This window comes from Camellia sinensis, chromosome 9 (genome assembly GCF_055761805.1).
Source record: "Camellia sinensis isolate YWXY chromosome 9, ASM5576180v1, whole genome shotgun sequence".
NCBI classification, from domain to species: domain Eukaryota; kingdom Viridiplantae; phylum Streptophyta; class Magnoliopsida; order Ericales; family Theaceae; genus Camellia; species Camellia sinensis.
Window position 1 is genome coordinate 152,522,631 of NC_138969.1, and position 144,179 is coordinate 152,666,809.

The 144,179-nt window shown below is 36.2% G+C and overlaps 3 protein-coding genes across 5 annotated transcripts; all 3 read left to right on the forward strand.

The window, feature by feature from the left end:
• Positions 1-32,642: 32,642 nt before the first annotated feature.
• Positions 32,643-100,935, forward strand: LOC114269896 (uncharacterized). 3 transcript variants are annotated; one of them, XM_082887814.1, is made up of 23 exons: positions 32,736-33,877; positions 56,193-56,271; positions 57,351-57,465; positions 58,136-58,236; positions 59,921-60,012; positions 67,258-67,393; positions 67,529-67,597; positions 67,783-67,884; positions 68,326-68,424; positions 69,092-69,202; positions 69,578-69,784; positions 70,631-70,738; positions 71,145-71,240; positions 72,763-72,819; positions 81,251-81,397; positions 81,508-81,567; positions 81,685-81,789; positions 87,799-87,960; positions 93,696-93,769; positions 94,279-94,402; positions 99,932-100,023; positions 100,200-100,320; positions 100,417-100,935. In XM_082887814.1, the coding sequence occupies exons 1-23, from the start codon at positions 33,783-33,785 to the stop codon at positions 100,567-100,569; spliced, it is 2,505 nt and encodes an 834-aa protein (XP_082743940.1). In that variant the 5' UTR covers positions 32,736-33,782; the 3' UTR covers positions 100,570-100,935. The 3 variants fall into 3 exon arrangements, 2 of the variants coding, with proteins under 2 accessions (XP_082743939.1, XP_082743940.1); XR_014340446.1 differs by lacking the exon at positions 56,193-56,271 and having other exon boundaries at positions 32,643-33,877; positions 94,287-94,402; XM_082887813.1 differs by lacking the exon at positions 56,193-56,271 and having other exon boundaries at positions 32,643-33,877.
• LOC114269894 (uncharacterized) lies at positions 51,305-52,585 on the forward strand. Its single transcript, XM_028211262.2, has 2 exons — positions 51,305-52,273; positions 52,376-52,585. Exons 1-2 carry the CDS (start codon positions 51,435-51,437, stop codon positions 52,449-52,451), a joined length of 915 nt encoding a protein of 304 aa, XP_028067063.2. The 5' UTR covers positions 51,305-51,434; the 3' UTR covers positions 52,452-52,585.
• Positions 100,936-121,398: 20,463 nt separating the features above from the next.
• Positions 121,399-122,920, forward strand: LOC114269893 (uncharacterized). The gene has a single exon (XM_028211261.2). The coding sequence runs from the start codon at positions 121,521-121,523 to the stop codon at positions 122,673-122,675; it is 1,155 nt and encodes a 384-aa protein (XP_028067062.2). The 5' UTR covers positions 121,399-121,520; the 3' UTR covers positions 122,676-122,920.
• The last annotated feature ends 21,259 nt before the right edge of the window (positions 122,921-144,179 follow it).

The window sequence follows — 144,179 nt, forward strand, 5'->3', positions numbered from 1 at the left end:
AGCTCCACAACTAATCCCACATTCTCAACGCAAACGCTGACTTTGATCTATAGCCGCTGTCGAGATGGGTCGTAAGAAGGTTGTAGCAGCTGACCTTCTAGCCAACATCCCCGACTCTGTCACCATACAACCTTCGCCATCCCAGCCTCAGCCAAAGCCAAAGCCAAAAAGACTAAAGAAAGCCCAAGCTAAGGCAACGGTAACTCAGATTCACTCTGAGGATACCTTGCCGATATCCAAGATAGTCGTGGTGAAGAAAAGTGCCTCTGCCACCGAAAAGAGGATCGCCGAGGCTGCTCCCTCTAGATCAACCCAATCAAAGAGGCCGAGGTCAGAGTCAGCCACGGCCTCGGGGTCCATGAAATCTGATGCCCCCTGGGCCTCTCCAATCACTATTGAGAACAAGCCAGTCAGGGTCGGCGATAGCGTGACTGACATTGAAGTCGGCGTCACCCTCTCCACTGCTTTGCTCCTTCCAAAGGACCTCGAATGCAACGCCGAGGTCAGCGAATATGAAAATTTCGCTCTGTAGTTGCAACACTCCATACAAGTAAGCCCCTAACACTTGGTACTTTTCATTCGCTGTTTTTCTATGCTTAGAGTTTCTTACTAACTTTTGTTCTGTTCACTTCTTCTAGGCGATCCAGCATGCCCACTCCTTCGCGATGCAGGCCTTCGAAATTAAGAAAGAGTTGACCCGCAAGACAAAGGAGGCTACTGGTTTGCTCAAGACCATAAACAAGGCTGAGGCCAAGATGAAGACTTTAACAGATCAGGCCAAGGCAGCAAAACAAGCCCAAGATGAGGTTGAAGAGAAGGCGGGGGCTGCTGAGGCTGTCGCTAAGGTCCTCGAAGCTAAGAAAAAAGAGGCCGAAGCGAAGACTACTGAAGCCTAGGCCGAGCTTATTGCTGCGTTGGCCACAAAGGACGCCGAGATCAAGGCGGCAGACGAGAAAGCATACGAAGAGGGGGCAGTCGACGGCCGTGAGGACTACAAAAAGAAAGTAAAACAGGCATGCAACAAGGGTTTCACCCTTGGTTAGATAGTTGTTTTAAAAGAGTTGGTTGTCCCCGAGGACTCGCCTCTCCGAAAAAATAGCCACATCGTCCTGTCGTCTCCCCCGACTCGAAGCCAATCCGAGGACGAGGCTGAGTCCGAGGAGGAAGCTGAGGTTGATAAGCCTAGAAAAGCTATGGATGCTAGGGCCAAGTACCCAACTCTGAATGGGCAAGTCTTGAACTTGACTCAAGAAGAGGAGGACGAGGTCTCAAAAGATGTCTCCCCAAAGAAGACAACATCTAATGTGCCAATCGCCGAGAAAAGCCTCGATCAAACTCTACAAGAGATCAACGCTGAGCTTGAGGCTGAAAAGGTTGCCGAGAAATCTTCCTAGCTGTCTTCTAGGGCTGAGACACAGTCCGTCGCCGACGCCGAGTAGTCTTGATTATAAACATTTTCCTTTGTACTTAGTAATTTTCTGAACAATGTTTTCAGTTTTCATAGTTGGCCGATGTGCCACTTTTGTAATCATAACAAGTAGTCTTTTTGTAGGCCGAAGTGCCATTTTTTCCTTTTTAATGCAAGTACAGCTTCCCCTTGTTTTTATTAAGCGTTTGAATGCTTGTCTTTCCTTTACTATCTTGTATGCTTTCATACTTAGAATATTTTGCATGTCTTCAAAATACATCTTAGTTGTGTAATCTCTTCGGGGAAAAATACCTTGGATATACTTACTGACTGTTTATCTCGGCCTTATCCTGACACTTCAAAAATATTGCAAAAAATATTTTCATAAGTGCTATATAAAACCTGCCACTTTGCTTTTACTTAGCAAGATTTCTATTTTCAAATATCTTCCAAGTCTTGGCAACATGGTAATCTCGGCAAATGCACAGATACTTCTTTGTCTTAACTTCTACTTGTAAATTTTTCTTAAAATTTCAACAAGTGTTAAACCATCATTCCTTTAAAATAACCTCGACTTAATTTCAACTTGTAAATTTTTCTTTAAATTTCAACATGTGTTAAACCAATCTTAGCTTGTAAATTCCAACTCCCAAGCATCATTCTTCCAACCCCCTGCCCCCTAATATGAACTTAAATTCTACTTGGGTTCTCATTAAGCATGTGGTTTTGACCTCATCGCCGAGGTCAGATTCAAACAAAGATTGGCCGAGGTTACCAACCTTGGTCTCTTTGTTAATCTAACTGATATGTACTTAGTTTCAATCTGTGTCTGATTCTGTCGATAAGGCTAGCTCAGGTTAATTCAACTTAGTTCAACTCTATTATATGCAAGTCAAAAAACTCTACCATATAATATGTAACAACCCTTACTTTGTGTTAGTCATGCTTACGTGCATTTGCATGATCTTTGTCTTAGTTAAACTTGCATTTTTCGGACCTTGATTTGTTTTGTCTGAGCGTTGCTTGCATGTTTTGTTTCTCGCTTGGTGTGTGTTAAGCCGAGGTCATCTTAAGCCTAGGTCACACCTTCTAACTTCTTACACCTAGGACCATCTTGGAACCACTTTGGTTGACCTCCATCTTCACCCTGGCATCTTGGCCGAGATGTTATCATCTAGGCATCCGACATCCTTGAACCTTGCACCTAGTGACCTCGTGCCGGGACTGGAATGACCTAGACCGAGGTGTGGCACATCTAGGCCCAGGTGTGGCATATCTGGGCCAAGTGTTATCCTTCCTAGCTGAGATCATTGAGACCTTACTTGCCGAAGCCTTTGTCTTAACCCGAGATCATTACCTGTCGGAGTGCCCATGTCACCTTGCTTGTTATATACACTTTGTCATGCTCTTGTCTTGTCAGTCAGTCAGTCACCTTTTGAAGAGAGCCAAACAGCCGTTGCCGCGTGTCCCAATAGAGGGTTAAGTCAGCCGATAGTAGAGAAAACATATCATTTGTTGTATCTTTGTCCTAGAAGAGAGAGAAGCTCTAAGAAGAGATGAAGAAGAGTTCTTAGAGTGAGAATAGATTTCCAAGCTTGATCTTCACACCTTGAGCCGTTAGATCCGCATTTTGAGGTTAGAATCTTGATATGCTCTTGTTGTTCTCCATGTTCATCTAATCGCATTGCATGATCTAGCATTATTCATGAGCCATGCATTGATGTAAAGTTTGTTTTAGAAAGAGAAAATGATGTTCTTGTGTTCTTGAAGAAAAACCATGTTTTGATCCAGAAGTTTGTATCAAGATCCATATTTTCGTGTTTGTTTCATGAAACCTCCAAGTATGGGTACGCGGGTCCATGTTTTCGGACTCATCTCATGAAATCTCAAATTTTGTAATAACAAGTTAAGATTTTAGCATTCATGTTCCTTATGTTAAGGGAAACCCAGATTTTCCTACTTCATTTCCTTGAATGTGGTCATCGGGACCACACCTCGGCCAAGACCTGGTTGGTGCCCAGCATGTTTTCCCGAGATGAGAAACAGTGATTGAACTCCCAGCACATGTTTTGCTTTGTCTTGACTTAGTTTTGAAAGAAATGCCAAGATCATTTACACTCATGTAAAGCTTGCCTTAGGGATGCATTCCATATCCATCTTTGAGCATCTCTTCTTGTCTTCTTGAAATGCATTCAATGGGATTTATTATGTACTTGTAGGCCTTGGATCCTTGCTTGTAATCCCCACACCCGAAGAGCTATGTGAGTGGTATTTTTAATAAAGCTATGTTATAAAGTTTTGATAAAGCTTTGCTTTGCTTTGGAAAAGTATTTGATCAAGCATGAATGACTATCCCTAGTTTTGTATCAAGTATTATATTTGTTTTGATGACATTCTTGGAAAGTCCTTAGTGCTAGGGGACTATAATACAACTAGTACCCTTGTTTGAGATATCTCTCTTGTCTTGCCACCGACGGTTTACCACGTGGGTTTGTTCGGAATGTCATCCCTTGTATTATATTGATACTAGTAAGCATCCCTTGAAGTTTTGAAAGACTTGATAGATGAACTTGATTCATCCCTTGATTTTGTACAAGTTATGATACGTATTGTTTTGATAAAGATCTCGGATATCATTCATTTTAAACCTTTATTTCTAATATCATTCACTGAGTATCCAAGCTCACCCTCTATATATATATATGTAGGTGTCGAGCAAGAAGGTGGTGACGCCTAGATGATTATTTGCAAGTTGTTTGGATTCGTATTTTGTAGCATCTTAAAGATTATGCTTCTTGGTTTGGTCATTGTAATTCATTTTGTATATGTCGGCTCGAGAAGCTTTTTGATCAAGATGTAATATGTATTTATTTTATTTGTACTCAAGTTGTAAAACCACGTTATGGATGACATTTCATTTGATCTATGCACAGCTCTTGTGGACTATTTAGATTTAAATTTATTACTTCCGCACATGTGAGCCCCATATGGATACTCTGATTGTGTGTGACTTTGTAAGTTGGCCTTTGGTAATCTCGGATTACTGGCCATCATGGCACCATTCTACTAGGGGCGGAATGGGGTCGTGACATAATAAGTCTAAGTTATTTGTCATGTTTCAATTAGAAACATCGCCAACTTAGTTCAACTCTATTATATGCAAGTATAATTCAACTCTGCCATATAATAAGTCCAAGTTATTCGTCATGTTTCAATCAGAAACATTGCCAACTTAGTTCAACTCTATTCTATGCAAGTATAATTCAACTCTGCCACATAATAAGTCTAAGTTATTCATCATGTTTCAATCAGAAACATTGCCAACTTAGTTCAACTCTATTATATGCAAGTATAATTCAACTCTGCTATATAATAAGTTTAAGTTATTCATCATGTTTGAATCAGAAATATCGCCAAGTGATTGGTCAGCCATGCTACACAAGTTTAAAAATCAAGCTAAGACTTTATTATTACTTTGGCTAATAACAAGAAACTTAAAAAAAAAAAAAATCTAATGATAGAAAAACTTCAGATTGCAAGTATTCTAGGGTCTTGGCAACTCTTTGCCTTCACTGTCTTCAAGCCGATATGCACCATGGCCCAGGACTGAAATGACTCTATAAGGTCCCTCCCAATTTGGGCCAAGCTTGCCCTCTCTGAGATTCTTCTTGTTGCTGACGACCTTTTTTAGGACGAGGTCCCTAACTTGGAACTCTCGTGGGTTAACCTTCCTATTATAAGCCCTGGCAAGCTGCTGCTGGTATGTCCCCAGCTGAATTGCTATTTTCTTCCTTCTTTCTTCTAGCAGATCCAAATCTCGGGCCAAGAATGCCTCATTGGTCCCATTGTCTACTCCATGGGTTCTGATCCCTGGGATGCCGACCTCCAGTGGAATAACTGCTTCTGTGCCATAAGTCATGGCAAATAGGGACTCCCCAGTTGATTTTCTCGGCGTAGTCTGATATGCCTAGAGTACACTGGGCAACTCATCCACCCACTTTCCCTTTGCTACTTCCAGCCTCTTCTTGATCCCATCCAAGATGACCTTATTGGATGCTTCTGCTTGACCATTATTCTGAGGAAAGCTTGGAGTAGAGTAATAATTCTTTATCTTGTACTTTGCACAGAAGCTCTTGATTAGCTTACTGTCAAATTGTGTTCCATTTTCTGCTATTATTGCTCTTGGGATCCCAAACCTGGTGATGATGTTTTTCTATATGAAGTTTTTTACATCAATGTCCCGAATCTTTGCAAGGGGTTCAGCTTCAACCCACTTGGTGAAGTAATCTATTGCCACTAGCAGGAACTTCCGTTGTCCAGTTGCTTGAGGTAGTTGTCCAACAAGATCCATGCCCCATTGAGCAAATGGCCAAGGGCTGGACACTGGGTTTAAGTTTGCTGCTGGTTGATGTATCAAAGGTGCAAACCTCTGGTACTTTTCACACTTCTTGACATAAGCTTCAGGATCTTTCTGCATGTAGGGCGACCAGTACCTCTGAGTAATGGCCCAATAAGCAAGTGACCTGCCCGCGGCGTGGCTTCCACATACTCCTTCGTGTATCTCATACAAGAAGTCCTCAACTTGTGAAGGATGTACACATCTCAAAAGGGGTCCAGTAAAAGATCTTCTGTAGAGATGTCCTTCTGCTGTCAGACTGAATCTTGCCGACTTCAGTCTGATCTTGTGTGCTTTATGATCATCTGCCAGTTTTTCCTCTTTAAGGAATACTATTATTGCATCCATCCAGCTTGGTCTCATCTCCACACATATTGTTTCATGCTCGGTGTTCAGTGGTTCTATGCTTGGACCTGACAAGTAGTCCATTATTATCGTCCTTGCCTCTCCAGGTTTCATTGCACTAGCTAGGTTGACCAGAGCATCAACATGGCTGTTATCATCTCAGCTAACCTGCTGTAGTCGAAAATTTTGGAATAAGGCTACCAGTCTGCCCACTTCCTTTACATAGGCCGACATCCTTTCATCTCGGGCTGCGTATTCATTTGTTGTCTGGTTGACGATAAGCTAGGAGTCACAGAAGACTATTACCTCGTCAGCTTTCATTGCTACTGCCAGCTTTAATCCTGCGATCAGTGCTTCATACTCTACTTTATTGTTTGAGGCTTTAAACCCTAAACGAATGGATTATTCCAATATCTGCCCATCTGGCGATACTAGCACTACTCCTGCCCTCGCTCCTTGTCAGTTTAAACTCCCATCAATAAACACCTGAAAGGAGTCGCTGATGTAAATACTGCATGGCCTGAGTTTCTCTTATTTCCTCTGTTTGGTTATCCCTAACTGGGTTTCTCTTTGTTCACCTAGACCTCAGCTCAACGGAGCCTGATGTGTGATGGTGCCTGGTGTGAACTCGGCCACGAAGTTGGCCAAAACTTGGCCTTTGATTGCTGTTCTGGGTCTGAATTCCATGTCATATTGGCCCAACACCACTGCCCATCTAGCTATCCTGCCTATCAGATCTTCTTGCTGCAACAAGGACTTCAAAAGATGCTCAGTTAACACCACAATTTTGGGCTTTAAAGTAATGATTCAGCTTCTTGGAAGCCATTACTAAAGCCAGTGTTAGCTTCTCCAAGGGTAGGTATTTGGTCTCAGCATCAGCTATGGTTTTGCTTACATAGCAAACTACCATTAGTTCTCCATTTTCTTCTCTGATTACTACTGCACTCACTGCATGCTCTGAAACTGCCAAGTATAAGAACAGATCCTCTCCAGGTACTGGATTTGAGAGAACTGGAGCTGTGGTCAAATATTTCTTCAAGTTGGTCAAGGTGACTTCACACTTTTCTGTCTATAAGAAGTCTGTGGCTTTCTTCACTAAGCTGAAAAAAGGTTTACATTTGTCAGAGCTTCTGCTTATAAATCTATTCAGGGCTGCAGCCCTTCCAGTCAACATCTGCACTTGCTTTGCCAATGTTGGGCTCTCCAACTCCAGAATGGCCTTGATTTGGTCGAGGCTAGCCTTAATGCCCCTTCTGGTAACCAAGTATCCTAAGAACTTACCAAACCCAACTCCAAATGCGCACTTGATGCATTGAGTCGGAGCCGATATGTTCTAAGAATGTCAAAAACTGCATTTAAGTCTTCTAGATGATCCTCAGGTTCCTTGGTCTTCACGACCATGTCATCTATGTATACCTTCACCGTTTTGCCTATCAGATGTCTAAACATCCTAGTCACCAATCTCTGGTAAGTTCCTCATGCATTTTTCAACCAAAAGGCATTACTCTGTAGCAATACAGCCCTTTTGGGGGTGATAAATGCAGTTTTCTCCTCATTTGGGGGGTACATCGCTATCTGATGGTACCTCCTGTAGGCATTCAGGAAGCTCATCCTTCCATGTCCTAAGGTGGCATCCACCAGTTGGTCAATCTTGGGTAGTGGGAAACTGTCTTTGGGACAAGCCTTGTTCAGGCTGGTGAAGTCCACACAGACCCTCCACTTTCCATTCTTTTTCTTCACGACGACTGTGGTTGATAGCCATGTTGGGTAATTTACCTCTCGAATGGCTCTGGCCTCCAGAAGTTTATTCACTTCCTCTTCTACTGCCTCAACATGCATTAACGTCGGTCTTCTTCCTCGCTGGATTATAGGTTTAGCCGACATGTCTATATTTAACTTATGGCAAGTGACCTCGGGGTCAATGCCAGGCATCTCGTACGGCGTCCAGGCAAACACCTCAATGTTTGATCTCAAGAACGCCTCTAGCTCTTTTTTCTCTTCCTCGGCCCGAGCCGAGAAGGAATAAGCACTCTTCATCCCCTTGCTGGAGAAGGATTTTTTTTAGGGCTTCCTCACTCTTCTCGACTGGCTCTTTGCTGACGTCCTCCAGAACTTCCATGTCCTCATCCTCGATCTCTACTGTTTCTGCTTCTCGTATGTTGTAGATAGATTTCATTGCTACCATGGAATAATTCTTTGCCTGCACTTGGTCCCCTCTGACCTCCTCAATTCCATGCTCTGTTAGGAATCGCAACAACTGGTGCAATGTTAAGGGGACAACCCCCATTATACGCAGCCATGGCCTTCCCAGGATAGCATTGTAAGAAGAGAGAGTGTCAATTATTGTGAACTCTGTTTTTATCTTTTTGGTGCCAGCCTACACCTCTAAATTTACCACTTCCAAGGGCCACGTCGGCGTTCCATTGAACCCCGACCATTGGACCATTGGATTGCTCCAGATCATCTTAGTGAAGGCCAAGCTTCTTGTAACACCTGACATATATGATGTCACAAGAGCTGCCCTGGTCAATTAAGATGCGCTTCACTTGGCATTCTCCAATCTGGAGGGATATTACCAAGGCATCGTTGTGGTGATGTTGTACCATCTCTAGGTCGTCTTCAGTAAAGGATACCACTGGTCCTTGGCACTCGTCTGCCCTAGGTTTTTTCTGCCGGACCTGGTACACATGCTGCAAGTGTTTTATGTTCTGAGTCTCTCCATGTATTTCATTCTCATTGACCTTCGAATGAATCACATTGATCACTCGAGGTCCGCCTGCCTATGGTTGTGGTGCTGGAGGAGGCGGTGCTGCCGGTGCCTGAGGCAGTCTTGCTTACTCTTCTATTGTCCTGGCCTCATCTACAAGGTCCCTTAAATGACCTTGTCTTACAAGGACTTCCAGATGTGCCTTCAGGGCTCTGCACCCCTGAGTTAGATACCCATCTTCATTGTGGTAAGCATAGTGCTTGCCTAGGCTTCTTCCCATAAATTCGCCCGGAACCCTTACTGGTGTTGTGTAATAGGGCTGATTTCATATTTTCTCCAAGACTTTGTAAATTGGGATTCGGAATACGGTTGTGATTGCCTGCGCAACCATTAATCCCGTCTCTTGCTTGTTGTACCCAGTGTTACCTCGGCCTCACTTCGGTAAGCCGTTTCCCTTATCTTATTTTGACGCCTTTGTCCCCAGCGTGTCTTCCTCAACCCTCACATATTTCTCAATTCTGGCCATCAGTTCCTCCATACTTTTTGGCAGTGTCTTTGCCAATGATTTTCGAAGCAAACAATCATCTTTCAGGCCGTTTTTAAAAGATACGACCACCACCTCTTGGTTGCATCCTGGTATCTAGTTGAATACCTCATAGTACCTCTTGGCATAGGCCCTAAGGCTTTCATCCTCACTGATTCTGATTCTCAAAGCCATCAGGAAGTCCACCCTTAATGGCTATAGCTTGTTTGTCACAAACTTGGCCACGAAAATCTCGGTGTAGACACCCCATTTTTGACCGTCCTCAAGACTTGGACGTCATCGTTTGAATACTCGATGATCATCCATGCTCGTGTTCGTTTTGAGTTCCCGAAGGTCTCGGTCGCTCGTTTTGCGTTAGGATCTCTCAACTTGTCTGTTTTGTGCTTGGTTGTGGACCAAGGACTAGTGGTTTTGCTTCTAAGGGAAGAGGGTGGCATGTTGGCCATCCCTACAACCCATCGACTAAGGCCTTGTACCATCGGCCTTGTTTTCTTGCCATCGGCCATAAACGTTGGCCGATCGGCACTCTTTTTGGTCGATCGGCCATATTTTCTGGCCGAGACCTTTCCACCTGCTTTTGCAGATATTTTCTTGCCAGCTGTGACAGCTGGTGAGCACAGATCTCATCCTCCATACACGATTATGGAGAGATTGATTCAAGTCCTTAGCTTGTTCAACAAGCTTAGGAATTGAATTTCAATAAGAAGGGAGACCCCTCTCCCTTTCCAGAGATTTTGAAAAAGTTGAGATACAAGATATATATATCTCTCTATATATTTCCTCTCTCTCTCTCTCTATATATATATATATATATTTGCACTCATTTGTGCTCAAAAGTGTAATTTCTTCACACTTTTGCACTAAAGCACCTACTAGAACACCATCCTTTTGTTACTGAGGTACTTAGGAGCTGGTGTTAGTGTTTTTGGATTGGTTTGAGCTCAGAAAAGCTGCTGGAGTTATGATTTTGAAGGTGTTCTTCAAGGGTGAGTCAACTAGCCTTTAAACCCTTGTTTTGGTTTAAGCTTTTGGACCTATTTGCATGCTGATTTAAGCTTAACTTTCTACTAGAAAAAGTTTTGATTTTGCATGCTTAACATGTTTGTTTAAGGTCACTTTTGTGTTGGGGTAGTCTACGCCCTCTTAGGCCTTGTTTGGCCTTGTTCTTGTGCCATCTTTTTAAGCTATTGGAATCACCTTGTTTTGGCCTTCTCACCACTGAAACTTAGAGGAATTTCAGTGGTGGAAATGGTGTTTTAAGGTTCCAAATAGGAGAGGGTCATCCCCTCTCCTTGTGTCTTGCATGCTTATATAGATGGCTTATCAAAGTAGCATGTTTGTTTAGCATGTTTTGGTTCCATTTCAGCAAGTTTATGGTGTTGTTTTGCCATGCTATGCCTCTATTTTAGGTTGGTTTGATAGCATCTTGCATGCTTCACATACTTGTAGTGCAATCTTGCATGCTAGCATAACATGCATCATGTGTTTGGACCATCACTCTTGCATGTTTTGGCTCAACTCCAAGAAGATTTTAGCCTTGTTTTACCATGCTTAAGGTCTGATTTATGTTGTTTTAGTCATTCATGCATTACTTTGTATAGTCATGGTTCATTCTAGCTTGTTAGCTTTGAGTCTCCAAGTCACCAGCATGCATTGCTTGGGCCATGTACATGATTTGGCATCATTCAACATGATATTTCAGAGCATGTTTCATTGCCATGCCCTCACATCTTTCATTCATTCAATGCTTTGGAGGGTTCATGCTTTATACTTTAAACATGAGCCTTTGTGCATGCCATCTTGCCTAGCCTCTTGGGCCACCATTTCAATGTGTATTTGGTCTTATTTTGCCATGATACAGCTCTAATTTTTGTTGTTGAAGTCATCTCATGCTTGGTCTTGGTAGGTGTAGTGTAATCCTCCATTTTGGCCTTGCATGCTTGTTGTTTTAACCCTTTATGCTAGCATGTGTTTAGCTTTGGTCTGTGCATGTTTTAGACTCATTTTGGCATGATCTAAGACCGTTTTGGTTGTCTTTGGCCCTTTGAGGCTTGATTCATGTGGCCTTGGTACAAGCTCCTTGGCTAGCCTTATGCTTTGAACCTCTTGCATGCCATACTTGTATTGTTTGGTTGATTTGGCATCATTCCATGCATGATTTCAGAGCTAATAATGTTGTCATATGTCCATGTTTGTCACTCTTTCCATGCTTTGAGGGTTGTCCTCTTATACCTTAATTCTTGAGCCAATTGGCATGCATGCTTGTCTTGCATTTCACGTCTTCACTTCAACATTTTGGCCACTGTTTTGGGCATGGCTGAGGTCTGTCCATATCCAGTTTAAGTCTATCTTGCATGCTTGTTTGCATTACATGTTGTTTGCATACTTTTTGTTTACATGGTTGTTGGCATGCTCATGTTGCATTGGCTTTGTTTGCATACTTAGGTTGCATTGGCTTTGTTTGCATACTTAGGTTGCATTGCATTAAGTTGGCATGCCTTTGGCCTTGATAAGTCAATCATGTTGCATTACATTGTTCACATGCCATTAGTATTACTAAGTCAATCATCTTGCATTACATAGTACTTGCATGCTCATGTTGAATTAGCATCGTTTGCATGCCATTAGCTTTGTTAAGTTGTGTATGCATTGCATTGCATTTTGTTTGGATATAGTGTTAGTCCAAACACGAGGAACGAGGGACGTTTCATACTTGAAGTGATGAAACGTGCCTCAATTCTCGGCCGCCAAGCCTCTTGATCATGCATGATAGAGGTTAAGGCATTTATGTGTTTTTGTGCATTCATTTGCCATTGATTTGTGCAATTCGGTCTCTTTGGCCATCATGTGTCGAAATGCGTGATTAATGGCTTGATAGCCGAGCACTACACACCTTTGAGCCTTAAACATGATAAGGGGTGTAGTTGCGCACACATTTTCTTGCAAATACATTGCCATGCCTCTGTTTGTGCTCTGTTGCAGCAAAAAAGAGAGTTTGCAGGAAGACATGCCCGATTGGCTATCCAGTGTGCCGATCGGCTATCAATAATTGGCCGATAGCATTGAAATTGGCCGATGACCTTTTTCCTTTGGCCGATGGCCATACCTCTTGGCCGATGACTTCTCAGCATGTCCATGAGGTGAATCAGAAGTGTTTTGGAGGTTGGCACAGTTTTCAGAAGTCTAAAACAGTGCAAACAGAGGCAACATGAGGCATGGTAACAGATTTCCAAGCGAAGCGATCGAGCATGCATCTTCGAACTCTTGGAACGGAGCCGAGGCTTTGTAATTTGTAATTAGCTTTACTTGTTAGTTAGCTTTTGAATTTGTAATTAAACTATTAATTTGTTAATTAGTTAACGTGTTGTAATAATTAGCTTAATGTTAGCTAGTTATTCAATTTGATTATGTAATAATTAGTCTAATTAGATTATTAGATTAGTTTCTTAGCTTAGCGTAGCTAGCTAGTTGATTCATTCGGACCCTCCGTCGAGAGGGCAAATGTTGTAATAAGTGTGCGTGAGTGTGTGAATGTCTTCCAACCCCACGTCTTTCTCCCTTTTACTTATAAGCTTTTGATGGCTAGTTCTAGGTCATATTTTGATTAGCATACTGTAGACACCCCATTTTGACCGGCCCTAAGACTTGGGCGCTTTCTTTTGATTACCCGATGATGACAATTAGAATGTGTTTCTCACAAAATTCTTAGTAAGAAAGATGGAATTTAAGTTTTAATCCCAACCTTCACCCATTTTTTGGCCAAACTATTTTAGACCTTAAAACCCTCTTTTCAAAATATGTTTTTTTTTTAAATGTTTCTACAATGTCCCGAGGCTCCCATTTCGATTAAAATATTGCACTTTTCAGTAAACCGAGTAAGGACAAAGTGGAAATAAATGGAAGGGAGGTGAAATTTTTGAAAAATATTTAAAAATATCTTCTTTATAGGTTTGGAGTTGAAGGAAATAGGAGGGGATGAAAGAAAGCTGGTTTAGGAAAATGATGAGTATCAAATCATTAAGAAGGAAATGAGCAGTCTTCACTAAATTAGGCATTTCTCTTTGTACACTTGGAATTTAAATGTGAGGCCACCACCATTAGAAAGTAGACTTCTGGGACTTCAATTTAGACCCGAGAACCACCTTAGACCAAGTCCAAATAAGGGAGATATGCCCATTTGAAGTTGAGCTTAAGAGCAGATTTTGTTGATCCAGCCCGAGACAGCCTTCACTAAATTAGGCATATCTCTTTGTACACTTGGAATTTAAATGTGAGGCCACCACCATTGGAAAGTAGACTTCTGGGGATTCAATTTAGACCAAAGAACTGCCTAAAACCAAGTCCATATGGGGGAGATATGCCCATTTGAAGTTGGGCTTAAAAGCAAATTTTGTTGATTCGACCCAAAACAACAATAGCCCATTTTTCTTGGTTTTGGTTCGGTTGGGACAACCCATTTACCTATTTTTTGAGCCATTCAAGTGCATCCACTCATCCTCCATTATACCTAATCATCCTCCATTGTCAAAAAGAGGTTTTGTTTGCATCCATAAAGGAGTATCCCATGCAACCACCTTGAAAATTTGCCCTCCTATCACATTCTTGTCTCCCACCTTGTCTCCCACCTTCTTTTTGACCTTTACTCTCCCTCATTGCCTATATAGAATGATCATATTATAAGAGAGGAGGAGGACCACGAAATTGAAGAGAAAGGAGTGAGAAAAGAGTGAAAAAAGAGAGAAAATTTGAGTTTTTGAGCCAAAATATTCCTATCTTCCATATACACCTCATACCTTCCATAGCTACTGAAATTCCTCATTTCCATACACCAAAACCACTCCAAAAATTCTGATATAGCCAAAGATCAATCTCCTCGATCATAAGGAAGAATGTTTAGTGATTGAAAGTGAGAAAAACTAGAGAGTTAGCCACTTTCCATACCACAAACTCCATAAACTCCATAATTTCGAATTGAGGATTTGAGAACACACTTCCTACACTTGAGGGTGATCAAGAGGAAGTTTGGAAATCAAGAAGTTCAATTTTTCTTTGGAAGGTGAATTTTTTAATTTTTCATTTTCTTATATTTTATATCTTATATTTATATTCTTGCTTCTTATTTCATTGTGTTTTGTTATAATCCAAGTGGTTTGTTTATCTCATATTTATTTTCTTACTTTATATTTCATAGTGTGTTGTTATAATCCTAGTAGTTTGTTTAGCTCATAATTATTTATTTATTTATTTTTATTCGCATACTTTAATTTCATATTAGTTTTGTTGTAATCTTGCATGTTTTACCTCATATTTATTTTTTTCGTGTATTAGTCTCATATTAGTTTTGTTGTAATTTTGTATGTTCTATCTTATATTTGTTTTATTGCTTTAGGTTTATGTGGTGAGTTTGCACTTTTTTTATTTTATTTTATATTTATTTTCTTTTTTTTAATCTAACCGGTAGTGGTTAGTTGAGCCACCTACATATTTTTCGTTTGTTCCTTTTCTTGGTTTCGCAACAAGACAGGTTTTGCTTGGCCTAGTTCGCCGGCCGGCCTATTTGGCCGGTCGGTTAGCTTCTTCCGAACAAGATGGCGTAATCTCCCAATATCGACCAATTTCCGCCGGCGGTTCTAAAGAACATGAAGCTTTTATTTTATTTATTTATTTTATTTTGAGTGTATTGTGAGGTTTTTATTTTGTTGTAATATTCTCCTCATCCCTGTCTAATTTGGTTTGTAATTATTCTTTAAAATGTTGTAATAACTCCCCGCCCCGCTTCTTTTTATCACGTTCTTTTACTTGCTTTCTTTATTTGTACATAAACATCATATTTATTTTTCATCATAGTTATGCTTTGCATCTATGTTTCATGCATCTTGATTCGGCTAAGTTTACATTTATGGATTTAATCAATTCCTATGTGATTATGTGCACTACCTCATGTTCTTGAGATGATTCACATATCATATTTTAGAAGCCGAATCTTTAGTTGCATCTCATGAGTGAATTGCATTAGGGTTTTGTATATAAGATCATGCATATTTTACTAACTTTGTTTTGCAGCTTGTTCGTGGGACATCAAACATGTGAGTTTTTATGCTTTAGCATCCTGTGTGTGTGTGTTTTTCTTACTATGTCTAGCATTCTACCATGAGGCTAGTTGCTTATGTGATATAACTCTATGAATGCCAGTGGATGAAGGTTGTGTCGCTTAATTTGGAATGATGTTGATTTTTCATGCTTGTAAACTCAATTTATTTGGGTTGTACATCGTCAAAACTCTTTCAAAATACATGATATCAAATTGTTCCAAAATGAATGGCATAGTCTATACTTGTATGCTTCACATAGTAAATTTTAGGATTTATTAACTAATCAGAACATGAACATATAAATAAAATAAAATTCATATCATGGTTAGTAAAGGCCGATCTTTGATCGGATGGGCGGGGGTGCTCATTATTGACCTTCCCCTCTCATACCTAAGGTTCCGAGCCAAGCATCATTGGTTACGACGAACAGTGGCCTTGGTACGAATCATGGGTTTCCTAATTTTCCCAAAATAAATATTAGGTGGCGACTCTGAGATCTGATGACGCAGTCCATTTTTGACAAAATTGCAATAAAATGGATTTTCAATAAAAGTTGCCAAATCTGGACTCTCATCTATGTTTCACATTGCACTCGTGAGAATAGATCAAAGAGATCTCGGGAGTCCAAACTGTTTAATGCGCGCGGGTACCCCCCGGGCATGTTACACATACTTATGCTTGCATGTTTGCATCCATCCATTTGTCTTGCATGTACCGGGCTCGGCGCATCATACAAACCGCATTGTATTTCAATACATTTACTTGAATACGTTTTCAACAGCATGTTATAAAATTGCATCTTATATGCCATCTTAGAATAGCCGAGCCTATTTTTAGTTGCATTTTGCATGTGTTGCATTAGCCATCTTAACATAAACTAGGATCATACATGATTTCTAACTAGTTGTTGTTTCGGCTCGGAGTACACTGTGAGTGTTTATGTTTTAGCATCTTGCATGCGTGTAAGTGTTGCCATATTTAGCATGCTTGCCATGAGGCTAACTGCTTAAGTGTTTAACTGCATGAATGCATGTGGATGAAGGCTTCATTGTTTGAATTGGAACAATTTATCAAAATGCGAGTTTTAAGCCCACTTTGCGGAGTGGCAAAATCATGTTTTCTAAGCCTACTTGAGGGTGGCAAAATCCACGTCTTAGCCTACTTGCGAGTAGCACCTTCAAACCATTTTTAAACAAACAAACATAACATGTTTTGTTCCAACTTAGGCGATCTAGCCTATACTTGTATGCTGTGTGCATCACATAGTAATTCTAGCTAATAATCGGAATAAGAACGCATGTGTCTTCAAAAATAAAATATCATGTTAGTACAGGCCGATCTTTAGATCGGGCAAGCGAAGGTGCGCATTGCATGACCTTCCCCTCTCGTACCCAAGTTCCCGAGCCGAGGCAACTTTGGTGATGACAGGCACGTGGCCTTAAGCACGAGTCAAGGTTTCCTAAATTTTTCAAAATAAAATATTTAGGTGACGACTAAGAGATGTCGGAACAGTCCATGTTTGGCACTTCTTTCTTAAAATCAGTTTTCCAAAACGATTTGCCGAATTTGAACTCTTTGGTGATTTATTAATCTTGCATTGCACTTTGCAAGATTAGATTTAGAACCGTGACTTTGAGTCCTAACTGTAGTAGCTAATGAACAAAATGACTTCGCGCCTTCGCCCGCGGAGCCGTGACGTTCGGGCACGTCTACACTCGGCCAGGCCTTCCCAGGTTTTCACAGTTTCTTTCGGTAACTTGTGACACCAGTCCAATGCAATTTCCCCGAAGGACGGGGGAAACACCTTGCAAAGCAACGGCTCGTTCCTAGTGTATAGTGACATCGAGTTCAGGTACAAGTCGACGTGAAAGTTGGGGTTCGACTTACTGTCGTATATCTGGAATCTCGGCATACTGAACTTTTTTGAGGCCTCAAATTTGTCTAACTCTACCGAGAAAGGCATTCTCGGCTTAACCGGAGAGGTTACCTCGGCATCCTGTCGTTTCCTCTAGAGGTAATCCCTTAGATCCTCCTTGGTTCGTCCAGGAGCTCGGCTATCATCGGATTTCAACCTCTTCGGTGCGCTACTTCCAGTGCCATTATGAGTCCTTTTGGACCTATTGGTCGTTTCGAAACAGAGTTCCTTCCCTTGAACATCCCGATGTTCTTTGGTGCAGGCTTCTTTGGTTCGACGTGTCTTTTGGGATTCTTTTCTCGTTGATTCTCTTTGCCAGTCCTCCCATCAAGGCCGGTGAGAATGTCCCTTGGTCCTGTCGTGCTATGGGACTGCAGGAATTATTTTCTGCCCCCCTTTTCGAGCATCTTTCTTGGCCGCTGGAATCGGCGTATCTTGTAATGGGAACGGTGGCTGCATGACGTTGTTCTGCATCATGAAATTGATGACCATTTGCAGGTCCGCCAATTTGTTTTCCATTCCCTTCATCTCATCGTCACTCTACAGGCATCTATCTTTCCATACCTGGAGGTTATCCTCGTTGTAATACCCGCTTCGGTCTAATTTCTTTGGTACGTCGCCCTCTTGGCCGATGTCTTTCTCTCCGGGATTCTGATCCTGAGTTTCTTCATTGCAATTATCTTCCTCTACGTTGGGATCAGATTGCGTATCACTCCCAGTAGAGATGTCGTCCCTAACCTTCTCTTTCTGTTCGTCGTTAGCCATCTATTCTCCTTTCGTTCCCACAGACGGCGCCAAATTATGTGTGTCAATTTTCAACCACACTGCCAAACAAGTACTCAGCTGGAGAACACTGACAGAATAGATGAAGCCCAAACGACCTGTCACAGAAAGATAAGATTCCGACGGTGGTTCGTCCACCGGGGGCACTCCGACGATCAAGTCAGTTATCTCTCAAAGATAGCAAAAGTGCTTAACTCACTATTCAGAATACAAAAAGCGTACTTTAGACCCATGAGGGTGCCTTTCTTTTATAGCCAACACTGACCTAATCTTAATACAAGCCTAACTTCAATGGACTCTGGTTCAATGCTAATCCTGGACTCCCAGTTAGATTGGGATAAACTCTCTAAGAGTCTTATCTTTATTTAAACTGAAGTCCTCTCTCATTCTAGGACTCTTGTTCCTTATCCGCTTATCCCAGATTTCGGTATCTTCGCAGATAACCTCGGCCTATCCGAGATTATCTCGGCGTCATGAACAGGACACGTGGCACCTCGGCTAGCACTTCGGTGCCACCTCGACCACGTGTTGTCATTCAAAAATTATCTCCCCACACTAACTATGCAATATGACTAATGCAATGCATGCAATATGCAATTTACTAGGCTCAGCTACTAATATGACATATGAATTGATTTGATAGCACGCGGTCTAAGCACGTATTCAAAGAAGCATTCAACTAATAATGCAAGTTAGCATGATAAACTGAGCCCAATGTATGCAATACAAGTGGATGCAAGGTATGAGAGATGCTAAACAAAACATGATGCCCTAAAACTAACCATCATAAGCTAGTAAATAAAATGGAGAAAGACATGAGGTTGAAAGACATACACATTATTACGAGTTTACGCCCTTACGCAGGAGGGTCCAGATAAACTAACTAGCTAGGCTAATTACTACAAATTAACTAACTATTACAAAATGAAGGAAATAATTAACTGAATTAGCTAATTAATTACACTAATTAACTATTTAACAAATTAGAACTAACTAATGAAATTAACTAATTACAACATGAACACAATACGAGAGAAGTATTAAGTTAACCATTCTAACTACTCCATCTCAAAAAATGAGGAATGCTCATGTATGGACAGATTTTCACTAGAAAAAAGCCATTGCTCTGTTGCCAGATGCCTCTGTTGCACAGTAAAACACTTACATTGTTTTTCACCTCAAAATCAATTCTGTTTTGTTTCAAAAGGGCACTGTTAGGTTTTGCAAAGGTGCCCGCATGCTAGAAATGGTGGCCTGCCGACCACAAAAAGTAGCATGCCGGCCACTGATGCTTGATTCTTCCTGTTGCAACAGAGAGCAAACAGAGCAAGAGCAGGGTATTTCTCAAGAGTTGTTTGCACAACTTACCCCCCTTATCATCAAACAGCTTAAAGAAGTGGTAAACTTGATTCACAAACCATCAATTGATACAGTTTCATTGCATGATGGCCTGTGAACCAAAGTGTGCAAGTTCAATAAATGCAACAAATGAAGACTCTCAAACCCTCTCCCTATCATGGATTGATCAAGGAAAGTGGTTGACATTGATTCTTGAACTGTTTATATCACTATCAAGTATGAAACGATTCAAGACTCAAGGGTTCAATTAACGTCCGATTGAATCCAAACCAAATTATTATCTTGCATCATTTTTACTCCTCATTTCATTACTCCATTTTAATTACCAACCATTCCTTAGCAAATTAAGTCTAAATGTGAATTTTTAAGTCCTCTAATGGAAAGAAGCATCAAACCAAGAGTTGTTTTAGGCATGAGAGAAGTGTCATGCCATTGGTAATAAACCCCTAAAGGGATTAAACCATTAAGCACAAGACCTCAATCTCATGTTTTAAACAAGTTAGTAGCTTGAACCTACTTTCAAAGCAAAGCAAAAGCCAAGAAAGAAGGGAGGTTGCTGAAGTGATTAGGGGTGAAAACAAGTATGGAAAGTCATAAACAAATGCTATCAACTCAAATATATTGGTGGCTAAGGCCTAAACCACAAAACCTATGAGGACAATTACACTATAAGCATGCAATACAAGGCTCGAATGCAATGAACCACTAAAAATAGTCCTAAAACAGTCTAAAATAAGTCCTAAAACATGTTGTAATTGAGACAAAAAATAGCTAGAACAATAAGTTAAAACATGGAGCTATGTAAGTTAGTAAACGAAGCACAAAGAGGGCTACCCCCACCATTTTTGGACTTTAAAACAACATTTTAGCCACTGAAAAAGTTCTGAAAATCAGTATTTAAAAACTCAAAAAAAGATAGTGTAAATGTGGGAAACACAAGGGTAAATGCTAGAGAAGCAAGGTAGAAAGAAAGGTGAACCACCCCTCCACCCTTTAAGGCCTTAAATCACAAGTTTTAGCCCAAAATTACAGAATTTATACAGCCCAAAAACAGTAGAAAAATAGTAGAAAACAAAGAAAATAAAGCAAGAAAACAGGCCAAGCTTTATATCTCTCGAAGAAAAGAACACTTCTAAGTAACAATTCAACGCATACACACCCTCAAGAGCTCAAAATAGGCTCAAAAGTACCTCAGCTCCAAGATGGTAAGGTTTGGTTTAGAATGTATAGGCAAATGTTCAATAACTAGCAAGAGAGAGAGAGAGAGAGAATTGTAGAAAGAGAGAAAATAATTTGCTCCAAAATTAGGAGAGGTCTCCTGTCACGCCCCTAACTCGCCCCTAAAAGTTTGGGCATGACCACCTCAGAAAACGGACATAAAACCTGATGAATATAATCTACGGGGCCTGAACGGAAGCATTTAATAGTATATAATAGCAAACAAAAATAATAATAATAATAACAATATATCCATTGAGCTACCACTACCATGCCAGGATCACAAACAGAACATAATGCAGATAAGTATACAGTGACGTGCACCTGAAGATAGCTACGTACATATACATATACGCCGATCTTAATAGACATTTAGGGTACAAATTAAAACTTAGCAAAACTCCATAACTTGAACGATCAACAGCTAAGAGCTTAGGTACTCAGGGTTTGACAACTGGGTAACAAAAGCCACAGGTGAAGGTTGATCTCCAGGTTGAGTGCCTACAGAAACAAACATAAAATAGAGTGAGTCAAGCTCAGTGAATAATAACACATAACAATTCAATGCTCAACGTGAATTATAATCCATATTTGTGTGTTTATCAATAAAGAGGACATATGGTTTATTTGTTTCTGTATGCATAGCTAAGTATCTTTTTCAGAAAACTTGTCATATCTTGAACATTCGGGGTTTCATAGTGCATCTAGGCATTTTGGGGAAAATTATCCAGCAAGCATATCATATTATAAACATATCATAAGTTCATAGCATTTTTCTCATTTCAGAAATTACTTACCATATGAAACATTTCGTAACTCCAAATACGGATTTCATCAAAATCATTTATATTTTAAGTATCTTTTACGGAACGGCCTTGAGCCTAATTTTAAACACAATGGCTTTAAGCCCTTAACAGAACGGCTTGAAATCCTTAACAAAATGGCATGAAGCTCTTATCAAAACGGCATAAAGCCCTTGAAACACATTGGCATAAAAGCCCTTGGAACATCTGGCACAATAGCCCCTTGAAACATATGGCATGAAAAGCCCTTGAAAGATGGTATATAGCCCTTGAAAAGTTGGCATAAAGCCCTTGAACATAGATTGGCATTAAGCCCATGTGATGGCATAAAGCCCTTGTAATGGCATAAAGCCCTTGTAACTTGTGATGGCATAAAGCCCTTGGAATGGCATAAAGCCCTTGTAACTTGTGATGGCATAAAGCCCATGTAACTTGTGATGGCATAAAGCCCATGAAACTTGTAATGGCATAAAGCCCATGAAACTTGTAATGAGAATGATTTCAGTCTTCTTAAAGTATCAGTATGCAATAATGCACATAAGTTTCCCATGGCCTGACCACAAATTAATACAGGTGTCTCGCGAACAACTGAATAATAATAATCATAACAATTATTAACTGAGGCCACATAATAATATTAAACATTGCATGCGTGTCACAGGTTCTTGATGACCTCGGGTTCATAAGTAACACATTTACTTTCACTCATCATAATTGTTCATGTAACATGTTCGTGTAACACTTACAAGAAACAAAGCGTTAGTGATAATAATTATCAATAATCAATAGAATGTACATCTCCGTACTATTACTCACAGTGTGCTGGTAGAGCGTTTATTCCTCCCGAAGCGTGTCCTACACACATATGAGGTCACACATTAATTTTCTAAATCATTTCCCCTAATTTCCTTTCTCATTTTAACATGATTCACAATGCTCATAACAAGGTTCATTCGCAAATTTTAACATTATTTCAAAACATCTCAAAAATCCAATTCAACTTGTACATGCATAATTCAACCCACCAATTCCATGATTCTATTTTCAATTTGGGCAAAAATCATTATTTAGCATCACAACTTAACCTAGGGTTTCAAGAAAAATATAAAGTTTTCCATAAAAATTCAAACTTCTCATACCATGACCTTACATCCCAATTTTCTCCTTGATTATACATCTAAGGGTCATACTCCATCACCTTAACCCATCAATTGAACCCTCAATGCTTCAAACCCGAAATTCCCAAATCTCATAATTTACTGTATTTGCTCAAAAATGCAAATTCGTACATTTATACAATGGAAAGACCACAAATCTATATTTTGATGTAAGTATTGAAGAGAACTAGGACCCCTACCTCCATAATCAAGCAAAGAAGTGAGCTTGAGAAGAAGCCTTCGCAAATTCGAATTCCAATCGGGTAAAAACATTGATCTTCTCTTGTTCTCCATCCTTGATGCAAAAACCATGGTGGATTGTTGATCAAAATAGAGGAAATCAAGGTTTTGAGGCTAGGGTTTTGGAGGGTTTCGGACTTAGGAGAAGAGGAAAGAAGAAAGGGGAAAGAAAATGTGGAAAAAGATCTCAAAATCCCGTTTTTACGTTGCTGTACTCGCCAACCCCGCTCGAGCGTCCTTATTCCCGCTCGAGCGTACCTGCTCCCAGCACAGATCCCAAAACTTTAATCATGTATAACTCTCTCATCCGGGCTCCGTTTTAGGCCGTTCTTGTGTCCAAATTGAAGCCCCGGAGACAAGCTTTTCAATGGTTCTAACCTCACATTCAAATTCAAAGTGTGGAAAAAGAAAAGGGCAAAAGAGTGACTGTTGAACATAAACAAATTGTTCGAATTAAAGTTTTTGGTCCCATCTTACTTCACCATCATATTACCACCTCAAACAATACTCCAAAATAAAATAAGAAGATTCCAAATACACCACTACAATGTCAAGGGAAATCTTACTTCTCACGCTCGAGCGTCGCTTCAACCGCTCGAGCGCGCACAGACCAATAAAACAGTCTGCTCGAGCGGAGATTCACAACTCCCAGAATCTCAGGCCGTCTGCAAAATTGCTGAGAACCCCAAAAGTCCGCTCGAGCGTCAAATCCTCCGCTCGAGCAAAGGGAAAAATTCTGGGTCGTCACATCTCCTATATATAGACAAACATCAAACTCCCTCAGAAATATCAATATATACACGTGTAAGTAAGTGCATGCATCAGTGACAACAGTTAGCACAGCTGGCAGAAAATATTTGCAAAACACACTTGTGGCTGGCAGGCCACTAATTCTGGCCTGCAGGCTACGCAACTGGCCGGCAGTCAAGAATAGTGGCCGACAGCCAATAGTGGTGGCTGACAAGCCTCAAGGTTTTTCAGGCTTGAAGATCTATGGTTGTGTGCCAAAACAAGGCAAGAGGTGTATAGGGTTTGAACGCTCAAAGCTGTGACATTTTGCTAAAGACTCCGAGCACTTAACAAGTATATACACATTCATCATTGGGTGTGCAAGTGGTGACGTCCAAGTCGTAAGGGCTGTCAAAAATGGGCTATCTATATACCGAGAAATTTCGTGTGTTTCAATACAATGATAGAGAAAATCATGTGTGTATTTCAACACAATGACACAGAGAAAATTTTGTATTTCAACATAGAACACAAAGAAAAATTCTGTGTTTCAACACAATGACAAAATGAAAAACATAAAAATATAGAAAAAATGACACAAAGAAAATTATATGTTTCAACACAAGACATAGAGAATTCTATATTTCGACACAATGACAGAGAAAATTCTGTTTCAACATTAAAAAAATAAAGTCAGAGAAATTACGTATTTCAAGGTAGAAAAATATAGGGACAAAGAAAATAATAGGAAGAGAGAAAGAAGGACAAAAAGATGAGAGAAAAGATGTTTAAAAACTCTTACATTAGATTTATACACAAATTGACGATAATAAAACAAACTGATTGAAAAGAAAGTAAAACATGTTAGATCTATGCATAGTTAAAGAGAAGTTGTTAGTAGTGGTGAATGGCAGTTATTAGATAATAGTGGTAGATGAATGTCAGTGGGTGTAGTGACGATGCCGGAGATACAATAGAAATGGTGTTGGAAACTTGGAGATAGATCCTAAAGAGGGAGAGAGAGAGAGAGAGAGAACTCTTTAAGAGACATAGAAAGAGAGAGCACGCTCATGAAAAATCAAATAAAAAAATTAGGGTTTCTAAATCTTAGGGACCTTAGGTACCAAACTAATTTTTGTTATCCTTAAACTTTTACACAAAAACAAATGGAGAATCTCTGGCTAATTTCCCAAGATTTTAGTTATTAAACTTTATATAAGTATGTATAAAATGTCTAAAATATCATTTTTTATTGAGTTTAATGATTAAAATATTTTTTTCATCAATTTTATTTAATAAAAATAGGTAGATAATTTAACTAAAAGCAAATTAAAAGTTTAAGGTTTAATTGACGAAATTAAAATTTCAAAATTTATTTTGTTATAGAAATCAAATCCTAGTATTTTTTTTTATAATTTTGCCAAAAATATTAATTTATATAAAAAAAGTCAAACATTTTTTTTCTACTTACACTACAAAGTCAAAGATTCCTTCTCCTATACCATATATTTTTTCGTACATTTTTATGTAAAAATTAAAAAAATCCTTTTTATACATATTAATTTTTTTATATTATATTTTAGCTGAAAATTACCAAAAAGTCACTTTTCAAATGAGACCTCAATTGGGATTAGTTACTTTGTAGTTTTTTTACTTTTTTATGGGATGAAAAAAAAAAACAAAAAAAAAACTAACATTCATGTATATGGGAATAATTTTTTTTTTAGTCATGAAAACTTATTGAGATGGTTGTCTTTATTTTAGTAACCCTCAACTTTTATAGTGGGAAAATTATTTTTGGTGCTCTTGGACAAGCTGAAGTGATGTCCCAATTTAATTTTTATTTGTTGAAATTGATAGGAAACTTTGCGGAACATAAACTAAAAATTATTAAGGATTCAATTCTATACATGAAAACTCTATGAATTTCAACTATACAAACGTACCTTGATCTATGATGGTATGAAAACGTCTTTTGAGAAAGAGAAACCTTGAATAGAAGACCTTGAACTTCAAGCTCTTTATTTGTTTAAGATCTTCAAACCACTTCTCTCTCTCTAGGTGATGGAAGCTTTCTTGTGGTAACAACTTGAGTTTTTGTAATGAAGAGTGTGATTTGGGACCTTACACTATTTATACTAATATTCTTCCCATAAAGAATCCATTCATTCAATGAACTTCATTAAATAGATTAATGTATCTTTTACATTCATGATACATAATGCATCTTTTATATTAATGAACTCATTAGATATATTAATGTATTTTCGACATTCATAATAGATACATAATGCGTCTCTAAGATTTATTCATAATGAATTTATCACATTCAATGTATTGATACTATCTCCATTAGTCTTCTATACATTATGTATATATAGGTGCATTCATTAATGATTAGTCACTGTCTAATTGATGTACATGTATCTTACTTAATGAGATGAATCTAGTATAATCATGTATAAGCCACATTAAGCCATATTTAGAAAAAATTCTTACAAAAACATTAAAATTTATTACTTTTTTGTCTTTTTTCGAGAGACAACTAGACAAATGTCTCTCTGTAAGACCATCTTCAACATTACATAAGATGTTTCATCAAATTCAAATTTGATGAAAAATGGAAGAAGTGTCAGCTCTAACGTTGTCATCAAACTGATATCAGATTGGAGAGATAACCAAATATTTCATCAAATGAACGGAGCATTTATCGTTCATTAAATTTGTAGGTAACCGTTAGGCTGTACATCCTTCCAGATATCCTCCCGAACAATTGGGCTTTCTTTATTTGAATCCAATTTTTGCCCATTTCCGGATGTCTGCCCGAACAACCGGGCATTTGATGAAAATTTTAAATTTAACGTTGGAGTGAACCGTATCAGATCAAACTTTTCATCAATTTTTTACTTAAATTTGATGAAAATTTTAATGTAACGTTGGAGATGCTATTAATGGTGTAGAATAATATTCCAAGACTACCAAATAACTTATCTTTTTAGGGATTATTTGATTTTTTTTAACCAAAAAAACCCCCCAAAAAATTATAGTGTAACTATTCCTACATTTTAAAAAATAATCACATTTTAAAAAAAATAATATTATTTTTATTTATTGAAAATGTGAATATTTGTATTTTATAAAAAAAATACTATTTTTATTCATATAAAGTATAAACATTCACATATCCTTACATATATAGATACTATTAATGGATTTCAAAAAAATTGAAATACTCAACACTTTGTTCATTGAATTGCTTTTAAATCAATTATCTTTCTTATTTGAACGCCCCATTCACAATCTAAACCAGGCCGCTCAGCCACATAACATTAAAGTTAGGCGGTTTTTGTTTTGTGTTGTTTTCTTCTTTCTTAAATCGAGAGCATATTGAAATAGATTTTTAGTAAAAATAAAAAAAAATACAAGTTTGATAAAAGGATATTGAACTTTTTATTATTAAATTTTTTATCAAATTTAAATTTGATATAAGATTAGAATGCACTAATTCAATCCATTTAATATTTTTATGTTATCATGTCGTGTTTATGTATCCTGTCAATAAATTTTATTTGGGCAAATTACAAACACCCCCCTCGAGATTTGGTAAAAATACAGATTTTCCCCTGAGGTTTGAGAAATTACATCCCGCCCCCTGAGATTTATATTTCCATAACGAATTGCCCCTGAGGTTTATATTTTCATATAGATTCTCCCCTAATTTGTTATGCAAATTTGACTCTCAGGGGGTAATTTGTAATTTCTCAAACCTCAAGGGAGAATCTGTATTTTCACCAAACCTCGAGGGGGTGTTTGCAATTTGCCCATTTTATTTTTAGTTAAAAATGTCAAGCATATTAAAAAATTAAAATTTTTCCCTACAAGTTAAATTTAGTGAAATTAATATCTACTGAATGAAATTATTTATAAAAATATTTGATTTTAATTAAATTTGATTTTCTCAATTTATGAGTGTGAGAGAGTGGAAGATAAATTTTTACTAGTACAAAAATGATAGGAATCTCTACTAAATCACCAATTTTTTTTTTGCCAATTACACATGAATATGATCTCACATAGGTGTAGAGCCAATATATGAAATTGATAGAAAAATTGATATTTTAATTTGGAAAAGTACTGACATTCATTATTTTTTTTATTTTTTATTTTTTCTTTTACCTATAAGATTTTAACTTAAAATGAGGCTTTTTGTTATACTGAGACCTAAAGCAAGTACTTTACTTGCAGCCCCTTGAGCCGACCCTTATCTAAACTAATATTTTTAAGAAAGACTCCATTTTTATGTAAAATTCATATAAAAAGCACAATAAAAATAATGTGGTAGTAGCATTAAATTCATATATAAAATCCATATAAATAATCTTTATAGATATTTTTAAAGTGAAATGTCACTATTAAGCCTTATATTATTATATATGAAATTTCTTGTTCAAAAAATAAAAATAAATAATGTATGAAATTTCTATATAAAATTTCTATTTATATATCATTACTGATGATGTCATTTTCAATCACATAAAACTAGACGAGTTATACGAATTTTAATAGAATTAATTGGGACATAAGTCTCCTAAATGAGATTTACTAATAAATGTCCCAAAATAGAATGTTGGAATAACTTTGAAAAATGTTCAAAATATTTTAATAATTTTTTTTTTCAAATCTCTTTATAAAGTAATATTTTTGTAAAATTTCTTGCTAACTAGAGTACAAGAAAATGAAGAGAAAAAAAAAAATTCATGAGAGACTTTTCACTAAATCTAAATTCTTTTTAATGAATTTCATAATACTTTTCACTAAATTTAAAATATTTATTTTTAAATTTTATTACACGTTTTAACATTCTTACGCTTTTTTAGAACACTTCTTATCAAAAGTTCAAAATATTTTAATAAATTTAAAAAAAAAAAAATCTCTTTATAAAGTAATATTTTTGTAAAAAGTTTTGCTAACTAGAATACAAGAAAATGACAATAAATAAATAAATCATGAGACATGTTTCACTAAATTTAAAATTATTATTTTACGAATTTCATAATACTTTTTCACTTTAAAACATTTACTTTTAAATTTTAGGCCTAGTTTGAAAAGACTAAATAATTGTACTTTTTGACTTTTTTTTGTATTATGCGTAAAAAAAGTAGAGAGGAGATGTTGATTGATGTGACCCAAAAAAGATAAAAAGATGAAATAAGTGCACTTTTTTCTTTGTAACCAAACTTGGCCTTAGTATAAAGATTGGGACTCCCTTTTCCCACCCCCTTTTGATCCCCTTTCTTTTTTGATTGGTCACTTTTTCTTTTTGTTTTTCTTTTTTTTCTCCTCCTCCAATCACTACCCGTCACGTATGTGTGGGGATAATGAAGATTGAAATTTGAGGGAATCTGAATCATTGCTGTAAATTTTATTACGCATTTTAACATTCTTACGTTTTTAGAACATTTCTTATCACATTTTCAATATCAACAAGTGCCCCTTATTAGCATTTGCCTTTTAAAAGTACAATTTCACGAAACGATTTGAATTTACACAAATAATTTTTTTTAAATGCCTCCTATATCAATTTTTTTTTTTTTTTTACTATTTTATATCACCAGAGTACTTGACAAGATATCATTTATTTTTATTAATTGTTTAATAATTATGACTTACAAGGTGTCTTTTTTCACTTAGGTCAAGTTTGGCATGTGGCTAAAAAGTCAAAAAGTCACTCAAAAAATTAAAAAGTTATCATTATTCACCAAAAGTCAAAAATTACGGCGGTACAACTCCCAATTCTAATTTTTCCTTACACACTAATTTATATAATTTTTTAATACATATTTTTACATAAAAAATCAAAAAGTTAACCCAAACAACCATATTTTTTTCCTCAATTTTTTAGTCCAAAAAGTGCACTTATTTAAGACATCCCAAATAACCCCTTATATGAAAAGACGTACAAAAAAAATAGAGAGATAATATGATTCAAAATAAGTCAATAAATTAACTTTTTTTAAATGTTACCAAAAGAGATCTATATTTTATCTCTCTCAACTATTATCCCGTATCACTTTACTTTATTAATAAATTAAAAATTAAAACACTTAACCTTTTTCTATACTATTTTCCCCCCTTCAATTTGGACATTAATAACAAAAAATACTATTTCAACTATAGGGGCAAATTGCACTTTACCTCTTAAACTATTATTTAATGTCACTCTACCCCTTAACTAAAAAATATTAGACTTTCTCACTTAAAACTATCAATTTAAATCAATATAAACATTCTGTTAAGAATTTGTTACATAATTGGATAAAAAATGGACATGTAATACATGATATATAAAATGTTGTGAACTGCTCATAATGACTTTGTTCTTCTCTTTATGTTATGTTTTTTCTCTCATTTTTCCTACCCAAATCAACAAGCACAGTTGCTGACACTATGCCTACTATTCACAATGCTTGGTTACTATTTTTTAAAAATATTTTTCAGAAAATTTTACCTTCTTATTTTTCGTGTTTTTTTTGTTTTTATTGATTTTTTTTAATATTTTGAGCAATTTTTAAAATTTTTAGACATATCTAATATAAATATACCCAAAAAGTAAAAAAAAAATTGAAAAAAACCTTTTAAAAATTCACTAAATACAAAAAATACAAAAAAAAAAATTACAAGAATTCAGTACATTTTTTGTATTTTTATGTATTTATTAATTTTTAAAAATATTTTTTCACAAATTTTTTACTTTTTAGATACATCTAAGTAAGGTGCATCTAAAAACGTAAAAAAAATGTTTAAAATTTTAAAAATATTCACTAAAAACAAAAAAACATGAAAACCAAAAAACTCAATTTTCAAAAAACTTAATTCAAAAAACTCAAACCAAACACACTGATTGTTGTTGCCTTCAAAGAAAAAAAAATGTTAGTTTAGATATTGCATAATATTTTAGATATCATATACAAGACACATGTCAAATTTTTATCTATATGAAGGTTTATATTTGTACAAATTTATAATTCAAGACAACAAAATATAGCATTTTTTAGTTGAGGAGATACGGTGTGAGAGTTCAAAAGGCTAAAGTGTAATTTATCTTATAGTTAAAGAGTATTTTCGTCATAAAGGTCTAAATTGGAAAATAATAAAAAAAGTAGACGGGAGGTTAAGTGTTTCAAATTTTACAATATGTTTGGATTGTAGGGAAAGAGAAGAAAAGAAATGGTTATGATCTCTCACCTGGGTGATAAAATAGTTATGATCTCTCACCTAGGTGATAAAATAAAAGAAGTAGTTATGGTCTCTCATTTAAGTGAAAAAAATAAAAGAAATAGTTATATTTTCTAACCATCATATGTTTGGATAAGTGGCAAAGCAAAACATGTGAAAAAGGGACATAACTATTTTTTTTTCCTTTCTTTATAGTTGAAGGGGTAACTTGATATTATAAATATTTTATAATTAATCAACTTTTTTTTTTTATACCAAAATTCACTATTTTTGGTGAGAAATGAAATAGGCTTAGTAACATTTGTTTGTTTGTTTGTTTTTTTTCCCTCACAATTTCTCATTAATTTTCACTATTTCTCACTCAATTTATAAACCAAATTTGTCTACCGTCTCAATTTTATTAGGTACACAATCAATATCTATGTATCTATCTTCAATCTATGCTACTATATTTGTGAAGACTTAAGATGGTATTTGAGAGGGGAGATTTGCGCGTTAGTACGGCCGAGCTACGATAACGCCGATTATGACGAACCGCAAGCCGCCGAGCAGAAGACCGGCCAGACACGAACCAATGCCCGGCCGAGCTATAACGCGGCTGAGTGCGTAGCAGTGTCTGATGACCAAGCTAAGAGCATCTCGGGCTAGACTGTGGGTGCGGTTAGGGCCGACACGCTTCTGATCGACCAGCCGAGGTAAGTGGTCTTCGTGTGACCGAGTATAGAGGTAGGACGGGTGGAGGCCGGCATACCTCACAACCGGTTAGCCTAATGAACCGGTCAATATCAGCTCGGCCATGAGTATCGCCCTCTGGCCCCTTCGCAAGGGACAGTCCGGCGGTGCATAGCTCGGTTGTGTGCATGTGATGGCAACTCTCCACAAGTGATAGGTCGGTCGAGTTATTCTGGTCGAGTGTGCCACCTGGACCAATGGCGTGAGGGATAGAGGAAATCTGCTCCAAGCATGCGCCAATACCGTTGGACAGTTCTGTGTGTACTGGTGGGAGGACTAAGCCTTTACACGCGTAAGGTGATGAGAGGCGAGCACTGCCACCTGTCCTGGGAAGGACAGCGGAGGTAGTGCGCGCATAATCTTGAGGCTGCATGGCCAGCCTTGAAGTATGGAGGAGGACGAACGTTAGAGGTATGCAATTTCTTTCCCAAAAAGAATACTCTCTCTCTAACAGTCTTCTTCTTCAAGTGGACTGACTTGATCGTCGGAGGGTCTATCCGGCACACCACCGCCGGGCAGCTCACCGTTTCTGTGTTGCCAGGTAGACGCCGTCAAGAAAAGTTTGGAGTACAAGGAGTACGGAAAGCAGAGGATATTTCGCTCCCGTACAGTATTAACACAAAATTATCTCATATTTTAAGTTTTCTCAAAATACCTCTATAATTGATGTTTATGTAAAAACCTATAAAACAAGGAGATAAGTTTTGCAACCAGGGTAACGAGTTTAACAAAAATAGCCCATTATCACTTGAGTCATAATACTATGTTTCAATTTTTTTTTTCTTTTTTTTTTTTGCCATTATTCTTATACTATTACTCTTGTGCGGACCATTAGTATAAAATTATTGAAAGAGGTCTAGTTTGTCTCTTGTTAGAGATCAAGATTGGACTCGTCTAATCTGTATTGTGGGCTCATTTTTGGCCCTATATTGATAATTCAAACCGTTTATATTTTAGAATTCGTTGGATACATTATTCATGTAAAAAATTAACTTAATCAGATATAGACAACTCGTGTTGGAATAAGTTTTGTATTAAAAAATGAACGGTAAAAAAATAAAATTAATTCAAATTTATAAATTTTATTATCTGATCAACTTAATTTTTTAAGTAAATATTATATTCAATAAATTCTAAAAATATAAATAAATTCTAAAAATATAAATAATTCACATTATCAAAACAAAATTCAAAAGTGAAGCTGTAGTGAAAACTGGACAAGTCTAGTCTTGTCTCTAACTGGGGCAAATTGGACTCTATTCAAAGATAGCAGCATGTAGTGAGAGAGTGATTTTTCTCCACCAATAGAAGGAAGAGACCTCACGGTTAGCCCATGAGACCGCCCCTTGATAACGCAAAAGAGGATCGATTCCTTTTTCGAACTGGAAAAATCTTTACTTTCACGTTGACACTTGAACACCTTTTCTCGTGAATTTCTTCATTAATCACTTCCATATCTACATTGTTGAACTCTCTCTCCACTCCCAAAATGTCTCTGCATTGTTGAACTCTCTGTAAATTTGCTCATTTTCTCAATGTCTGCGGCGACCACACTTCCTCTACTCACCGCCGGATTGTGCCAACCGAGACTCTCTTTTCCGTTCTCTCTCAATCTCCACCTTCCATTTCCAAGTTTTTCACGTTCGCACACCTCTCATGGACTCAAACCGTTACGAGCCTCCGCAAGTGAACCAATCTCCCAAACAACTTCAACTGTAACAGTTGAAAACGACTCGGTCTCGGACTCGACTGCCTTCGTGATCAGAGCCAAGAACAGGATTGGTCTCCTCCAATTGATCACTAGGGTTTTCAAAGTCCTAGGGCTTCGAATCGAGAAGGCCATTGTGGAATTCGAAGGTGACTTCTTAGTTAAGAGGTTCTTCGTCACTGATTCGCATGGGAATAAGATCGAAGATGGCGAGAATTTGGATCGGATTGAGAAGGCATTGATGGAGGCCATTGGTGGTGGTGGTGGTGGTGGAGAGGCGTCGATGGCCATGGCGAGTACGAGAGGGATCGTGGTGAGGAGAGCTGGATTGGTGGGGGATGATGCTGGAGATCGGAAGGCGAAGGCGAAGGCTGAGAGGATGTTTGCGTTGATGGATGGATTTCTGAAGAATGATCCAATTAGTCTTCAGAGGGACATTCTTGATCACGTTGAATACACGGTGGCGAGGTCAAGGTTCAGTTTTGATGACTTTGAGGCTTATCAGGTAATGTGGGCGTAGTTCACCCCTTTGAAATGGTGGTTATTTTAGTTGCTTTTTTGTGTTTTTTTTTTTAGGTTATTTTAGCCAATGACAAAAAAGTTGTGTTTGACGGAAAGTCTATAGCACACGCAGGCGTGTATTATAATTAAGAGCAACGATACATCTCTAATTTTAGAATCTAATTGGGCTTTGGCAGAGAATAAAAAAAATAAAATCAAAATCAAAACATCACGTCACAGTGGGATCCATCCTTATTAAAGCTCATTTACTAGAATTCTCAATCATTTGACATAATTAAGGGCGCATATGGTATACCCTTTTAAGGGTTGTGTATAGTAGAATTTTCCGTGTTTGGGATGATTTGTAGTGTTGAATAGATGATTGTGAGAGAAAAAGTAATTGATTGATAAGTAGGATGCTATATTTTGGGGTGTTTTGGGAAGGTGATTAAAAATTGTTTTTTGACTTTTTTTTGACTTTTTTGTGAGAGAGAAGTTGGTTAATAGTTGAGAAGTGACTTTTAACCCACTTTCCAAAACACTCCTTTGTCTTATTGGTTAAGGGATGATTTGAGATGTTCTAAATAAGTGCACTTTTTGACTTTTTACAAAAAAATGTGTAGAAAAGTAGAGAACGTTGGTAGAAGAGTAGAGAAAAGATGTTGATTGATGTAACCCAAATAGGTGTATGTATGCGAAAAAAGTGCACTTTTTTAGTGCATGCCAAACACCTGCTTAGTTTCAAACCATCATCCCAAACACCCCCTTTACATTAATGCTTATCAGTTAGATATGCATTTTTGTTTTTCATTTTTTTTTTTCTGCATTTGTCGTTGGTGCCTGCATTACGGGACATAGTGTGAGGGTAACTTAAAAAATAAATGTAAAATGAGATTAGAATGATTAGATGTATGTATGGGAACACAAGAAAAAGTAGAATAAGATATGAATATATGTGTGAAATGGTGAGAGTAGAACCTATTGAAGATAGATTGAGGGAAAGATGTTAAGATGGTTTGATCATGCACAATTAAAACTCATAGATGCAACGATAAAGAAGAGTGATCACCATAGATGGAAATGTTATGGGTAGGGGAAGACCTAAGTATAAGTGGACTTTGGACATGGTGGTGAAAAAAAATTACTTATATAAATTTATTTTATTTTATTGAGCATATAGCCCTTGATAGAGTTGAATGGTGAAAAAATATTCTTGTAACTGACTGATTGGGACACAAGGCTTAATTTGATTTGGTATTTGTTGTTGGTGCCCTTATTTTGGAAGACCATGAAATGCCCCCTGGTGGTGTTAAACAAGCTCTTCTTTTAAATGAAACATTTGGTTGAAAGTGTTGCATTATTTCTTTCAATTTCATGGTCAAGAAACAACTTCATTAAAAGCAAATTAACAGTCCATCAGCTACAATTCCAACTCATGATGCATCTAAACTTGTGTGACGGACACATTAGGGCTCTGTATTCCCACTTGTTCATGTAGAAAATGAATAATTTCCTATTATTTTCATATAATAAATATGATATATCTCTTACATATAAAGACAAATATATTATATATATTTGTTGTTGTGTCTGCATTTTAATGTTTTGAAAATTGGTGCGTTAGCATCTGTATAATGTATCATATTTTTTTTTTTGATCAACAACAAAGCACTTTATTGACAAATCAAAAAAAGAAAGCAAGGATAAGGCCTCCTCTTACAAAGGAAAAGGGAAAATCACAAAACTAAAGCTTAACAAAAAACTCTTAAAGCAAACATTTACATATAACACACTGCCAACCAATCTCTAACTAATAAAAAAAGTGGGACCCCCTTAAAAAGATGATTTCCCGAAACTCAAAAAGAAGTTAAATGGCACACACTATCCCATAAACAATCTATCGCTCGGGACTTATCTTCAAACACCCTCGCATTTCTTTCGAGCCATAGAACTCATGAAGTTGCAAAGACCACACTAGATCATAAAATTTTGGCTCTCGTCGATCCTCCGAAAGCGCGAAAGTGAACTTGAAGCATTTGCGCACTCCTTTGCGGGGCTACCCACATAACATCCCCCAACAAAAGCAATTTATGCCATTGAGTCAAAGCAATTGAACAATGCAAAAATAAATGATTCACGGATTCCCCATTCTTACAACACAAATAAACACCTTCACCTTAAAAAAAGCACAAGCGTTCCAAATTCTTTTGCAAAAAGGAAATTGAGAAACATGAGGACTATCGATGAGTTTATCAAAAAATGATTTACAAGAAAATATTCTAGATGAATGAAGAGCCCAAACCCTCTTGTCCTCCAAAAGAGGAGCCAAAGAGAAATTATCAATTCTGGTCTGGACAACAAAGACGCCAGCTGTGTAGCCTTCCTATCATTAAGATTTCTAGAAAAATCAAAATTCCAGGAAATTGGAGCCAAAAGTGAACAAGCTATGGAGGCAATAGAAGAGTTATGAGATCGAACCACTCTATAGAGATGTGGAAAATCAGAAGTAAAAAGAAGATTGGCCCATCCAAACATCCTCCCAAAAGCGAACACGTGCCCCATTGCCCACCCTTACAAAAAGGTGACAAGACCAACAAGTGTAGATATGCGAAATTGATTTCCAAGGAACACGACAGTTACCCCTCAGAACAACCCGTGAGTCCCTACCATTATCTTGAGTCCAATACTTACTTCTAATAACCAAATGCCATAGTGAATTACTCTCAAGTAGAAATCTCCATAACCATTTACCAAGAAGGGCCATGTTCCTAGCCAAAATGTTACCAATAGCCAAACCCTCTTTTTCCTTGGGCAATGAAACTAAATCCCAACTCACCAGATGATCCCTCTTCCCCTCATCCTTGCCCTTCCAAAGAAAATCCGTCATCAACTTTTCTAATGCCTTCGTCACCTTAACCGGTATCTTGAACAAAGATAAAAAATAAATAGGAATACCACTCAAAACCAACTTAACCGAAATGTATCTACCCCCGCGTAACAATAAAGCCTTACTCCACCCTTCCAAAAGCTAATGTATCATATTGTATCCATCTTTCTTAGCCAAAAGCTAATGCTGTACCATATGCTAAGCTCCTATAAAATTGACCGTGGCCTTTACGTACTGTTAAAGGTGTCTGAAACCTATAATCTCTTGCTCTAATTTGCACTGTGTTTCTCTCCTCCACGTCTTTTGCTACACCATTAGTATTCAACATATCATCAGGGTGTTTGGCCTTAGTTTGAGAAATAGAATGCATGCTATGAACTAGAGTTTCAACTTCAAGTCTCGACTCATGTTTGAGATATACTGTATTTTATGTCTGTGCGTGCCTCCATGAGCAAGCACCAGGTTGTAATGGATTTAGTATCCATCCTCCTTCTCCTTTATTTATTTAATTGCAGTCCTTGTATCTTCTTCACTTTTGATGAAACTGCAAATGCAAAGGGTGCAAAGCATTCAATCATTTATAGAAAGAACAATAGAATGGTCTGAGAGAATGAAAGAAGAGCACAATTTTCTTAACAGAGTTGTAGTCTTGTAAAGGTGTAACCATGCTGTCCATTTTGTTAAAGAAAATAAATTCACCTTCTGGAAAAATAAAAATTTGTGAGTGCCTATTCTGGTTGATATTTTGCAAATCAAATTGTTAAATAAAATTGAGTAAAGAGAGAAGTTAAACCACTATGTCCATAGGGAGTTATTTTATGCATAAGAAAATAAATCCACCTTCTGGAAAAATAAAAATTTGTGAGCGCCTATTCTGGTTGATATTTTGCAAATCAAATTGTTCCATAAAATTGAGTGAGAGAGAAGTTAAACCGCAATGTCCGTAGGGAGTTATTTTATGCATACTTTCAAATTACTTGGAACTTGTAAACCATCATTTTCATTTTATGCCATGTTATCCCACAATTGCATTTCTTAGGTTAATGCCTAAAGGTTCTGTTTGATATATATATATTTTCAAATCATATTGCTCCAGAAAATTGAGCAAGAGAGAAGTTAAACCACAATGTATGTAAGGCGTGACTCTATGTTTTGCTTTTCCATCTAGCTATGATACCCTCCTCTTTTCTTTGGGCTTTGGACCTTTGGTATGCAGGATAAGTGCTTGATTCATGCGACTGATCATTCTGCTATTTCAAATGAGTGACAAGATTCTTTTCCAAAATTATCATTTTCACCATACAAGCTCTCAAACATTCATGAGAACTAACATAGCCTTATGGTTGTGGAATATTGACAAAGAAAATCTTATGTTACCATCTGCAGGGGCAGAGGAAAGGGGGTCCTGGCCCCTCCAAAATTTGGGAAAGCCCAATTTTATATGAATTAACTTTTCAAAAAATTTTGTACATTGCACAATGCCCCCCAAACTCAATCTGGTACCTCCAAATTTTTTGAAAAGCCTACTCTGTATAAGGTTACCTTTCAAAATTTAATGCCTCATGTAATGCCTCCCAAAAATTTTCAATCAGGCCTCATGTTAAAAGCCATTCTTAAAAATCTTGCAATAAACAAAAAATTTAGTCATTTTATTGGTGTGAAATCATATCAATTTTTTTTTTTGTTGTTGCTAAAATCAGTGAAATTCTGCTAGACGAAAGTGATTGGGTTTTTATGTGGGTTCCTATAGTTTTTTAATTGGATCACTTGTGAAGCTTTATGAGCATAATGTTGGGATTTTCTATCAATATGAAATGGGAAAATATTTATTAATATTAAATTGGGTTTTCTTCCAGTAGCCTTTTGGTTGAAAAAAGGAAAAGGCGTAACGTTTTTTTTGAATATTTGTGTACATGCTTAATGTGGTTGGGATATATGTGTAAGATTCCTGAAAGTTTTTCTGTATATTGAATTGTAGTAATTTACAAAGAGTTCATCAGTTTATATAGCCCTGAATTTATGACTGAAAAAGGAAATACAAACTAATTCCTGTTTACACAACATGCCATATATACAATATATTCTCACACCTCCGCTCAAACTCAAGGTGTTTTAGTAGAAAACACTGAGAGTTTGCTAAGAAGAAATTGAAACCGAGTAGTAGTGTGCGTCTTGGTGAAGAAGTCCACAAATTGCAAAGCCGAGGAGACAAAAAGAAGTGAGATAGAGCCAGACTGTAGACGCCGTCGGACAAAGTGACAATCAATCTCAATGTGTTTCGTCCGTTCATGGAAGACAATATTGTGGGCAATTTAAATAGCACTGTGGTTGTCACAATAGAGTGAGGTCAGAGAAGATTGAGGTACACCCAAATCAGAGAGAAGACAGTGAAGCCAAACAAGCTCAGCAGTAGCATGAGTCATAGCATGGCACTCAGCTTCGGCAGTAGAGCGAGCAACAACAGTTTGCTTCTTGCGTTTCCAAGAGATCAAGGAATCGCCAAGAAATATACAGAAACTAGAGGTGGACTTACGATCATTAACATCACCAGCCCAATCGGAATTAGCATAGGTCACCAAGTCTAAAGAGGAAGTAGAGGACAACAGTAAGCCCTGAAAGATGGTATCTCGGAGATAGTGAAGAATGCGAACCAAAGCAGCCCAATGCGTAGAGTGAGGAGCAGTGTTGAAATTGATGTATAGAGAAATAGAGAATTGTATAATTGATGTATAGAGAAATAGAGAATTGTATTATTGATTGATTTATTGATATATATTACAATGATTCATGATTCCTATATATAGAAGAGGGTGAGTGTGTAGTAGGTGAGGAGTAGGTGAGGAGTAGGTGGAGAGTAGGTGAAGTAGGTGAGTGTGTAGTAGGTGGTAGTGGTAGGTGTGTAGTAGGTAAATTTTAACAGCCCCCTGCAAACTCAAGGGGGATAGGAACTAACCAACTTGAGTTTGGAGAGAGTAACAAAACAAGAAAATACATAAAAATAAAAGAGGATAGGAGACACTGTATGGTCGTGTCAGACCATTGGTGAAGACACTGGATGGTGGTGTCATAACGTTGTAGAGGACACTGTATGGTGGTGTCATAACGTTGTAGAGGACACTGTATGGGGGTGTCATAACGTTGCAGAGGACACTGTATGGTGGTGTCATAACGGTGTGGAGGACACTGGATGGCGGTGTCAGACCGATGTAGAAGACAGTTTATGGGGTCATGTCGGACCGTTGTAGCAGACAATGTTGTGGCAGGTGTTGTGACAGTTTACGGAGTCTTGCTGGACCCTTGTAGAAACTAACCGGAATCAATGTCGGGACAGTTTACAGAGTCTTGTCGGACCCATGAAGAAGCTAACCGGAATCAATGTCGGGACAGTTTACAGAGTCTTGTCGGACCCATAAAGGAGCTAACCGGAATCAATGTCGGGACAGTTTACAGAGTCTTGTCGGACCCCTAAAAAAGTCGTACCCTCAAAAGGTGTGCCCAATCTGTCAAAAAAGGCGTGCCATCAAAAGGCGTGCCCAAGCCATAAAAAGGTGTGCCAGATATGATGGCGAGGCACGTGAGTGCCTTGGCTGGCGCGCCCGTTTGTCGTCTGGCGTCAAGTGGCGCGCGATACGCGTGGCTGCCTCGGCTATTTAACCAAGACGGAGGCTGAGGCTGAGGCAGAAGCTGAGACAGAAAAACTGAGAGAAACCTCTGAAAAATTCTTCCTTTGCTGAGAGAGAAACTCTGTAATACGCTGTAACACTCTGTTGCCCAGAAAATGGCTTCGTCTTCCCGTGGGCTGCTCACTCTCTTTCCCGACCTCAATGAGTCAACAAGAGAGAGAACTGGTGCGGTGGCCAGTGAACCTCAACCAAACACCTCTGTGTTTGCTCCGTTGAACTTTCCGATGCGGTCGGTGGAGCAAAAAATGGCGGTGCAAACTGATATTGAGGCCAATCAGTATACTCTGAAGTCATGTGTGGAAACCATGACTGCGGTCACAAACTTGTCGCACCGGCTGCAGAGCAGGACAAATGAGGTGCAACAGTTAAACTCCCAGCTGGCTCTGCTCCAACGCATGTATAAGGATGCGCGAGCAGAGATAAGTATGCTAAAGGCAGAAAACAAGGAGCTGAAGCGGAAGGCCACCGTGATGTTCCGATTCGGAGGTCCGCCATATGCTGCAGTGGAGGAGCAGGGAATAGTGATCGTGCCCAGTGGAGTGGGAAACACGGAGGCAACACCGTCAAGGGCCGCCCAGGACGGAGGCAAGAAGAAAAGACCGGCGGAATAGGCGAAGAAGTGAGGTCGGTGGGTAGCCGTCGGCAGAAAAGAAAACAAATCTTTGGGTGTTGTGTTTGGGTTTTTTTTTTTTTTTTTTTTTTGTGTAAAATTGTGATCGGGGTTCATCTCTGAGATGAATAAAAATATGGTTTGGTGTGCAAAGTTATATTATTATTATTATTTTTATTATTATTTTTATTTTTATTTTTTTTTGTGAAAAATGGAACATAAAAAAAAAGATAAGATAAATAAATAAAAAATTCTATTTTGTGGTGAGGGAGTCGGTGAGGGAGGTGCAAAAGGTGATGAAAAGAAATAAATAAAGAAAGAGTGATGATGGATATGGGTATAGATGTAATAAAGGAATGAAAAGAAAGAAATAAATAAAGAAAGAAAAGAAGAAAAGAAAATGGGTTTGTGCAAAAGTAGACGGAGTCTGTGCAATATATTATAAGAAACATATATATATATATATAGATATATATTAAAATAAAAGAAAGTTGAGTGGGTTGATTAAAAAAAAAAAGATTGTGGGTGTGAAAGTGGAAAATAAAGAAAAGAAAAGAAAGAACAGCGTGTGACTTTGTTGTTTGAGAGAGAGAGACCGTGGGTTTGGTCTCACCAAAAATCAGAAAGATAGAGAGAGCCCCCCTGTTTGGTTTTCTCTTTCTTCTTTATGCTCCTTAAGAGACACAGCCAACGCACAGATGGAAAGACCTAACAAAGGCCCTGCGGGCATTATTTTGCGAGTAGCTGCCAATCTTATACCAAATACAGACGCAAAGAGGAAGGTGGATCCAAACGCAAGGGCATCCCCTATTTCCTTCATCTCTGATGCTTGCATAAGAAAGTAAGCTGCAGCCATTAGAGATCCACCAGTAAGGCCTCCTAGAAGCGATCCTTTGCTTCCTGTTCTTGTATAGGCAAAAAGACCACCAACAAGGAGAAGCACTCCGTAGGCTGCAGAGGTAGCAGGGGCAAGGTCTCCGCCCAGTTGAGAGTTGCATCGATGAAAGGGACCACTAGTAGTACAAGTGGACTCAGAATTTCTGTTGAAGAGGAGGCATTGTCTTTGTCTTCCCCTGAAGCTAAAGCTAGGGCTTGTGGAAGAAATGCCCGAAAATCTCCTTCTTCTTCCTGTACTTCCTCTCAGATCGAGAATCGACGACAATGGAAAAATCGGAGGCTTATTTGTAGCTGCAGCTGGTATTACTATTAGACACACACAGCGACACTGACAGGACGCCATCGTCCCCCTCAATTGACGGCGGCGCAACCTCCCTCCTCAACCAGGTACCAAACGCTGAACCCAACCAAGTCAGAAAAAGCAAAATACGGTGTGCTGTCTGTGGTTTGTGCACTCAGCAGGTTGAAGAAAGGAAATTTCAAGGTACGTGTAGAAAATTTTAGCAGACTAGGTTGAGGTCTGGCGGACGGCTAAGGTGAAGTTGCCGCCCGCCGGTGAAGCGAAAATATTAGGTTCTAAACCTGCTCTGATACCATGTTGAAATTGATGTATAGAGAAATAGAGAATTGTATTATTGATTGATTTATTGATATATATTACAATGATTCATGATTCCTATATATAGAAGAGGGTGAGTGTGTAGTAGGTGAGGAGTAGGTGAGGAGTAGGTGGAGAGTAGGTGAAGTAGGTGAGTGTGTAGTAGGTGGTAGTGGTAGGTGTGTAGTAGGTAAATTTTAACAAGCAGAAATGAACTGACTAACCACATGAACAACATAAGCAAGATCAGGGCGAGTGACGGTCAAATAAACTGAACAATTGACAAGTTCACGATAGAAAGTGGGATCATTCAGAGGGACACCATCAGTATAGTTGAGCTTTACATTAAGCTCAATAGGGGTGTTAGAAACCTTAGTATTAGTAAGACCGGCACGGTGAATAACCCCATTAGCAGACTTGGCCTGAGACAGAAAATAGCTCTTTGGAGAAGAAGTAACCTCAATACTAAGAAAATACCGCAATGGACCCAGATCATTCATTTCGAAGGTGTAGAAGAGATGTTGCTTGACCGAAGAGATGTTGCTTGACTGAAGAGATAGCAGAAGAGTCAGAGCCAGTGATGATCATATCATCCACATAGAGTAAGAGAGCAACAAAACCAGTCGATGTATGTCTCAGAAACAAAGTAGAGTCAAAGCAGAAGAATGAAACCCAAGGTCGGTAACAGTAGTTTGAAAGCGATCATATCAAGTACGAGGAGATTGCTTCAAACCATATAGAGCACGTCGAAAATGACAAACCTGCCTAGAGGAGTAGAGAAGGCCAGGGGGAGGACGCATGTAGACCTCCTCAGTGAGATGACCATTAAGAAAAGCATTCTTAACGTCCATCTGATAGAGAGGCCAATGTCGAACAGCAGCAACAGAAATCAAGGTACGAACAATAGTTATCTTGGCAACAGGGGCAAATGTCTCCTCATAATCAATACCATACTCCAGCGAGAAACCCTTAGCAGCCAAGCGAGCTTTGTATCGCTTGAGAGAACCATCAGAATGAGTCTTGACTTTATAGACCCATTTGCAACCAATCAGATTCTTGCCAACAGGCAAAGGAATCAACTCCCAAGTGTTAGTCTTCTGCAAGGCAAATAACTCATCCTCCATAGCTTGAACCCAATTAGGATCTTGACAGGCCTCCGTGTAAGACTAAGGTTCTGAAAAGAATGACTAACAGATAAAAAAAAATACGATAGGAAGTAGAAAAACATATATTAAACCAACCCAACCTGTTTGGAGGATGACGCTCACGAGTAGGATATTGGTGTGCAGCAGGATCAGAATCGTTAGAAGCAGGAGGATCAACAGCAGGGGTAGAGACAACTGGTGAAAGAGGAGCCTTGCGATGAGAACAAACTAACAACGGAGGAGGAGAAGCAACCGAAGGTGAAACAAGAGGAGAAGATGGAACAAGCTCATGAGGAACAGTGGAGATGTACTCGTCAGACAGGACCTTAGAAGGAAATGGATCAATATGAACCAAATCCTCTTGGAAACTGGGGCGGTGAGAGGAGGAAGCTAAAAGTAAGGTAGATGTTCGAGAAAGGCAACATGGTGGGAGACATAAAGGCGACGGGAAACAGGGTCATAACAGCGATAATCTTTCTGAGTGAGACTATAACCCAAAAAGACACATAGGACAGACCGGACATTAAGTTTGGTCTTATCTTTACGAGGTAAAAGGACAAAACAAGCAGACCCAAACCAGTGTTATTAGAGGCGTGACTAAGCGCTCGCCTAAGCGCTAAGCGAGGCGAGGCGAGGCAACGATGTAGCGCTTCATACTCACTGAGGTGAGGCGAAATGGTGAGGCGAAGTCGAAGCGCATGAGGCGAGGCTTAGGCGACGAAGCGAAAGGCAATTCGAAGCGACGCTTCATTAATTTCGGTCTAATTTCAGTTCGAAACCCTAAGTCGACTTCCTCTCAGTCGACGTTTGCTTCGAACGACCTGACTGACTATCTGCGGCTGCTTCTTCCTTCTTCGGACATCGTTTCGGTCGATTATCAAAGGTGAGTTCCTTTCTTTCTTCTTCTTCTTCTTCTTCTTCCTTTTTACTCCTGCTGCTGCTGCGTCTTCGTCTTCGTCTTTTTTTCTTCTTTTCTTCTTCTTCCTTTCGTCTCTTCTTCCTTTCTTCATCTTTTTTTTTTCGACTCTGACTTGAAAAATTATACCCTGTAGGCAGACCTTTTTTTCTTTTAATTAATTAATTAATTAATTAATTATTTTTATTTTTTTATACTTTGTTGCTTTGAAAAATTATACTCTCTTCTTCCTTCTTTCCTTCCTTTCTCTCTCTCTCTCTCTCTCTCTCTCTCCTGGTTCTGTTAATTATTTTGTTAACTCTACTCTGTTAATTTTTTTTCTCTCCTTGTCTTCTTTCTTTTTTTTAATTATTTTTTTGTATTATTTTACAATTATTTTTCTATGCTAATTATATAATTATTTTGTTGAAAAAATTTCAATTAATTTTGCTGAAAAATTTCAATTATTTAATGAAAAAATTTCAATTATTTAATGAAAAAATTTCAATTAATTTTGCTGAATTTTTTAAATTATTTTGCTAAAAAAAATTCAATTATTTAAGATGATTTTTAGAACCTTTGGATTGTTGGATTGTATTTGTCTTTGTTGGATATTTTCTGTTGTTTATGGATATTTAGTATGTGGAATGATAAATGTATGATGGTTCTTGAAAATATTTATATTTTTGTCTATACTATTTATTTAAAAAAAATATCGTTTGTGGTCGCCTCGATTCGATGAAGCCCTCGCCTCGCGCTTGGGCGTTAGGAGACCTTGTCGCCTCGGTTTGCTTTTCGCCTTAAAAAACACTGACCTAAACACACGAATGAGGGAGTAATTAGGAAGTTGGGAAAACAGAGCCTCATAAGGAGACCGACCAGAAAGAAAGGGGGTAGGCATACGGTTGAGAAGAAAAGCAGCAGTAAGAACTGCTTCACCCCAAAAGGAGCCGGAACGGAGGCAGAGAGAAGGAAAGACTTAGCTGTCTCAAGAAGATGACGGTATTTATGCTCAGCTCGAGTACAAGAAGTTTGGTGAATGGTACCCAATTTGGCCAAGTATTCATAGAATTCAGTTTTGTAAGAAAAATTGATATAGAGAGAAATTGTATGTATTATGATTGATGTTATTGATTTTTGATGTGTTGTTGTTATAATTGATATTACAAGGATTCCTATTATATAGAAGATGATTTGGGTAGTAGGTGAGTGTGTGTGGTAGGTGTAGGAAAGTAGGTGAAGTAGGTGAGTGTGTGTGGTAGTGGAGGTGGTAGGTGGAGTGGGTTATGGTAAATTCTAACAGCCCCCCGCAAACTCAAGGAGGATAGAAACTAACCAACTTGAGTTTGAAGAGAGGAACAAAACAAGAAAATACATAAAAAAAAAGGATAGGAGACACTGTATGGTCGTGTCAGACCGTTGGTGAAGACACTGTATGGTGGTGTCATAACGTTGTAGAGGACACTGTATGGCGGTGTCAGACCGCTGTAGAAGACAGTTTATGGGGTCATGTCGGACCGTTGTAGAAGACAGTTTATGGTGTTATGTCGGACCGTTGTAGCAGACAGTTTACGGAGTCTTGTCGGACCCTTGTAGAAACTAACCGGAATCAATGTCGGGACAGTTTACAGAGTCTTGTCGGACCCTTGTAGAAACTAACCGGAATCTATGTCGGGACAGTTTACAGAGTCTTGTCGGACCCTTGTAGAAACTAACCGGAATCTATGTCGGGACAGTTTACAGAGTCTTGTCGGACCCTTGTAGAAACTAACCGGAATCAATGTCGGGACAGTTTACAGAGTCTTGTCGGACCCTTGTAGAAACTAACCGGAATCTATGTCGGGACAGTTTACAGAGTCTTGTCGGACCCTTGTAGAAACTAACCGGAATCTATGTCGGGACAGTTTACAGAGTCTTGTCGGACCCTTGTAGAAACTAACCGGAATCAATGTCGGGACAGTTTACAGAGTCTTGTCGGACCCTTGAAAAAGCTAACCGGTATCAAATGTCGGGACAGTTTATAGAGTCTTGTCGGACCCTTGAAAAAGCTAACCGGTATCAAATGTCGGGACAGTTTATAGAGTCTTGTCGGACCCTTGGAAAAGTGGCACCCTCAAAAGGTGTGCCCAATTTTGTCAAAAGGCGTGCCATCAAAAGGCGTGCCCAATTCATCAAAAGGTGTGCCGGACATGATGGCGAGGCACGTGGGCGCCTTGGCGTGCGTGCCCGTTTGTCGGCTGGTGGTAAGAGGCGCGCGATGCGCGTGGCTGCCTCGGCTATAAGACAGAGGCTGAGGCTGAGGCAAAAAAACCTGCGAGAGATATTCTGAGAGAGATTCTGTAACACTCTGTTTTCTGAGAGAGATACTGTGTAACACTCTGGTGCCTAGAAAATGGCTTCATCGTCTTCCCGCGGGCTGCTCACCCTCTTTCCCGACCTCAACGAGTCAACGAGAGAGAGAACTGGTGCGGTGGCACTGGAAACTCAACCAAGCGCCCCGGAGTTTGCTCCGTTGAACTTTCCGATGCGGTCGGTGGAGCAAAGAATGGCAGTGCAGTCAGATGTGGAGGCCAATCAGTATACTTTGAAGGCATGTGTGGAAAGCATGACGGCGGTCACAAATTTGTCGAACCGGCTGCAGAGTAGGACAAATGAGGTGCAGCAATTAAACTCCCAGCTAGCTCTGCTCCAACGCATGTATAAGGATGCGCGAGCAGAGATAAGCGTGCTAAGGGCAGAAAACAAAGAGCTGAAGCGGAAGGCCACCGTGATGTTCCGATTTGGAGGTCCGCCATATGCTGCAGTGGAGGAGCAGGGAGTAAATGTGCTCGGTGGCGTGGGAAATCCGGAGGCAATACCGGCAAGGGCCGTCCAGGACGGAGGCAAGAGGAAGAGACCTGCAGCAGAGTAGAGAAGAAAAATCCCACTGTGGGTGTGGGTGTTTTGTTTTGTGTTGTTTTTTTTTTTTTGTAAAATGGTGATCGGGGTGAGCCCTAACATAAATAAAACTAAGTTGTTGTGCAAATCTGTAATTTATTTATTTATTTATGTATTTATTTATTTATTTATTTATTTTTTTTGTTTTTTAATATATATATTATGGGTGGAATGAGGAGGAGTGCCTACGGAAGTATGACTCCGTGATTTGGTGGAGATATGATACTAAGATATTTTAAAAATATTAAAATAATAAAATATATGTATAATAAAATAATATACAAGTGGAGGAGGGTATAAAAGTGAAGAATGATGATTTTGGTAATTGTTAATATAGATATATATATATATTTGATATATGCTAGTGGGATGAATGGTGGGTTCTGGCGACATCATAATGTGGGGTGTAGAGCCTGACAAAATAAAGAGGGGAATCATGAGATGTGATTAAAGTGGGCTAGTGGATGCAAGGATGGCCACGCCTCTATGTATCAGTGCGTGTATTGGTGTGTAATAGGAGAGTGAGTGAAAGTGCAGCTTCTTCTTTTTTTTTTTTTTTTTTTTTTAAGAGAGAGACCAAGAGAGAGAGCACATGCCTCTGTATCTCTCTGTGTGGTTTGCTCAGATCAAAAGAGATTGGAAAACCAAGCAAACACATTATTAAGAGAAAGCTTCTGTGATAGTGACTTTAAAATCCCAATCTCTTCTCTCCTCTTCACCTGCCCAAACCAAACCCTAGTCATCGTCGTTTCAGTCCACGCCGTCGGCAGCTCATCCGCCACCATCCCCGTGATCTATGGCTCCGTCACCGTCTGCAGCATCGTCGCCGAACATCCAACTCATTGAATCCAATGCTAGCGAGACAACCAATCTCCTTCGACTACTACATCACCGAGGCTCGGATAACTTCTGTGGCGGTGCTAGAGTCGAAGCTCGTTGGCGGAGGCGATTCAGAGAATGATCGGAGAAAGAGTTCGCCGATCTACAGATCCACCCGCCGCCGCCGAAACCTTCCCTTCTCCTCTCAATTACAGACAGATCCGACATAAAGATCTTAGGTTTCTTCCATCTTTGTGTGTGTTGAATTCTGTTGGATTTGAGCAGATCTGTTGTATGATAATGATAAACAAATATTTGGTGTGATGATATATATATATATATATATATATACATTTAAGATTGGATGGTGATGAATCAAAGAAGAAAAAGGAGGGGTTTAGTAGCAGGACAGCTAGGGTATGTGTAGAGGTCCGGCGGGCGGCCAAGGCGAGGCTGCCGCCCGCCGGGGAAGCAGAATGACTAGGTTCTTAACCTTGCTCTGATACCATGTAAGAAAAATTGATATAGAGAGAAATTGTATGTATTATGATTGATGTTATTGATTTTTGATGTGTTGTTATAATTGATATTACAAGGATTCCTATTATATAGAAGAGGATTTGGGTAGTAGGTGAGTGTGTGTGGTAGGTGTAGGAAAGTAGGTGAAGTAGGTGAGTGTGTGTGGTAGTGGAGGTGGTAGGTGGAGTGGGTTATGGTAAATTCTAACAAGTTTTAAAGTATTCCTTACCCAAGTTAGATCGCAACAATTTAATAGTAGACCCAAACTATGTAGTGACCATCTCAGTTGTTAGAATCGTACGATTCACGATTCGAATTGTACGGTTCGGTTCGATACACATAAAAATCGATTCGAACAGGTACATGGAATCGCAAATGGTACAGAATCGCATCTGAATCGATCGATTCACGATACGAATCGAAGAATTGCTGAATCGCACGATTCCTTACAGTCGCGGGTCGACCCAGTTTCCTCGGACCCGAATGAAAAAAATTCAATTTTTGGCCTAATTTTTTTGCTTTTTCTTGGCACAAGATGGATTGCCTGGTCTTCTAAGACCAAACGACAGCCCAACCAAGGTAACCCATGGTCTCTTTTTACTCCCAACAGACAAAACCCTAGAAAGACTCACCTCTCTGTTAGACGCAGAGCTTCGTGGTCCCTCTTCTCACTGTTTGGTGGTCCCTTGCTGCTGGAATCTGCTTCATGGCCCTTCGTATAGTCTTCAAAGCTTTATGAAAGTTTGTCGTCTCTTGGGTCTTCGATTTTGTTTGAGGTATTACCAGACAAACTTCATATAGGTAATATAAAATACTATATTCACTTTATACTCCTCATTTTCCATTACTTTATTGTCTATTGTGTTGTGGACTGTAGAAGTATCCATTACTTTATTGTCTATTGTGGACTGTAGAAGCACTGAAGCTGCTGCTAGGGATGGCAATTTCAACCCGGCCCGACGGGGACCCGACCCCCCGTCCCCGATAAGAGTGGTTTTTCCCCGAAAAATACCCCCGACGGGCCGGGGATGGTATTCAAAAATAAATCCCCGGTGACATTCGGGCCGGGGACGGTGATACATATTTCATCCCCGGCCCCGGCCCCGCTCCCCGCCCCGGTCATCCCCCGATTTATATTATATATATATATATATATATGTGTGTGTGTTTGGTTTGGTTAAAGGCTGTCACTTGAATATTATATATTATATATATATATGTTTATATGTTTGTTTATTACACTGTCTTACACTCTCTCTCTCGCCCGTCTCTTCTCTCACTCCTTCTGTCTCACCCTCACCTCACTCTCTGATCTATCTCTCTCTCTCTCTTCTCTCCGCACCCAGTCGGCTGCCCCCCATCTCGTCGCCTTCTCCACTGCCGCCTCCTCCTCCTCCATGCTACCGCCGCCTCCTCCTCCTCCTCTTCCGATCGTCATCCTCTGTCATCGCACTCGCAGTCGGCTGCTCCGCGACGCGGATCGTCCTCCTTCGTCCATGGCTTACCCACCATCGCCGATCCTCCTTCCTTCGTCCACTATACGCGACGCCGATCTCAGATCTGTTTGTATTTATTCATGTATGTCTGTATCTATCCATTTTTTTTTTTTTTTTTTTTTTATATATGAACCGTTGATGATTGGGATGTTGTTGATTGGGGATGATGATGATGTTGTTGTTGTTGTTGTTGTTGATTGTGTTGTTATTGATTGTGTTGCTGTTGAAACAAGTTTGGGGGACGGGGAATTTTCGGGGTCGGGGAAACCCGGTCCCCGTTGGAGGGCGGGGATGGGGATGGTGGTAGGGTCCCCGTCGGGGATCGGGGCCGGGGCCGGGGAGATTTTTACAATCGGGGATCGGGGACGGGGAGTGTGATCCCCGGCCCCGCCCCGCCCCGTTGCCATTCCTAGCTGCTGCTGTGTGGGTGGGATATTAAAAAAATATTTTGCTTTTTTTAATGGATAAAAAAAATATGAAAAGCAAAAAAAAAATTGGGAAACAAGATCTGACATGGGACCATTATGCCCGTATCAAAGATGATAATAGAATGCATTTGAGATGTAATTATTGTGGAAAAGATTATTGGGGTGGAGTGATTTGAATGAAAAATCATTTAGCCGGAACTCATGATAATGTTGGTGCTTGTAGTCAAGTTTCTGAAGATGTTATGAATATGTTTTTACAACTCTTAAGTGGAAAAAAACAAGACAATATTATAGATGTTGATTGTTTTGAAGAAAAAAATATTGAGGGGAAAAGTAAAGGGGGAACTATGGATGCGTATGTCACAAAAGGGAGGGCAAAGCAACAAAGTTTGAATCAAATGATGAAGCAAAGGGAGCCCGTGATTAGAGATATTTGTAGAGTCATTTATTGGCATGCATTGGCTTTTAATTTAGTGAAAAGCCCCTTGTTTAAAAAGATGTTGAAGTCGGTTGGTGAGTATGGTGTGGGATTGAAACCACCAAGTTATCATGAAGTGAGAGTATCTTTTTCGAAAAAAGAGGGTAATAATGTGAATGCAAGTTTAGAAGTGTATAGAAAAGAATGAAAGAAGACGGGTTGCACTATAATGTCCGATGGATGGACCGATGGAAAGTCTCGCTCTCTTACTAATTTCCTTGTTAATAGTCCAAGTGGAACGGTGTTTATTAAATCAATAGACACCTTCGGTGTAATTAAAAGTTCTATGAAATTATTTGAGATGCTTGATGACATTGTGAATGAAATTGGTGAAGAAAATGTGGTGCAAGTGGTAACAGGTAGTGCATCGGCGTATGTGGGTGCCGGTAGATTATTGGAAGAGAAGAGGACTAAATTGTTTTGGTCCCCTTGTGCGGCACATTGGCTTGACTTAATGTTGAGTGACATAGGTGAGTTGACGGTTTTCAAAGATACAATAATTAAAGCCAAGGAAATCGCTGTGTACATTTATAGGCATGCTTGGGTGCTTGATTTGTTCAGAAAATTTACAAAGAATAGGGAGTTGACAAGACCCGCGGTTACTAGATTTGCCACCGCCTTCCTTACTTTAAAAAGTTTCCAAGATAGAAAGCTCCAACTTAGAGCTATGTTTGCACCGGAAGAGTGGGCTAGAAGTAGCTATTCTACATCTGTTAATGCAAAAAAGGCACAAGGAACAATCTTGGGAGATGCTAGATTTTGGAAAGCAATCAAGTATTGCTTGAAGTGTGTGCTCCCTTTGGTGAAAATTTTGAGGCTTGTGGATGGTGATGCAAAGCTGGCAATGAGATTTATTTATGAAGCTATGGATAGAGCGAAGGAAGAAATTGCTTCAAACTTGAACCATATGAGGGGCAGATATAAGCGCATTTGGGAAATTATTGATACTAGATGGGATTTACAACTCCATAGGCCTTTGCATGCGGCGGCATATTACTTTAATCCGATGTAAGTTTTTAACTATTTTTGTCTAATTATTTGTGTTGTGTTGTGTGACTTATATACAAAATGTGTAATGGAATTTATTTATGAATTTATCTTTCTTTCTAGGTTTCATTATCAAGAAAACTTCACTGCGGATACGGAGATGAAAATTGGTTTCTATAAAACTTACCTTTTAGTCTAGTGGGTATTCGTTTATCGCACAATACCCCAGACGCACTTCTCCACTTACACCATCCCGCCTTAAATAAACCAATAGAAGATAAGTTGAGAGAGAATCGTTTGAGATGGTTTGGTCATATTCAACGGAGACCAACAGAGGCAGTAGTGAAGAGATGCGATACTGTAACGGTAGATGGAAGTGTTAGGGGATGGGGTAGGCCTAGATTAACGTTGACTAGCGTTATAAATAGAAATATGAATCTACTTAATTTGACTAATGAAATGGCCTTTGATAGGGCCGCGTGGAGAAGAAGGATTCATGTATCCAACCCCATTTGATGGGACTTAAGGCTTGGCTTGGTTTGGTTATTGTGAGGATGTATCCGGATATAGAGGATAGAGTGAAGGTTGATGAGCAATTAGAAAAGTTCAAGAAGGTCGAGGGTATGTTTGGTATGAGCATGGCCATCTTGACAAGGGAAAAGAAACAACCCGGTAAAATTTTTGATTATGAAATTGTATATTCACAATTTCACAACAATTATGTTGGCAATGGCATGCATTATTCTCTAACATCTCTTTATCATTTAATTACAGCTCTATGGTGGGAAAGTTACGGAGAAGAGTGCAAAGAGCTTCAAAAGCTAGCTATTCGAGTGCTAAGTCTTACTTGTAGTGCCACCGGGTGTGAGAGAAATTGGAGCACTTTTGATCATGGGCACTCGAAGAAAAGAAGCCGGTTGGAGCAACAACGGTTGAATGCTTTGGTTTTTGTGAAGTATAATATTCAACTTGAGTTAAGGCAAATTAAGAGACAAGAAAGGGGTGAGACTTATGATCCTATTTATTTATTGGATATGGAATCCGATGATGAATGGATTACCGAGAAAGAGGATCCATGTCTACCCGAAGATCATTCATGGATGGACATCCAAGAGTGCTTCGAAGATGATGAAGGAACAACAACTAGCAAAAAGAGAAAAAGAGGTATAATTCTATATTTTAATTTTTAAATAAGTTAATTTCAAAGATTTAGTTTCTATATTTTCACATTTACTTGCTCATTTATAACCTTATTTAATTTTATTAATGTAGGACCAAGAAATTTAAATGCCACCGATAGAGGAAAAAGAAAAGTATTTGAAGATGATGATGAAGTTGAATTGATTGAAGGTGGGGAAGGGGAAGAGGAAGAGGAAGAAGAGTTTGATGAAGTGACTATGGTAGATGATGATGAAGATGATATTGACCTTGGAGATGATGAAGATTGAAATGAAGAAATGAAGACTTTTTGGAATTTTTAACTTTGTCTAATCTAACTTTTGTTTTGTATGGTCTCTTTTTGACACAAGTTACTTTACAAGTATAGATTAGAGTTTTGAAAAGTTTAGAACTTGTTAAGTTGTGAAGCTTATTCATGATCATACATTCATAGAATCAAATTATAATGAATGTGGATTGCCATACATATATGTTGTGATGTGTATTTACATAAATTATATCATAAATACATAAATATAATATAGGATGATAGATCACGGTGGGGCTCGGACCCACATCTCTTGCCATAGAAGCGTCTTACCTATTTGGACCACGTGATCATCATGTAAAGTAACATTTTTATTACTTTAAATCTAAATATTTCATATTTATAATATTTAAGTGTATAAATATGTTTTTTTTATGTAATTTAGAAAACGTAAGTGAATCTTTATGATTCACGATTCGATTCGATTCGATTCGCGATTCGATACATGGCCATTTCGATACACGAATCGAATCTCGATTTGACAACTATGGTGACCATAGACTGGAAAGTATGGTATATCTGGTAGAAGTCAGATTTATGAGTCATAAGATAAACCCAAGTGTAACGGGTGCAGTCATCAATAAAAGACACGTAGTATACAGAACAACCCCTTTTGGTGAGAACAGGAGAAGGGCCCCAAACATCAGTATGAATTAAAGAAAGTGGTGTATCAGATATAGAAGTACTTTTATGAAAAGGTAAGGCTGTTATTTTGGCAAGTTTACACCCCCGACATTCAGTAAGTTCACTAGGAAAAACTTTACCCAATATACTCGACTGAGCTAAAAACCGTAAGCGATCAGCAAACAAATGCCCTAATCTAGAATGTCACAAGTAGAAAGGACTAGATAAAGAATCTAACTGAAAAGAGGAAAATGCAGTCTGAGAGGTTGCTATAGGCAGATGCAAGCTTTCCATTACATAAAGGTCTCCAACTCTACGGCCGGTCCCAATCTGCTGTTTAGACATCCGATCCTGCACAGAGCAGATAGAAGAAGAAAAGATAACATAAAAACCAAAGGCATCAGGCTGACTGATAGATAATAAACTGACAGATAACTGAGGAACATAAAAGACAGATAGAATAGAGATAGTAGACATAGCAGATGGTAGGACAGACCCAATAAATATAACAAACATACCAAACCTATTAGCAGCATTGACAGTAATAGGAAAGGGAGGAGGAGTACAATTTTGAAGTAAGGGGAGATGGAGAGTCATATGATGAGAGACAATGGAGTCAAAAATCTAGACAGACGAAGAAATACCTGAAGAAGACCTAAGCAAACTTGAATGAAGAAAGAAAACAATAGAAGTAGACAGGGATGGTTGAGAGGCAGACAGTATATGTTAAAGCTGATTAATCTGAGCACTCAAGGAAGCTAAGTTAGGATTAGGAGCCGGAGCAGATGTAGTAGGAGGCTGAAAAATATTCGGAGAAAGGGCGCAGAATTGGATCGGAAACTGCTGAGAAGACAAGGCAGACAAACATCCTTCTTGGGACAATGATACTTCTAATGACCCCTCTGATGGCAGAAGGCACCCTCATCTGATGCCAACGGCCCCTTCTTGTTTACGAATACACTCATAATATTAGAAGTCAAATGGGTCCAACCAAAACCAGAGATACAAACTGTGGTAAAAAAGTAATAAAGGAGAAACTCCAGAACACCCAAGCAAACAGTACTAAATGGGACAAATATACACAGTGGGTCAGATACGATCAAACATGAATCAAGTTACAAAATAATGAAACAGAGATCCTGATGGGTCGAACATAGAGAAGAGGTGAGTCACTTTGGTCAAATCCTTCGGCGTGAGAGGCGATTGTGCAGACGATGTACTACGAATGGAGCTAGTGATCGAACTTATGATGCAATCACGAACTTATGATGCACCCAACCACGTCGAAGGCAACCAACGATGGACAAGAGAAAGAGAGATATGCCGCAAGGTCCAGAATGAACAAGGAACCAGAGAGGGTCGAAGCAAATGACTGAAAACGACTGAACGACCAGACGAATTAGAGAGACGGCTGAAGCAGACGAACTAGAGAATCGTGATCTGGGGAGTGCGATTCGAACTCAAATGATTCGCAACTTGATAGGTTGCGATTCAAGCTCAGATGGGTTGCACAAATTCAAAAAGCAGAACCAAAGAACTCAAACGAACCAGAAAAGATTTAAGGGAGGCTAGGGTTTTAGGCCTTGCTCTGATACCATGTAAGATTCCTAAAAGCTTTTTTGTATATTGAATTGTAGCAATTTACAAAGAGTTCATCAGTTTATATAGCCCTAAATCTATGACTAAAAAAGGAAATACAAACTAATTTCTATTTACACAATCATGCCATATATACACAACATGCCATATATACAATATATTCTCACAATATGCACAATTGCTATATCTATATTTATTGTTATGTGAGAGCTTGCTAGCTTGGTGGCACAGTTTTGGAGAAGCAGTTGTATTGGGCAAAGTGAACGCATTATATGGAGTTCGGCAGCCAAGGTTATGGGAAGTTCAAAGGGTATTTATTTTGTGCATCTCCTCAACTATTTTGTTATGTATATAAATATGGGTTTATGAGTTGAGTTGAGATTGAGAAAGGGGAAGAGTCTCTCCTATGGGGGTGAGAGAGAATGATGTGGAAATGGATAATGGACATATATGGGTGAGGGAAAAGTACAGTAACACCGGGGTGAGAAATGGCTCAATTACCTTGACATGGGGTTCGGGTAGTAGTGTGTGTTTTGCGTATTTTGGCCATCTGACATTTACTGTCTATTCTATGTTTATAGTGAATTTACCTCTCTATTGTCGATGTAGGCATTTGGGCCGAACCACATTAAATATTGTTTGACACAAGACATGAGTTCATATTTTTAATGGGGTATTAGAGTATTTTATGGGCGGGATTTTATTTTTTCCCCTAACACACACATAAATACTTTGCTTTTCTTTTTGTTACTTCAAAAGTAGCTGCTTCTGCTTTAGCCACTCAAATTTCCAATATTCCGTTTTTATTTCTCATCAAATGAATGACATTTTCTTTTGGAAATCCTAGCTATTGTTAGCATGATATTGGGAAATCTCTGCTTCTGAGAGCCCCAGCACAGAGCATCGCCTCTCCCTTTTCATGCACCAGTGCATGGTGGTATCACATTGTTTGGTCACGAAAAACAACCCCAATTGCCAATTGTTTTGATCCGTAATAAGGCGATGAGAAGAAGTGGCTAAAATAATTCTTTTGATATTCAAATTGCACAGGCTTATGAGAAGTGGGCAACATGTCTAAATTGAGACTAGTTTGTTATTGGTTTTGATTGGGTCAATTCGCCTACATTAATTAATATTTTAATAATTATTTAATCTGTTTAAACGCGGTCCGATTCATGATCCGCCAAACAAAATCTGCCCCATGCCTTTTTTTTTGGCCCCCCTAATGGAGGAGTCCTGGTTTTTGCTCTGCCCACTGTTGGTTAAATCGCCTGTCATCATATTCTTATGAAGTAAACATTGTCCAACATCTTACTTCTCTGCATTCCTTATGGTCATACCTTGTAAGATTGAAAATCGTATAGCTGATTTCGACAATAATATTTGCAGGCATTATCACACAGTGTGAGGGATCGGCTAATTGAGAGGTGGCATGATACTCAGCAATACTTTAAGAAGAAAGACCCTAAGCGCCTATACTTCCTCTCACTTGAGTTTCTAATGGGTATTTATACACCTTTTCTCTTTCATTGTTCTGAACAGATTTTGCCTATCAAGAAAGAGTGGTGAAATCAATTTTAGTAGCCGTAATGACTTTTGTATGCTTGTTTGTATACCTTCTCATCCCCCCCCCCCCCCCCCAACCCCCCCCCCCCACACACACACCAAAATCTTTCAGTAGTTGATGAAAGCTGATATCATACATTGTTTTTTTTTTTTTTTTTTTGTTGACAAATAAATGCAATTTTATAGAAAAAGGCATCAAGGTGATGCAAAAGAATACAAAAATGAGAAAATCAAAATAAAAAACTCTTAACCAATCAAGTCATCCAACAAATCACACATCTGGTTCCACCCTCCCACTAACCCAACTATACAAAACAGTCAACAAAAAAATCTGCTGATTACGCTTCAACCATATCAGCCACATTATGCACGAAGGAGTAAGAGCCCACGCCTTTTGACGCCGCCGCTCAACCTGATCCCCAGCCCAACTCTGCAAGACCTCTATCACACCCCGATGTTGAACCCAAACCACACCAAAGACAGACAAAGTCATCACCCACCACAGCCCAATTTATTAACAGATTCATTTTTCAATTGTAGTGTTGTTATTTTTTCTAATTGTAGTATTGTTATTATTACTAAAATAACAAGTGACATTCTTTTGTCAGGTCGTTCCTTATCAAATAGCATTATAAATCTTGGCGTCCGGGACCAATATGCTGCTGCTCTAAGCCAGCTTGGTTTTGAGTTTGAAGTCTTGGCCGAGCAGGTTGGCATTGTGTGATTTGTTCTCTTGCTTGCTCTGCATTACGCAACGAACGTATTAATATGGTGGATCTATGGAGTGCTTACGCAACAATTATTTGAAATTGCTCTTGTTACCTTTGACATAGAGGATTTAGTCGAGAAGATGTTATGACCAAAAGAAAGTAAAACCTCAGAAGTTTTAAATTCCTTGGTGAAGTGTGTTGAAGGTTGAGGATTTTCCAAAACTTGACAGATTATAATAATACATTCCCTAAACAATCATTTTCAAATTTGAAGCTCTAATCTTATATATATATATATATATATATATATATTTAAATGCATGTTAATATATTAATTTGAGGATGCTTTTGCACATTAGTTTTACTTTGCAATCAAAAAACACATGCTAGTTGTTTGGTTGAGATTTACTACCTTACATGTGAGGTTGCCACTTTGCAGTGACAGGAATTTAGGTTCAGTCGAAGTTCTGATTTTCCTGCATTTGTGTTTTAAAATTACCTCTTGATATATAAAGAAACTCATGTTTAATGCAAAACATGATATTCTTTTGTTTTGAATCCCTGAAATGAGAAGTATGTATCATGTTAATTGTCAATCTACGAAGCATAGTTATGGGCACAGTATACATATTTAAAATGATATGAAGATTCTGACAAGGCAATTTCTAAACAGTTAGGACACAAACATGATGGATACACGGCCATAAACAAATATTATTCATTTATTTGACATCACAACTTAGTTTTTATCCATCACTTGAACTTAATAAGAATTAATTCATATTTTATGTCTATGTGTTGGAAAGAAGTCGGAATGGGAAGTCCTGAAGTCTTACTTTTGGAAGCATTGAGTATTCACAAACGAATTGAAGTGTAAATGTTTTATTTTTTGACCCCATTTTAATTTTTTTCAAAGTTGTGCCTAAATCTTGGATGTGTCTCACACGCATCCAGATGTTAGATTGGTGTGTCCCACCTGTATTCGAAGCATGTCTAGATTAAAAAAATAATGAAATAATAGGACAAGGTTTGGGCAGGTGTCCAACATGTGTACATTGGAACTCATTTTTCACATTTATATGTTGAAAACAGAAGTGAAATAGAAATTCCTGAAGTCTTACTTTTGGAAGCCTTAACTGCTCACAAACCAATTTAAACTTTCCACAGTTTAGATGCCAAATATTAAAAGGCCTAAAGGAGTGACCAATATGTATAAATCTATAGTTTTATTTCAATTTTATCCTCTATTTTATACTCTTCAATTTTGTGACTAAATCTTGAATGTCTCACATGTGTCTAGGTGATAGACACATGTTTCACATGTGCCCAAAGAATGTCCAATTTCAGAAGTATAACAAAATAATAGAACACGTCTGGATGTGTGTCCAACACATGTTTGTGTGGGTCTAACAAGTGTTAGTGTTTGACACATGTCAAACATGGACAAGGCACATTAGGAGGTGTGTCTGTGACTCTGTGCTTGCCAGTTGTCAATTGGAAGGGGAATTTTTTCTTGTCTCATGGTAAAATTAGATTCATATTCTTAATTCTTGTGAGAAACTAAACAGTTCAATTTTATTCTCTTTTTATCTTTTCTTCCTGGCCTTTCTACAAATTTGTTCTAAATTTGACTATTCTTTGTTTCTATTTGATACAAAAGTAATCTATCTGTTGTGTTCCAAGGAAGGAGATGCGGCCCTTGGTAATGGTGGCTTAGCTCGCCTTTCAGCTTGCCAAATGGATTCTTTAGCAACATTGGACTATCCAGCAATGGGGTATGCAATTTATCCTTCGCTTCATTCTTATGATTTTTGTACTTTGTCAAGTTCATTATCAAGCTCATCTTGTCTGCACTCAACTTATTTAAAAAATAGCAGTTCCTATTGATGAGTCAGTTCAGGGTGTTGAGAGAAATGGACTAGGTACAAACATTAATCTGGCTTTATTTTTAGAAGTGCTTTCCTCAAACTTGAACCTTAATTCTTACTTTTGACAATTTGAGCTTTTACCATTGTACAAAGCAATAACTCTATTATCTCGACTATATGGATTGGCTGATGATATCGAATAATTTGCCTTTAGTAAGGGCTACATATTGTACTACAAAATAATGAGCTACACCTATACATGACCTCCCTCTTCAAACTTATTAGTTCTTGAGGACTAACAAAATTAGAGTTACTTGCTAATTGGTCAATGTTATGTTATGCAATATAATTCCTATAGGCTTTTTTTGTACTTTGTACTCATTTTTAGTATTAATAAGAGTTTTTGAGAGAGAGAACCTTAAGTAATTATCTTCTCTCTTTTTGCATCACACTGTTATTCTTTCTCGTTTCTTCTTCCATTTTGTTTCTTCTTATTCCCTATTTCTAACTTGGTATCAGAGTTCGATCTGAGTTCCTCCTATTTGTTGTATGGCTGACTAGGGCTTCTTAGTCTACTGTAAAATTTTCAGAAATTTTGGTTCATTGGAGACCTATTTTTCCAATTTACATGATAATGAATTGATATGGACTTTAGACGTTTGAGTTTGCAAGTGCCATTTCGGTGACTGTTTAGATCTGCTCCTATCTAAAATTTATGAATTTTAAGTTAAATCTGTACCAAAACTGATGTGGGGAGTGCATTGGCCTTTTTTTTTTTTTTTTTGTGTGTGTGTGTGTGTGTATGTGTGTGTCTAATCTTCAACTTAAGCTGCTTTTTTATTTTCCCTTTATTTCAGATAAGCATTTTGGAGCTTCAAATTGAAAGCAATCTGCACGCCCACCCTCCCTCCCTTCCTTAAACATAAAATCACTAGGAAGTATTGGTCCATTTATCTTCTACAGTGTGTTCCCTCAGCCAAACTAAATTCAAACAGCTTCATGTTCCTTTCCTTGGAAATCAGTCCAGATTTTATGGAACAATAAAATGTAAAAGCCAATAACATAGGAAGAGAAGAAAATAGCTTTTGCTGCTTTGATACTTTTTAAATGGTTACAACAAAGAATAGGCACCCTGAATAAAGGACAAGAAAGATATGAGCAAAGGCCTTATGGAGCGTCCTGTAATTTCTAATCTGTGTTCGGCGACTGAGAAACTGAACTAATATAGTAAATAGAAAAAGTTTTCTACTGTTCTCTATTTATAACTGTAGTTTTAGAGAAGAGAAAGAGTTAGGGAATGAGTTAGACTTCATTCCTTTTTATATTGATAATTCTGAGGAATTACAAGCATAATTTTGAACAACCAAAAAGGAATTAATAAGATAAATAAGAATACAATTATTATTTCCTATTCTAACAATTTCCTATTCTAACACTCCCCCTCAAACTGGTGCGAAGATGTCTCTCATACCCAGCTTGTTGAGAATGCCATGAAAGGATTTGCTCCCTAGTCCCTTGGTGAGAACATCAGTTAGTTGGTCCTTAGTCTTTACATATGGAATACATATGGTGCCACTAGTGAGTTTTTCCTTAATGAAGTGCCTATCAATATCCACATGCTTAGTTTTGTCATGCTGAATTGGATTATGAGCTATGTTGATTGCAGCGTTGTTGTCACGGTATAGTCGCATGGAGTCAGTCTGATGAATTCTCAAAGTCTCCCAACAATAGTTTAAACCATAGTAACTCACATACCCTTTGAGCCATAACCCTGAATTCTGCCTTAGCACTAGACCGAGCAACCACATTCTGTTTCTTACTTCGCCATGTGACTAGGTTGCCACCAACAAATGTGCAGTATCCAGAAGTTGATCGTCTGTCAGTGACTGATCTTGCCCAATCTGCATCAGTAAATGCTTCCACACTGAGATGACCATATTTTAAGTAGAGACCCTTTCCAGGAGAAGACTTCAGGTATCGCAGAATTCTCATAACTGCCTTTAAGTGGGAAGTTCTAGGAGCATGCATAAACTGGTTCACCATGCTCACGGCAATGGCAATGTCTGGATGTGAGTGGGATAAATATATGAACTTGCCCACTAGTCTCTGGTATCTCCTCCTGTCCACTGGCTCTCCCTCTTGATCTAAGTTTCTGGCTTGATTCTAGAGGTGTATCACATGGTCTATCTCCGAGTAGTCCAATTTCCTTTAGCAAGTCAAGTACATACTTTCTCTGACATATAAAGATGCCATCCATGCTCCTAGCTACTTCAATACCCAATAAATACTTCAAATGACCCAGGTCTTTAAATTCAAACTCCTTGGCTAAGTATTCTTTCAACCAAGGGATCTCCTCAACGTCATCCCCTGTCAGAATAATATCATCAACATAAACAATGAGAGCTGTCGTCTTACCATGTGAGGAGTGTTTCACCAACAATGTGTGATCAGCCTGACTTTGCTTGAACTCATATTTCAGCATAGCTTGAGCAAACCTTTCAAACCAAGTCCTAGGGGACTGCTTTAGTCTGTAAAGCGACTTTCGGAGCCTGTATGCTTTACCTTTGGACTTAGCATCCGAAAAATCAGGAGGAATATCCATATAGACCTCGTCTGCTAGGTCTCCGTGATGGAAGGCATTCTTCACATCAAACTGATGAAGTGGCCAATCCAAATTTGCAGCAAGAGAGAGTACGATTCTCACAGAGTTCATTTTAGCAACCGGTACAAATGTCTTCTGGTAATCTACCCTATAAGTCCGAGTGAAGCCCTTAGCAACCAATCTTGCTTTGTACCGGTCTATGGAACCATTTGCTTTGTGTTTTACCGTATATACCCACTTACACCCAACTGGATTTTTTTTTCTAGGTAACTCCACTAACTTCCAAGTGCCATTCTTGCTGAGAGCTCTCATCTCTTCCATCATGGCATGTTTTCATTCAAGAATAGAGAGAGCATCCTGAAAAGCAGTAGGTAGACTCACAGAAGACACCTTAGACAAAAAGACTTTATATGAGGAAGACATATTAGAATAAGAGACATGATTAGTAATAGGATGCTGAGTACATGACCTAACTCCCTTCCTATTAACAATGGGAACATCAAGATCTGAAACATCAGGAATAGGAGTTAGAATTAGAATTACCTGGACTCGTAGGAGATAAGGTTGACTCTAGACACTCAGGTGACTTGCTGTTTGTCCTTGTACCTGATATACACTTTGCCTGCTTCCTTGTTCTCAACAACTGCTGGTTCATTATCCTCTATCTGTTCAATCATTGGTGGAAGAGAAACAGGTTGAACAGGAATCTCTTCACACCAAGGCTCTCCCTGAAGAGATGACTGGGATATCGGGGAAGGCAGAAAGTAAGGTTGAGACTCAAAGAACGTGACATCCATGGAGGCAAACCATTTGCAAGTGGGAGGGTGATAATACTTATAACTCTTTTGGGTGGCAGAATAACCCAGAAAAACACACTTAAGTGACCTAAGATCCAATTTACCACGAGTGGGAGAATGATTATGGACAAAGCAAACACAACCAAAGGTCTTAGGAGAAATGGAGAACCCAGAAGAGGTAGACCTGAACAAAACTTAAAGAGGTGTTTGTTTTTGAAGGACCTGGGTAGGAAGACGATTAATCAAATAAGCGGCAGTGAGAACCGCTTCCCCGCAATAGGATCGAGGAACCCGCATCTCAAAGGAGAGACAACGGGCGATATCAAGGAAATGGAGATTTTTGCGTTCTGCAACACTATTTTGTTGAGGGGTATTAGTGCCCATGTGTGGTGAAGTAAGTGGCAAGACCAGAGTCAATATATTCCTCCCCATTATCAGAACATAGAGTTTTGATGCGGATGTGGCCCATAGGATTAAGGCGGGTTGGTATAAGTGGAGAAGTGCGTCTGAGGTACTGTGCGATACACGAATACCTACTAGACTAAAAGGTAAATTCTATAGAACGACTATTAGACCAGCATGTTGTATAGGACGGAGTGTTGGCAACCAAGAAACAACATGTAGATAAGATGAGTGTGACTGAGATGAGGATGCTAAGGTGGATGCGTGGCAAGATTAGACAAGACAGAATTAGGAATGAGTATATTCGAGAATGGGTAGGAATAGCACCGATAGAAGATAAGTTGAGAGAGAATCGATTGAGATGGTTTGTCCATATTCAACAGAGACCAACAGAGGTAGTAGTAAAGAGATGCAATTCTGTAACGGTAGATGGAAGTGTTAGGGGATGGGGTAGGCCTAAATTAACGTTGACTAGCGTTATAAATAGAGATATGGATCTACTTAATTTGATTAATGAAATGGCCTTTGATAGGGCTTCGTGGAGAAGAAGGATTCATGTAGCCGACCCCATTTGATGGGACTTTAGGCTTGGTTTGGTTTAGAATTTTGACGATCGCCCCAAACTGAGTACAAACCATTTTATGGAAGTTTTGAAACACAGAAAAAACCTCACTTTTATCTTTCATCAAATACACCCAAGTAGCTCTGGAACAATCATCTGTGAAGGTAACAAACCATTTATGACCGGTTAAAGACACAAAACGGGATGGACCCCATACATCAGAATGAATCAAAGAAAAGGGAACTATACTTTATTAATAGAAGAAGCAAAAGAGGCTCTATGTTGTTTTCCAAGTTGACAAGACTTACAGTGAAAATCTGACACATTATTTTTCTCAAAAATAGAGGGAAATAAATGCGTAAGTAATAAAAAAGAGGGATGTCCTAAGTGACGGTGCCACAACCAAATGTCTTCCTTGGTGGATGGTAACTAAATAGATGAATGAGCTAGCTTGTCCATCTGATCCAAAATGTAGAGCTCATGTTCCGCTCTACCACTACCAATCCTCTTCCTCGTGATAAGGGCCTGAAAAAGACAATGATCAGGAAAAAATGTCAAGCTACAATTTAAGACACAAATAATACGACTCAAAGATAAAAGATTAGCACTGAAATTGAGAACATGGAGGACAAAAGACAAAAAAAGGAAAGAGGTGGCATGAATTAAACCTTTCCCTGACACAGACGAAATGGTACCATCTGCAATACGCACTTTTTCCTAACCTAAGAAGGGGTTATACTCTGAAAATAAATTAGAGGAGCTAGACATATGGTTGGAAGCACTAGAATCAATAACCCATGGTACAGTCTTATGAGATAGCAATGCATAGGAAGGAAGCCAAGTTACCTAAATTGGCAGAAGTAGAGGCTCGACGATCTAGCAAGTGGCGAAGAGCAATATCAAAATCTGAGGTAGATAACCCCGAAACATCAGCAGCGGAGGAGACAACTGGAGATGAAGATGGTGACTCAACAATGTCTGAAAGATGGGCTCATGCATCAGTCCCGCGGCCTCTGGTATCAGACCGACCCCCTCGAGTACCAGAACGGTCGCCTCGGCCAGCAGAGGGAGTTCTATGTGGCTTCCAACAAGTCTCTCGTGTGTGGCGAGGTCGACTAGTAGTCACAGTAAAGGTTATCTTTCGCAGAGGAAGGACAAGAACCACGAGTCACAAGGTCGCCATCGCGAGAGGGTGCAGAAACCAAGGCCGAGCGATCAGTAGTAGCAGAAGGAAGTATTGCAGAACGGCAACTCTCCTCATTCTGCACAAAAACAAAGGCTTCCTGGAGAGAAAGAAGCACATCTATGCCAAATACTTTGCTCCTAACCGGATTATACTCCACAGTTAGGCCTTTCAAGAACTTGAAGATCCGCCACAAACTTCCGGTAACCAGTAGAATTAGTGGGACAGACAGGCTTGTAATCTTGAAGGTGATCAAGCCGCTTCTATCCATTACTAAGGAAGGTAAAATACTAGAGGATAGTCTGCTCACCTTGTACCAACCTTTCAATGGATCGACGTAACTCGAAAGCCTGTGAGAAGTTCCCCTTCCTGGAGTAAATAGTGGCTACGGCCTCCCAAATATCCTGGGTAGTGTCCATAGACAAGTAGCCCTCTCCAATTTCCGAAACCATAGAATGGATCAACTAGCCCATAATCAAAGAATTGGTGATCTCCCACTGGTCATAAGAAGGGTTGGTGATACTGGGTGCCCGAACCCCCTCTCCAATCTCCGGAACCATAGAATGGATTAACCAGCCCATAATCAGAGAATTGGTGATCTCCTACTGGTCATAATGAGGGTCGGTGATACTAGGTACCTGAACCCACCCATCAACATATCCCATATTTTCCTCACTCTTCAAGAAAATAGTCAGACTTTGCGACCATGCGAGGTAATTCTGACCATTGAATAGAGAGGTGGTGATTTTAAGGCCAGTGTGGAAGATATTAGTCATAGTAGAAGGGATGACAGAACTCTCGCCCTGAGGGGGCTTAGAGGTAGTAGATTTACTAGTCAAATCTGCCATGGGTACGCTACTAAATATTCCTCAACCACAATGCCAATCATAAACTCGGAAGATGAGAGTGGAGGAACAAACACAATAGTAACTAGAAACTCATAAAGTTTTTTTTTTTTTTTTTTTAATATAACTAACGAACCATTACAAGAAAAGAGAGAGAGAGAAGAACACTATGAGAGAGAGAGTTGACACTGGGAGAGAGAGTCGACATTGGGAGAGAGTCGACAGTAGCCTAGGAGATGCCGACAGAAGCCAAGGAAGCCAGAGGGGCTGTCGACAGGCCCTAGGGTACCGACAGACCCCCTAGTGGACTGATGATGGACTGGGTGAGGCCCTAGAGTGTCGACAGACCCCCTAGGAGATTGACGATGGCCTGGATGGACTGTGGGATGACAGACAATGGCCTGGGTGAGAGGATATTGTGGCCGACTGGGCTCCTGGAGAAGATAGATCTGCCGGCAGACAGGAATAAGGTATGGGCTAGGGTTTAGGCTTTGATACCATGTAGTTCTAGAGAAGAGAAAGAGTTAGGGAATGATTTAGACTTCATTCCCTTTTATATTGATAATTCTGAGGAATTACAGGCATAATTCTGAGCAACCAAAAGGAATTAATAAGATAAATAAGAATACAATTATTTTTTCCTATTCTAATATTTCCTATTTTAACAATTTCCTATTCTAACAATAACTAGCCTTGATTTCATCTGTTTTCACTTGAAGGTTTTAACTAATTTTGGTAAAATTACAATTTCTATTTTGCAGTTATGGGCTACGTTATCAGTATGGGTTGTTCCGTCAGATCATATTGGATGGGTTCCAACATGAACAACCTGATTATTGGTTGAATTTCGGGAACCCCTGGGAAATAGAGCGGGTCCATGTATCGTATACAGTGAAGGTTTGCAAGTATTTAATTCTTTCTACCTCTGTTGAGTTCTTTTATTAATTTGTCAAGTACTTTCTTCTTTGTATATCTCAATATTGGCTAACACTTCATTTTTACTGCCGCTTGGTGACATGCTTGATGGATAAGTTCTATGGGACTGTTGAAGAGCAAAGTCTAAATGGGGAGAAATGTAAAATTTGGGTCCCAGGAGAAACAGTGAGTAATTCCTTTCATATATTCCAAAGGCTGTAAGTGCCAAGCAAATCCTTTGTCAATATTTATCTTCATATCTGGAGCTATATTTGCTTCTAATATTCTTGTAGTGGCATAGTGTAAAATGGAGAATATTTATTTTTGTATTTAGTATGACTAAGGATTCAGCTTACTCTTCATGCTGGTAGGTTGAAGCTGTTGCTTACGACAATCCTATCCCTGGTTATGGAACGAGGAATACCATCAATCTCCGATTGTGGGCTGCTAAACCAAGTAACCAATATGATTTGGTAATTTTGACAGGAGTCCAGTTATATTCATTTTAAGCATGAACATTGCATTTGATCATATTTTCTGTCTATGATTACTTATTAAGTTGTTCAAAAAGCGAAGGGCTTTGCATCACTAGATCTAGTATTGTTTTGCATATATTTCTTTATTATCTGTTTAAGATACAATTGAAGGAAAGCAACTGACACCAAAGCCACTGTCTCCTTAGTCCATGCCTCGCAAGAGGATATGCTTATTCTCTTTTAGCAAAGCTGTAGAGTTAATTATTGACTATTTGAGGCAAATCATGAATTAGTACCAGCAAGAATATCTACTTTATTGTATTTATTTGTTTATTTATCTTTAAGGCTTCATGCACTTATTTCTTGTGATACAAAAATTCGTAAGGAATTTGAATTTTGTTGTTAAATTTAATTGCTTGCAATGTTTGCCATTTTCAGGAGTCTTTTAATACTGGAGATTATATAAATTCTGTTGTTAATACACAAAAGGCTGAGGCCATAAGCAATATCTTGTATCCTGACGACCGTTCTTATCAGGTATATGTTTTTCTTTTTTTCCCCCTTCTCTTTTTGATTGAATAGCAAATGTGCATGAAAATTTCTTAGTACGCTTCTTTGTAAATATTGTTAATGATTCTTATCTTATCAATTGTGTTCAAGTAATCTTTGACTTTTCTTGTATGATTGGTTGGGCTTTTATGAAGTGGTGTACATGTTTTGGTTTTATGTCAATGACCTAATGCAACTGATGCTTCCTTACTTGTTTTGTTGATAAAATGTTTGAGAAATCTATAAGAGATGTATTGTGCAGGAATGAAATTATGGAATCAATTATATGACCATTAGCTGAGAAGAATTTTCTTGAGAACAATTTTGAAGAAACTTCCTTTCATCCATATGTATAACCCATAAGTTTTGTATTATAGATGTGCTTAGTCATGAGGAATCAAGTACTGGTGTCTCGTCTGCTTTCTGGGCAGAAGTTGTGGAACTTTGGTACTTTTTTTTTTTTTTTTTTTGGGATAAATAAATAAAAAGTGAAACTTTGATACTTTCCAGCCACTAAGATCCAAGTTCAACTGATATACATTTATTATTAGTGTCTGTTTGTGTTAAATCCTGGTTTTTCTGAACGTGTCAGCAGAGCTTTATCATTTTTAACTCAAAATGCAAATTTTCCATTTCTTTGGCTGTTGTTTTTCAGGGGAAGGAACTGCGACTAAAGCAGCAGTATTTCTTTGTTTCAGCATCATTACAAGATATCATTCGGAGGTTCAAAGATGGACATGATAACTTTGATGACTTCCTGGGAAAGGTTTTGACATCATTTCCTTGTATATCTGAAATACTACTCTGTCACAACCACATACATGCACTTTCAGTTCAAACATGAAGACAAAATACCAAATTATGAAATGATGAAGTTCATTTTATTTGTGTTCCATCAACATTGTGTGCTGTTAAGATTATTGCCTCGATGTTGCATAGGATGTTTGATTATTAGGTACCTATTTTCTACTGTTTGCTGTGCCAATCATTGTGACAGATTGTGCTATTTTCATTAGACTAAGGCAAAGAATATGTTATTGCTTAGAGAAAAATACTACCAGGAATATAGTTTGATTTTCCTGATTATGTCTGCTGATTCTGTTCCATTTACTTTAACTATGTTTCCAATTATTTTGTTCAGGTTGCTCTACAGTTGAATGATACTCATCCATCTCTTGCTATACCTGAGGTCATGAGAGTGCTTGTTGATGAAGAACATCTGGGTTGGAATAGAGCATGGGACATTGTGTGCAAACTTTTCTCTTTCACTACTCACACCGTACTGCCTGAAGCACTGGAGAAAATCCCTGTTGATCTCATGGGGAGTCTTCTTCCACGTCATTTACAAGTATGTCATATTTTGCTGTAATAAACACCTCGTCCCTCTTACATTCTTCATTCTGAGCCCAAACCCCAATACATTAGATTGAATAGAAGCATGGACATCTCTCCTATCATATATCATGGTGTGAGTCTATGAAGCACAAACAGTTCAAAATAGTTGTCGTAACCATGTTGACACTCCACATGGTGTATCTCTCTCTCTCTCTATATACATATATTTATTTTCTTCTCATTGGATGCATCTCCTGCCTCTGGACATGTCCTAAGAAACGTTTGACTTGTGATTATTTATTTTTTATGGATGATCTATTCATTATTTAATTAAATGCTTTTGACATTTGCAATTTAATACTTTATGATAGACAATATATTATTTCATTTGTTGAATGATATTTAAGTTATAGATTGAGTAGTTTTTTCATGTTGTATTATTTAGTTTTTAATTATTTTTTGTTGTTTATCTTTGTAGAATTCATATACATAGCAAATAAAAATATATAAATTAATATATTTTTGACGTTTTCCCGCTTTGTCCTTGTCCTGATTTTTTGAAAATCATCTTGTCCCATGTTCGTGTCAGTATCCGTATCTGTGCTTCTTAGGTGTGCATGCATCTGCTCTTCCAATTGTTGTCTCCATTTTTCATGAATCTGACATCCCAAAATTTCTTTCCATCTTTTAAAGGACAATTTTATAACTAATCCAAACTAGTCATGACTTTATGATCTTTCACAGCATCTTATGCCTCATAATCAATTAATTCTTACACCATAATTCATCAAATGGTTGTCTCTGAATTACTCCACCTTGTTAAATCTTCATCAGGTTTCATTAAATTTGTACTTTCCAGATTATATATGACATAAACCTCAACTTTATGGAAGAGTTGAAAGGGAGGATTGGACTGGATTACAGTCGGCTGTCTCAGATGTCAATTGTTGATGAAGGTGCTGTCAAGGTATTCAAGAAATTATTGTAAACATATCTGTTAAATAATGATCAATATAGTATTTTATAACGATTTTGAGTAATATACAAGCTAATAAGTAAAAAAGGCAATTGAGAGATTATGCTTGGTATTTATATTCAATATTTGGAGTTTCTAATTGAACATCGTTAGACATTATCTTAGTAGCTGATGAATAAAAATCACTTGATTAACGGTTAATTTTCATTTGATTTTCATTTTTCATGTTAAGGTAGACCTATTGTTTGCCTTTTTGGGAAGTAAATGTAAATACGTTTTTCTGTAGTACAATTTATGTAAAATTTGTTGATATATATAAATATATTTCAATTTGCCATTTAATTATCATGAACCACAAAGTACTAGAAAATCTGATAATTTCCTTTTGTGTTGACAGAGTATTCGAATGGCAAACTTGTCAATGGTTTGTTGTCATACTGTCAATGGTGTTTCCGGTGTACATTCTGAATTATTGAAATCAAGAGTGTTTAAGGTAATTCATGGACTAATTTTTATTTACCTAACCATTTTTGCTCTTTTCCGTATGCTTTGTGATAATGTCGAACTATATAACTTTGGTATGTGTCGAAGAATTTCAACTTCATTATTTTAAGGCCTATATAACATGTTTGTAAGTTAGTTCAACTATCTCCTGTGATGAGAGTTTTTATTGTTCTGTGATTTGTGAACTACCTTTGGGTGTGTTTGTTTGGGCAGGCTAGATGAGGGGGGATTGTAATCCATCGGACTGTTAGTCTTGGGATACATTGTCCCCGGACTATTTGGTTAGATTGGATCGTATCCTATGTTTGTTTAGTCATAGGATTAGATGTCTGGATTTGATTATTTTTAGTGAATTCAATGTTTGGTTGGACGGACTGGATAAAGATAAATGTTCAAAAGACTATTTTACGCTTGTAATTTATAATTTTTATTTAATATATAATTTTAAATTTGGAATCTATAATTTAACAACACTAAAATTTTTTAATTTATAAGGCCATAATTTTTAATTAAATTTAATTTATAATTTATATATTTTTATTTAATATATAACTTTAAATTAACAACACTAAAAAAATAATTTTATTTAATATATAAATTAAATTTTTTAACAACACTAAAAAAATTATAAGGCCATAATTTTTAATTTATTATTTTTAATTAAATTAAATTTATAATTTATAATTTATATTTTTTATTTAATATATAATTTTAAATTAACAACACTAAAAAAATAATTTATAAATGTTCAAAAGACTATTTTACCCTTTTCCAATTGTTTATTAAGTAATAGCATGAGGGTAAAGTGGACATTTCACACATTAGTCCCATGGGATACCAATCCCATGGAAATAATCCCACCCCCCCTAGGATACAATAATCCCTCATATGGGGGACTAATAGTCCGGGGAGACTATTAATCCGAAGCAAAAAAATTGAACCAAACAATGGATAGTCCAATCCCATGAAATAATCCCTCAAAACAAACACACTCGATGTAAAATTTCACAATATAAAATGTCACATTGTTTTTCATTATATCCTTTGTGAAAAAAGCTATACTGATTAGAGAAAATAAATTGATTAAATAAAAGTAGAATTGTAATATAGAATCAAAATACTTGTGGTCGCATTGATCCCAGTCAATTAGATTTTATTCAATGTCATTCACAACTAAAAGAACAAAATTTTGTTAGTAGCACTGTTAACTATCTTGTGAGCAGTAGCTGGGAATAGGGTGGCTCCTGGCTGAAGTTGCACGAACACAAGAAAAGTTAGCTGCTAGAGTAAACTTGAGCAGTTTATCAAATCAATAGAGCAGCAGATTCAACTCTACCTATTTTGTCACCAGTGATGCACCTTAGTAGAAATCATCAATTTCCAGATTTGTTTTCATTTCTATCTCTTTGCCTTCTGCTGATGCACTTTTTTTCCTTTGTATTTTCTGGTTTGTCTTTTATTCCTTAGAAATAAGTTAAGCTGAAAGAATCATTGACATTTTCTATTGGCAGGATTTTTATGAGCTATGGCCTCAGAAATTTCAGTACAAGACTAATGGAGTAACACAGGTAGAAAAAATCTCTTAAAAATGTATCTTCTCTCAGTTATGCTTCTCTTTTTGTGTAGGTTTCAGTCACAGATCTTCAATGAACTTAACAACTAAATGGATTTTCAAGGCTAGCCCGATCCTTAAATTTGTTCAATTCATAGTTTTAATTATGAATGGTGCTGGAAATTGTGTTCATGCATATAATATGATAGTGGTGTTGGTGGTAGATAGTGGCATGTATAGAATATGATAGTGGTGTTGGTGGTAGATAGTGGTATGTATAGAATATGATAGTGGTGTTGGTTGTAGGTAGTGGCATGTATAGAATATGATAGTGGTGTTGGTGGTAGATAGTGGCATGTATATAATATGATAGTGGTAAATAGTGGTAATATATAATATGTAAGTGGCATATAATGGGTTATGATGATGTTTGTAATATCTCCTATATAAGGAGTGTCATTTGGTCTTGTAAGATAAGAAGTTTTGAATATAACAGAAATATATTCCTTCTTCCTCATATTTTCGGAGTTCTTCTTCTTCATATTTTCTAAGTTGGTATCAGAGCAACAAAAAACACAGCAGCCCTAAAACCGTCATAGCCATGTCGGAAGTCACGTCCGGAACCACTTCAACCCCTGCCGCTGCCATTCCGGTGAAAACGTCCAACTCTCACTCTGTCCAAATCACCACCATCCGCCTAAATGGTGATAATTTTCTCCGCTGGTCACAATCTGTCCGGATGTATATCCGTGGGCAAGGAAAGATCGGTTACATCACTGGTGACAAGAAGGCTCCTGCTGTTAATGATCCGCTGTTCGACAATTGGGACGCTGAAAACTCCATGGTTATGACATGGTTGGTCAATTCCATGGAGGAGGATATAAGCTCTAATTACATGTGCTATACTACTGCACAAGAATTGTGGGATAATGTTAGTCAGATGTATTCTGACCTAGGAAATCAATCTCAAGTTTTCGAATTAACTTTGAAGTTGGGAGAGATTCGTCAAGGAGATGATTCCGTCACCAAATATTTCAATTCGTTGAAAAGGTTGTGGCAGGATCTTGACATCTTCAACACATACGAATGGAAATCGGTTGACGACTGCAACCACCACAAGAAAACTGTGGAAGACAGCCGTATTTACAAGTTTCTTGCCGGCCTCAACATTGAGTTCGATGAAGTGCGAGAAAGAATTATTGGCAGACCTCCTCTCCCATCCATTGGCGAAGTATTTGCCGAAGTCAGAAGGGAAGAGAGCCGAATGAGCGTCATGCTTAAGAAAAAAGGTAATGGTGAATCAATTGAAATTTCTGCTTTAATTAGCGATGCTGCGGCCAACAAGGCTGCAAATTACCAGCGCAGGTTTGATGATAAGCCACGGGTCTGGTGTGATTTTTGCAACAAGCCTCGCCATACACGCGAAACGTGTTGGAAGATTCATGGCAAACCTGTCAACTGGAAAAGCAGCAAACAAGGAGAGAAGAATCGTGGCTTTCCTACCGCTAATGAAGCCGATTCAGGTCCCTTCAACAAAGAGCAGATTGATCAACTCTTAAAGCTGATAAAATCCAACTCCTCAACCGGTACTCCTAGTGTTTTGTTGGCACAAACAGGTAGAAATCCTAAAGCCTTCTCTTGCCTAAACTTCTCTCCGTGGATCATAGATTCCGGTGCCTCCGATCACATGACTAGTTTTTCCCATTTATTTAGTACCTATTTCCCTTGTTCTGGTCATGACAAAATCAGAATAGCCGATGGTAGTTTTTCACCTATTGCAGGAAAAAGATTTATTAAACTAACTGAGAAAATTAATCTCAATGCTGTTCTTCACGTCCCCAACTTAGCCTGTAACCTTTTGTCTGTCAGTAAACTATCTAAGGATTCTAATTGTCGTGTTACATTTTTTGAATCCCATTGTGAATTTCAGGACCAGAACTCGGGGATGATGATTGGGCGTGCTAGGATGCTTGAAGGTCTTTACTACTTTGATGAAGTACCTGTTAGTAATAAAAAAGCTCAGAGCTTTAATAGTACCAGTTCAATCTCTGTTCGAGAAAAAATAATGCTATGGCACTATAGGCTAGGACATCCTAGTTTTCTTTATCTGAAACATTTATTTCCAGAATTATTTAAAGGGATTGATTGTTCTTCTTTTCATTGTGAAAGTTGCATTTTTGCAAAATTTCATCGCTCTACTTATTTGCCAAAACCTTACCAGGCTTCAAAACCTTTTTATTTGATTCATAGTGATGTTTGGGGCCCTTCTAAAATCACTACTCTTTCTGGTAAAAGATGGTTTGTTACATTTATTGATGACCATACCCGCTTATGTTGGATTTATTTGATGAATAAAAAATCTGACGTGAAAAATTTATTCACAAATTTTTACAATATGATTGAAAACCAATTTCAAACCAAAATTGGTATTTTACATTCTGTTAAAATTGATGTATTATTGATTGATATATGATTGATATAATACATTGATATATGATTCTGTTACACTTGATTGATTATATAGATGTAGGTTAGGTGGTGGTAGGTGAGGAGTAGGTGAGTGTAGTAGGTGAGTGTGTGGTAGGTGATGGTAAGTGTGTGGTAGGTGATGGTAAATTCTAACAGCCCCCCGCAAACTCAAGGAGGATAGAAACTAACCAACTTGAGTTTGAAGAGAGGAACAAAACAAGAAAATACATAAAAATAAACAAGAAAATACATAAAAATAAAAAAGGATAGGAGACACTGTATGGTCGTGTCAGACCATTGTAGAAGACAGTTTATGGGGTCATGTCGGACCGTTGTAGAAGACAGTTTATGGGGTCATGTCGGACCGTTGTATAAGACAGTTTATGGGGTCATGTCGGACCGTTGTAGAAGACAGTTTATGGGGTCATGTCGGACCGTTGTAGCAGACAATGCTGTGACAGTTGTTGTGACAGTTTACGGAGTCTTGCTGGACCCTTGTAGAAACTAACCGGAATCAATGTCGGGACAGTTTACAGAGTCTTGTCGGACCCTTGTAGAAACTAACCGGAATCTATGTCGGGACAGTTTACAGAGTCTTGTCGGACCCTTGTAGAAACTAACCGGAATCAATGTCGGGACAGTTTACAGAGTCTTGTCGGACCCTTGTAGAAGCTAACCGGAATCTATGTCGGGACAGTTTACAGAGTCTTGTCGGACCCATAAAGGAGCTAACCGGAATCAATGTCGGGACAGTTTATAGGGTCATGTCGGACCGTTGAAAAAGTTGCACCCTCAAAAGGTGTGCCCAAATTTGTCAAAAGGCGTGCCGTCAAAAGGCGTGCCCAATTCATCAAAATGTGTGCCGGACATGATGGCGAGGCACGTGAGTGCCTTGGTTGGCGTGCCCGTTTGTCGTCTGGCGGCAAGTGGCGCGCGATACGCGTGGCTGCCTCGGCTATTTAACCAAGACGAAGGCTGAGGCTGAGGCATACCATTCTGAAACCTCTGAAACCAACCCTTCTCTGAAAAACTCTGCCTCTTCGGAGAGAGAAACTGGGGAACACTTTGTAGCCCAGAAAATGGCTTCATCTTCCCGGAGTCTGCTCACTCTCTTTCCCGACCTCAACGAGTCAACGAGAGAGAGAACTGGTGCGGTGGCACTGGAAACTCAACCAAGCGCCCCGGAGTTTGCTCCGTTGAACTTTCCGATGCGGTCTGTGGAGCAAAGAATGGCAGTGCAGTCGGATGTGGAGGCCAATCAGTATACTTTGAAGGCATGTGTGGAAAGCATGACGGCGGTCACAAACTTGTCGAACCGGCTGCAGAGTAGGACAAATGAGGTGCAGCATTTAAATGCCCAGCTGGCTCTGCTCCAACGCATGTATAAGGATGCGCGAGCAGAGATCAGTGTGCTAAAGGCAGAAAACAAGGAGCTGAAGCGGAAGGCCACCGTGATGTTCCGATTTGGAGGGCCGCCGTATGCTGCAGTGGAGGAGCAGGGGGGAGTGAACGTGCTCGGTGGACTAGGAAGCACGGAGGCAGCACCGTCAAGGACCGCCCAGGACGGAGGCAAAAAGAAGAGACCTGCTGCAGTAGAGTAGAGAAGGGAAAAATCCCACTGTTCCGATTTGTGTTGGTTTTGTTTTTGTTTTTGTTTTTGGTTTTTTTGTTTTTTTTTTGTTTTTTTTTGTTTTTTTTTTTTTTTTGTGTTGGAAAATGGTGATCGGGGTGAGCCCCGACATAAATAAAATGAGTTTGGTGTGCAGTTCATCTTCTTCTTTTTTTTTTTTTTTTTTTTTTTTTTTTTTTTTTTTAAGTATAATAAACAGAGATAGATATATAGATAGAAAAGAAAGAAAGTGGGGATTTAAAAAAATTAAAAATGAATTGGAGAAAATAAATAAAAATAATAAATTTTGAAATCAAATGAAGGAAAGAGAGGGGACAATCCATGTGATAAAGTGGAGAGAGAAAGAGCCCATGTGAGTCTGATATAGTTGTGAATGGATTTGGTTGTTTTTTTTTTTTTGTTTTTTTTTTTTTTATTTATAAAATATATATATTATAAAACCAATAAATAGAGCAAGCACGTGGATGAGCCAACATGAAGTTACCTCAAAAAGAAGCCATACATTAGCTAAGTTATATAAGCCTACAGCTGGCTATAACACTGCAGCACGCCATTTGAGCAAAAAGGAAAACCAGCCCCCGGATTTTGATTAAAAAAAAAGGACCAGAGAGAGAGAGTGGGCGGTGGGTGAAAACATGTGAGAGGCATTGTGTTTAAATAAAAGAAGAGTGGGTGGACAATAATAAAATAAAAGAAAGGAAAAGAGAGGGACAAAAGTTGGTGGATAGTTGGATGAAGAGAAAGTAGATCCACCATTACAACGGCAGCTGATGAATGTTGTAAGAGAATGGGTGTTTGAAAATTGTGAAGCTGGTTTGGAACTCTGGGATGATCCTGTCGCGGCTAGACTTGATTAAAAGGAAATGAATTTTGCAGAGGTTGATATGCAGTTCTTGGTGGCTGGGCATAGTGCGAGTCCAGGATTGGTTCGGGTTTGTAGTCAACAACAAGGAATTTCTCCAAAACGGGGAGGAATATATTTGCAAATTCAACATGGGCTGGATGAGCAAGGTACTCCGCAATGCCTTCCACGCTCTCAAAAGTTGACTCGAAAACATGAGTGAAACCTTGATGCAGGTTCTCAATGCTGACGTCCTTTCCCCAGTGGAAAGACTTCATGGGCTCGATGTGATGGACAAGGTTGGCGTAGCCCTTGATGAGTTGATCAATCTGGTCAGGTGGGATGTCATCTTTGAACTTGTCTAGCAAGATGTGCTTCACCACTCCCATGGGCATTTTGCTTCCGATGTGAAATTGAGCACCAACGTGTGGTTGCTGCAGAGCATGTAATCGAAGCACCATGACAGATGTCAATTCCGCCGGTGAAGACGATTCAGGGCCCCAATTTCACCGCCGGACCTCAACCTAGTCCTGATAATGGAACAGAATATTTCAATGAGCAGTTGGGTGAGTTTTTGGAAAAAAAGGGGATTTTTCATCAATCTACATGTCGGGATACCCCTCAACAAAATGGCATTGCAGAACGAAAAAATAAACATCTACTTGAAGTAGCACGTGCTATAATGTTTTACATGCATGTTCCTAAATATTTATGGGGTGAAGCAATTTTAACAGCCACTTATTTGATAAACAAGATGCCTACAAAGGTGTTAACATACAAAACACCTTTTGATTGTCTCAAAACTTTTTTTCCTGACACGAGGTTGTTTTCTGATTTACCCGCCAAAGTTTTTGGATGTACTGCCTATGTTCATGTTCCCAGTCAATTTCGTTCAAAACTTGACCCCCGTGCTATAAAATGTGTTTTTTTGGGTTATTCCTCAAACAAAAAGGGGTATAAGTGCTTCGATCCTCAAAACAAGAAATTTCATGTGAGTATGGATGTGTCATTTGTGGAAACAAAATCCTATTTCCCCAACACTTCTCTTCAGGGGGAGACAAGTGGAGTAGAAGACCATTTTTGGGATATTTCTATCCCGCTCCCCAATGTCATTTATCCTACACAAAAACCACATCTGTCTGATAATAATCACTTAGGAGAACCAAGTTCTATGGTGCCTAGTCAAGAAGATTCTTGTTTAGGGGGAGAAGTACTACAAAATGATCTAAATCCTGAGCTTCAGGTTTATACTAGGAAGCGATTTCATCTGAGGAATAATGACCCGAATGTCCATCCTAATGACCCGAATGTCCACCCGAGTTTTGGCATCGAAATTTTAGGTAATCCTATTCCTTCTATTTCCGACCTTGATGTACCTATAGCAATTAGGAAAGGTGTCCGAAATTGCATTAAACATCCTATTGCAAATTACCTCTCCTATCAAAGACTGTCTAAAAACCATAGAGCTTTCACATCTAGGATTTCACACTTGTTTGTTCCAAGGAATATACAGGAAGCATTGGATGATCCGAATTGGAAATTAGCAGTCATGGAGGAGATGAATGCTTTAAGGAGAAGTGGTACTTGGGAGATAGTTGATCTACCCAAAGACAAGAAAACAGTTGGGTGTAAATGGGTGTTTACGATAAAATGTAACGCAGATGGAAGCGTTGAGAGATACAAGGCGAGACTGGTAGCTAAAGGCTTCACTCAAACTTATGGGATCGACTATCAGGAGACGTTTGCTCCTGTTGCTAAAATAAATTCCATCAGAGTACTGTTATCTCTTGCAGTAAATTCAGATTGGCCTCTACATCAACTTGACATTAAAAATGCATTTCTCAATGGTGATCTTGAAGAGGAGGTGTTCATGAGCCTACCGCCGGGATTTGAGCAGAGACTTGGAAGTGACAGAGTATGCAGATTGAACAAGTCATTATACGGACTCAAACAATCACCAAGAGCGTGGTTTGAACGCTTTGGGAAGGCAGTTATCAGTTGTGGCTTCTCGCAGAGTCAAGCAGATCACACAATATTTTATAAACATTCAAAAAACAGTAAAATTGCAATTTTGATTGTTTATGTTGATGACATCATTTTAACTGGTAATGATGAAGCAGAGTTAGCAGCCCTCAAAGAGAAACTCGCAAAAGAATTTCACATTAAGGATCTGGGAGCCCTCAAGTATTTCCTCGGAATGGAATTTGCAAGATCCAAGGAAGGTATATTCGTTAATCAGAGAAAATATGTTCTTGATCTCCTTGGAGAAACAGGTATGCTTGGTTGTAAGATGGCGGAGACTCCGATCGAGCCTAACTTGAAGTTACAAGCTGCTAAGGCTGAAGAAGTCAAAGAGAGAGAACAATATCAGCGACTTGTAGGGAAATTGATTTACTTGTCTCATACGCGGCCTGATATTGCCTTTGCAGTCAGCATGGTAAGTCAGTTCATGCACTCACCAGGGGCAGAGCACTTTGAGGCCGTTTATAAGATCTTAAGATATTTGAAAGGAACTCCAGGGAGAGGCTTACTATTCAAGAAACATGGACATCTTCAAGTTGAAGTATACACAGATGCAGACTGGGCAGGAAGTGTTACAGACAGGAGATCAACATCCGGATACTGCTCCTTTGTAGGTGGGAACCTAGTTACATGGCGGAGTAAAAAATAGAATGTGGTAGCTAGAAGTAGTGCAGAAGCAGAGTTCAGAGCTGTTGCCCATGGAATCTGTGAACTAATGTGGATTAAAAGAATTCTTGAAGAATTAAAGCTTTCTCACCCGACACCTATGAAGGTCTATTGTGACAACAAAGCAGCTATATCTATAGCTCATAATCCAGTTCTACATGATCGCACAAAACATATAGAAGTGGATAAACATTTCATCAAGGAGAAAATCAATGCTGGCAGCCTGGCATAATCTGTATGACCTACCTTCCAACAGGTGAACAATTAGCTGATGTGCTAACGAAGGGACTACACAAGAAGCAATTTGATAAGCTGACTAGCAAGCTGGCTATGGAAGATATCTTCAAACCAGCTTGAGGGGGAGTGCTGGAAATTGTGTTCATGCATATAATATGATAGTGGTGTTGGTGGTAGATAGTGGCATGCATAGAATATGATAGTGGTGTTGGTGGTAGATAGTGGTATGTATAGAATATGATAGTGGTGTTGGTTGTAGATAGTGGCATGTATAGAATATGATAGTGGTGTTGGTGGTAGATAGTGGCATGTATATAATATGATAGTGGTAAATAGTGGTAATATATAATATGTAAGTGGCATATAATGGGTTATGATGATGTTTGTAATATCTCTTATATAAGGAGTGCCATTTGGTCTTGTAAGATAAGAAGTTTTGAATATAACAGAAATATATTCCTTCTTCCTCATATTTTCGGAGTTCTTCTTCTTCATATTTTCTAAGTAATGGTAAGTATGTTGAATGTTGGTTTCACTCGGCATGTGAGCTGTTTTTAACTTTCTTGACATGTGAATTCTCAGCGTCGCTGGATTGTGGTGAGCAATCCTAATTTATGTGCTCTTATCTCAAAATGGCTTGGAACAGAGGCATGGATTCGTAATGTTGACCTCTTAGCAGGTCTGCAAGAATTTGCATCAAATCCTGATTTACAACAAGAATGGAAGATGGTATCTTTTTAACGTTGTTAATGCATGCTATCCTTGCAGAAAGAAAATCTACTTTATTTAATGTTGTTATTTATTTGTGGACTAACTGATTTTTGGCTTGTGATGTGTAGGTCAGGAAGGTCAATAAAATGAGGCTGGCTGAGTACATTGAAGCAATGAGTGGAGTGAAGGTTTGGACAACTATTTTCTTTGAACTTTTTTTTGTCACTCCTTCCTTTGAAAGGCTTTATTGTCTTCTAGAATCTTCCTAGTGATCTTATCTGGGTAGTGTATCACCTCCCATGCAGGTCAGCGTGGATGCAATGTTTGATGTGCAGATAAAGCGAATACATCAGTACAAAAGGCAACTGTTAAATATATTAGGCATTATACATCGATACGACTGCATAAAGGTATCACACTTTATCTTGATATGGTAAAAAGAGTAATGCTACATTTTTTACACATTTTTCTACCACATTTAGTCTACCTTGTGATGTGATATGTCAGTTCTGCATTGGTGACATATATGAGTGGTGGGACCTATTAAACCAATACAATAATCACTCATGAGATGGGTAAACCAAATGTGTTCAAGCATAACATTACTCAATGGTAGATTACCATCTCAATTTGATAACTGGAAATGCAAGAAGGAACAGGGAAGAATACCACTGTATAAAGGTGTCACACTTCAGTACACATTTTATTACTTTTACATCTTCAGTTTTCTTTTCTTACGTGGAAATTATTTTCCATCACAAAGGAATATGTGACATACAATAATTCATCCAGCGTGTAACTTTCTAATACCAGGATAGTCTCTACCTAAATTACAAGCCCACTAATTGTTTGAAATAACTGCATTACCTGTCTCTCCTTATAATTATTGTTGAATTTAGAAATTAAAGTATATAGAATTTTTTTATTTTTAGTATTATGTATATAATCTGTGATTGTGTCAATCACTGATTTAGTATTGTCCCTTATTTATATCGTTTCTTAAATTGTATCATGAATCTATTATATACATAGTTGTCAAATCGAGATTCGTATCGTGAATCGAAATGACCTTATACCGAATCGCGAATCGAATCGAATCGTGAATCGTAAAGATTCGGTCACTTTTTTAAAATTACTTAAAAATATATATTTATACATTTAAATGTTAAATATATCTTATGAATATGAAATATTTAGACTTAAATCAATGAAAATGTTATTTTGAGTGATAATCACATAGTTTAATAGGTAAGAAGTTAACAAAGATTCTTATATAAGATCACTGTCTTACTTTTTTTCTTTTTAGATATTTCTTATCAACCATTCTTAATAAAGATAATAACCAAATAGGCAAATTATCAATTTCCAAAATAACAATAATTAACAACGATATTGATATTTGGACAATAAGCATACATACTTTTCTAAGTAACAGTGAGCAAATAATAAGAAAGAATTATTTATAATATTTTATTTTAAAGTCTAAAACATTTTCAAAGGTATAATTGACCTCACATATGTAATATTCAATTATATTCAATTTAATAAAATAGCAATAGATAATTCATAGTGTAACTTTAATCTTAAACATCTTTAGAAGATATATTATGTTAAAATCCACCTACTCTCCACCTACTTTACCCACTTAAACCTACTCCACTAAACCTAACCCACTACACCACTACCACCTCACCTACTCCACTAAACCTAACCCACTACACCACTACCACCTCCACTTCACCTACTCCTTACCTACTACACACTCACCCTCTTCTATATATAGGAATCATGAATCATATGAATATATCAATCAATAATACAATCATTTCTCTTTATACATTAAATTTCTACATGGTATCAGAGCGGGTTTAGAACCTAATATTTTTCGCTTCACCGGCGGGCGGCAACCTCACCTTAGCCGTCCGCCGGACCTCAACCTAATCCACTAAAATTCTCTACACATACCTTCGCTTTCCTCTTCTCTTCCAGCACCTTCTCATACTCTTCAAGTGTCATCTCCTTATCCTCAGGTTCTTTTCCTCCAGCCTCATTTGCAGTGTTCTCCTTGTTGACATCTGTTGCATCCTCCTGAGGCTTCTCAGCAACCCAACGTGCAATAATTGTCTCCTCTAAACCTCTGTAGTTGAAAATTTGTACAAGCTGTGAGAGCTTTCTTATGAATGGGATTGAACTGCCCTCATCTCGGATTACAGGATCAAGTGGTGTAGATGCTGCTAGCATTGGGTACATAGGCGATGAATGGGATGAAGAATACGACAAGGGAAAAAGGAAGAAGGTGAGGTGCTCCCAGATAGAATTTGGTGGACCAAATCCATTCCAAGAAATTGCAACGAAGAAGACAAAGTTGAAGAAAGTGAAGACAGACCAGTTCAGCTTTGGAAACCAACCTTTCAGGAAGCTTGATTTGTTACTCCAGTGGTGGATTTTGCACTATACATGGCCCTCCCTCGGTAATAACCCCTTTGTTTTTATTATCATTCCTCACCCATGTGATCCACTCTACCGAAGCCAAATAAAATAAATAAATACTTCAGCACATGCATTGAACCTCCTGGGTCCACCCACTTCACTATTCTTCTTCTAATTCTATATATACTTTTCCATTTTAAACTATTTTCCACCCAACACCATCAGCACATTGCACCCACTTCACTATTCTTCTTCTAATTCTATATATACTTTTTCATTTTAAACTATTTTCCACCCACCACCATCAGCACATTGCATCCACCACCCAAACTTTTTTTTTTTTATTCTAAAGCTTAATTGGTGCACTCCTTGTTCCCCATTTTCTTTATTTTATATATATATATATATCTATATATCTCTTTTTATTATATATTAAAAAAAAAAAAAACATCATCCTCTCTCCTCCGTTTGATTTCAAACTCCCTTATTTTTATTTATTTTCTCCACACCACTTTCCTTGATTTCAAATATATTTTTATTATTTCTTTCTTTATTTTTCTTTCACATTATTTTTACTCTTTTTCCAATTCCATTCATACCATCTAGCTTTGCACACCAAACCATATTTTATTCATCTCAGAGATCAACCCCGCTCACAATTTTACCAAAAAAAAAAAAAAAAAAAAAAAAAACAAACAAACAACCACATTCACAGTTGGGATTTTTCTTCTCTACTCTGCCGCCGGTCTCTTCTTCTTGCCTCCGTCCTGGGCGGCCCTTGCCGGTGTTGCCTCCGTGTTTCCCACTCCTCTGGGCATGATCACTACTCCCTGCTCCTCCACTGCAGCATATGGCGGACCTCCAAACCGGAACATCACGGTGGCCTTCCGCTTCAGCTCCTTATTTTCCGCCTTTAGCACACTTATCTCTGCTCGCGCATCCTTATACATGCGTTGGAGCAGAGCCAGCTGGGAGTTTAACTGCTGCACCTCATTTGCCCTACTCTGCAGCCGGTTCGACAAGTTTGTAACCGCAGTCATGGTTTCCACACATGACTTTAATGTATACTGATTGGCTTCCACATCCGACTGCACTGCCATTCTTTGCTCCACAGACCGCATCGGAAAGTTCAGCGGAGTAAACTCCGGGGCACTCGGTTGAGGTTCCAGTGCCACCGCTCCAGTTCTCTCTCTTGTTGACTCGTTGAGGTCGGGAAAGAGGGTGAGCAGACTCCGGGAAGACGAGGCCATTTTCTGGGCAACAGAGTGTTACAGAATATCTCTCGTTACAGAGTATTACAGAGTCTCTCTCAGCAAAGGAAGCGTTTTTTCAGAGGATTTTCAGAAGTTTTTTGTCTGCCTCAGCCTCTGCCTCAACCTTGGTTTAAATAGCCAGGGCCGATCCGCGCATCGCGCGCCACTTGCCGACAGACGACAAACGGGCGCGCCAACCAAGGCACTCACGTGCCTCGCCATCATCATGTCCGGCACACCTTTTTATGGATTGGGCACGCCTTTTGATGGTACGCCTTTTGAAAAATTGGGCACACCTTTTGAGGGTGCGACTTTTTAAGGGTCCGACAAGACTCTGTAAACTGTCCCGACATTGATTCCGGTTAGCTCCTTTTTGGGTCCGACAAGACTCTGTAAACTGTCCTGACATTGATTCCGGTTAGCTCCTTTATGGGTCCGACAAGACTCTGTCAACTGTCCGGACATTGATTCCGGTTAGTTTCTACAAGGGTCCAGCAAGACTCCGTAAACTGTCACCACACCTGTCACAACATTGTCTGCTACAACGGTCCGACATGACCCCATAAACTGTCTTCTACATCGGTCTGACACCGCCATCCAGTGTCCTCTACGACGTTATGACACCACCATACAGTGTCTCCTATCCTCTTTTATTTTTATGTATTTTCTTATTTTACTCTCTCCAAACTCAAGTTGGTTAGTTCCTATCCCCCTTGAGTTTGCGGGGGGCTGTTAAAATCCACCTACTCTCCACCTACTTTAGCCACTTAAACCTACTCCACTAAACCTAACCCACTACACCACTACCACCTCACCTACTCCACTAAACCTAACCCACTACACCACTACCACCTCCACTTCACCTACTCCTTACCTACTACACACTCACCCTCTTCTATATATAGGAATCATGAATCATATGAATATATCAATCAATAATACAATCATTTCTCTTTATACATTAAATTTCTACATATTATGATTTTTTAAAGGGAAAAAAAATGAGAAGAAAGGTTAAAAATATGTTGGGTTTTACTGAATCTGATTGGATTCTATTAAAAACTTCATGATCACTAAAATAATAACAAATTATGTATATATGTTGGTTATTTTGGTATTAAACGCTATTAAAAGTTGTATTATGTCATTTTCACTAAAAACATGGAGAAAAAAATAGTCGAAAATATGTTAAACACAATAATTTAAAAAATTACATGAATCATAAAAAGTGAATTGAATCGTGAATCGATTGTGAATCGTGCGATTCACTAGAGATTTACTTCCAAAACAGATTCATCCATAGATTCGTATCGATTTTGCAAAAAAATTGAATCAAATCGTGAATCGAATCGCGAATCGTAAGATTCTGATAAAAGAGAGATTCACCCATAGATTCATATCGATTTTGCAAAAATTGTGAATCGAATCGCGAATCGTAAGATTCTGATAACAGAGATTATATATACATGGCCTCTATGTCATTCATGGGAAAGCCAAATAATTCTTTTAATTCTTTTTGGTATCAGAGTTAGGTTAAGTACCTAGTAATGTTGCTTCACTGGTGGGCGACAGCCTTGTCTTGGTCGCCAGTTGGACCTCAACCCATTTCACTGCCATATTTTCTTTCAGTATCATTTCGTGGTGATCTCTTCCTCTATCCACTAATTTATTCCTATCCTAAATATCTCTATCTTATTTTTTACTTGCAATTCATTTTTTTTTTTTTTTTTTGTGTTTCTGTTCCACTTTGTCTTTCCCTCTATTTCAACCTCAAATAGGTTTATATCTTCAAATCTATTTGAATTTGGGGGGGGAGAGGGGTATTATACCCTATATTATGGTGAGCATGGTGATATACCATGTGAACCACCAAAGCCGCCCCATCTGCTGCACAACCCAAGTCGCCCCTTTGGCGCACCACCTAAGCCGCCCCCCTTGGCGCACTTTCTAATAAGCCGCCCCTTGGCGCACTCAGTCATTTGTCACCATCATCACTAAACTGTCTCAACATTGATTTCGGTTAGTCTCTACAACGGTCTGGCATGAGCCTGTAAACTGTCTTGACATTGATTCTAGTCAGTTCCTACAGCAGTCCAGCATGACCTTAAACTGTCCCGACATTAGTTCCGACCAGTATCTACAACGGTCTGGCACGACCATAAACCATCTCCCAGCATTAGCTCTGGCCTTTGATGCCGATCAGGTTCTTGTTGGCTGCCGATCAGGGTGTTTCCTGGCCATAGATGCGTCGGCAGCTCTTGTACGACAATTCAATCCCTATTTTTTCTCTCTTTCTAGGGTGCGGTGCTGTTGAATATAGAAATTAGAGTACATATAATCTTTTTATTTTTAGTATTATGTATATAATCTGTGATTGTGTCAATCACTGATTTAGTATTGTTTCCTTATTTAGGTCGTTTTCTAAATTGTGTCATGAATCTATTATATATATATGGTCTCTACCTCATTCATGGAAAAGCCAAATAATTATTTTCATTTTTTTTTTTACCCTGGTAGATGGATGATCTTTGTAAACCTCTAGAGTTAATTCAGAGATTCCAAAATATTTCTAAGTTTTCACAGGATATGATCTAAAGTTGTATTTATGCTTGTTTTAAATGGTAGTGCACTTTCATTCATTGATCATTAATTGTATTAGGTTTCAATGTTTCATGCATATCATACAGATTTATTTGTTATAATAGTTTTGCTTACTGTATTTTCATTTTGTTGAAGAATATGGAGAAGAGTGACAAGACGAAGGTTGTTCCTCGTGTGTGCATAGTTGGGGGGAAAGCAGCTCCTGGTTATGAAATTGCAAAGAAGATTATCAAACTGTGTCATGCTGTTGCAGAAAAGATTAACAATGATGATGATGTTGGAGATCTCCTAAAATTGGTAATACAGGCATTCTGTTGCTGTGTGACTATGATCATGTATATGCAGGTGTGCTTGTGTGTATCTGTTGTTTGCTAGAGGTGGATGGGTCCCCTCTAGAGAAATTGAAATATTTGATATGGAGTGAAAAAAAGAACTGAGCTACATATGAGCTTTAAATGGAAATGTTCCACCCAAGGTTTTAAAAAGCAGCCGCAACCGTTACGTAACGCTGTTACGTAATGGTTTTGGTGGTTACCGCCACCCGTTACGGCCACTTTTGCAGTGTGATTGAGATTCACAGGTGTGTCGGCCGTAATGGCTGCCGTAGCGGTCATAACGGTGCCGTAACAGCCGTAACGGCCTGTTACACACCATTACGCAACGGTTCCAAATTATTTCTTTCAAAAAAACACAAAAAAAAAGCTAAAAATGGGAGAAAAGGGATAGAGAGAAGAGGAAAGATGAAGAACATGTTATTGATTTGTTGAAACTGTAAGTCCTATGCTATTCTATTCAGCTGCTATCACTCAACTATTTTGTTTGTCTGTGTCTAGCTATATTTTGTTTAATAATAATAATAATAATAATAATAATAATAATAATAAAATGTGATCATTATCTATTTGGCTTGATTAAAATATGTATATATATATATATTTAGGCTCTTATTTATTCTCTTACTTTTGCCATTGTTTATCTTGTATATAATAGTTAGTGATTGATTTTTTGTATAATATAAAGTCATTAATTATTAAAATAAAATGTAAAAAATTCAGTTTATAGTGATTTAAAAATATGAAATATGTTGGATCATACTTAAAAATTTACAAAAATTGATCAATATTTATTTTAAACCCAATAAATATGATTATAGAAAAAAAAAAAATATGCGTATTGGTAAGTTTTTTTTAAATTGTGCGAAAAATAAAAAAATTCACGATTCCGGTTATCGCAACCGTTACGCTACGACCTTTACACCCCGCAACCGCAACCGTGCCACCGCCACCGTTACCGCGACCGCGACCGCTTCCGCTTTTCAGAACCTTGCCACCCTTGGGTTTTCTTGACCTTGTGTCACGACTCAAGAATCATGAAGGCGTTTTTCTCTTTTTATTTTTATTTTTATTTTTATTTTTTTTGCATCTATGGTAGGATTTGATTTTGGACGGCCTTAAATGAAGCTTGCTCAAAATGTTTAAGCTTATGGGTTTGGAGAAAGTAAAGACAATGCTGGTGATCGAACTCAGCCAATGAAAATGGTCACTCTAGTTTCATGCGTGGCACTTTTCTCAATTATTATATTGTGACAATTAAATTTTATAACTTAATGGTTTTTCACATCTGAAATTTTCTTTTCCTCTCATACAGGTTACCATAATGCATTTTCTACATTTATATAAGAAAATTTTAATAGACATCACAGTCTTATTGATCAACCTAGTCAATCACCATTTGACTTTGTGCCTTCCTTAATATTTGTTTGTTTTCGATCATTATATTTTCTACAAGCATCTCTAAATTCAGTTATCCTATTTCTTTGGAAATACTGATAATTCCTCTTCATCCTAGTTTAATTATTTTTTTGCTATACCCGCAACTTCTAGCATATTATATACATTTTTCCAATCCAATTGTGCATCACTCCTAAATCTAAATTTATTGCCCTTTATTCAAGGTTTTATTTTCCATTTTTTTCATCATTAAAAATGTACATGCTTCTATTTGTCTAACCTAATTAAAAATAAAGATCTTATATCTGCATTATTAGGCTTTCACAACATTCTTAGCTTCCACTTCATTTAAATCAGTCTTCCATGACTATTTCATGTTTATGAACATCTTCCTTCATATTATTTAACATGCTTTTCTATTTGATGATGATGGAGGGCTGATGGGAGTACATATTCCTATTTTAAGAATCTCATTTGTTTGCCCATGCTTTCTAACAGATGCATGATCAGCTACTTCAATATAGTTATCCTGTATTGATGATTCAAATGATCAGCAGTCAAGACATTCTTCTTATTTTTAACTTGATTATAGCTATAGAATACATTGTTGTCAAATTGCAAATCAAATTGTGAATTTTATTGTTAAAATGAAAGAAATAATGTATAGAGAAAGAGAGAGAATAAATTGTATGTATTATTATTGATTGATATGTTGTTATTTAAATTACAATGATTCATGATTCCTATATATAGAAGAGGGTGAGTGTGTAGTAGGTAAGGAGTAGGTGAAGTGGAGGTGGTAGTGGTGTAGTGGGTTAGGTTTAGTGGAGTAGGTGAGGTGGTAGTGGTGTAGTGGGTTAGGTTTAGTGGAGTAGGTGAGGTGGTAGTGGTGTAGTGGGTTAGGTTTAGTGGAGTAGGTTTAAGTGGGTGAAGTAGGTGGATTTTAACAGCCCCCCGCAAACTCAAGGGGGATAGGAACTAACCAACTTGAGTTTGGAGAGAGTAACAAAATAAGAAAATACATAAAAATAAAAGAGGATAGGAGACACGGTATGGTCGTGTCAGACCATTGGTGAAGACACTGGATGGTGGTGTCATAACGTTGTAGAGGACACTGTATGGGGGTGTCATAACCATGTAGAGGACAGTTTAGGGGGTCATGTCGGACCGTTGTAGAAGACAGTTTATGGGGTCATGTCGGACCGGTGTAGAAGACAGTTTACGGGGTCATGTCGGACCGTTGTAGCAGACAGTTTACGGGGTCATGTCGGACCGTTGTAGCAGACACTATTGTGACAGTTGTGGTGACAGTTTACGGAGTCTTGCTGGACCCTTATAGAAACTAACCGGAATCAATGTCGGGACAGTTTACAGAGTCTTGTCGGACCTTTGTAGAAACTAACCGGAATCTATGTCGGGACAGTTTACAGAGTCTTGTCGGACCCTTAAAGGAGCTAACCGGAATCAATGTCGGGACAGTTTACAGAGTCTTGTCGGACCCATGAAGGAGCTAACCGGAATCAATGTCGGGACAGTTTACAGAGTCTTGTCGGACCCTTAAAAAGTCGCACCCTCAAAAGGTGTGCCCAATTCATAAAAAGGCGTGCCATCAAAAGGCGTGCCCAATTCATAAAAAGATGTGCCATCAAAAGGCGTGCCCACTTCATCAAAAGACGTGCCCGACAGAAAGCGTCGAGCCATCAAAAGGGGCGCCTGACACGCGGCGATGCACGTGATTGACAGAGCGCGTGTCGGCCTCGTCGTCTCTGTCTTTATAAACCAAAGCGAAGTCTGAGGCTTGGAAGCATAACAAACCAGTTGAAACCTCTTCGTTCTCTGTAACATTCTGTAACCAACCCTTCTCTGAAACACTCAGCAACCCAAAAATATGGCTTCTTCTTCCCGTTCAGCTACCCAGAACATAGCCTCTTCTTCCCGTGGTCTGCTCACTCTCTTTCCCGACCTCAACGAGTCAACAAGAGAGATAACTGGTGCGGTGGCCTGTGAACCTCAACCAAACACCTCTGGTTTTGCTCCGTTGAACTTTCCGATGCGGTCGGTGGAGCAAAAAATGGCGGTGCAGTCGGATGTGGAGGCCAATCAGTATACCTTGAAGTCATGTGTGGAAACCATGACTGCGGTTACAAATTTGTCGAACCGGCTGCAGAGTAGGACAAATGAGGTGCAACAGTTAAACGCCCAACTGGCTCTGCTCCAACGCATGTATAAGGATGCGCGAGCAGAGATAAGTGTGCTAAAGGCGGAAAACAAGGAGCTGAAGCGGAAGGCCAGTTTTATGTTCCGATTTGGAGGGCCGCCATATGCTGCAGTGGAGGAGCAGGGAGTAGTGATCATGCCCAGTGGAGTGGGAAACACGGAGGCAACACCGGCAAGGGCCGCCCAAGACGGTGGCAAGAAGAAAAGACCGGCAGAATAGGCGAGAAGAAAAATCCCACTGTTCCGATTTGTGTTGGTTGTGTTTTGTTTTGTTTTGTGTTTTTTTATTTTTATTTTTTTTATGGTGTAAAATGCTGATCGGGGTTGATCCCCGGCATGAAGAAATGACAAGTTTGTAAAATGTTTTTTTTTTTTTTTTTTTTTTTTGTTTTGGGAGTGTTTTGTTGAAAAAAAAAAATAAAATGAAAGAAAACAAGGGAGAAAGAAAATAGATAAAAAATATTTATAGATGGATTATATGAAAAACATCAGTGCGATTGTTTCAAAATAAAGTGGGGTATTTAAAAAAAGAGGAAAAGTGACTTGGAAAAAATAAATAAAAATAAGTGATTTTTGAAATCAAATGGAGGAGAGAATGAGTGGAGTATGGTAAGGGTTTCATCCAAAGCCAAAATTCCTGCAGCGAATCACTTCGCAAATCCTAGCATGAGCTTTTTCTCTTTCCAGGCTTATTCATGAATTTCCTGGTGATTTCAAGAGCCTCTGGTGGCATTGTGGCAGAGAACACCCCAACCTGGATTTTGGGTGGCAGCAACTGAGAACACCCCAACCTGGATTTTGGGTGGCAGCAACTGGAAAATATCATAGATCTGATTTTTAAAAACCTCGTGACAGCATTTCATCAGCTTCATCCAAGACAAACATTTTGATGTAAACAGGGCGAAGTGATTGTCTCCGCAACATGTCAAACACACGACCAGGAGTACCAACAACAACATGAACCCCACTGGAGAGAATGCGCTGATCTTCGCGCACACTAGTCCCTCCAACACAAGCATGAACCTTCACACTTTGCTGGGCAAGTTCAACAGTGGGTGGAAGAACCAAAGCTTGGCACTCAACCAAGCTATAATCTAGCTGCTGCAGAATTCCAGTTCCAGACTGTCTCGTCATATGAGGTGAAGAATTCTTCTCTATCAGCCTCACACATGACTACAGTTGCACAAATCTTTGTTGATTTTATCAGCGGAATAGGTTGAGGTCCGGCGGGCGGCTAAGGTGAGGTTGCCGCCCGCCGGGGAAGCGAAAATACTAGGTTTTAAACCAGCTCTGATACCATGAAAGAAATAATGTATAGAGAAAGAGAGAGAATAAATTGTATGTATTATTATTGATTGATATGTTGTTATTTAAATTACAATGATTCATGATTCCTATATATAGAAGAGGGTGAGTGTGTAGTAGGTAAGGAGTAGGTGAAGTGGAGGTGGTAGTGGTGTAGTGGGTTAGGTTTAGTGGAGTAGGTGAGGTGGTAGTGGTGTAGTGGGTTAGGTTTAGTGGAGTAGGTGAGGTGGTAGTGGTGTAGTGGGTTAGGTTTAGTGGAGTAGGTTTAAGTGGGTGAAGTAGGTGGAGAGTAGGTGGATTTTAACATAAAATAGTGAATCGTGAGTTGAAAGATTCAAATTATTTAGCATAATATATAATTTTATAGATGTGTATACATATAAAAATATGCAGTGTTTAAAACAAAATAACAACAATATGACTAAATTGTATATATATACATATAAAACTATGTATATCAATATAATTAATTAATCTCTCTTCTTTTTTTTTTTGGCAAAAAAGTCATTGTTTCATGCATTATGTAAACAGATTTGAATTGCAACGAATCACAATGGATCATAGTGAAATGCAATTGAATCGTACAATTAACTCAATTTAAGACTCAACAACATGAATCAAATTGTTTTTGTTGAAACTCGTATAAAATCGTATGAATTGAATTGTGAATTGTAAGATTTTAACAATCATGATTGAATGTGATTGGGAGGAGAAATTATCCCTGTTCCAATTTGTTTTCTTTCAAGTTTATTTGTTCACTTTGTTTTCTGATTATTGCAGGTTTTCATCCCTGATTATAATGTTTCTGTTGCTGAATTGGTAATTCCAGGGAGTGACCTTTCACAACACATTAGGTCTGTAATTTGCACTGCGAAGATTATGTACAACCCTTGGTTTCCAGTCACTGTTCTCTGCCTGTTTAATTAGTTTGGTCTATTGGTATGCTATTGGTTAGAGGATCTTTTTCCCTTAATGCCTTCCTAATTGATAAATTATATTTGTAGAAGTAGGGTGCATTTAAATTCCTTGGTCTACCCTAATATGGAAGCATAAAATTTCAGTTCATTTTACAACTTTTCTTATGGAAAATTATCAGAAAGAAGATAACCAATACCCTTTCAAATCAACAGGCTAAATGTTCTTAAATATAATTGTTCTATCTAATTTTATTTTATATCTCAAATTGGGAATGTTTGCTTCTTTCACATTAATAGCCACATCATAGCTAATTTTCTGGATTATATTTATATTTCTTGTTGGATGAGTGCCCTTGTGCTTTACAATCTATAACCCATTGTATTAGGTTTCCATTTGCTTGAAAGTGCACATTTGTTTTGCATAATGTGTTCTGATTCTTGTGCAGCACTGCAGGACATGAGGCATCTGGAACTGGCAGCATGAAATTTTTGATGAACGGCTGTTTACTATTAGCTACAGCAGATGGGTCCACTGTTGAAATTATTGAAGAAATAGGAGCAGATAACATGGTAACTCCCATCTTAAATTTAGTTTTGTAGAGATATTATCTGTTAATCCTCATTCCTCAAAGATTGGATGGCATGCTTCACCAAAAAATATGGCTTTCGCAAGAGCAGAATGGCAAAGATGGATTTATGTAGTTCTATCCAAAATGGATGGAAAATGTTCTAGAAACGGTCGAATAGGGCATTCTAAGTTAGTCTTAATTTATGTTCTGCTAACTTTTGTCCTGAGTAACTATGGTGTGGGCTTTTCCTATTCTGTCACTAAAGTGTTATTGCGCTATAGATATATTATTTTATTGCCAGAAGTAATAATTTATAATGCAGATAAGAATACCACCTGTATTGCTGAATAATAAACAGATCTGTATTTAGAGAAGTGCAATATTATTACTCCCTTTTTGCAGATATATGTGATATATGATAAGTTAGCAACATACAGTACAGCTTGCTTGGAATTTCTGTGTTATTCTAGTGTTTGATACGTTGATTGGCACATATATGATATTGTGTACAGAAACCATAATTATGTGTGATGGAAACCCTCCAAAATCCTTTCTTGGTATTAGAAAATGTGACGTAGATTTAGGGGAACGGCAAAATAGGACACACAAAGCCAACCAAATTGTTGGGTTATGACTCTCAATTGGCCAGGGATCCTTTGTGTCCAAATCTATTTTTCCCTGTACCCAATTTGTAGTGGGAATATTGACACATGGAAATCTCGAGACACGATCATAGTGCATTGGGTATAGGAGAAGATTTTAGGTGAAGGATCTCGTGCCCCTAAGAAGCACAGATACTTCTAAGAAGGTGATATGTTTGTGTTGAACACATGTTCGACATTTACATTCATTGTACACTACCCACCATGTGTTGAACATATGCTTAAACGTGTCCTATTAATTTTTAGTGTAAATTACAAATGCACCCCTAAAATTTGCTTAAAATACAGATTGTCCTTTATAGTTTTGAAAATTACAAATATTCCCTTGTCCAAATTTTTTATTTAATAGAATTAACATAAAAAATAAAATTCCTAATTACTTTCCTAGACAATAATAAAATTACCCGAATTGTTAATTGAAATATATTTTTGACATTATTAAAAACTGTTAATTATCTTGATAATTTATTAATAAAAGAGGTCATTTGTTATGTAATTAGAAATATAAAGGGGTGGATTCAAGGTTCTGAAAAGCGGTTGCGGTCGCTGTAACGGTGGCGGTGGCGTGGTTATGGTTGCGGGGTGTAAAGGCCGTAGCGTAACAGTTGCGGCAACCGAAATTGTGAATTTTTTTTTTCCCGCACAATTTGAAAAAAACTTACCGATGCGCATATTTTTTTCCTTAATCATATTTATTGGGTTTTAAAATAAATATTGATTAATTTTTGTAAATTTTTAAGTATGATCCAATATATTTCATATTTTTAAATCACTATAAACTGAGTTTTTTACATTTTATGTTAATAATTAATGACTTTATATTTCATGAGTCAGGGGTTGTTAATTTGAGTTCAAATGCCACATTCATTTGTTTAATTCCTAAGAAAGTGAATGCGGTAAGAATTGGAGATTTTAGGCCCATTAATCTGATCACATCACTTTATAAGATTTTGGGGAAGGTTTTGTCAATGAGACGAAGAATTTCATTGAGGGAGACTGTGTTGATGGCGTAGGGGGCTTTTGTGAAAGGAAGACAAATCCTAGATGTAACCGTAGTGGACAATGAAGTAGTGGAGGAATATAGAAGTCTAGGGAAGTAGAGAATTATTTTTAAGGTGGACTTCGAGAAGGCATATGATCACGTGGATTGGCAATTTTTGGATTTTGTAATGGACAAGAAGGATTATGGTGGGCGGTAGAGATCTTGGATTAGGGGATGTTTGTCGACGTGCAATACGTCTGTTTTAGTTAATGGTAAACCGGGAGAGTGTTTCAGGGCTTTCCGAGGATTACGACAAGGGGACCCACTATCTTATTTTCTTTTTATTTTGGTGGCAGATGTACTACTGGGAAGGATGGTTGATAGAGCTAGAGAAGTTGGTCTTTTTGTGGGATTGGAGGTGTGTTTGGGGGGGGGGGGGGAGGGGGGGATAAAGTTAGTGTCACACATTTACAGTATGCGGATGATACCACATTTTTCTCAACAGGGGATGAAAGTTAGTTAGTTAATCTTTATTCGATTTTGAGACTTTTCGGGGTAATCTCAGGACTTAAGGTTAATTTGGAGAAAAGTAGTGTGGTAGGCATTAATATGCAGCAAGACCTGCTTCGGTATAGGGCGGCTCTTTTAGGATGTGGAATAGAGGCACTCCCGTTTAAGTATTTATGTCTTCCATTAGGGGGTAATCTTAGAAGTGAAGCTTTTTGGAATCCAGTTGTGGAGAAGTTGGTAAGAGGTTGGAAGGGTAGAGTAAGGCTTTATTGTCACACGGGGGTAGATATACTTTGGTTAAGTCGGTTTTGAGTAGTATTCCTATTTATTTCTTATCTTTGTTCAAGATTCCGGTTAAGGTGGCAAAGGCATTAGAAAAGTTGATGACGGATTTTCTTTGGGAAGGCGAGGATGAGGGGAAGAAGGATTACTTGGTGAATTGGGATTTAGTTTCGTTGCCTAAAGAAAAGGGGGGTTTGGCTATTGGTAACATTTTGGCTAGGAACATGGCTCTTCTTGGCAAATGGTTATGGAGGTTTCCACTTGAGAGTGATTCATTATGGCATTTGGTTATTAGAAGCAAGTATGGGACTCAAGACAATGGTAAGGATTCATGGGTGGTTCTGAGGGGTAATTGTCGTGCTCCTTGGAAATCAATTTCGCATATCTACACATGTTGGTCTCGTCATCTTTCTGTAAGGGTGGGCAATGGGGAACTTTTTGAGAGGATGTTTGGATGGGCCAATCTTCTTTTGCCTCTGATTTTCCATACCTCTATAGAGTGGCTCGATCTCATAACTCTTTTATTGCTTCCATGGCTTGTTCACTTTTGGCTCCAATTTCCTGGAATTTTGAATTTTCTAGAAATCTTAATGACGGCTTCACAGTTGGCATCTTTGTTGTCCAGAATTGATAATTTCTCTTTGGCTCCTCTTTTGAAGGACAAGAGGGTTTGGGCTCTCCATTCATCTGGGATATTTTCTTGTAAGTTCTTTTTTGACAAACTCATCGATACTCCTCATGTTTTTCAATTTCCTTTTTGCAAAAGAATTTGGAAGGCTTGTGCTCCTCTTAAGGTGAAGGTGTTCATGTGGGCCTTGGTTCATGGAGGCATTTTGACAAATGATACATTGCAAAAACGGAGACCTAATCACTTTCTAAATCCTTAGTGCTGCATTATGTGTTGTAAGAATGGGGAATCCGTGGATTATTTGTTTCTGCATTGCCCAATTGCTTTGACTCTATGGCACAAATTGTTTTTGTTGGGGAATGTTATGTGGGTAGCCCCACAAGGGAGTGCACATATGCTCCAAGTTGACTTTCGCGCTTTCGGAGGATCGAAGAGAGCCAAAATGCTATGGTCTTGTGCAGTCTTTGCAGCTTTTTGGGTTCTATGGTTAGAAAGAAATGCGAGGGTGTTTGAAGATAAGTCCCAAAAGATAGACTGTTTGTAGGATAGTGTTTGTCATTTAACTTCTTTTTGGGTTTCGGGAAATTCTCTTTTTAAGGGGGCCCCACCTTTTTTGTTAGTTAGAGATTGGTTGGCAGTGTGTGATATGTAGGCTTTTGTTCAAGAGTTTCTTGTTAGGCTTTTGTTTTGTGATTTTCCCTTTTCTTTTGTAAGAGGATGCCTTATCCTCGATTACTTTTTTGATTTATCAATAGTATGCTTGTGGCAAAAAAAAAAAAAAATTATTGGACTTAGATGTATAAAATTATTTTTTTAATTATTATACTTGTGGAAGCATATGCAAATTTTAACTTGAATAGTTTTTAAAAAATAAATTATACATGCTAATGTAATCATATAAAAATTAAAAAATAAATTACAAATATATATATTTTTTTGTTTTGAATTACTTGAATATTCATTCTCTTTTTGGATAACCTGTGAATAAAAACAAAATAAACTAATCAAAAAAAATTGACATGTATAAAATATGTATTAATATATAGTTATAGGTGTTATGTTTTCTTGATATTTTACAAAAAAAATCAATCACTAACTATTATATATAAGATAAACAATGACAAAAATAAAGAAAGAATAAGAGCCTAAATATGTATATATATATATATATTTTAATTAAGCCAAATAGATAATGACTACACTTATTATTATTATCTTCGAACAATATATAGATAGATACACACAAACAAAATGGTTGAATGATAGCAGCTGAATAGAATAGTATGGGTCTTACAGTTTCAACAAATCAATAACATGTTCTTCATCTTCCCTCCTCTCTCTCTCTCTCTCTATATATATATATCTCTTACTCCTCCATCTTCCATCTTCCATCTTCTCTCTCTATCCCTCTTCTTCCATTTTTAGTTTTTTTATTTTTATTTTTATTTTTTTTTCCGAAAGAAGTAGTTTGGAACCGTTACGTAACGGTGCGTAAATCTCAATCACACCGCAAAAGCGGGGTTAATGCGTGGTGCCTACCGCCGCAACCGTTACATAACGTCACATTTTGAAACCTTGGGTGTAATGGTGTCTAATGGACTGTTACAGCCGTTACGGTACCACTACGGCTGTTATGTATCATCGAAACAGCCGTTATACATGTGAATTTCTGTCACACTGTTATAGCAGCCGTAACGGGTGGCGGTAATCACCACAACTGTTACGTAACGGCATTACGTAACAGTTGCAGCCGTTTTTTAAAACCTTGGGTGGAATGTAATTCCCAGAACCACATGGTGCAATCCGTATTTTAAGCAAATTTTAGGGGATGTATTTGTAGTTTTGCCTAATTTTTAATTTTTTTTAAAATCCGGACACACTTAAGATTCAGACACTTGGGGGGACATGTACCTATCATATAGGATCTAATAATAAAAGGTAAAAAACAAAGAAGTAGATTTATATGTATTAATCCCTCTCACTCTAAACTTTAGAAATTTGTGTTAAGTTGTATTTCTTTATTATATTTGAATGAAGTATTCATACATATATATATATATATATAATAAATTTATAAAATTATATATTAAGTGCGTGCCCCTACATGTTATGTCATGGGTTTTTAAATTTGCCAATTGGCCTATCCATGTTGTGTCACGTGTATGTGCTTCTTAGCCTTCCTCTCTGAGTTGAGTTGTGCAAACATGCTTTGGATCTTTGTCTCATGGCATGTACCTTACTATTTATTCATGAATTTCTCTTTTTAATAATACAGTTGCTTTTATAGTATCTTTCCTAAAGTACCTTGCGATGGTCCATTGTTTATGCACGGACCACTTGTTCTTCTACTGTTCAAAAATGACATTTTTTTTGGTTGATCGAGCTATTTATCGCAAATTCTTATATACAGCATGTGCTGACAAAAATGGGGGTATGCCTTTGGGATAATTTTTTTTGCCCTTACAGTTTTTATTTGGTGCAAAAGTGAATGAGGTTCCAACATTGCGAGATAAAGGAGCTGCCCTTAAACCGCCTCTTCAATTTGCACGTGTTGTAAGGTATGGATTTTCTTTTTTCCCAATTGACATCTGCTCAGTGCTTACTCCATGCATTGTGCTCTTGTGTTGGTTCTACAAATCTATATATTTGTAAAGAACTCTATTTCTTTCTCTACTGAGATCTCTTAGCCTCTCTATCATCTAGTGGTTCATTTTTAGCATGACAATATGTGCAGGATGGTTCAGGATGGCTATTTTGGCTTCAAAGACTATTTCAAGTCGTTATGTGATACCGTGGAGGATGGTAGCGATTTCTATCTCCTGGGTCATGATTTTTCTAGTTATCTGGAGGCTCAGGTAATAATGATCGAACTGCTGGGGTCTGTAAAGCATTTGCGTGTATATATACTGGAATAGTATTTGGGTAAAAACTAACTGGGTAGAGAGGTACAGGCTGCTGCTGACAGAGCATTTGTTGATCAAGAAAAGTGGACTAAGATGAGCATCCTTAGTACTGCTGGCTCGGGAAGATTCAGCAGTGATAGAACAATCGAAGACTATGCGGAGAAGACCTGGGGAATCGAACCATGCAAATGCCCTTTCTGACCAGTAGTAAGAAAACAAAATAGAGCTGCCCATGCTACCTTAATCTCTAGCAATTTTCCGTTTCAGCAATTCTGTTGACAGTCCCATGGCTACGGGATCTCGCCCTTCAGATTGAATTGAAAAAGGTATGGCTGGCAGTGGTGGCCTTTCCTCCCACCACCAAGGCAACTAACTACTATGTTGTTTTAAGTAATTACTCTGATTGTGTTTGGTCAATACAGAACTTTTGGTTACTAATTTTAATTGCTCTATTCCTCACTCAAATACTTAATGCTATTCTGTAGTCCGAAGACTTGGTGCCCTTTTGCCAATAAAAATAAATAAATGAAATAAAATAAAAAGATATGGTGCCACTTTGCTTCAAAATTGCTGTAGTTTTCATTTAGGGCTCCTGATATTTCAATCTAAAATCTTGATATTTATTGAAATAAGGTCTTGCACAGTGAAAACAGTATGTTTTGCAAATAGTACTTATATTTTGCAATAAACTTGTAAGCATTACAATTGACTGGTTATTGACAGTAAGCAAAAAGATTGCTATTAGTGAATGTGTGTGTTTCTTTTCTTCTTTGTTTAAGAAACCGCAATGATGGAGCAGGCTGGTTGATTTGTGAAGGTGTTGAGGCACCGGATTTTGTCTAATTAATTAGAGTTTGTTACAAGTTAGTATGGTGAAAGAATCAGATCAATTACTTCGGGAAATTCATAAGCAACCAAAGAGGTTGAGAAGTGAGGAAGAGGTTGGGAAGTGATGAACCAAAACTGACCAGAAGTAGTCAGAATACTAAATGTCAACAGAGAGACTTCAATCTAAGACTTCTCTCAATCAGATTTGTTAATACCATGTTAAGGTACCAATTATTCCCAAAAATTAAATTAGGAATTTTTTTTATACAATAGAATATTAAAGGGTTAGTAAATTAGATTATAACTAAAGGGTTGCAGTCGCTCTATAGACTCGAATCTTAAACCTTTAACTTTCTCACTGTTCCAGAAGACAATTACATGCATAATTGGGCCAACAGTCCTATCCTTAAATTGTTAGGAATTGAACTCAAAAATGTATATCAAGTTAGCTATTTAACGAAACAAATGAATTATTATCCTTAGCGTATCGTGCCAACCCCCAATGAGGAGGCATGTATGAACCAAAAAAGTAGGTAATTAAGAACAAACTAACTTAAGCATAGGAGAGATTTTCACAGCCTCATCATGTCAAATCTATTTTGTATTCTTGTGGGTCATTGATCTCAGAATGTACCACACAGGGTTTTACATCATCAAGTCGAAAGCATCTTGGAGGCAGTGAGATTCGTGTTGATGAATTGGTGAAACAAATTTTGTGCAACCATTAGTCTGTTGGATAAGGGCATGAGATTCCATTGAATTCTGTATATTCTTTAGGAAAAACAGAGTAGACCGGTCTCTTACAGTGTCTGGATTGGGTGATTTTAAAAATAAAAAGACGCTTGGAAGAAATTTTTTTTTTTTTTGGTAAAAGTCCATGACAATGTTTTTCATGATTAACGAAAAACAAATTCTTTTGTGCAAAATATATTTTCTATTTTTAAAATGTGAAAAACGATTTCCAAACCAAAATGACCACACTATCACCTGATTTAGGGGTGAGCATGATCCGGGTTGGTTTAATTTATGGTTCCATAAAATTTGCAATCAAACTAGACTAAACTAGTAAAATGAGGTTCAATTCAATTTAAAACCACGATTTTTAGAAACATTGTCATTATTCACAACATAATTACAAAATATTATTCACAACCTACCTAATAATCTTTTTGGGTTAGTCTTCTCTCATATTCACATCTCAACATAAGAGAACTTGAGGGGGTTCGTGAGGCTCATCGCGAGTCTCGTTTCAAACATTTAAACCATTCATTTTGTAAGGCCCTGAATGTATATTATTCATAAAAAAAAAATTATGTCGATCCGATAATTCATTACTTTTTCATTTTATCGTGTTTGTCTCTAAAAAATAAATGGTCTATTTTTACAAATGTGTTTGTTGTCCATTTTTTTTTGGAGAGATATGCGATAAAATGAAAAAGTTACGATTATTGTATCGAACTAATTTTTTTCTTAGATGATATACATTAAGGGCTCTACAAAATGAACGGTTTAAATCATCAAAACGGGACACATGGTGAGACCCACGGCCCTCTCAAGTTCTCTCATATTGAGATGTGAACATGGAAAAAACTAAATCCTATGTATTAATATTTGATACTAATATATTTGAGTGTTTATAGTACTAACCAATTATATATATGTATATATCTAAACGGTTCAGTTCCAAACTGAACTTATAAAATCACAGACCGAACCGTCAAATACATTTTGCATATTTTAAGAATTAAGACCAAGCCATGTATTGAGAAAATCAAACTAAACCTTACGATTTGATCTGAATTTGATTAGTTGGCAGTTTTGTTGATTTTTTTGCTTAGCTCTAACAACCACCACCACCCACCACCTCACTACCACCACCACAACTACCCCGCAAACACTGCCACCACTCCCCCCCCCCCCCCCCCTCATTACTGCCACCACCCCGCTTCCACTGCCCACACCATCACTATAACTATAACTATAACTACCTCCACTACACCACTATCATGAACATCACCACTAATTAATACAATCACTAGTAAAAGTCACAACTAAACTTAATATTTTTTTAACTGAAAAAGTTTTTTTAATTAAAAAAGATATTTTGCTGAAATCAAACATATGAATTTTATGTAAACGTTTTGAGCATATGGATTGTAATTACTAAGCTCTAGCTGCAACTTCGAGTAGATGACACATTCCTGAAGAGACTATGTTGGGACTTTATATAGAAACTCATCCTCTTTTATTCTTCTAATGTAGGATTTGTGTTATTTAGTAAATTTTGATTAGGAACTTGTTATGCCTTCTCCATATTAGTACCCACCTATTCCTAATCTAACCATTAGGTGTTGGGTTGCAAATTTAATGCACTACTTACGTGGGGTTATAGGTTGCATATAAAACTTGTTTAAGTTGGACCTCTACACCATTTATATCCTAAACCTAATCCAACAATGCAATGCATACTTGCATAGTGACTTGCAGCTTTTAGGTGGGGTTATAGGTTACATATAAAACTTGTTTAAGTTGGACCTCTACACCATTTATATCCTAAACCTAATCCAATAATGCAATGCATACTTGCATAGTGACTTGCACTAAGCTTTTAGGCCGCAACCAAATCATAAGCTACTTTTACTTCTACTTTTTTTGCAAAATAAAAAACACATATTGTTGTGAATTTGAATATATAAATAATAAAATTATTCATTAAGGTCATTTTGTTTGGGCAGACATGGCTTTGGGATTGAAATAATAATCTCACAGAATGCATAATCCGATGTTTGGCAAAGAAAATTGGGATCCAAACTAATAGTTCATTTAGACATAGTATACCCCCATATGGGGAGCTATTGAATCTCAAGAGAGGGGTGGGATACAAAATGGGGAACTAAGTTGAAATTTAGACTAATTAGTTAAATTATCAAATTGATAGGATTTTGTCAAACATTTCTCATAGTCCTAAGCCAATCCAAACATGGGATACGATACACAATCCAAATAGATTGATAATTCTAGGACTAACAGTTCTAGGCATACTAATCCCATCTAATCCAGTTTGTCCTAACAAACATGAACCAAGTTTTTAGATAAGATGGTAGTTAGTAACAAAGATAATCATTTGGTTTGATAATCCGTGGCTCGATCCAAGCCCACCCATCCTGGAGGGATCCGATGGCTGGCCCAACCCAAATGAGGCTTTGGGCCTAGGGTTCAAAGCCTAACTCGTTGGGCAAACAGGCAACCTAGCCTGTTGGCCCGGGAGAGGGGCCTCGATGGTTTGGCTTGCGAGCATGAAACAAAATATGAAAAAAGGCTTGAATCTCGAGCTACTGGGCTAAGGCTACTAGCCCAACTCGTTGGCCCATGAGAGGTGGCCTGTCGATCTGTCTAGGCCAAGCCTGTTGGGTAGTGTTTTGACTTAAAGTTTTGGCCTATGGCTTGATTTGGCTTGTCAAAAAAAAGTCCGCTAGGCTTAGCTTCCGGGCGAGCTTGGGCACCATTTGTATAGCCCTGTCTGGTCTGATGCCAACCCTTAGTCAATAGATTAATATGGTATTAAATTATTTAAATTTTCAGATGAGATGATAATTCTTAGTTGCAGGAATCGTCCAACTAGGTGGCGATTCTGAGTAAGAATCGCGATTTTGCGTTTCTTAGAGAGAAACGTGTAGGAATCGCGTTTCTGTGCAAAGAGAAACGCGATTCAGTCCAAGACAGGGTTGTAAAGGGGAAAGAGAGAGAGAGAGAGAGAGAGAGAGAGAGAGAGAGAGAGAGAGAGAGAGAGAGAGAGAGAGACCCTAGCCTTCCATGTCGAAATGAGAGGAAGAAGGGTTTCTCAGAGAAACTTACAGTGAACAATGGTAGGGTTTCTCAGACACATCTTCGATTCAGTCAACGAAGATAGCCTTCGATCTCTGTTACATCTCCTCTGATCTGGTCACGATCTCCGCTGATCTGGTCACGATCTCCTCTTCACTCTCTGTCTTTATCTCTCTCGACCTCCTCTTTTGTCTCTCTGTCTTCATCTCTCTCGATCTCCTCTGATCTAGTCGTCTTCGTCTTTTTCTTCCTCTCTCTCTCTCTCTCTCTCTCTCTCTGTCTGTCTTTTGTCGATCAGATCTGTCCCCTCCCGTTTGTAACTAATGAGTATAATAAATAATATAATTATAATATAATTTGTTATATTTAAATAATATAATTCGTTATATAATAAATAATATAATTTGTTATATAATAAATCTAATTAAATCATATATAATAAAAAAATTTAATAAAATTTATAAAATAAATCATCTAATTTTTTATTAATTATTTTAACATATTTTATTATTCCTTATTTGTTATATTTTTTTATTTATAATATATATCAATTAAAAATAAAAAAATAAATTAACAATAACATATTATTTAAAAAATATAATAAATAAATAAAATAATTAATGTGTATTATAAAAAATATTTATGAAAAAACTTCTAATCTATATTAATATATATATATATATATATATATATTACCGCTCCCCGAGGCGCTCCCAACCTAAGAAACTTCTATCAGCTCACGCTTCCCTGCTCCCGCTCCCGCACTCGCTCCCGCTTCGTGCAACTAAGTGATAATTAGCAATTTAAGATATATTGAGGAGGGAAAAAAATGACTACTATAATCCACAAGATGAAGCTGAAATGGAAGGAGCCAAAAGAGATCCTGATTCCTGATATTGTATTCCAATGATGGTCCCTATTCTCAAAGACAAAACTACAAAAAACTTTGGATGCTTACCCTTTCTTTCTTTCTTTTTCTTCCTTTTCTTCTTCTTCTTCCCTTTTTTTATTATTATTATTTATTTTTTTAAATTTAAAATTATCTTCTTTATTATTATTTCCTTTAACTTTGTCAAAAGCCTCATAAATTAATTCAGCTAACTTTAATTAGTCAAGCCAATTGAGCTTTAGCTTTTGAACATCAATCTTCATGGAGCCTTCTTTTTGAGTTATAAAGCATTGTTAGATTTAGCCAGGTAGGTTCTGAAGCCCCCTTTTCTTTTCTTCTTCTTTTTTTTTTTTTTAATTTCTTTTTTCCCTCTCTCATCCTTTTTCAAATCCATTCTGTTCCTTTCATGAATATGATTATTATTGAATGAATATGATTATAAAAAAAAAAATGAATATGATTAGGTTCTAAAAATTTTGAATTTGGAGAAACATATAATATGTTTGTTGGGAATTCATTCAACAATAGTCCTTGAGATTGCCTGGCTTTCTATGATGTTGACCCAATATTCTTGATTTATTTGATAACAGGACACTAATCACTCGATTTTGGTATTTTGTTGTTTTGACATTTGTGATATGTAAATCCTAACTATATGTACATGTACCTGAGGTGTGTGATTCTCTTTTATGTGTTGTTTGAAACTCTTGCGGATTATGGTGAAACTGCAGACATAATCTTAGTTTTGAGGTGAATTATGCAAATTGAGTTCTTATGTGTGTGATTTATAAATGTTGTTTAGTTGTTATTCTTTGCTATTTGTTATAACGATTTTGATTAGGCATTCCGCAATTAAGAACAAGCTAATGATCCCATTTTGTTAGAACAATTAAAATTTTACATTGTCCGTACTCAAGCAATAGGGAGTTGCCAGAGGTGGTGGTCGGAATTTTGCCAAAAGTCACGGGGGTGATTGGAGGCTGGCAAAGGTCACGGGTGGTGACCGTTCGATTGTTAGAGCTTGTCGGAAGGTGGTTAAAGCTCTCTGGAGTGTGACTGTAGGTGATGGGCGAGAGAGGAGAGTGAAAACTTATTTTGAAAATAAGTGAAAATAACTTTTGTTTCATTTTTTTAAACAAAAACAATATACCAAACAAATTTTGGTTTTTTCAAAAAAAAAAAAAAAATTGAAATGTTACCAAACAAGTTCTAACTAAGCCAACCTAAGTAGTACCAACAAAATGGGTTGTTGAATATGTTAAAAGTTTAGCTAACTTCTCAGTTCTACACCTCTATAACTTTTAAATTTTGGTCATTGAATGTACTCATCCAACTAGTGAGAAGATTGTAAGTCACCATTTATGACTCTTGAATTTATCAAGCGACATATGAACATCACCGCAGTAATGAGACTAAACGAAGCACTTTGATCTTACAGGTAAGAGATCAAATACTTTTCAACCGATATCGTTGATCTACCAGCTATGCCCATATGCAACATAATTAGCACAATTACTATAGAGAAAAAGAACCATCAATGCCTAGTAGTTGGAGTAAGGAAGCTAAACATGAGCTTAACCCCACTGCTAAAGGGGGCATTAACTTCCTTTAACACGGGTCAATTTAACAGCACAGGATTCTTGGTCTCAAATTTTGTGTGTCTGTCTTAAAACATATACAGCTATTGGATCATATTTTAAGATTCTTTTATCTCGAAAATCTCATATGATTCAATGACTGTGAATGTTTTGAAATAGGGAGACAGAGGGATTTGGAGATAAAAGATTTTTGACCCCTTTTAGGAAGGACTATAGTACACACCCATTTCGTAAGAGAAGTTATGAATTTTCTGTAGAAGTAGTTATGAAAGGTGTGATTATATTATGAGGGAATGCATTATAAAAAAAGTCTTAGTTAAGAACCATTGTCATGTTATGGATAATAAACGTTAAGAAGCAATGTAATGAAAAAAGTCATGAATTATTGTGGTTCTGTTACGAATCATTGAAGTTGTTTAGTGCAACTTATAGAGGCTGATTATAATTTCTTTTTTACATATATTTTTAAATTTTAGGAGTCTTTCTCAAAATATATTGGTACAACTTTTACTTATTTACTTATACCTTAAAAGGTAAAAATAATTTGAATAAAATATAAAAAAATGATTAAATAAAAATTTTCAAAAAAAAAAAAAAACTTCTTCTTTCTAGAGAAAATTGATGAAAAGTCCTTCTCAAAGAGAGTATAAGCATTAGATCCAAGCTAAAATCTTATTTGGTGATAAGAACATGTAAAAAACATTATTGGCATTGGAAAAGTCGCCAAAACATTGGCCGAAAAAGTCACTTGTGGCGATGGTGGCCGGCGGCATCAGGTGATGGTAAGGTAGAGAAATATGTGATATTAAACAGATAGGGTGTTAAGTAAGTGACATGTGTCACATTTAGTTTAGTGAATTTCAACATATAGACATATAAGTTGATTTCAATATATAGACAGATAAATAGATTTTAACAAATAGTTATCCTTTTAGCCTAGAGAGATTAGAACTTGGGCCTAATGACCCAAAATACTATGACCTAAAGCCCCTTCTTTTCTAATTATCAAATTTTCAACTTAAGAAAAATTGTACAAACCCAATATAATAAAATTATGAAAGAACATGTAATATGAATCCTTTGGGGCTCATACCATTTTCTCCCTTTTAAGTTATTCTAATCATAGAAACTGTGAATATTGTTTTATAGTATTATCTTAATAGCACTTCTACAAATCTAATATATATATATATATATATATATCAAAATTTGTAATTAAAAATTAAGATATATTTATAATGTCATCCCACAAAAAAAGTTCATTCTAAATCTGAAACTTTGGATAAATTTCTTGTCACTATTCTGGATGCCTAGACCTTCTATTATCTTAAATGAAGCAAGTATCATCCTTGTTTGGCAGAAAAGTAGTTGCATTTGTCAAATAATATGTGAGCCATTTTAGTTATCAAGGCATGCATGCCACTGAGGCCAACAATTGTTTATGGAAAAGGTTTGGTGTGCCCTTAAATTTGAATTGGACAAACTTTAGAGGCCACTTACTGCTATGCACTTAATGCCATTATTTTCATGTACACCCACCCTCTACATACCTTGCATAATTACCAAACCACTCCATATATATATAAAATATTTGACACCTCAAATTTCCAAAATAACCCTCTTTACTTTCTCTAGTTTTGGCCTAATATCATTTTACTACCACTAGTTTTGGAACAAAGCTGTGATTCGTTTCAATAAACACAGCCCAATTGGCTGTTTTGTTAAGGAAGAGACTTCCTTCTTGTCCACTGACTAGAACGAAGGGTTACTTGAGGATAAGTTGTTTGTTGTTTCAGGTGCACGATTATGTAATTGAATGTGATTGGTGAAAAATATGAGACTTATTGATTTCTATTGATGATAGGCGAATAGTAGAGGGCATGACAATTGGTGATTAATTGGGAATAGCGATACATGATGCCCTAGGGCATCAAATAATTGTCCCTCAGATTATAGGCCAACCCTAAATTCATCTTAATAATATGAACCATTTATATTTTTAGAAATTATAAATTAGCTTTAGGGGAATCCCGCTCGCACATATGCACCCCTTTGATATACATCTATAATGTTATGCAAATGTGTTACATTACCATAAAAATGAATTATATTATCATAAAACATGTAATTTCATTTCTAAATTATAAATTATCATAATTCTATCAAAAATATTTAAAATTTATTATAACAATTGTAACGCTCTCAAAAAAATAAGAAAACCCAATGACTAACAGTTCTATATACAAGGTAGATCGATTACATTTTCATACATACATCAGAGTTAATATTACAAACGAGTATTTCATATAAGTTACAATGTTGACAAAAATAATAGAATGCCCTGCGGGCTTACATCTTTCAAAGTTGTTATTTGGTTACACAAAAGAAGAGTTCTAACTCCTTTACAAGTAAAGCCCTCGGCTTGCATTTTACATAAAATCAATAAAACAAATAACAAAAAACGAGTCTTCAATTCCGAAAACCTCCTAAGCAAAGATCTTGAACTTGGCACGCCTCCGGTACTTGAAAATGATGTCCTGAGTAGGGTGAGCCAAAGCCCAATAGAGATATACTAAACCCAATATGAGAAATAGCTAAAACATTAACATTCGACAAATGATTAACACATGTAAACCAATTCACACCCTACTCATAGCCCAACAACAATTACAACCATTTTTCCCTTTACCTCCCTTATTTATTCAATTCAACTCCTAGATATGATTCATTATCTAACCCAAACAATCTAAGTGAGACTACAGCTCAACTTAGTAACACCATCGTTTCCCTCAATCCAAAATGAGACTACGTCTCACGTAATTACTACTTCTACCAACAACTTCATTCCTACTTTTCAATTATAAGATTTCGGGACTTTTATCCCGGACACTCCAACCAACTTAATTGTCTATGGAGTACATTCCCTAACGTCTCCCAAACAACGATACGTAAATAATGTGTTAAAGTATATAAACACATATGGAGTACATCCCTTATCTCCTCCCAAACAAGATACATAAATAATGTGTTAAAGTATATGAACACATATGGAGTACATCCCCTATCTCCTCCCAAACAAGATACATAAATAATGTGTTAAAGTATATGAGCATATATGGAGTACATCCCCTATCTCCTCCCAAACAATCTAAGTGAGACCACAGCTCGACTTAGTAACACCACTGTTTCCCTTAATCCAAAATGAGACTACGTCTCACGCAATTACTACTTCAACCAACAACTTCATTCCTTCTTTTCAATTATAAGATTTCGGGACTTTTACCCCGGACACTCCAACCAACTTAATTGTCTATGGAGTACATTCCCTAACGTCTCCCAAACAACGATACGTAAATAATGTGTTAAAGTATATGAACACATATGGAGTACAGCCCCTATCTCCTCCCAAACAAGATACATAAATAATGTGTTAAAGTATATGAACACATATGGAGTACATCCCTATCTCCCCCCAAACAAGATACATAAATAATGTGTTAAAGTATATGAACACATATGGAGTATATCCCATATCTCCTCTCAAACAAGAATACATAAATAATGTGTTAAAGTATATGAACACATATGTGTGTGGAGTACATCCCCTATCTCCTCTCAAACAAAGATACATATATAGTGTATTTAAGCACTTTATCACATACCATGATTAATCAATACACATATTTGCTGTATTATTTCAACCATCACATTCAATGACATAACACGTTCGATTAGTGTCAGTTTTCCCTAATCAACATACAGTGTCTACAACAATCAAGACTATCCTCCACTGATAGCCCAAAGCAGTTATCTCTAAACAGATAATAAATTCATTAGCAGATAAAATATCGACAATCTCATAGGTGAGTGATTAGATTATCCAACTATACCATTTACTCCCACAATTTCCTAATTTCATTATTCTCAACTCAATTTCATATTTTCCCAAATTAATTATTCAAATTAATTATTCAACATAAATAGGGCATTTTCCCCCTTTCCTCAATATCAACCCTAAGGTTCAATCTTGTCAATTTGACAACAATAATTCCATTTTCCAAGGTCTCTCATACACATAGAGTTTAACATTTGAAAACCCCCTTTTTATAACCACCAAACAAACCCTAACTTTTTCAAAATTACCCAACATTACTAACTAATCAAAATGACTAATATTTATGTCAAAACTCATAAGAAAGAGTAGATCATCCCTACCTCAAAGTCGGAGCTCAAAGGAGAAGGTGAATAAAATCGAAAGTGCCCCAAATTCCAAGATTTTCGGATTGATAGGTAGCCCAAGCCAAGCTCTACACTTCTTACAAAGACACTAAGGGGGTGGATCACTCAAACTAGATCAAACCCTAGAGAGAAGTTGATGTTTTAGAGAGAGGTGCTCTCCAATGGAGGTTTTGAAAAGTAAGAAAGAGAGAGAAAGTGTGAAAAGTGATTTAAAATCACCTAGCTACCATCTGATATACGACTAGTCCGCTTGAGCGGAGAATAGGACGCTCGAGCGTCAAGCATAAAAACAGGACCCGCCCTGAGCGCAATGATACCCGCTCGAGCGCCAAGACACAACTGCAAAACACACCCGCTCGAGCGCAAAGGGAAACCCGCTCGAGCGTAGATTAACCTCTTCCAGTATTTTTTTACAAACATCGAACGCCCGCTTGAGGGCAAGTATACCCGCTCGAGCGCGACCCGCTCTAGCATAAGGAAATCCGCTCGAGCATGAAAAACACATCTGCAGTACTTTTGCAGACGAACAAACTACTAAAGGTATGCAAACTCCACTCGAGCGGATCACCAAAAATCTGGGCAACAAGAATAGAGACCCAAGCTCACCCCATCTGTTCGGAACACGCCCAAGACATTTCTAAACTCAACTTCAAAGAGTTAAAGAACGGAAATGCAACACAGACAACAACAACCATCCACGGAACCGAGTCTGGAAAACAATAAACAATGAGAGGAAAACCGGGATTGCTATAACAATGCATAATATATACTAGAAATTTGTATAATAATGGTGTATAAGATACAACACCTTGGAGAGTGTATACTAAAGGGATTTCATAGCTTTTGAGTGGAACTGTTGAATTGAAACTATGGTTTATATTTCACCTCAACTGATTTTGGTTTTCTTGGAAAGGCTTGAGAGAGAGAGAGAGAGTTAAAAAAAAAAAAATCAATAACTAGGGTATTTGTAGAAATCATATAATGAGTCACACGATTATCTTAAATACTAAGCTTAGGACCATACTATGGTGTTAGGCATGCTTTTACAGAAATACAGAAGTGAAAAATTAGAAAAATATCATACATAAATAATTTTTATTTAATTTTCTTACTATTATTAGACATAAAGATAGTAGGTTCAAAATAAATTTATTAATGTAAATCACTATTATTTTTAATAATATTTTTTATGATAAGAAATTTATCTATATATAACAATACTCATCATTACAGTTTTTTTGGGTAAGACTTAAGAAGTGTTTGATAACTTGATTTAGTACTTAGAACCAAATGTATTAAGTAATAATCAATTAAATCCGTTTGATAACCACAATTAATATTATTTAAAAATTTAAGTGCCTCTTAAAATGTATGCTAAAATTTAAAAAATTTTAAGTCATAATAAACTTACTTAATTCTGACTGAATTTATAAATACTAAATATAACTATCGATATATATTATTATAAACTCACCACCACCATTACCATCATCATACCATAGTCACTACTACCACTGTTATCACCATCACCACCATTATGCCACTACCCCCACCATCACTACCACCACCACTACGCCACCGCCACCACTACCACCACCACTATCACTACCACTACCATCACCACCACCACCACCACCATCACCATCACCACTACCACTACCACTACCATTACAATATAAAAATTAAAATATACAATTTAAAAATAATAAATTTTAAATTTGATCTTATAAATATCAAACAACTTATTTTTAGTTCAACACTTAAATTTTATTAATCAATTTTTCAGATTAAAAAATTCAGTGTTTAGTTTTCAATACTTAATTTTCAGTATTTAGTTTTTAATTTTATCAAACACTACCTCATTTTTTTGATTTTTTTTTTCTTATTATGAAAAGATGTTTAAAAAAATATAAATGTGACGTAATAAAAATAAGCCAACAAATAGCTTAGTTGGGATGTTAGCAAAAAAAATAGGGTCCAGTCGGTCTCCAGTCCAAATCTGGGACAGTTTGGTCCAGTTCGGCCCATTGGACCTATTTTTGGATCCCTTTTCGTTAATCAGAACCGTTCACATTTTAGAATTTGTTGAGTATATTATTCCTGTAAGAAATCATGTCGATCGGATAACGGATATTATGTATTCGGATCACTTTTGTTTGGAAAAAAAATGAACTGTCAGAAAATTAACGGTTCATAAAAAAGTGATCCGTATACATAATATCCGTTATACGATCGATGTGATTTTTTTCAGAGATAATGTACTCAACAAATCCTAAAATGTAAACGGTTCATATTATCGAAAAGAAACCCAAAAGTAAACCCAATAGGCTGGATTGAACCCTCTAGTCCAAATGGTGGACTGAAGGCAAGACCCAGTCAAAACATAAACATGCTTAATATTAGGTCTCTTTTGTTAAAAACGATATGAGGCACCATAAAATTACCTCAAAATAAAATGTGTTGATTAGATTTATTTTAAATGTGACTTACAGTACACTAAATTCAAATTTTGAAGAAACAATTTGTTGGGCCAACAACAGGCTCATTACAGGACTTGTTAAGATAATTTGAACTGTTTAGTTTTTACTTCTATATGTGTAATTATTCACGCAAAATAAATTGATTGAAAAATGATAGAAATGTAAGATTTCATCATATTTGTATTCAAAAATGTATGATTAGTATGATTTTAAAAATATATAATTTTTTTTTTAATGACAAATATGTTTAAAATCACATCACTATGAGATCAAGTTATTTATTTATTTATTTATTTATTTCATAAATAACCTATACATATAGGTAAAAGAAGAATGGCTTGAATCATTTTAATGAGACTAATAAAGAGAAACTTCATTCTTTAAACTTATATCATATACTTATTTTAAGAAATATAAACGAGTGGAGTTGTAAGTTATTTAAGTTTTTGACTTGAAAACATAATGAATTTAAAATGTGTTCAAATTTAACTAATTTATCTTTTGAGCTCATCTCAAATGAGTATTAATCGAACTAATCGATTATATAAATCCAATTCAAATAATTTTATTTTTTAATTATGCATATAAGAGAACCAAACCAAGTAATAACATGTTCAAAGTTAACAAGTTCCAAAATATATTAAAATTTAACTTATTTATATAACCATCAATCTTAAACGAATTCTTAACCAACTCTTAAATGAATTCTTAACCAACTAATATACCTTGGTTAGTTAAGAGTTGTTAGGAATTGACCATTCCTAACTAAGATCGGTGAGACACGAAATAACAAACAAGAAAGAAATTAATGAATCAAACAAATCATACACATAAGAATACAAGGATTTATGTGGTTCAACCCAGAATATGGTTACGTCCATGGCTGCTGTGGTTTTCACTATGATAAAAAAAAATACAACTCTCTCTTAACCTAAAAGAGACGTCCCCTCATCTATTTATAAGTATAGAATTAGGGTTACACGGAAGCACATGGGAATTACGAAAGTATCCAAACCCCCTATTGGACCTAGTATTTGAGTGAACAGTAGGGTTGTGTGAACAGTACTTATTAGGGTCTACCGACCCAACAATCTCCCACTTGGAACCTGATAACACAAGCTCTCTATCATCTTCAACAAATAGAGGTACGCCGTAATAACTTGATCTTCCTTCATCAATCTTGAAGGCCAACTGAAGTTGCACACTTCAGTTTGTTAATGGTGAATGTCTTGGTCAACATATCTGTTGGATTCTGACTGCCTTGGATCTTCTCAAGAGACAAGACTTCATCATTTACAAGTGAACGAATGAAATGGTATCGCAGCTGAATGTGTTTTGTCATAGAATGAAAAGCCGAATTCTTTGCAAGATGAATAGCACTTTGACTGTCACTACACAAAGTACTCGTCTTTTGCATCTTACCCAACTTTGCTAGGAAATTCTGTAACCAAGTCATCTACTTTCCAACTTTAGTGATTGCAACATACTCAACCTCTGTTGTAGAAAGGGCCACAATCTTCTGTAACTGTGAAATCTAACTCACTGCTGTACTACTCAATGTGTAAACATAACCAGTAGTACTCTTTCTGTTATCCATATCACCAGCCAAGTCTGCATCAACATAATCATGTAACCCGATGTTGGTTTCTTTGAAACAAAGTGCCATATCTGTAGTACCACTCAAGTATCTAAGGATCTACTTTATTGCCTCCCAATTCTATTTGCTTGGATTACTCATGTACCTACTAACCACTCCCATTGCATGTGCAATTTTTGGTCTAGTACAAACCATAGCATACATTATGCTACCGATAGCTGAAGCATATGGAACATGGTCCGTATAAGCCTGCTCTTCTTCGGTCTTCGGAGACTGCTCTTTGGTAAGTCTGAAGTGGCTAGCTAATAGAGTGCTCACTGGTTTTGAGCTATCCATGCTGAACCTCTTGAGAACTTTCTTGACATACTCATCCTGTGACAACTTTAAAGGACCATTTGCCTTGTCCCTGTGAATCCTCATATCAAGGATTTTATTTGCAACTCCAAGATCCTTTATCTCAAATTGATTGGACAAAAGTTCCTTCAATGTTTTTATCTCTTTAATGCTAGATCCTGCGATAAGCATGTCATCAACATATAAGAGCAAAATAATATAACTTTTGTCAAACCTCTTGAAATAACAACAATGATTTGCTTGACATCTTGTAAAACCGCTGCTACACAGAAACCCATCAAACTTCTTATACCACTACCTTGGGCCTATTTCAAACCATACAAGCTTTTTTGAAGTTTGCATACAAACTCCTCTTTGCCACATGCCAAGAAACCTTTTGGTTTCTTCATGTAAATTTCCTCATTTAAATCACCATGGAAAAAAGCCGTCTTTACATCCATTTGTTCAAGATGCAAATCTTCAGCAGCCACAATTCCCCGCACCAATCTGATAGTGGTCAACTTCACAACTGAAGAGAAAATTTTAGTGTGGTTAACCCTTTCTTTTTGCTAAAATCTCTTTACAACCAATCTGGCCTTATAGCATTTACTTCCATCATGTTCCTGTTTGACCCTGTAAACCCACTTGTTGTGCAAAACTTTCTTACCCACTGGTAATTCAATCAACTCCCATGTCTAGTTTCCCATGAGTGAATCAATTTCATCCTGCATAGCTGACTTCCACTTAATTGAATCATCAACCTACAAAGCCTCATCATAAATTTTAGGTTCACCCCCATCAGACAACAACAAATAATGTAAAGATGGAGACCAACGCTGTGTAGGTTTAGACTCTCTTTCTAACTGTCTCAACTTAGGAGTAGGAGTATGTGGCTCAGTTTGTGGAATAAGTTTTTCAGGATTGTTCTGAATCCTGTTATTCAAATCACTCTCACTAATCTCCTCTAACTCAACATGCTCATGACAAGTAACATATTCAAATTCAGATTCACATGCAGACTTATCCATATCTTTATACATTACTTTCTCATTAAATATGACATCTCTACTTCTGATTATTTTCCAATTTTTATCATTCCAAAATCGATAACCAAATTGATCAATGTCATACCCAATAAAAGTACATTTAATAGATTTCATATCAAGTTTACTTCTATCAGCAGAATCTATATACATATATGAAACACAACCAAATACCTTCAAAAGAAAGATTTACCTCTTTACCGCTCCAAGCTTCATTTGGTAACTCTCTATCCAATGGAACAGATGGACCACGGTTAATCAGATATGCTGCAATGTTAACTGCATCTGCCCAAAACATCTTTGGTAATCCAGCCTGTATCCTCATACTTCTAGCACGTTCATTCAGAGTTCTATTCATGCGTTCTGTAATGTCATTCTGTTAAGGTGTCTTTCGAACAATCTTCTCCATTCTAATTCCACTTTCTGCATAATATTTCTTGAACTCATTGTTCTCATATTCCCCTCAATTATCTGATCTCAAGCACTTAATTTTCAAACCTGTTTCAGTCTCCACTAAGGATTTCCACTTCTTAAAAGTAGTATAAACTTCAGATTTATGTTTCAGAAAATAAACCCATACCTTTCTCGTTGAGCTGTCGATAAAGGTAACATAGTATGATGATCCTCTAAGAGATGAAACTGGTGCAGGTCCCTACACATCTGTATGAACCAACTTCAATTTTTCTAACTTCGGTTTCCTGCCATCCTTTGAAAAACTGACCCTCTTTTGTTTACCGAAAATGCAATCCTTACAAAAGTCAATGTCCACCAATTTCAAATCTGACAGTTTTCCCGTAGATGCAAGTACCTTCATCTCTTTTTGACTCACATGCCCAAGCCTTTGGTGCCACAGATTTGAGTCTTCCTTCTCACCAGCAACTGCTACTGCAGCCCTATTGTTTGTAGTCATGTAAAGGGTGCTTTATTTTTACCACGAGTAACAACCGTGGCTCTTTTGGTGATTTTTCGCAGACCACCCATCAAGGTTACAACATGACCTTCATCATCAAGTTGTCCAACAGAAATCAAGTTTCTTTTCAAACCAGACACATGTCTGACATTCTGTATCTTCCAAGCAGATCCGTTTGGCAACCTGATTATTATATCCCCTTTATCCACAATATTCAAAGGTTCATCATCAGCTAGATAAACATTCCCGAAATCACCACCAATGTAATTGTCCATGATTTCCCTTTATGAAGTAGCATGGAATGATGCCCCAGAATCTAAAATCCAAGATTCAAGAGGGCTGTCAATGCTCAAGATCAAAGCATCATAAATCTCATCCGTTGCAGCATTAGAAGACTTCTGATTTTGATCACCTTTGTTTTTATTTAATGTCAGGCAATCTTCCTTTAGATGTCCCTTCTTTCCACAATTCCAGCAGCTCCGTCCCTCTCCAGTTCTTGACTTGCTTTTGTGTTTGGATTTTGATCTGTTGCAGTTCAGGTTTTTTCCTGCTGATCTTTCTCTGGCTTCTATATTCAGGGCAGAACCGGATGTTTCTCCTAATTCCCTTCTGCGACTTTCTTCACTTAGAATTAAATCTCGAATACCATTGTAATTCAACTTTTCTTTTCCTGAAGAATTACTTACTGCCGTTACAGTACCATTCCAACTTTCTGGCAAATTAGATAGAAGACTCAAAGCCCTAACCTTATCATCAAATTCGATAAATACAGAACTCAATTGTGTTACCACAATATTGAATTCGTTCAGATGCTCAGCAACCGAAGCCCCTTCTGTCATCCTCAGATTAAACAATCTACGCATCAAATAAATTTTATTTGAGGCAGTGGGTTTTTCGTATATGTTTGAGAGTGCTGCCAAGAGACCTACTACAGTCTCTTTTTCGCTATGTTAAACGCGACATTAGAAGACAACGTTAGCCGAATAACACCTAGCGTTTGGCGATCAAGAAGAGGCCACTCATCATCCTTCATCTTTTCTGGTTTTGTCCTTTAGAGGGGCTCATACGGTTTTTTCTAATACAGATAATCTTCAATCCGTATCTTCCAAAAGCCAAAATCTGTGCCATTGAATTTATCGATTTGAACCTTTTCGTCTGTAGCCATCGCTCTCACTCGAACCAATGCTCTGATGCCAGTTGTTAGGAATTGACCATTCCTAACCAAGATCAGTGAGACATGAAATAATAAATAAGAAAGAAATTAACGAATCAAACAAATCTGGCAGTTTTCCCGTAGATACAAGTACCTTCATCTCTTTTTGACTCATATGCCCAAGCCTTTGGTGCCACAGATTTGAGTCTTCATTCTCACTAGTAACTGCTACTACAGCCCTATTGTTCGTAGTCATGTAAAGGGTGCTTTCTTTTTTACCACGAGTAACAACCATGGCTCTTTTGGTGATTTTCCACAGACCACCTATTAAGGTTACAACATGACCTTCATCATCAAGTTGTCCAACAGAAATCAAGTTTCTTTTCAAACCAGACATATGTCTGACATTCTATATCTTCCAAACAGATCCGTTTGGCAACCTGATTATTATATCCCCTTTTATCCACAATATTCAAAGGTTCATCATCAGCTAGATAAACCTTCCCGAAATCACCACCAATGTAATTGTCCATGATTTCCCTTTATGAAGTAGCATGGAATGATGCCCCAGAATCTAAAATCCAAGATTCAAGAGGGCTGCCAATGCTCAAGATCAAAGCATCATAAATCTCATCCGTTGCAGCATTAGAAGACTTCTGATTTTGATCACCTTTGTTTTTATTTAATGTCGGGCAATCTTCCTTTAGATGTCCCTTCTTTCCACAATTCCAGCAACTCCGTCCCTCTCCAGTTCTTGACTTGCTTTTGTGTTTGGATTTTGATCTGTTGCAGTTCAGGTTTTTTCCTGCTGATCTTTCTCTGGCTTCTATATTCAGGGCAGAACCGGATGTTTCTCCTAATTCCCTTCTGTGACTTTCTTCACTTAGAATTAAATCTCGAATATCATTGTAATTCAACTTTTCTTTTCCTGAAGAATTACTTACTGCCATTACAGTACCATTCCAACTTTCTGGCAAATTAGATAGAAGAATCAAAGCCCTAACCTTATCATCAAATTCGATAAATACAGAACTCAATTGTGTTACCACAATATTGAATTCGTTCAGATGCTCAGCCACCGAAGCCCCTTTTGTCATCCTCAGATTAAACAATCTACGCATCAAATAAATTTTATTTGAGGCAGTGGATTTTTCGTATATGTTTAAGAGTGCTGCCAAGAGACCTGCTGCAGTCTCTTCTTCGCTATGTTAAACGCGACATTAGAAGACAACGTTAGCCGAATAACACCTAACGCTTGGCGATCAAGAAGAGTCCACTCATCATCCTTCATCTTTTCTAGTTTTGTCCTTTAGAGGGGCTTATACGGTTTTTTCTAATACATATAGTCTTCAATCCGCATCTTCCAAAAGCCAAAATCTGTGCCATTGAATTTATCGATTCGAACCTTTTCGTCTGTAGCCATCGCTCTCACTCGAACCAATGCTCTGATGCCAATTGTTAGGAATTGACCCTTCCTAACCAAGTTCGGTGAGACACGAAATAACAAATAAGAAAGAAATTAACGAATCAAACAAATCACACACATAAGAATACAAGGATTTACGTGGTTCACTCTAGAATAGGGTTACGTCCATGGCTGCTGTGGTTTTCACTATGAAAAAAAAAATACAATTCTCTCTTAACCGAAAAGAAGCGCCCCCTCATCTATTTATAAGTATAGAATTAGGGTTATACATAAGCACATGAAAATTACGAAAGTACCCAAACTCTCCATTAGACCTAGTATTTGATTGAACAGTAAAATTGAGTGAATAATACTTATCACGGTCCACTGATCCAATAAAAGTCATATCTATTTTGGAATAGTTTATGAGTAACTTTTCCATTATGTTAGAGTGCTATTATCCAAGGGACGACAATCATCATCCATTCCCCTCTCCTGTATGCCTCTAATGAGTGAATTTGAAATTTTCTTTTTTCTTTTCTTATAATTTATAGTATTTTAAAATAGAGGAGGAAAGTTAAAAACCTCATCATTTCGGTGGCTTTATTCAAGTTTGAATACAAATACAAAAAAATGTCGTTTTTAAGTTAAATTTCAATTTTTACATTTTTTTTTTTAACATGAGGGGTTGTTATTTTAAGAATTACATATTGCACTATAAGGACTGTACTACATAGGAGAAAGTGAGAGAACCTCCATATAAAGAAGACCATCCCTGCAATTTCCCACAATACAACTACATTCCACATCAACCAACACAATCTCTTTCTCTTTCTCTTTCTCTATCCATTCATGGCTCTCTCAGCCAAACACTTTTCATTCCTCTTCTTCCTTGCTTTCTCGTCTTCTCTCCATGTTCATGCCCGAGACATCCAATTCTTCAGTAAAGTCACCCCCTCCACCACCACCACCACCACCACCACCAACAAAAACAACAATGCAAAAGAGACAGTAGTACAAGTCCCCAACAAAGAACAACCTTTGAGCAAACAAGAGCAAGAGCCAAACTTCACCCCTGATACCCAAAATGGCTATGGCCTATATAGCCATGAGTCCGGCTCTGGTCACCTCCCCACCTCCACCACCACCACCAAAACGACCACTTCTGAACCCTACACCACCACCAACCACCCATATGAAACCAATTCCGAAGAGCCGTACACCACCACCACCACCACCAATGGAAACACCAACAACAACAACAACAACTATTACTACAACAATGATGCTTATGTGACTGAGTCTGACCCACATGGAATGAGTGACACAAGGTTCATGGACAGAGGCTACACCACCACCAACACCAACAACAAGGATGCCTATGTGTCTGACCCACATGGCATGAGTGACACAAGTTTCATGGACAGAGGCCACAACACCAACAACAATTACTACTACAACAAGGAGGCTTATGTGACTGAATCGGACCCACATGGCATGAGTGACACAAGATTCATGCACAAAGGCTACACCAACAACAACAACTACTACTACAACAAGGATGCTTATGTGACTGAATCTGACCCACAAGGCATGAGTGACACAAGGTTCATGGCCAGAGACTACCCCACAACCAACAATAACAACAACTACAATGGTCAACAAGGCTTTAGTGACACAAGGCTCATGGACAGAGGCTACACCACACCCTCCACCTCCACTGCCACCACCGACGCCACCAACAACCACTACAACAGTGCCAACAACTACAATACCCAGCAGCAAGGCATGAGTGATACAAGGTTTTTGGAAAATGGAAAGTACTATTATGACATGAAGAACGAGAATAATTATGATAAGGGGTATGAGAATTCAAGAGGAGTTTATGACAATAACAAGGGGTATTATGGGAATAACAATGAGAACTCATATGAGTACAAAAACTCCATGGATGGGTACCAGATCCAAAAGGAGTTTCAGGAGAGTCCAGAAGAGTATGTGCCATGAGCTTCAATCAACAATTAATCAAGTGATGTTTAAACTTTAATGTCTTCTTTTCTTTTCTTTTTAATATATATCTGGTTTAGTAGGAAAAAGTGTTGGTGAGTATAGGACTAATTTGTGGGTTGGTTTGTGTTTGCTTTGCATAGTCTTCATGCTTTGAAAAGCACAAGTGTGTGTGATCAGTATATGATTTTGTATTTGGTGTTGGTGATGAAGATTTCAATAAATTGTATATCTATTATTGTGAAGTTTTTGTGATCCTCTCTCTCTTTCACGTTAATGCATCACTAGAGCAAAAGTGACACACACAAATATAAATCTATATATATATTAGCAATGGGGTTACCATGATGCGTTTGTAATTTTAACAAGAAAAATGCTTCGGATCCCACTGGGGGTAGACCCCCAGTGAGGTGGCGCGCTATGATTGGACAAAAAAAAAACTGTTTTATTTATTTTTATTTTTTTTTTGAGTTTCAGCCAGTGGGGACTCGCCACCTCACTGGGGGTGCGACTCCTACTGGGAGTCTGCAGCATGGTTGTTTTAACAATTATTAAATCTGACGAATATTGGGTTAAAAGTGGCTAATAGTTACTCAGTGAAAAAGATATTCTTAAAAAAGTAAAACAATACTTACACAAACTCATACATACATTTTATATAATTATATATATACACACACACCATGATATCTAAGCAAAATTTTTTTTTCTAAACACAAAAAGACAATTTTGTAAACACAATTTTGTGATTATATATATAAACACAATTTTTTTTGCGACAAAAAGACTCGGTTCTTAAAATTATTTTCCTCTTGTTATTAATAAATTTTTTATTTATTCAATATAGTGAGAATCTCAAAATAAATTTTGATGCATTTTGTATAACTTAAAATGCATAGTATATATAAATTTTTTTGAAAAGAGATGTGCCCATACTTAGATGTCTCATCATAATCCCTACTAGTCCATCAAACTAACAGTATACCAACCAAAAAAGTAAGATTTGTAATAAGAAATACACTCTGTTTAGCTTTTTGAGTTTACAAATATAATTTTTGATTTTGTATTTGTATTTTTTATTTTTAGTAATTTTTTTAATATTTTAGTTAACAAATTTTATTTGTTAAATACACTAAATCTACATGTACTTAAAAAGTAAAATATCTGTGGAGATTTTTTTTAAAAAATTCAATAAATAAAAAATACAAAAATGTGCTTTTTTTTGTGTGTGTATGTTTTAGTATTTAATTCAAAAATTTTAACTTTTTAAATATATTTAGATTAAGTGTATCTAAAAAGATCAGTCAGAATATTAAAATTGAAAACTCAACTTTTTTTAAAAAAAGAAAAAGCCTATAAACCAGAAAAAATTTATATACTATATCTCATTGATTTTACCACGGTTTTGTGTGACTCGTTATATAAATTTTTTTGATTGTTTGCTTGCTTAAAAATTGTCATTAAGAAAATAACGTAAAAAAATAATATTTAGCTATGTACCACTGTCAGTGAAAGAGTTGGATTTTTATCGAAAAGAGACAAATACTAAAATAAATTATTGAGTTAGGTCGGTTTAGAACATAAAGTTTCAATTTGTAAAATATTAAATAAAAAATAAATAATATCAATATTGTAAAGTTATTTTAAAATCATACATATCACTAAAATAAAACCATCTTAACATTTTTTTTAAAAAAGATAATATACAATGAAAATAAAAATGAAAAATGTCAATAAATACATTTAATAAAATGAAATGTTGTTATAAATTTATTTGTGAATCAAATAAGGAGTGAATCTATGGCAATATTCTAGTTAATTTGTGTCAAGTTTATTGAAGGGTGAATAATAAAATTTTAAAAGAATATATATACATATGTAATTTTACAAAAAAATAAAAATAAAAATTCAAAACATTTCAAAATTTAAAAAATATTTTCTTAAAATTTGAGAAAGGGCATGTGCCCTTCTCATCCCTTGATGGCGCCACTGACCATGATGACATAAAACGATACAAAAAAAACAACTAATAATATTTAGCAGTACTCATTTATAATTAATAGGACAAGCAGTTGCCAGTTGGTGGTGTATACATATATTGGAAAGCATATTAAGATGGGGACAAGAGGGTGGTGCAAGTTAAAGTACTTTTGTGGTTGGATACTCTATAGTTTGTTTTTATGGGGACCAATGAGCAAACCTCATGGTAATAGAGTGACAAGGAGAAGGACAATCAAATTAAATATTCACATTGGCCTTTTTCTTTTTCTTTTTCTTTTTTTGTCTGTCTTTCTCTTTTTTCAAAAAAAGACAAAAAAAAAAAAAAAAAAAAAAGCTCTACAATTTAATTATAAACACCATTACTTTCATAGATAAAAAAAAGATAAATTACAAATACATTCTCAAAATTACAAAAAAGATAAATTACAAATACATTTCCAGATGTTTGCTTCAAATACGAATTGCCCCTGTGGTTTGAAAAATTACAAATACCTTCATATCAGAATTTTTTATTTAACAGAATTAATTGAAAAAGTAAAATTTCTAACTGTTCACCTATACAATAATAAAATTATCTGAATTATTAATTGAAATAAAATTTTAACATTATTAAAAATTGTTAATTAACTTGATAATTTATTAATAAAATGATCTATTTATGAAATTAGAAACCTTAGAAGGCATAATGTAATTTTTAGAATCACATGAGATAATTTGTAATTTAAGTAAATATCATGGGTGTGTTTGTAATTTACCAAAAAAAAGGAATTGCAAATAAAAAGAAAGTTGAACAAAAGAGTTGTACTTTCATATAGATGTGCAAGTGGATATTGTTGAAAATTTTAATAAAATATTGTTTAATTAATTCAATAAATTATTTCTTTTAACTCTCAAATTTATTTCATATTTTAAACCCAATTAATTGTGCAAAATAATTCTCATTTATTACATAATTATCTTATTATATACTTCATACACCATCATGAGAATGTTACTTTTTGAGCCTATACATACCCACATCCATACGAGGTTTGAGAATCTAAAAGTCAGAAAAGTTTAATATGTTGTTATGTATTTGTTTTCTGGACATCTTTGTTCGTAAAATAATACATTCTCAATATTTTGGCTGGTTTACATTTGTGAAATCTCATTTTTCTCATGAATTTCCTTATTTAATTGTGGGTAAATTACAAATACACATTACAAGAAAAAAATACTTTTAGTGACCACCTATTTTTTTTGGTCGCAAATAGTCCACTTTCTGCGACTAAAATTTAACTTTTGGCGACCACAATTTTTTGGTCGCGGAAAATCACCTTTTGGCAACCAAAAAAAAAAGTTGGTCGCGGAAAGTATGCTATTGGCGACCAAAGGCTTTTTTGGTCACGGAAGATTACCCTTTGGCGACTAAAAAAAAAAATTAGTCGCGGAAAGTATGCTATTGGCGACCAGAGGCTTTTTTTGTCGCGGAAAATTACCCTTTGGCGACCAAAAAAAAAAGTTGGTCGCGGAAAGTTATGGTGGGATAAATTTTAAAAAAAATGATACTATAATTACATGCTATTTTTCTATTTAGGCATTAAAAGTTTTATAAAATAATATATAACCCAATTTTTATGGGTTATATATTTTTTTTGCCAAATATGAACAAGAAGTATGTTATTGGCAGAGTGGCAGAATGGATTGGGTGCATGGTGACTCCTTGGTCAGGAGTTCAAGTCTCAGGGAGCACAAAAGAATTATTTTTTTTGGGTCAAGGCGTTGACTTTTGACGACCAACTTATCTTTGGTCGCTAAAAGTTTACTTTTGGCTAATATGAATTGGACTTTCCGCGACCAAAAAAGTTGGTCGCGAATGGTCACTTTTAGCGACCAAAGGCTTTTTTGGTTGCAGAAAACTATCTGTGACGAGGTTTTAGCGACCAACTCGCGACCAACATATTTTGGTCGCGAAAAGGTTTTAGTGACCAAATATGGTACTTTTCGCGACCAAAATGTTGGTCACGGAAAGTGTTTTTTCTTGTAATGACACTCTTTAAAATTTGATTAAAATACGAATCGCCCCCTGTGATTTTAAAAATTACATTCTACTCCCTCGGGGTTCTAATTTCATAACAAATCACCTCTTTTATTAATAAATCATCAAGTTAATTAATAGTTTTTAATGATATTAAAAATATGTTTAAATTAATAATTTAGGTAATTTTATTATTGTATAGGAGAGCAATTATGAATTCTATTTTTTAGTTAATTCTGTTAAATAAAAAATTCTAATAAGAGGGTATTTGTAATTTTTCAAACTACAGGGAGTAATCTGTATTTTAAGTAAACTTCATGGGTGTATTTGTAATTTACCCTTTAATTGCATTTGAAATGGACTTAAATCCCATTTTCAATTTTTTTCAATACTTAGGCCTCGTTTGGCCACCAAACTTTTTAGCCAAAAAGTCAAAAATTTACTAAATTAATTAAAAAGCCAACAACTCATACTAAAAAGTCAAAGATTCTCTTTTCTCTCTACTTTTTGCATATCTTTTCGTAAAAAATCGAAAAGTCATCCCAAACATACTAATTTTTTTAGCTCATATTTTAACCAAATAGTCAAAAAATTACTAAATTAACCTGTTCCCAAACGAGATTTTAAGCATTAATTCTCCCTTTATTTTATTTCCGATGTATCGGGAAAAAAAATTCTCCCTTTATTTTTAATTTTTTCTTTTTCTTTCTTCAATTCCCTCAAATTTGGTTCATGGACAGAGTTGTGAAGCTGTTTGATGTCGATCTGAGTGGGCATTATTTAATGGGGGAGGACCCATCCATTGAATGGTGAAGACCTAATATCAGATGGTGAACCACTTACACATGAGGATATGTAGGGTCATGCTACAATTAAAATATCATATATAAGTGCAAAAAAGTGACAACTATATCTAAATTGGATTTTTTTTTTCTCAATAATTTTACAAACACAGAATCAATTGCAAAATTAACAACAAAAAATACACTTAGAATTATAGGAATGGACCAACTTCCTAGTAGGTTCTACAACCTAACATGAATAATTAAAATTATTTTATGTGATTAATTCTGTAATCAGTTTTGTGTGTATATAAAATTATTGTTTTCTAGTGCCTTTGTTCACCTCAAAGCTTAAGATTAAAGGTTCAATTCCTTTTGACTCCATTTCTTCTTTTGGTTATGGCAATTTTTGACTTCAACTTTAGTCCACATAAAACACTTTAAATTTGCTATTTTTTTTTAACTTCTAAGTTATACTATAAACATTCTTCCCATTTTTTAAGCATCAATTGCCAATCATAACATGCCATGTTTCAAAACAATGTTACTCCATTCACTAATAAATGTCAACCCCAATCAATTTTATAATGATCTATGTGATTGAAACCTAATTCTAGTGAAAGTATCTATTTGTAAAGTGAGATATTTAACCGTTTGATCAAAAGTTTATGCATCTCATTAGAAGGTTAGGATTTTGATTTTTTGACCTGTTTTTTCTTTTTATTTTTTTAAAATATTTCTTGTATCTCTTGCTTTTTTTGTTTTGTTATATATATATATATATATATATAGGTTATGTTTTAGACTTTCTTTCAAAATTAAATGTCTTATATGTTTGACGTAATTACCTTTATATTTATAAATTCTTCTATTGATTTTAAAAAAAAAAAAATCACTAAAATATTTGAATGCCTTGGGTCAATAAATTTGATTCTAGCAAATAATGATAGAGGTATAAAACTAAAAAATAAAATAAATTCAAGCTATATAACATATTAATGAATTTTAATAGATTTTGTGTTGGCAAAATATATTACCAGGCCAATGAATTTCCACTCCTTTGTCCATCTTTGTAATTATGAATCTGTGATGACCAAACAATACTAGAAGACAGACAAATTATTGGGACAATTGAATTCAAATTGTGATGATGTGATAGTATTAGAAGGGTGAGTCGGAGGATTAGGACAAACGATTCTATCAGTCCTAGCTTTTATCAGTTCGCCTAAAATCAATTGGTGTAAGGGAGAACTTTAACTTGTATCCGTGACGGTCAATTCACTGTTGACTATTAGTCTGCAAAACTTACAATGGTGAATCATTTATGCTGTGTTTGGTTGGGGGATTTGAGGATGGATTTGGAAAGAGAAAGGGAAAAGTTAGGTGAAATATGAATAAAATAAACTTATATTTCACTTCACACACCTTTTCTCTTTCCCTTTCCAAATCCCTCCTTAAATCCCCTAACCAAACACAACATTAGTCTCATGACCTAATAGATCTCAAGCCCAATATCGCCCTAAAACTGATATACTATGATTTTGATTTCTTTGGTATTGACTTGTGTACATGGATGCCCATTTCACAAGGGACAATAACCATTCAACTTGCAACGACATTCATTATATTGGGGAAGTCGCAGTGAAAAATGAAATTGAGGGCAGATGGGTGATATAATAGTTACCAATGATCACTATCAGTTGATCTTTTATTTTCACTACCAAATCCCCATTTCATCAGTGTGTTTGATCAGCTTATAATTTATTCAGCATTTTCACCTTCTAACAAGTTTACAAAGAGTAGCATGTGCCAATGAACAGTATTGCATAAATTTATCATCATTTTTGACTATTCATAGTTTTTTGGCCTAATATGACATGCAAAGCTATACCATTGGATTCAAATCCTAGAATTTAGGTTCAGGACTTTTATTTGAAAAATGATGGCTTATCATATGGATTGAACTTGTCTTCAGTCGAGTTTGTACCTATAAGGTTGAGTTTTGACCTATTAGGCTCACTATGAATCTTGTGATTCGTTTTATTCATCTCATAACCCAACAAATTTAAAAATTATGTATAATAAAAAAAATGGACATAAAATTGTGAACTTGATGATGTTAAACTTAATACAATAAAATGAAATAAAAAAAATCTTGTTGAATGTACATAAACTTCTAAAAGAGTATCACATAAGTATTAGTGTCCAATACATGTCAGATACTGATACTTGTTAGACACTTCCCAATAATTATCAGATACTTTCAAAAACACATTGGACACACATCTAAATGCTTTACACACACATAAAAATAAACTTTTTACAAAAAAAATTTTATAAATAAAAACAAAAATTCCGTGCATATTATACATTAGCCATAACTTTAACAATGAGTTAACATGCTAAAAAGAAAAAAAAGGAAAAGAATTGGAAGTCTGCTCATATAATGTGGTGTTGGGGGCACACCTACATGTCCTCAATCCTGTGCACAGTGGTCCAATCTACTTATGTGTTAATGGAACTTTTAAGTTTATGGGTCCACAGTTATTTCTCGGAGAAAAAAATAAATAAATAATAAATAATTCCCACGTAATAAGCTACCCTAAGAGATTGTGCATCTTTCATTTATTTTCAGTGCATGTTGGAAATATTAAAAACGGCAGACCCATGATTGCATGCAACTAAGGCAATGCTACCTCCTATTGCTTTATGTGTAGGGCTTGTGAACTAATGTCATAATGGGCAGGGACTAGAGGATGAAAGGAGAAAAGAACCAAAAAAAAGAAAAAGAAAAAGACTTCCATGAATATTTTAATATTAGTTTTGAGTTTTCAAAAAATATTTTTGAGTTTTTAATTTGTATTTTTTTTGGTTTTAATATTTTGGTTAATTTTCTTTTTTAATTTTGTAGATACGTATAATTTATATGTACTTAAAAAGTAAAATATTTGTTAATAAATCTTTAAAAAGTTCAATAAATACAAAAAAAAAAATTATGAAAATGTATAAATTTTTGTATTTTTTTATGATTTAGTGATTCTTTAAAAAAAAAATCACAAATTTTGTATTTTTAATGCTCCATTTGTTTTATCGTAAAATGTTTTCTCAAAAATATTTTACTCATTTTTCGTTATTTATTGAACAAAAAGTAAGTAAAATATTTTTTAAGAAATATATTTTTTGTATCATTTTTCCAAAGTGACTTACTTCTAAAAATTTCGTAAGTCAATTTTTACAAAGTTGACTCTCATTCACTACATTTTCTACATATTTAGTCTTTTCAAATAAATATCTTAACTTACTAAAAAGTTATAAATGAAACTTTATTGAATTAAATTTTCTCTTTTAGACAATAAAATGTTTTTGTTTCAAGTGTCAACCAAATGTCGAAAAACAAAAACAAAAATAATTTTTTTGTGTAAAATATTTTACGTCAAAACAAACGGAGCCTAGATTAAGCGAATCTAAAATGTAAAATAAAAAAATGATTAAAATATTAAAAAGGTTCACTAAAAATAAAAATAAAAAGACAAATTAAAAACTTAAATTTTTTTTTTTTTGAAAATTCTAAAACCAAATAGAGTGATTGTGTTTGAATTCGAATTTATAATAATTTATTGAGAGAAAATGAATGAGAAGGAAAAAGTGGAGAGGTGAAAAAAAAAAAAAAAAAAAAAAATCCCTTCTATTTCATTCACTCTGTGCTTCTATTTTTACTTTCATAAATTCTTCTTTGAATTTTTTATTCAAGCACAATCTAACAAGTATTTTAGAATGAGTATTGCTAAATGCCTTTATTTTTTTTTACTTTGAATCCTCCACTCTTTTAATTTTTTTTTTCATTACAATTTTGTTCTAACATTAATTCCAAATTTTGTTCCCATCATTATTTTGCCAAGTTCTAACCCTAACCCTAATCTCACCCTACCTCTACTCCGGCCGGCGACTTCCAGTAACATCCTTCGACAACCCCCCTTGGGCTCTCTTCCCAGAACAATACTATTTCACTTTCCGACAACCCTATCACCTATACACACTACAAACAAATTAAGATTTTAGGGACAAAATTATTTTTTATGGATTAAATAATTTTGTTGCAAAAAGTGTTATTATATTTTTAGCAATAAAAATTGGACATTAGTGATAAATTATTATCCTTTGGGACCAAATTTTTTGTCTAAAAAAATAAATCATTTTAAGACTAAATTATTTTGTCCTTAAAAGTCTATTTATTAGTAATATTTTCAAAATTTTGTCGCTAAAAGCCTTGTTTTTGACTTTTCAAGATGACCTTTTAGTGACTATCTGTATAACGATGGAAATTGGCCCCTAAATGTCTTTTGTAACAAAATTTTCACTTTTAAATATCAAAATATGTGGCCTCTCAAACTCTTATACGTTGTAATGACAACCCTTGCCTCATTCTTTCTCATCGACAATTCTCACTGTCGTGATGTCTACCGTCGCAACCCTTACCATTGAATTGCATCGTTTATCCTCCTATGACCTTAGACTGGTACAAAGAGAGATTGGCAATGAAAGGAATACAGATAGAGAAAGATCCAAGTTGTTGCACCTGGTTCTGAAAACCAGTGTCGAACAAACGGTGTTAGTTTGAACATATATCATAAAAAAAAAAAACAACGATGGTGGTTCGGTCATAAATTGCCAAACCAGATTCGAGCAATGTAGACCACCGAATAAATGGCAGTAGTTCGAACGTATGCCACCGAACAAATGGTAATAGTTCGGTCATAGATTGCTGAACCAGATCTGAGAAGATTTTAAAAGGGGGTGGTGGTAGTAAATGGAGGGTTCGCGATGCAACTTGGGTGGCAAGGGGGTGTGAAGGAGGTGTTGGAAGGGGCTAGAGTGGTGTGCGAGGGTGGAATAGGTTACTAGAGGGGGAGACAATGGTGGAAAATGTGGGGCTGTTAGAGAAAGGGAGATAAGAAGGTAGGAGTGCAAAGAAAGAGAGTAAAGTTAATATGGAATATGGGCCTGAAGATGTTTAGGTGAAGCAATTTTGGAAGGTGGGAGGCCAAAGCAATGGGCCTGAAGTTAAAAAATAGAGGTAAATAGTAACACTGTTTTACGACACCTCATTATTGGAGAGATTTATGAAGAGGAAGTTCAAGTAGTGAGGAATTCAAAGTCTTTATAAAAAAGGACGTGCAAATTATACAAATGGTTCTTATAGTTTGGGATTTATGTTACTTTGGTCTCCGACTTTTCAATTGTAACATATTTGATCCTAAATTTTGAATTTTGTTCTAAATAAGGACAATTAAATATATAATTAGATTTTGCTAGGGTAAAATTGTCAATTTGATAAAATATAAACTAATTTGATAAAAATAAATGTCAAAAAAATCTTTTCAAATTTTTAAAAATTATTTCTACCTACTAAAAATAAAATTATATAAAATTGATAAATCTTTTAGGCATTTATTTTTTTACCAAATTAATTTTTATTATGTGTTTGGATGATGATCATGTAAAATTAATTTAAAAAAATTAATTATGTAATTTTTATTAATTTTACATTAATTTATCATTGGTGGATAAAAATAATTTTAAAAAAATTAAAAATATTTTTTGACATTTGTTTTTGTTAAATTAGTTTATATTTTATCAAATTGATGATTTTACCCTTGAAAAATTTAATAATATTTTCAATTGTCCTTGTTTGGAACAAAATTCAAAATTCATGGTCAAATGTGTCACAATTGAAAAGTCAAGAACCAAAGTGACACAAGTCCCAAACTATAAGGACTATTAGTGTAATTAACCCAAAAAGGAAACTTACGTGCATGTCATAATAGGTCGATTTATTATTCAATAGGTCTTATGATAATTAATGATATTTTTCATCAAACATTATTAAAAAAGTGCCACTTTTTGTTAATTTTTAATGATAGTTTGAAAATTGTTACGAAAAATGTCACTAATTATAAGTTTTAGCGATAATTTAAAAGAATTGTCACAAAAAAGTCACTAATTTTCAACTTTCAGCGACAGTTTAAAAAAATTCGTCATAGAAAAACATCCTTCATAGTAAATTTAGCTACAATTTATATAAATCGTGACAAAAAAAAGTCACTAATTATCAATTCTTAGCAATATAAGCAAAAAAATTCTCATAGAAAATTATTTTTAGCGATGATTTGACTAGGACTTATTTTCAATAGGATTTGATGATAATTGAATTCAATTATTGGGATCTATTATTAGTTTACCCTAATAATAACATTTTTTTTTTAACAAAAATTCCGCCAAATAATGCAGCTCACTTTTTTATCACTTCAATATCTCATAGCCATCACTACCGCATAATAGAGCTGAATAAGAAATTCGTATAATTCATAATCCGATCCGATCCAATTCAATATGGGAAGTTTGGATTGGTTTTTTGAATCCGTGGTTCGGTTTCAGATTGAAAATTTAAAAATCTGTAGGCCATGAATCAGTTTCGGATTGAATCCCACGATTCCAGATTGAATCCCACGATTCCGGATTGAAACCGATCCGGATCGTATACAAATAGTCTATATTTATACTATAGACCTTTCCATATAATATCGTTTCTTATTCTATATAAAAACTAAACCCTAACTCTAATTCAACATATCATACGCCGCTGTCTCTTATACTCTCATCTCTCTCTGTGTACTTTCTTTCTTTTTTCTCTTTCTCAGACTGAGTTCTCTCTCTATTCTTGTGATTTTGTTTGTTGCTATTGCTGTGCAAATGCTGGTATGATTTTGTTTGTTTGTTGCTTCTGTATATGGAGTTTTGTTGTTTTTGTTTGTCTAAAATCAGTTTTCTTATTGCTTTTGTTTGATGTTATGTTTAGTTTTAATATAAAGAACTATGTTTTGTGTAATGTATCTAGTTTTATTGCTTTTGTTTGTTGCTTTTATTTATTGTTCTTGTTTGATGTTATGTTTATGTTTTTATGATATTAAAATGTTATATATTTTTTTTGTTATTTAATTATATGAATTCGTAGTCCTAAACCGATCCAATCCGTATTTAAACGGATTGGCTCAGATTGGTTTCACGATTTAAACGGATTGGATTGGTTCCAATTTTTCAAGAGGTTCCAATTTTTCAAGAACTGTAAATAATAGATTTGTCCTGATTTTATCCTAATCCAGACCAATCCAAACCATGCTCACCCCTACCGCATAACTGTACACCAAAAGTTTTTACACCAACAGCTACCCAAATTAATTGGGTAAATTACACTTTAGCCCTTGATAGTTAACACTTCACTTTTTTCAATTAAAAATTGTTACATTATACCCCCATCATCTTTTTTCTAAACTCATGTTTTAGATTATATTCCCAACCCCTTTCCTCTTGTAATCTAAAAAAATTCTACTAAAGATAAAAATAATAATAAACAAAAAAAAGTTAACGATTGTCATATTTTTTATTATCTAGTGATTAATTTTTTATCGAGATTTATTCACATATACTTTACTCTTTTAGTGAATCTAAATTGAGTGCATCAAAAAATAAATTTAAAAACATTAAACTAAAATATGAAATAAAATAAAATAAATACAAAAACACATGAAAAATAAGAAGTCAAAAAATACTATTTGAAAATCAAACTAAACAAGGTATCGGTAACTGCAATGTTTTGGGCTGTTTCAAACAAGCTTAAGTCTGTGGGCCGAAAGTGAACCATACCCTTATAGGCCCAGTGGATTTAATCTTCGGGTCTTAGTTAGTCATGACTATCCAAAATAACTAGGATTCGATTTGGGATTAAACCATGACCAATTCGTTGTCTACCATTTCTTAACAATGAGAACCAATCTAATCCATTTAAATCGTTGAATCAATCTGAACCAACCTATTTAAACATGGTTCAGTTGGGTTTGAAACCAAAGAATCATATAATCTATTAATAAAGAAAAATCATATAACATTTTCATTTTATAATTTTTTAAAACATAAACATTTATATTGTTCTACCATTAATTTAAACAAACATATTATCTAATTCCACAATAACAGTAGCAGTCAACAAATTCCAAAAAAAAAAAAAAAAAAAAAAAAAAAAAAAAAAAACCGTTTCCCACAATTAGACTATTAGAAAACTAAAACTTAAAAAAATACAACAATAGCAACAAAATTCCATAACAGTAGCAACTTTATTGCAGCAAATTCCACACCAAATTCTACAGGTGTATGATATGAATGTAAGAGGTATGATAGTATGTATCAAGATGTATGATATGAATATAATCTAAGTTGCATATGGTCTGAATCGGTTTCAATCTGGAACAGTGAAGGGTAATCCGAAACTGATCTGCGAAAAATGATTCCTCAATTTTTTAATCCAAAATTGAATCATGGATTCAAAAAAACCAATCCAAATCTACTGGATTGGACTAGATCGGATTGATGTGCATATTTTATGAATTTCTTACCCAGCCCTATAAATAACCATATCTATACTATACAAGATACTTGGATTTTGAAACAATGCTCTAACCGTGTACTTGTTAACATCTATGCCAGTTGCGATAATTTAATTCAGCACTTAAAGTTAGATGTATTAAAAAATAATCAATTAAATCCATTTGATAATCACAATTGATATTTATTAAAAATTTAAGTTGGCCAAAAGTTAAGAAAATATTAAGGCCAAGTTTGGGAAGACTAAAAAAGTGCACTTTTTGTCTTTTTGGACTAAAAAATTGAGGTTGAAAATATGGATGTTTGGGTTAACTTTTTGACTTTTTATTGAAAAATGTGTAATAAAAAATTGTAAAAATTGATTTGTAGGGAAAATTTTGAATTGGGAGTTGTGCAGCCGTAATTGTTGACTTTTGGTGAATAGTGTTAACTTTTTAACTTTTTGAGTAACTTTTTGACTTTTTGACTTTTTTTAAAGTCCCCAAACTTGGCCTAAGTAATATAAAATTTATTTAATTTTGACTGAATTTAAAAAATACAAAATATAAGTATCGATATACACTATTACGAACTTACTACCACCGCCATTGCCACTACCACTACCACTACTACCACCACCACAATTGCCATTGCTATTACTACCACCATTGCAATAATCACTACAACCCTTCACCTTCACAACTATTGTCACTATTGTAGCAACCACCACCATTATTCTACCATCACAATAACTACCATCATCACTACACTACCGCTGTCATTCTTTTTTTATTATTTAATCTCCACAACATTTCCCTTTGGGCAAATTACATATACCTCCCTCGAGGTTTAACTAAATTACAGATACTCCCCTGAGGTTTCGGAAATTACATCCCACCTCTTGAGGTTTGTATTTTCATAACAATTTGCCTCTTGAGGTTTATATTTCATAACAAATTACCCCTTAATTTGTTATGGTAATTTGTTATGAGATATAGCATTCAGGGGGAAATTTGTAATTTCTCAAACATCAGGAGTATCTGTAATTTAGTTAAACCTCGAGGGGGTATATGTAATTTGTCCTTTCCCATTACCATCACGACAACCACTATCCGTTAATCTCTACCATCATTGTCATTGGCACCATCGCTAATGTCATCATTTCCTCCTCCACCACCCACCAACTCACTATCACAATATAAAAATTGAAAGATACAATTTGAAAGTAAAAAAATTGAAATTTGATCTTATACATGTCAAACAATTTGTTTTAGTTCAAAATTTAAATTTTTATCAAATAATTTTTTAATTAAACAAATTTAATATTCAATTTTTAGTACTTAAATTTTAATTTTCAGTTGTGAACTTTATCAAACACCACTAGACATTACATCAATTGGGCTGGATTTTATTCTTCTTGTATACTTTCATTGGGAAGTTAGGGGGTTAATTTTTGTTAAAAATAAATATTAATTATTTCTCGGAGAATTTTTTGCCCATATTAAACTTATTTCCTTTCATTATAGATTTTACTTTGTCCAAGTATAAGGCATGCTAATAAGCCAATAATCCAATGATAATCAAATCAAACTACACGTTTTGTCTCAATCAAGTAAAATTAGTTACAAGAATCTTTTTGTCAAGACTATATCTTCAATTAAATTAAATAAGTTCATATTTGTATACTAATTACACGTTGTCTCTTAAATTATTACCCAATGTCCAAGTAAAAAAACAAAATATATGATTCAATATCACTTTACCATTTTGAAATAAAAATTATTACACTTTATTTTCACTAAACTATCGGTTTATATTAATGTGAACTTGTCATTGTATAAATTAAAAATAAATGGATGAAAAATTGATATGTGAGTAGCACACGACATTTTAAATATTATAAAATGCTTGAAAAGATCTTATTTTATATTTTTGTTCTTTATTTATTTTTTCTATCCACTATTGGCTCCCTACACCATATTTGTCATAGATGTTGTCTAGGTAGAGAGAGAGAGAGAGAGAGAGAGAGAGAGAGAGAGAGAGAGAGAGAGAGAGAGAGAGAGAGAGAGAGAGAGAGAGAGAGAGAGAGAGAGAGAGAGAGAGAGAGAGAGAGAGAGAACAAGTTCATTTTTGGCATTTCACCTTGTGGGTGGTTTGGGATTTCTCATTTAGGCCTCGTTTGGCAAGAGGTTATTTTAGCCAATTAGTCAAAAAGTTACTAAATTAGTCAAAAAGCCAACAACTCATACCAAAAAGTCAAAGATTCTCTTTTCTCTCTACTTTTTGCACATCTTTTCGTAATTAGCCAAAAAGTCATCCCAAACATACAATTTTTTTTTACCTACCTTTTTAGCCAAATAGCCAAAAAGTTACTAAATTAGCCTGTTCCCAAACGAGACCTTAGTGACTTTTTAATTTTTTATGACAAAAAATGTGGAAAAAAATAGAAAAATCATTTGACAACTTATATAGCAAATAAGTATACTTATAGTTGGTTGCCAAACCAATTTTTCATCTATTTAGGTTTCATTTTGCTATAGCTAAAAAGTTAATTTATTACTATAAAAGTTCATTTCGCTAAAAAATCTTTAGTAATGGATCCTTAATAAGGGGTTTAATTGATATAAATTGGTAGTTTAATATGATAAAATATAGTATTTTTAGTTAACTACAGTAAAATGATACTAAATAATAATTCAAGGGGGTAAAGCGTAATTTACTTATTTTTTTACTTCTGCAGTTCGTTTAGGTCTTCCCTTTTCCTATCACTTTTTTATACCTTTACATTTCTAGATTTTCATTGTAAATGATCAAACCAGTTCTCCCTTAACTTCTTCAATTCGTATTACTATTACCATTTTCACAAATATATTTGTTTTAAATTTTATTATTTTTAACTTATCACACATTTATCTAAATATTCTCATCTTAGTTATACTTATTTTATGAACGTATTTTTTCTTAGTAATTCAATATTCTATCCCAAACTATAAAATAAACAATTTAAATTACTAAAGTAGAATATATATATATATATATATTATAGTATCCATAAACTTAACAATCCTATTGCTTATAGAGAAGTCAAACCTTTGATAGACAATGCACATGATACTCTAAAATTATTTAATAATTTTCTTATAAGAAAACAAAAAATTCAGACACATTATTTTATTGAAAAATACTGTAATTGTTTTAAAATTGTGTGTAAAATGGGCGTTTTATAAAAATTTAACCTGACAAAGCGTCATTTAATGTTATAATTTAATTTTTTTTTTCCCCCTTTATTCAAAATCTCTTATTTATCGCATAAATAATTTTTTTCAATTTAATTGCATGATAAAAAGGGAATTTGAGGGTGAAAAAAAGAATAGAAAGATCTGCACTAAATAAATTAAGAGTAGTGCTACTATAATCTAAAAGTTAGATTCAATTTTTAAATGTAATGATATGGTAGTGTATTAGAATATCTCAAGCAACTCTTTCCCTTATACCTTTCTTAATCATCAACAAATCATCTTTATTATATACTGAATCTAGAAAGTAATTAAAAATTGAACTTATATATCATTTTTCGTAAATTAATGCAGGAAGTGATGTGTCGGTTAAAATTTGAAAAATTAATCACCTTGTTTGATTCTAATTTCCTAAATTTAATTTTTTGAAAATTTAATTTTTTGTTTTTAGTGAATTTTTTTAATATTTTAAGAAATTTTTTTACATTTTAGATACTACATAAATATAAACAGAATTAAAAAGTATAATAATTGTGAAAAAAAATCTTTAAAAAATTCACTAAGTACCAAAAATACAATATATATATATATATATATGAAAATTCAATACATTTTCATATTCTTGTGTATTTATTGATTTTTTAAAATCTTCTTTTATTAATATTTTACTTTTTACGTATATCTAGGTTAGGGGCATCTAAAAAGTAAAAAAATTGGTTAAACTATTAAAAAAATTTACTAAAAATAAAAAAAACTATGAAAAATTAAAAAAGTCAAATTTCAAAAAATTAAACTCAAAAAATTGGAACAAATAGTATGTTTCCACACAAATGTAACAATTCTGAGTATTGAAAAATATCAAGAGCATTAAATAATGAGTACTCTCACTCTTTTACTTTAGCGGTAGTATTAGGAATATCAAATTTTTTACCAAATAAATGACTAAATATCTCATATAGACCTATAACATTTGATCATTTATTTGAAAGAAAATTTGAGATCTATTCCATTTTCCTTACTTTAGAGCCCCACTTATTTGCAACTTCACCCACGGAAATGGTTTTCAATTTTTTATGTACTTCTTTTTTTCTTTTTCTTTTTTTTAAATCTCCCATCTTAATCACCAACTATATCCCTCTTCTTTGGACCCTGGCAACCTTTATCGTCGGGCCATTTCCATAAATAAGCTAAAATAGTACAGGAATTTCCAAACTAAGTCTAGTTTTGAAAGAATTTCCAGAATAAGCTAACTCGCGGTTCACAATCGCGAGTTCAACAAATTTTTTCCCGTTTCGCGTGAAAGTTGGTAAATCTTAAATTCGTGATTACGAAAAGCGATTTTGATTAAGAAATCGCGGTTACAAAACGCGATTTTATCCAAAAAAAATTTTCTTTTAAACTCGTGGTTCTAAACCACGATTTTATAAAAAAAAAAATTTCTTGAACTCGCTATTTCGATCCACGCTTTTTGACCAAAATCTTTTCTTCTGAATTCGTGGTTGTGAACCACGAGTTCGTTTATATCACAAACCACACTACACCACACACTCACAGCCACAGCCACACCACACACTCTCTCTCCCTCTCTCTGACACATCACTCACACACACATCACACTTACATCAAAATAAAAATAAATAAATTTTAAGAATTAAATAAATATAAATAAATAAGTGTGATGTGTGGGAATTCCTTTACTATTTTAGCTTATTTATGGAAATGGCCCTCTATCGTCGACAGCCCCACCATCTTCGATGCCAACCTTTTCTCCAACACTATCTCCCAAACCCCTCTCCAACCTTCATCTCACCTTAAGTGCCACCCTCGCGTAGCAACCCCATAATACTATAACCCTCTCATACCTCCGGCACATCTCCTAGCCCTTTCTTCCAAAGTTCTATATATATATATATATATATCGTGCTATTCTCCATTCGTAATATGTGGATGACGAGGACAAAGAGAGGTTGAGGGTGTCAAATGAGTTTAAAGAGGAATGAAGAACAGTAGTACCTACACATTCCCATCCTAAGAGTCATTAATTAACTATGACTTATGTCTTTCACCAAATACCTCGACCTAGGCATGGATCATTTCCATACCTCGGCTAATCACACTCCACTATGTGGGACCTTAGCCCGAGGTCCTCTAGTCGTCGAGTAAGATCAAGTAGGAGTAGTTCTTTATGAATTTTTAGTGTAGAGACAGTTGTAGTTGGAAACTCCTTATTTCTATCAGTGACTTAGGGGTTGGCCATACACGAGTCACCTTCTTCTACGCTCTGCTAAACGACACGACATTTTCATTCAAACATACGCCGGTTGTACGTAACATGTTGACGAAGACCTTCGAATTGAGGGTTCGGTCAGTAGAAGTGACGACTTTTTCTCCACGTCATGTCATGTAAACATGTCAAAAATTATGTTCTCACAATATAAGAGGACAAAATCATAATACAAATATATATATATATATATATATATATATATATATATATTTATTTATTTGAAGAGGTAAAAGGTTGGAAAAAAGAAGAAGATGCTATTAGAGCATTATCTCCCCTTTATATATCAAATTTTGGTATGTCAAATTTTCCTGAATGTTTGAGTGGCAAATTAGGAATTTCAGTTACTTTACTAGAAAATTGTGAGCGTTGAGTGAAAAATATGAAAATTGAGAGTATGAAGAATCTATAATGTGAATAATTAAAATATATATATATATTATACAACTCCAATTTTATAGATGATAAAATGAAGAAAAAACAATACTCAATATTATTATTATTATTATTAGTTTTTTTTTTTGGCAACGGTAAATTAGCAGATATGACTTCGTTGGTTTGTTACCGTGGAAATTCAAAATTTTTTTACGTTGTATTTCACTGTTGAAAACAAAAAAGAAAAAAAAAATCTCCTGCTAAGTTCACTGACCTTTTAAAGTATAGGGTGGAACAGAGACCTTAGGGTCAATTATTGCTTTTGGTGTTAGCAGCCTTCCAATAATTTCGCTTGGATTTGAGAATTAGAACTAGGAACAAGACGTGTGTGGGGACACTGGTCTTAAGGATATCCACATCATGCCCAAATTATTTTAGCAGGTTATTTAAATTTTTAATTATTTTAATGGATTAAAATTTTTATATTTAGAAAGAAAATTAGATTTTTTTTTATATAATTAGATGTGATATTTGTAAAAAAAAAATAATAATTATGAATTTGATGTAATATTTTATCTTATTAATTATTTTAATTCTTTTTTTGGTGTAAATTTTAACCTAAAAAAGCTAAGTCGTGCTATAGGCCTTGAATATTGAAGCGCGAATTTACTTAGAATTTGTCTAATCGGTCGTTCGGCTAGTCATCCGGCAAAGAGACTGGCAGTTGCGGTCGACAAGGTGACAATCACAATAAACAAGTGCTTCACTTGATCGTTTGACCGGTCGACCGGTGACCACAAATTCACATCATTCACACTAGAAACTCTCGAGATATGAAGCATTAGTGATAATCACTTGCCAAACCGAGCAGATGATATAAATTCAATGGTTAAATATAGATATCCATGTGATGGAGTGATTTTGCCTCATAGTACCAGATAATGGTTAAATGTGTCGGCGGTGTGGTTAGGGACAAAACAAGACTTTATAGTGAGGTGTTACAATGGATTGCCACGTGTTTAATGTTTGGGACACATCAACATGTTTTTCATTGTCCTCTCCTTCCTTTTTCTCTCAAAACCAAGCTCACCAAACATAAATGTGCGGTGCGCCCAAATAGATGTTGAAAGGGCAATGGCAAAGGTTACCTCCAAATAATCTAATAATATAACACCAAAACTTTTAGGGTTCATTTGACAAGTTAGGTTTGTGGCTAAAAGAGTTTCAAAAGATAAAATAAGTTATTTTAATTATAATAAATAAAATATCACATTTAATTCATAATCATTACACTTTTCTCTCATAAAAAAATCAAAAAAATTAAAAAATAAAAAAATCCTTCCCAAACCAAGTTATTTTAACCCAAGTTAAAATAACTAAAAAAGTTAAAAAATAAAAAAATAAACCCACTTCCCAAACCAACACTTAGATAGAGATTTTTCCCTTCTCACTTACTTTTTCTTTTTTGTTTGGTTGAAGACCAGCAGTTCAAGCCAAAAATGGTTGGTTCTTGTTAAAATGGATAGGTAATACCTTTTACCTTTGAGGTTTTAAAAAAATATATAATAAATTTAATAAATGTACACTAATATCTTTTTTATTAAAGTCAAAATAATATAGATATTAGAAAAAAAATACATCAATTGTTTTTATATTTTGATTCTTTTATTATTTTGATTCTTGCAATTTTAATTAATTTAATTTTGAATCTAAATTTTTTTATTTTATTTTAATTTAGTTCAATTAATTAGAACCGTTAGCATTACTTTATGAACAATATACACATGAGTGGCTTGTGTCATGTTTGTAGGGATAAAATTATAAATTTAATCAGTTTAGTGAGTTAATTTTAACTAATTCAGTAATTATTTTTTGAAAAAGACCCTAATGCCATTGTCAATAGGACCAAATTGATAAAATCTAAAATTAATTGAAAGTGTACGAACTAAAATAACAAACAAAGCGAATTGTAGGGACTATCAGTGTAATTTGTCATGGATATTAAGTATTATATAAATTAAAGCCATAAACGAATACTGTGTAATTATGCCAAACTTACAAGCCTTGTTATATTTTTTTCAAATCTAAAAAAATAGCTAGCATAATTTATGCTTGGGGTAAATTACACTCTACCCCTTTATATTTGGCCATTTTTCTACTATGGCCTTTGAAGTTTTTTTTTTTTTTTTTTCACTTTGGCCCTTTATGTTTCAAAATTTTCATAATTTATTCCTAAGACTAACATCTATTCAAAATTAGCCCCCTCCCCCCCCCAAAAAAAAAACCATATTAGCTACCACATGATATAAAAAAAATATTATTATACTGGTGTTTGGTTTTATGTCAAATGTGTGAGTTATATATAATAAAATATTTTTATATCACATTGCTGTT

Coding starts and splice junctions, on each gene's coding strand:
- LOC114269896 (XM_082887813.1), top strand. CDS start 33,200: ATGTCTGCGGCGACCACACTTCCTCTACTCACCGCCGGATTGTGCCAA. Junction 100,024..100,199: donor CAATTTGCACGTGTTGTAAG/GTATGGATTTTC, acceptor CAATATGTGCAG/GATGGTTCAGGATGGCTATT. Junction 100,321..100,416: donor CTAGTTATCTGGAGGCTCAG/GTAATAATGATC, acceptor AGAGAGGTACAG/GCTGCTGCTGACAGAGCATT.
- LOC114269894 (XM_028211262.2), top strand. CDS start 51,435: ATGTCCGATGGATGGACCGATGGAAAGTCTCGCTCTCTTACTAATTTC. Junction 52,274..52,375: donor GCATATTACTTTAATCCGAT/GTAAGTTTTTAA, acceptor CTTTCTTTCTAG/GTTTCATTATCAAGAAAACT.
- LOC114269893 (XM_028211261.2), top strand. CDS start 121,521: ATGGCTCTCTCAGCCAAACACTTTTCATTCCTCTTCTTCCTTGCTTTC.